At 35.6% G+C, this 112,045-nt stretch overlaps 8 protein-coding genes across 8 annotated transcripts; 2 read left to right on the forward strand and 6 right to left on the reverse strand.

The window, feature by feature from the left end:
• Positions 1-1,987: 1,987 nt before the first annotated feature.
• On the reverse strand, positions 1,988-6,275 carry LOC135071179 (histidine-rich glycoprotein-like). Its single transcript, XM_063964946.1, has 7 exons — positions 6,235-6,275; positions 5,855-6,028; positions 5,558-5,724; positions 5,339-5,375; positions 2,691-2,870; positions 2,318-2,484; positions 1,988-2,149 (listed from the first exon to the last, which is right to left on the reverse strand). The coding sequence occupies exons 1-7, from the start codon at positions 6,244-6,246 to the stop codon at positions 2,080-2,082; spliced, it is 807 nt and encodes a 268-aa protein (XP_063821016.1). The 5' UTR covers positions 6,247-6,275; the 3' UTR covers positions 1,988-2,079.
• Positions 6,276-8,389: 2,114 nt separating this feature from the next.
• Positions 8,390-9,432, reverse strand: LOC135071161 (histidine-rich glycoprotein-like). Its single transcript, XM_063964930.1, has 4 exons — positions 9,354-9,432; positions 8,949-9,191; positions 8,699-8,865; positions 8,390-8,524 (listed from the first exon to the last, which is right to left on the reverse strand). The coding sequence occupies exons 1-4, from the start codon at positions 9,363-9,365 to the stop codon at positions 8,461-8,463; spliced, it is 486 nt and encodes a 161-aa protein (XP_063821000.1). The 5' UTR covers positions 9,366-9,432; the 3' UTR covers positions 8,390-8,460.
• Positions 9,433-18,422: 8,990 nt separating this feature from the next.
• Positions 18,423-37,740, reverse strand: LOC135071378 (pupal cuticle protein Edg-84A-like). The gene is made up of 8 exons (XM_063965170.1): positions 37,638-37,740; positions 37,056-37,199; positions 36,407-36,573; positions 34,686-34,730; positions 19,976-20,030; positions 19,611-19,772; positions 19,100-19,266; positions 18,423-18,600 (listed from the first exon to the last, which is right to left on the reverse strand). Exons 1-8 carry the CDS (start codon positions 37,647-37,649, stop codon positions 18,537-18,539), a joined length of 816 nt encoding a protein of 271 aa, XP_063821240.1. The 5' UTR covers positions 37,650-37,740; the 3' UTR covers positions 18,423-18,536.
• A 3,513-nt stretch (positions 37,741-41,253) lies between these two features.
• On the forward strand, positions 41,254-44,335 carry LOC135071150 (cuticle protein 18.6-like). Its single transcript, XM_063964920.1, has 5 exons — positions 41,254-41,325; positions 41,672-41,818; positions 42,411-42,635; positions 43,067-43,233; positions 44,194-44,335. Exons 1-5 carry the CDS (start codon positions 41,314-41,316, stop codon positions 44,258-44,260), a joined length of 618 nt encoding a protein of 205 aa, XP_063820990.1. The 5' UTR covers positions 41,254-41,313; the 3' UTR covers positions 44,261-44,335.
• A 3,222-nt stretch (positions 44,336-47,557) lies between these two features.
• Positions 47,558-49,322, forward strand: LOC135071143 (histidine-rich protein PFHRP-II-like). The gene is made up of 4 exons (XM_063964913.1): positions 47,558-47,634; positions 47,717-48,280; positions 48,494-48,660; positions 49,156-49,322. Exons 1-4 carry the CDS (start codon positions 47,575-47,577, stop codon positions 49,223-49,225), a joined length of 861 nt encoding a protein of 286 aa, XP_063820983.1. The 5' UTR covers positions 47,558-47,574; the 3' UTR covers positions 49,226-49,322.
• A 1,110-nt stretch (positions 49,323-50,432) lies between these two features.
• LOC135071379 (uncharacterized) lies at positions 50,433-77,301 on the reverse strand. The gene is made up of 9 exons (XM_063965171.1): positions 77,230-77,301; positions 73,751-73,864; positions 70,721-70,817; positions 70,038-70,187; positions 53,376-53,461; positions 52,588-52,732; positions 52,136-52,215; positions 51,589-51,755; positions 50,433-50,904 (listed from the first exon to the last, which is right to left on the reverse strand). Exons 1-9 carry the CDS (start codon positions 77,242-77,244, stop codon positions 50,799-50,801), a joined length of 960 nt encoding a protein of 319 aa, XP_063821241.1. The 5' UTR covers positions 77,245-77,301; the 3' UTR covers positions 50,433-50,798.
• On the reverse strand, positions 61,360-66,147 carry LOC135071135 (uncharacterized). The gene is made up of 4 exons (XM_063964899.1): positions 65,966-66,147; positions 65,797-65,877; positions 63,063-63,159; positions 61,360-62,772 (listed from the first exon to the last, which is right to left on the reverse strand). Exons 1-4 carry the CDS (start codon positions 65,987-65,989, stop codon positions 61,811-61,813), a joined length of 1,164 nt encoding a protein of 387 aa, XP_063820969.1. The 5' UTR covers positions 65,990-66,147; the 3' UTR covers positions 61,360-61,810.
• Positions 77,302-96,845: 19,544 nt separating the features above from the next.
• LOC135071310 (uncharacterized) lies at positions 96,846-101,199 on the reverse strand. Its single transcript, XM_063965102.1, has 4 exons — positions 101,076-101,199; positions 100,149-100,676; positions 99,728-99,999; positions 96,846-97,904 (listed from the first exon to the last, which is right to left on the reverse strand). The coding sequence occupies exons 1-4, from the start codon at positions 101,197-101,199 to the stop codon at positions 96,900-96,902; spliced, it is 1,929 nt and encodes a 642-aa protein (XP_063821172.1). The 3' UTR covers positions 96,846-96,899.
• Positions 101,200-112,045: the final 10,846 nt, after the last annotated feature.

Genomic DNA, 112,045 nt, shown 5'->3' on the forward strand with positions numbered 1-112,045 from the left:
TTGGTCACTGGTCATTTCTCAAACCGGTGTGCGACATTAATAATGTTCATGAATTATTTAATGAGATTACTGCTGAATTAATTAAGTATTTAACTGATATCTGCCATTACGTTTGGTAGAAATCGTTGTAATTTATAATATTTTCGAGTAATTTGATGAAATGTGACTTTTCCTCAATTCCGTGGATCTCAATTCCGCGGAATATGGGGCATCGAATTGAGAAAACACGTACACCGAATTGATATTAAATGAAAATAGATACTTTTATTGTGCTATAAATTGTTTGTGTAACTTAAAATAATAATAAAATCAATAGAGCATAATAATAGGGTGAACTACCAATCATTGGACCGTACCAGTCATTGGACAGAAGACAATAAAACTAATTTTTTGAGGTTTCATTAAAAAAAATACACTGCTATTGCTATCTTATTAAAATAATTCTTCCAGGTTCTTCCCTCGACCTTCACCAGATCGTCGGTCTACCTAGTGGGGGCCTGCTCACTTGTCCGTGGTTTCCACTCTACAACTTTTCAGTCCCAACAGACATTACCTGTACGAGCTATGTGCCCCGCCCACTGCTACTTGATTTATGCAATTTTACGGGCTATGCCGGTCACTTTGGTTCTCTTGCCGATATTCCGATTTCTGATTCTTATTAGGCTCATAGTAAGCAACCAAGTTTCACATCCATACATGACGGTGTACTGGCAACACACACTGGTAGAAGACTTTTGTCTTAAGACGCTGCGGTATTTCAGACGTAATAGCGAAGCTTCCCGATCGATGCTTAGCTGAGTTGAATTCAGCGATAGACCTCTTTCTCAAAGTTGGACCTAACTATCTGGACTCTTGTCCCAGGTATACACAATTGTCAACAACTTCGAGTGTAGTCTCCAACCTTCAGAGAAGTGGGTGCAACACGGACATTTGACATGATTTTTGTCTTGTCCATGTTCATTTTGAGACCCACTTGTTGAAAGGCTCTACGGAGGCCATGACTCCGATATCATCCCCGATATCGCGACTCCTTGGTCTTCTGTATAATCTGCCGTAACGTACCTGTGTGTGTACCATAATACTAAAGCCTTTTCGGAAACAAGCTTGTTCGGAAGACTGGAAGTCGTCGAGTCTGCGGCGAGCGAGATGATTCGTAAGGACTCTCGAAAACAGCTTGTAAACACGCCTCATAAGTGAGATGAGTCTATAATGCTATCACCATACTTCTGTGCCATGCCGGAGGCGTTTTTTCTTCGAGAATGACGGAATTGAACTGCTTCTGTAGAGCCTTTAGTACCGGCCAAGCTCAGCTATAATGCCGTAACACCTGGTGCCTTGTTGTATTTCAGCTATTTGAGTGCCATTTTAATCGTGTACAAACTGACGTCCGATATAATATCTTTGGTATAGTGTCAGGTCAATCTAGCTCTTGGGTTTTGCAATATTTGTTTTATGTTTAAGGTTAAGAATAAATAAACAAAGAGACCCTGTATTATGTATTTATTTGTTTTATTTAAATAAAATTAAAATAATGTATAAAAATATGAACCATCTAACTAATAGACCAGCAATCAGATATTAAAACGTTTTAAGTATTTATTATTAAAATACATTGGGTATATCTTCATAATGTCATCAATTCTAAGTTTGCGGAGCGATTTTTATATTTGGAGATTCATTTCTCAATTCCGTGATTCATTTTCTCAATTCGGTGCTCTCTCAATTCGATGCTTAACATTTCTCATAAACCACTTCACAATATTTAGTGACAATGCTATTTTTACATTCAGAATGGAGTAACATTTATTTTTTTGTATTGAAACTACTTAAAAAACTAAATATAAATTTTAGCACCGAATTGAGAAAAAATACACCGTACAGTAGAAATGTCCAACTATGAATGCAGTCTGTGCCAAAGCACAGAAACATAAATTAAAATAATCTTTTAAATAAACAGTTATAATCGAGCACTTAAATCAAATGACAATGTAATAAAGAAGTAACATTTATTTATTATGTAAATACAATAACATTAATAACATGAGAACAAGAAGTAAGACGACATAAATTAAATATTTCTTAGTGGTGATGGTGGTGGTGCTTTTCAGGGACAAGGTGGTGGGTGCTGTGCTTCACAGTAGCGTGGAATCTGAGAAATATACGAAAATTGATTAATGGCACACAAAATAGTGTTCAAAAATATTTTGATCAATTGTTTCATAAATTATTTTGAAGATTATTCATTTCAGTCAAAGATTGAAGGTTGGATTATTAAAATTATAAAATAGGTAGACATTTTGAGCCGTTGTTTTCTCACCCGGTGTGCTTGTCGCTGTGGTAGTCGACGTGCCTTTCGGAACCATCAGGCTCGTGCAGGGAGTAGAAGCCCTTCACGTCATCCCCATCGCGGTGCTCGTGCTGGGTCTTGTGGTCTCCGGTGTGGTGGTCTGATACTTTGTACTCGAACTCGTACTTAGGGTGGGCCTGATGAACAAAGAAAAAAGTGTTGTTAATCTAAAGCTGACCAAATCAAATGAAGATTCAATTTTAATTTTAATTGAAATTCAATCATCAATATACTCTGTGATAAAAATGTAATATTAATGGTTTTAAAACTTTTCATTCAAATTGGGAAATGTTTATCCTGTGAGGATATTACTTGATAACTTATGTATTGATGTAGGACTTACGTAGTAATCATAATGATGTTCATGACCGTGTCCATGTTCATGTCCGTGTAAATGAACAGATACTTTCTCTGGTTTGCCGTCGTGACGCGAGATGTGCTGCGAGGAGTAGCCGTGGTGGTGGCCGTGGTCATGGTCAGACTGAGCGGCCACTACGGCCACCAGAGCGGCTAAGCACAGTACCTAGATTGAATAAAAGGGAAGTTGAAGCAAATGAATAAAGTTTTTAAATCTTTAAATTATTAGTTTTGCCTCAAGTTTTTAAACGTTTTTTTACTATGAAGTGCCTGTAGTAGTTAATGGTGCAGCTCCCTCGTTATTTTTATTCGATTAGGTCGATATAACAAAGCGATTATGATCTCTATTAAAATGAATGTTGCGCAATATTTAGGTTAAACGTAGATAAATTTCATGTTCTTCATCCATTAATTACCTATTTATTAGAACCAAATGGAAAACAAAAGTTTACCTTAGACACCATTTTATTTAGTGTTATTGTTGAAAAGTCCAACGATCAACTGATGCAAATAATAAAATATCCGCGGCTTTTATACTGGATTGGGATAACAATAAATTATTATCTTTATTCTAAATTATCGACAATTAAAATCATATTGACCAATTGTTAATGTGCAATACCGCAATAAAAAAGGCGCTTGCCCCATAAACGCACATTCAGCAAAACGACAAATTATGGAAAGGCTATGTGAAAGGTATTATTTATAGTTTCGCTTGGATACTACTTAGAGAAATAAAATAAAATAAAAATATTTCTTTTTTTACAATGGTAGGTTGAAGCAACTTGCAACAAGCAACAAAGTTGTTGTACAGTAATCACATACATAATGAGCCACCTTAATGCATGATTCACTTCGACTGACGCGATGACTCAACGTACTTTCTCAAATATAAAATCTAATTTATTTTTTCGGAAAATTATCCTAGAATGTGCTTTGGTAAGCACACAAAGTTTGTTAGGAACAAATAGGTACTCAATGTTTCAAATGTCCAAAATGGAAATCAAACCCAGAGCCTCCGAGTCGAGATGTCTCACTCTCGAAGCACTGAACCACGAAGGCGTTATTGGGATTATTACTAGTGGGATTTGACTGCCTTAATTAATTATTTTGGTATCAAATTCTATTCAAATACAACGATAGAGAAGTAGGTAAATTGTATTTCGTTACATTAATAAGTTTTGTATACGTCTTATTGTTATTACTTTTTAGGCGTTGTAATTTCCATAAAATAACACAAAGATCAAAATGCCTGTCAGTACGGCTGCATCAACTTCAATAATAATAATTGTTCGAATTCGTAGATAATGCAATAATTATTACCATATAGATTTTTTTTAAATAATTATTTGGCACTAGCCTAGAATTTCCTTAGGACGTCCATCTACAAGGGGGACCGATGCCCTCATAAAGAAAGCAGAAAGGCGCTGGATGCAGATCGCCACCAACCGGGCATTGTGAAAATCATTGGGGGAGGCCTATGTTCAGCAGGATGTCCTATGGCTAAAATGATGATGATAATGAACCTAGAATTATTGACTTCCTAATAAAAATTAACTCACGGCATTAGGTACTTTTTATCCTGAAACTAATCTCAGAATAGTAGTCGCAAGAACGCGCCTGCATTAATAATGTTTGGATATCACTCGAGTAGGTACGCAACGATCGAACAAACTATAATATCGTAGGACTTTAATCATGAGCAGCACCGTAGCTCGTTCATTCGTACGTTCGTTTCAGCCAAAATAAAATAGAACAGCTGGACAAAGTATTCAACCATTTTCACAATGACTGGCCCTACGCTTCCTGCATCCAGGTGCTTCTCGAGATCTTCACTAAATCGTTGTCCATCGAGTAGTAAGCCTGCCTACATTATGGCTTCCACCCCTGCCGCGTAGTTGTTCTTTGTATTTTTTTGTATGCGAAAGGCCTGCCACCACATTATTCTCCGCTACAGGTAAGTAGAGACAATTTTAATTTTAACTAAAATGCTTATTTTACTTCGAAATATTTTGTTTTTATTTCAAATCTAACTTGTTTTTTATTAAAATTACAAATCTAGAGCCACTTTCAGTTTCGTTGTTAACGAAGCGTGGAATGGCGCGCCCGGAGAGGCTTAGTTCAAACGATCATAGCAAATATTGTGACAGGGCTAGAGACATGCGATTTTTGGTTTTACAAAGGTACAGAATACGTGAAAGAACAAAGTAATAAAAACCACCTGTTATAGGGGCATTTGTTGGATAAATTTATCAAATAACCAAAAAAACACGAATTTAAAAGCAGATTTTTTTCAAAAAGTATATTTTTTTATTATTTGTTGGCATTTTCGGAGTTTTTTATGTATTTTTTTTAATATCGCCTGTAATTTAGCATTATTAGTTATTACTGTTTTTATTTTATCACATTATGTACACTTTATCGTGACTCACACTGTATACATTAATGCAATGATCTTTACTGCATTGCTTGGTATTGGGACGAAATTAAGGAGGTTTCAAAGGAAATATCGAAGTAATTATAAATAGACAACTTTTAATAAGTACAAATAAGGCAACATAACATTTTTAACTAGAAGTAATCAAAAACAACTTTTTATTAATTTTAGTGGTGGTGGTGATGCTTTTCAGGGACCAGGTGATGAGTGCTGTGCTTCACAGTAGCGTGGAAACTGAAAATAAAAACACTTTGTTTAATAAAAGTAGCAAAAACTCTACAATTACTCATGAATTGTCTATCAACCAAAGATTATCATTGCGAAAGTCGTTCTTCTATTTCATATGATCCAAACTCCAGTTTAAGTATGAATAATGGCCTGGATTTTAAAATGTTAATATGACATCGAATGCTTACCCAGTGTGCTTGTCGCTGTGGTAGTCGACTTTTCTTTCGGAACCATCAGGCTCGTGCAGCGAGTAGAAGCCCTTCACGTCGTCTCCATCGCGGTGCTCGTGCTGGGTCTTGTGGTCGCCGGTGTGCTTGTCCTCCACCTTGTACTCGAACTCGTATTTAGGGTAGGCCTGATGAACAAAGTAAGAAAATTATATATGCTTACCAAGATTAACATGAAACGTCAAAAACTTAAAAATGCTCTCAACTTGTTATTAAAAAGTTAGTAGGTAAAATATGGCTATTGAAGTATCTACTTACGTAGTAATCGTGAATTTCATGCTCGTGTCCGTGTTTGTCTTTTACGTGAACAGTGACTTTTTCTGGTTTGCCGTCGTGGCGCGAGATGTGCTGCGAAGAATAGCCGTGGTGGTGGCCGTGGCCGTGGTCGGACTGAGCGGCTACTGCAGCCACCAGAGCAACGAAGCACAGTACCTGTTTAAAAAGAAAAATGTCACATAATTTTCAACGCGTTTCGTAATATTTTTTGAATTGAAGGTATTCTAATCATTTTACGCCCTTTGTAGAGATAGGTAACTTTAACTTTTTAACTTCTTTAGTTTCAAAATATAAGGTTGTTTCTAATGCTGAGATTGACTTGGTTAATATCTATTAAATTTAATATTTCACCTCTACCTTACCTTTGAGATCATCTTTAGTTGTGTGTTGCTGTTGTCAAACTCAACGCTCAACTGATACCAATAATTGAAAATCAGCGACTTTTATATCGCCACGAGGGTTAATAACAATTACATTATCTTTGTATATAAATTATCGGCAATAAAATTCATATTGCCGAATTAGTTAATGTGCAATACTGCTATCAGGCGTTTGCTCCATATACCTAATTTGGCAATGTGACAAATACAGAGAAAGGCTTTGTGAAAGGTTTGTAAAAACCTTTCTAAAACAGTGCCTAATTGAAGCTTAATTTAAGTAATTTAGAAACAGTAGCAACATAAATTAGTAATTAAATAGTGAAAACAAAATTGATCAGTTAGTCTTCTTTTTCCCTCTTTTGTCAAATTTTTAAAATATTTGAACAAAATTACATTTTATACAAATACAGCAGCTTCCATTTTGACAAAGAAACTAGGAAAGTCATAGGTATATCTTATATTCAGTTTCAGTCATTTCTTTCTACAAATTTAAACTATATTTTTCTCTCACTGTTCATCAGTTATAACTTTTTCGGTACCTATATACGAGTAACTATCAAACATATTATCATTCCAATGACACACATTTTGTCGGACATTCGCAAATATTATGTTTGTAAAATCAAACAATTCATTGTAAAATCCATTCTGTTTTAAGTAGTCATAGATCAAAAGGTATCATTTGTAACCATTATTTGTTTACCTTATGTTATACGTGTTATAACTTACCCCATGCGTTATTCGTTTCTGTTATGGCTCTGCCTTCGGAAGCACGGAACAATCAGGTCGATTCAGGCCTGCAATATCTTGACCCGCTAGGAACAGCAATACAGAACCTGTAGCGACTTTGAGAGCTCGACATATTAACCATTGTTCTTGTTTTTTTCAGTAAGGTAGTTATTGTTCTCATACACTATAGCGGCGCAGTTCAGTGTACCTACCATGAGTTTACGTTAGGTGTGCTCGCTAGCGAGTACGTCAAAAATCTCTATAAAGATTTTGTTTCTTGAAAGTAGCCGCTAGGGGCGCTGCACAATATGTCATACAATTAAATGTCATTTTTTACGCAGTCGCTAGCGAGCACACCTAACGTAAACTCATGGTAAGCACACTGTTCTTCATAAAAAAACATACCATAACGAGAACGATTCTGGGTCTTACTACTTTTCTGCTACGACTACTTATGGACTTCATTTACATTGCTAGTTTATTACAATTAAACGTAATTAACAGAAAAAAATTACGTCTCACGTTAAGGGGTGTTGAATCAACACTGTTGATGAAGTACGTATGACGTGTGGCTAAGGATGGAAGGGTTCTTTTCGTGACGATATAATTTCAATATCTAATATTTATAAGTTTACTAGCTACCTAAGTTTATTTTAATTTAAGAAATTGTCCTCTCTCATCACTATCATTGTAATACCCAATAAACCATTAACGGGTTATTCAGTTTTAAATTCAATAAGACCTATTGAATAATATGCAACAAAGAATTTGAATTTGAATAAATTTTTGCAGAAGTTGAAATGTTCGGTTTTTGAAGAGTTGGGTTTTCAGAAAGAAAGTTTTCAATAAGTTCGTTTTATTTATTCAAAATATTCTTGCTGTCATTACAGTCCAAGAAAATAAATAAGAAAATAAATGAATTAAATGCGTGACTCGAGGAAATTAAAACGAACTAAAAATTACTATGAAAATCCAAATTGACATTAAATATCCGACAAAAATATAAAGCTCTCGAATACCAGTAGTAATCCTAGCTACCTTATAAGGATATATCGGATATATTAAGAAAGATAGAATGAATTACATTAATCAACTATTTACTAAATGTTAGGTAGATAGGTAAGTACACCTTCTTGGTGCATGTACATTACTGTTTGGTTTTGTTATATCTCCTATTTGTTATTTTATTTTGTACTTGCATCGAATAAATACTTTTCTTTCTTTCTTTCTTTCTTTCTTATTATTTTAAGAAGATTTAGAATCTGTCAGCAGGGGCTGATTTGTGATTTGCATGTTGAGTTTTTCCCTTGAAAATTGTTGTGATTTATTAGTGAATAAGAGTTAGGTATTTTATTAATTGACAAAATTAAGTTTGGTGTGTAAAGAGTTTATGAATGAAAATTCAAAGTAATTACAAATAATATAACATTTATTACGTATACAAACAGGGTAACAAAAAATTTACTATTTTTATCCTTTTTAGTGGTGATGATGATGTTCGGGGACCAGATGATGGGTGCTGTGCTTCACAGTGGCGTGGAAACTATAAGAAAGAAAATATATTATTAATTGGTGAAATAGACAAAATTAAGAATAATTTTGTTAGTAAGATCTACATCACAATGTATTTTATTTGGTGTTATTTTATTATATTTTTATGGTCTTAATGGCTGATAGGAAATATTATGTTACGGTCGTTATGACATTGGATGCTTACCCGGTGTGCTTGTCGCTGTGGTAGTCGACGTGCCTTTCAGAGCCGTCGGGCTCATGCAGGGAGTAGAAGCCCTTCACGGCGTCTCCATCACGGTGCTCGTGCTGGGTCTTGTGGTCGCCGGTGTGCTTGTCCTCCACTTTGTACTCGAACTCATATTTAGGGTAAGCCTGAAGAAGGGTATTAACGTTAATTTAAGTAATGAGAATTTCAAGATATTGCTCCTAAGATTTTAGAGAAACCTGGCACTTACATAATAATCATAATGATGTTCATGACCGTGACCGTGTCCGTGACCATGTTCATCTCCATGTAAGTGAACACTGACTTTCTCGGGTTTGCCGTCGTGTCGGGAGATGTGCTGCGACGAGAAGCCATGGCCATGTTCGTGGCCGTGATGTTCATGGCCGTGGTGTTCAAGACCATGGTGTTCATGACCATAGCCATGTTCAAACTGGGCAGAAGCTACAGCTGCCAGAGCAGCAAAGCATAGAACCTGTTTTGAATAAAAAAAAACATATCTTTGTGATACTGAATAATTATCCTTTTTAAATATTATTGTCAAAGATATTTACAACATTTTTACTTGATATTTTGGGATACTTTAGGTAGAATGGTCTTATCTTAACAATAACCGTTAGGTATATTTAAATGTTACCTTAGAAATCATGTTGTTGGGTTGTGTTATTGTTATCAAACCCAAAGGTGAACTGATACCATTTGGTACATGCCCACGACTTTTATATTCACATCAGGGCTAACCGCGGTCATAATAATCTATATTTAATCTAAATTATTGGCAGTAAAAAAATAATGTGCGAAGTTTTAGTATGCAATACTGTAATCGTTTCGTAAAGGCGTTTGCTCTACATGCGTACGTTCGGCAACGCGACAACCATCTAGAGAAAGGTTCAATTAACAATTCGAATTTGATTTCAGCCTTCCGTGAAACAATATCTGTTATTGTAATAGTTATTGTTTTTTAATTCATGGAAGTTTCTTTAATTTGGTCGGTGCCTCCTTCAAAGTTGATCTTATTTTGATCATAAATTAATTTGAACGTTTTTAAAATGAAATTAATTATTTTGTTTCAGACGTATTATAGAAGGAGGTAAAGCAGTATCTTAAGAAGAAAATTGAATTCCAAGCGTCGCAATGATCCAAGGGATTCTATTCGGATAGCAACAAGAACAAAAAGTTAGTTTGCTAAAGAAAATATATTACTTTCGTCACTTAACTTACAGGTGAATCTTATAAGATGGATAGTATTATTAATCTTAATAATATTCAGCTGTTGTTCAAAATGTATACAGGAGAGCATTTTAATCTATGAACAATGAACATTCTTGCGAATGATACAGTACAGGTAAAAACTTAATTTCTAAAGCGCGTTTGGTTCTTGAAAGGGTGATACACCATATCACAGCTGTTTTTTTTAGGTAAGTAAATGTGTTCGTTATAGCATGTCGAACTTATTATTTAGGTACTTTAACTCTATCTGACAGTTGAAAAGGCCCGTAACAGTGTGCTTACTGTGAGTTTGCATTGATCGTCCTCGCTAGCGAGTGCTTAAAAAAATCTATGAAGATTTTGGTTCTTGAAAGTAGGGAAGCTGTACAACTTGTCATAAATTTAATGTCGTTTTTTACGCAGTCGATAGCGATCACGTTTTATGTAAACTCGCACTAAACACACTGGTAACGTAAATAGTAATTTACTATGGACTCCGATAGTTCTTTATATTTTATGTTATGACTTATGATTATAACTCTTCCCAAGCACTATCATGCACGTGCATAAAATAAAATTAGTTTAATTACCAGTTTCAGGTTATGTTGATCTACCTATACCTATTTTTTTATACTGAATTGTTTTCTAGATATACTTATAGTAAAGTGAATAAAAACGGATAAGACTAGACTTACTCAGACTGGGTTGCACCATCTTACTTTAACTTCAAAAAACGTCAAAAATCTGTCAAACTCCATATAAAAAGCACCGGTTATTGTTATAACTGTTAAAGTTAGGTGATACAACCCCACCTTAGATAACTGAAGATATTTATAATATTAATTACTGTACGCTATTCGCCAATTAGTTAGAAATGACTAAATTAAGAAAATTAGAATAAATGAATATCATGTCTTTCTTAAGGATATCTTTTGTTATAGGAATACTTAATTTGTTTTATTAAATAAAAAATAATCTTGTAAAATATTTGCTTGCTCCGCTTTGTAAACTAAAAATGTCTTAGACGAGTAGGTTTATTTTATTTTATTAATATTAATTGTTAATGTCAGTGCAGCAAAATTACTAATTTGTTGGCTTAAATATTATTGAACCTTAGATAACTGAAGATATTTATAATATTAATTACTGTACGCTATTCGCCAATTAGTTAGAAATGACTAAATTAAGAAAATTAGAATAAATGAATATCATGTCTTTCTTAAGGATACCTTTTGTTATAGGAATACTTAATTTGTTTTATTAAATAAAAAATAATCTTGTAAAATATTTGCTTGCTCCGCTTTGTAAACTAAAAATGTCTTAGACGAGTAGGTTTATTTTATTTTATTAATATTAATTGTTAATGTCAGTGCAGCAAAATTACTAATTTGTTGGCTTGTAAAATATTTGCATGCTCCGCTTTGTAAACTAAAAATGTCTTAGACGAGTAGGTTTATTTTATTTTATTAATATTAATTGTTAATGTCAGTGCAGCAAAATTACTAATTTGTTGGCTTAAATATTATTGAACCTTAGATAACTGAAGATATTTATATTTATATTCATTAACTTCATGAAAACAAGCATCAATCAGAAGTTTTTGCAATGTACTAATTAGAAAAATACTACTTAGTTTTTCTTAAGTTGAGTTTGAAACATTCACTGTCTTTTTCAGTTTTCAATAAACTATGTTCACTTCAGTTATTAATGAATAATGTAATCAACTAAATAACATTCTTTTGTGTATTTGTTTCTTGTTTTATGTGGTGTACTTCTTCTTCTTCGTACTCTTGCCAGAGCGATCGTGGTCGTCACACCTGATTTGGTGGCAGCTTCACAATCCGTCGCCATTCCTCCCACATTGCAGCCTTTCATGTGCACTCGTGGAATGGACCATTGAGTGCGGTTTTGACCTGATCAGTCCAGCTCATGGGTGTCCTGCCGCGGGTCCATATTCGGTTGCATAAAAAATATTGTCATAATTTAAGAGTGCATAAAGTTTTTTGGCATACTCATCATTTCGCATAACGTTCATACAGATTAAATCATAAGGCATATTTTTTTTGCCATAACCACTTTTATTATAATAATATTTTAGTATATATTTTTTTGTATTCTTGTTTTTTTAATAACGATTTCTAGGCATAACATTTATTGGCATCTAAACCAATGCCATAAATATTACCTTTCATAATATACAAAATACCATAATTTCAACAAATATGAAATATAAAAATGTTATACATATAAAATATAAGTAACAAATATAAATAGACAAGCAAGCATGCAATCAAACAGCAAGCATGCAAGCAAGCTGCAAGGAAGCATGTAAGCATGCATGCAAGCAAGGATGCAAACAAGCAAGCCTGCAAGCAAGCAGCAAGCATGCAAGCAAGCATGCAAGCAAGCAGCAAGCATGAAATCAAGCAGCAAGCACGCAAGCATGCAAGCAAGCAGCAAGCAAGCAGCAAGCAGCAAGCAAGCAGCAAGCAAGCAGCAAGCAAGCAGCAAGAAAGCAGCAAGCAAGCAGCAAGCAAGCATGCATGCAAGCAAGCAAGCAAGCAAGCAAGCAAGCATGCAAGCAAGCATTAGGATTGCCTTATCTCCGGCGCTGCGGGAAGTGCGGTCCTTCCGCTCTGGCGTAACATATACCCGGCATGCCATGCTCGCTTCCGCAGCTTCGGCTTGCTGGTCGCCTTCGGCGACCAGCCTCAGCCGCTCCAGCTCGCACGGCTGCCGGATATATCGACGGTCCCTACGTATAATTCAGTATCTACCAGTTCCGTGATTTGCCGTTTTTGTTTGCAAAACCTTCAGAGCACCCAACAGTTTCGGCTCAGTTAAAAAAACATACAGTTTTTATTCAAATTGAACCTTAAAACGTCAAAAAACAAATCCCGCAACTACAAAATTAGAACGATTTCCGCAGTAAAATTGCATTAGTGGGAGTTAAGAAATTTTACGTTGGACCGCACGCCTTACTCCGCGCGCCCAGCCCCGCAACTGCCACTTTCATTCGCGCAGATCGAGTAAATTGATACGTAATTTATGAAGGAAATAGGTATTATTATGGTTTCTGACTTAATTTATTTCACTCAACATTATACCAACGGCAAATTAATCAGTTAACTGTAGGCATAAGGTAGTTGCGTTGTTTTACTAGGGAAAATTAAAGTTACTATTATAAGTAGGTGGCACTTACTTATTTTTACGTCGGAAAATTCAAGTATCTTCTAGCCGTAAGTGCCACTATAAATGTTTTACTTTGGAAAAGTTTGTTTTATGTCTATAAGTTAGTGCCAGTAACGGTGTTTTACGCTGAGAAATTGTATTTTAGCAATATCTGGTGGACATAAAAGTGAAGACAAAACAATATAAAATATGATATACAACACGACTGAAGTATCTAGGGTCATTTATTAGACTCAACGCAACCAAGTTCTTCTCGTATGCTACTCTATAATACAAGATATAAGTAAAAAATCGTAAAATTTATTTTATTTATTTAATAAGCATATTAAGGTATTCATAAATAAAGATAAGCAGGTAACACTTACAAACAAAAGTTAAAATTAACTGCATTTAGAATCTACTATTACATGATAATGCTTACATGATATTGCAAACATATCGCACCCTTAATAATATAGGGGCACAACTCAAAATTTTTGGTTTTTTACTTTTTGTACTAGAGAGGCATATTTTCGTCAGTTCTACAAGATGGCTTTCACAGAAATCGAAAACAATGATCAGATTAAAGAGTTCTACATTTTGTGCCCCTTCCATACTTTCATCTATCTTCCCGCTAGAAGGGCTGAATCAGAGACATGCCGATATTTGTCGAATCCGGCCCCCGCGACTGTGGTCCAATTTGGAGTTGTGCCTTTGTGTGACAAACTTTTAAGTAAGTGTTAGTGAGCTAAGTCTAATTAATTCCATATATTTCTAATAATATGTTACATTTTCATTTTTATTACATTGATAAAGTCCCGTTAATCATAGAAAATTATAAAATATAACTTTAACTTTAGTTAGGCGGACCATGGATGGGTGTTTGTAGTTAAATTTATAACTCTCCTATAAAAGTAATTTGCTTCTTGGTATTAATTTTCATACCTATTGGTTGATTAGGAGCCTATAGAATGTTTTATCGCGATGCTAAGAAATAAAGCGGTGGTTATGAAATACTTCCCGACAAATAAACTAATGATTTATAAAATAAGAGACATACCTACGTGTTAAGGCTATTAACGTTCGCTCGGGGCTCGGGTTGGCTGTTTTCTTTGTTTATTTCATGAATAAACGCACTAGTCAGCCAAAAGGTGAATTACTTTAATATGTTAGTGTTATAATTTATAATTATATTCTTTAATTTATTACGGTCACATAAATTGATGCTAATTAATCACTCAGATTCTGATGACTGAGGATACATCGAATTTATTTTAAAATTATCTTTTCACGTATTAAGTTACTACAATTTTACTGATCAGCTATTAGACCTTGAAATTTTCAGTTTGTCTAAATTTAAGTTCTAAAGTGCTTTTTGTCTTAAAAATGTGAGTTCGTAATGTAATCTTGTGTTAACGCCAGTTTTTATTAATATGTGGCAAATATTGTACACAAAAGCAAAGAAAAAAGATCACGGAGTTTGTGATAACAAACCAAGCATACTCTGGGATAAAAATTGTACAAAATAATAAATATTGGGTGTCCAATATCGTCGTAAACCTTGTGTACCTACCTAGACTTTTGCAATACTGAAGTCAAGCAGGACGTTAAGGGCTTCTATTTGGAGGGTCAAAGATATGTATTGAGCTTTCTAATCACTAAAATGGTCAAAAGCAAAATGATGATGAGTACGGAAAAATTAAAAGCAGCTATCTTCGATGGACTGCAAATCCGTGCTCTTTAAAAGACTGTATTTGTAAACCATATAACACAAATTGAATCTGAAGCATGGCTAAGGTGCTTTAGTAGTAAAATATTTTTTGGGGAATGTTAGAACACCAGAATAGATATTCTTGTGTTCAAAATTGGTTGCTAAAATCCTTCAAAAATTACACACGCCAATTTGAGTATTAAATTGTATTTTTTACAATAGCCATTTTGAACTGATTCCCACATAATGTGGGTGATTATAGTAAGGGACAAGGAGAACGGTTCCTTCCACCAGGACAGCAGGATAGTGGAAAAAAGATACCAAGGTACTGGCTGTTGGACTTTAATAAGTGATTATTCTGAACAAATCCATAACAGAAAACCTTACAGAAAAAGTTTTTGTAGGTTTTTTCTTTATTTGATAAAAAGCATATTTTTTATAGGGTAAGAGTCCCTATCTATCTAAGTAAAAATATTTTGAATGCATAAAATTAGTATTTTCATGTCGGTTTTCTCAGAGAAATAGCTAATATTCTTTATTTTAATCTAATTCGACATATCTAATAATTTTCTAGTATTCAGCACCCTACTCTTATACTGAATTGGCTATAAGCTACTATACCGCACAATAACTGTCCCCAATGTTATTGGGCGTAAATCAATACAAAAATCGAATAATACACTTATTTTTAAATATTAGAGAGCAATATTAGGGAATATGCCATATAAAACAATTCAGCCTAAGGATTAGATGGGCACAAGTACAAGTAATACCCAAAATCACAACAACAGAAATAGTAAAATAAAGGCCTAACTTTGAAATATTTTTTAAACAATTTTTTTACATACTCATAATCAATATTTTCAAAAATGTCTCATGTCAAATTATATAACAGATACCAGTGATGAAGTATGCTTAATTTGAAAGTTGTAGCTGATAAAATAAAGAATTTAGAGCCAATTATGTAAAAAACCGCGATCCGCCGATTGGTTTTTTGGTTTTTCCCAAAAAACTGAATTTTGGAGTTGTGCCCATTCATTATTAAGGGTGCGATATACCCGTCAGAAGGATGAGGTATAAACACTAAAAATACCCTGGTGCCCCGTCACTCGCTATAAGTGCTAACTTTGAGATTCCGGACAAAGATCTCCCACCTACACGGCGACAGTTGGGACGAGAGCAACTGGAAGTACACGGCTTTCCCGTACACACACTCACCGCCAGCAGACGGTGGTGGTGGCCTATATATGCAATGCCTCTAGTGCAGCCTCACGCCCCCGTTACGCTGGCCATTACGAGGCCATACCGAGGAAGGAAGATAGGAGGCAATCATACTGTCACCTTCCCTGGAACGAATTCAAATGCACCCGCACTTGGTTCGTAGTCGCGCTATCGTACCGCAGCTTCTTGCGGCACCTTGTCTTCTCAGATAAAGGTGATTCATTACCACCCAACTTTTCTTACCGTCCACATAGCTTTGACTATGCTATCCCACAAGAATATGGTGTGTCGTATGCTCCTAGCCACCGCAATAGATGTAGGGCTTGAAGGATCCGTGCCCAGTCATGGTGCGATCGCTAGAGCAACCTTAAACTTCAGCACGAGTGCGAATAAGGTTCGGCGACCCAACTTAGCTACGGCCCACGGCGAGGTTGTTTATCAACTATTAGACTATACAGCACAGTCTAGCGAGTCTCATGTCAAACGGCCTCTCTGTCCTTCTATGGCGGAGCTTTTACCTCGTTCTTCACGTTGTGTTAAAGCCGACGATGTAGCCCTGTAGACTTTCTGGGCCTGTTAAGGTCTTAGAAGATGGGCAGCGTTACCCTTACCTATGAGGGCGATGCCTTAGATGGGACAGAATCATGCTTTTGAGGGTGCCAGTATAGAGCTCCCGGCTTTTCTCCATAGCGTTCCGACATAGAGTTTTCGGACCTCCAAATTAGCGAAAAAGCAAGCTGTCTTCCATTCGCACGGCGACGGATTGGAAAAAGTGCGAACTGCCACTGGTTATATACAGTTAAGATCACCGTATTTGCGCTCACTACTTGGCGCCACTGGTGATTAACAGGATAACTCTTAGATATTTGATCTGAGCCTTAGTTTTGACAGTGGTGTGGGCGTCAGGTGAAGAAATATATTTATGAGGATATTCTTGTAATGATGAAACTATCTGCATGACAGATGATACCTTGAAATATCCATGCCCTTGAAAAGGGTTCCATTTAGTACCCAGTCGTATTCAATGTTCCACAAGATCGAACTCAAAAAAGAGCCATGTCGATCTTCGGACTCGATGCCATGCTGTCAAACCTGGCCGGCACTGTTGACAAAGAAAATTTACCGGTTCTACAGGTATTCTTCAGTCAAAAGACCCCTTAGATAAGGAAGAATCTTAAGGTATTGAGTGCCTCCAATATGCAACTATCTGGGAAACGAGGCGGGACGCTGTTATACCTCGTCGAGCAGGACTATGGGCCTAGAGTGAGAGTTACGGTCAGTAGTAGCTGAACTTTGTTCCCGTGTACAATTACTTATGTGGCAGTTAATAATTTAAACAAATATATTACTCCGACGTAAAAGTTAGTAAGTACCACTTACGTCATTTGTAATTAGAAACTTTCCGTTGAATAAGTGAGTAAATGACAAATAATACACTTATTGTGCTTATTTTTTGATAATTCTTCATGTTTTATAAAATATACCTCATATAAAACTATTATACCAAATTTCATCAATGTATGATAAATAGAACGCGAGCTACACATGTTTAAACCTTCAAACCGCTCTCCTGTAAAATTGGCCGTTTTCAGATACGTTTTTATACGTAGGGACCGTCGATATGTTACAGCGAGCGAGGACCGCACTCCCTCCGCGCCTCCGGCTTTTAAATTACACTCTAGTATAGGGCAGACTAGTACCACGTGGAAGAGACCACGGCCAGTCGGGATCTAAATAATTCTAGACCATGCAAGCAAAGTTGTAAAAGAAATGTGGACTGTATAATATGTGCGTTATAAAAGATAAGAGGGATTCGAGATCAAACAGAATGTATTTTCATGAGCTTAAGTTTTCTAAGAGACAGGTCAAAAATTAAGAACAAAAATGACAATGACACAGAGAATTTAGTTTTTACAAATCTATAGGCCGAAAGAGTATAAAGGTGGAAGGAGGATTGTTCGCAACATCACAAATACATAATTATTTAATGTTCAATGTTGGTTGCTCTTATAGACAATATTTATATATTTTAAATGTTATAAATAATTACATTATGTTTATCGTATTTTATTAAAAACAAACTTTAGGAATATAAAAATTATGTTTTTTACATTTATGATTATTTAAATTATGGTATTGAAAATTAGAGAAAGTTATTATTATGCCTATGAAACCATTATGCATTTAGAAAACTATGCATATCAAAGTTTATTCGAAAAAACTTTATGCAAATACTGTTATACCAAACTAAATTATGATGAAAAATGTTATGCGTCTGAGAGGGCACCCTCCTGCCGCGCGCTCTTGTGGTGTGCAATAAGGTGTTTATCTATCTTAATACTAATTTAAGTAAATAATGTTTAAGCATTTATAAAGTGAAATTAAAAGAAAATATAAAGCATAAAGGTATTTATTGTATCACATTTTTTTACAGAATATAAAACATATCAAAAGTAACAGGTAACAATCACAGGTAACAGGTAGGAACCAAACGTAACATTATCGTGTTCAATAATGGTGCTTGTGGTGGGGCACGATGTGGTGGGTGCTGTGCTTGACGTCGGCATGGAAGCTGGAAAAGAAGAAGATACATTTTAATAAGTCTTCAGATAATATGGAGATAATAATGAGTACGCATAAGGCTGCGACTAGCGAAAATAACCCAGGAAATGATTTTTAAACAATTTCAAAATGCTAAAACTAATTCGAAAAATACGTGTAAGGACTGTCCAGATTTAGAGGACTGCAGCGCTGTAAGATCTGTGTTTACTATTTAGAAAACAAACACATTACAAGTTACTTGAAGAATAATTGAAAATATAACTAGTATCAGAAATATTAAAAGACTAAATAATGGTAACATTGGCGAAAATGTATGCCTTGATTAAATACCTAATTACTATCGACCTACTATTAACTACTTAGGTACGCGGACTACCCACCGGGCAGCATGGAAAGCGTTGGGGAAGGCCTATATTCAGTAGTGGACGTCCTAAGGCTGAGATGATGATGATGTTGACTATTAACTACTATAAAGTCCTCATACTAATGGAAAAATAATGAAGTCTTACCCAGTGTGCTTGTCGCCATGGTAGTGGACGTGTCTGACGGAACCGTCAGGCTCGTGCAGGGAGTAGAAGCCCTTCACGACGTCTCCGTCGCGGGACTCGTGCTGGGTCTTGTGGTCGCCGGTGTGCGGGTCTTCTACTTTGTATTCGAACTCGTATTTCGGGTAAGCCTGTGAAATAATTTTATATTCAGAGCCGTTATACCTTTCAGTTTATTATAGTCCAAAACATGATGTGTTGGGTTTTGATGCTATTATTACAAATTCAATCTCTAATTTTTTTCTTCTCGCTATTATTATTATATCTCATACTTTAATCCTTTTGTCTTTATCGATTAAGTAATCATAGCTAAGAAAATATCGCTTAGAGATATGTCACTTATAGTAACTGAAGGAAAAAAAGGATTGTACTTAGTAGTGTCCCTTGTGGGAGACCTATGTCAACCATCTATCCTATGATAACAATTCCTAAAATAATCAGTTGGTTCGGTTTATCTGCAATGAGTATAACTTACATAGTAGTCGTAGTGGTGGCCGTGTCCGTGGTCATGTCCGTGTCCGTGTCCGTGAACGGCCACAGGGTGCGCATGGCCATCGTGTCTCGAGATGTACTGGGAAGAGAACCCGTGGCCGTGGTACGCAGCCACCACGGAAGCGAAAGCAACGATGCAAATGACCTGGAAAAAATTGGTGAACATTTTACATTAGTAGAAGGAACAAATAGTTGAAAAATTTTAGATGACAAAGTTGATTCAAAACAAGAAAATTCCATAATTGATATTGTCACAATTAGAGTTGTAGTTGATACTTGTCTTGAACTTGTTAACATCGTAAGTCATCAAAACTTTTATTCAACAAATCTTTATTATTAAAATACTACCTTAGAGAACATTTTGTTGTATTGTTGTGCTAATGTTTCTAACAACAGCAGGAAACTGATACATTGGCTAAAAATTCACGTCTTTTATATCGATAACAAGGGCAGCCAAGGTAAAATTTGATTTCACTTGCAAGTAGATATGGCAGTTAAAATTATTCACGAGCTTAGAATGCAGTGTTTGCAACAATTTCGTAAAACAATTTTGTTCTACATGCTTGAGTGCAATTACAATGCGGTGTGACAAAAATCTGATATTAGTTAATTGCATGTTAAGCGCCAATATTTGATAAAACACTTTATCTAGCTGATCTTTCTGAAAGTTAGTTTTTATCTTTTTATATTGTTATTTTAATTTCCTCTCAAAACGTTTATTGCATGTTGTTTAGTGAAACTAATTACTAGTTTGCACAAGTAATGTGCTATATTTAAATATTGCATTTAGGTTTTTAAACAAGGCTTGTGATGGACACAATCAGTGGACAGTCATACTGGATGTCGACCACGTGGGCGTTGTACTTGCACACGAAGGGCTTAGTGATATACTTACTAATTTACTTATTATTCATGAAATTATAGCATGATAGCCAGAATATCAGTGTGGAGACATAATAATTAGGGTCTAATTGGTAGGAACCTTTTGCGTGCGGACCCTAAAAACAATCCAAGCACTACACTCTCGCATAGAGGGTTCCGTGCAACTTCATCACATGACACTATTTCCTTTTCATGATAAATTACTTGTTTTCCCTAATTTTATTGTGAAGATTTAGTAAAATCATTTATTTTCCTCTTCTTTAAAAACAGTGGGTGAAATTTTTTCCATTATTTATGTATTTTAAACCGCAAAGCTTCGTTTTCATATAAGTTACTAGCTGTGCCCGTGACTTCATACGTGTGAAAACATAGGACTTTCATTACAAACTTCCAACCCTGTTTTACCTTCTTAGTTTCGTAAAATCCTACTTAGCGGATGTCTACATCCTATATGGACCCTACCTGCTTATGTTTGTAGGTGTTATATTTTCTGAAATTTCGTGATTAATCAGTGAGTGGTATTTCTCTTTTTAACCGACTTCAAAAAAGGAGGAGGTTATATGTTCGACTGTATGTTTTTTTTTTCTATGTATGTTCACCGATTACTCCGTCAATTGTGGACCGATTTTCAAAATTATTTTTTTGTTCGATAGGGTACACTTCTGAGGTGGTCCCATTGTCACCAAGTCAGGATCTCATGATGGGATCCTAGGGAAATTGAGGGCAACCCTCAAAGGACATTGTCAGAAATCGCCTAAAAAACCGCCCAAAAACATTAACCCATCATAATTATTTTCTAATTTTTTTAATACATTAAGCACCCTTTCATTCTAATGGACACTTAAGCATTGAAAAATTAAATAAATAAGTCTTTTAACGTTTATTCTATAATACTATTACAACTTCCGGACGTTTTGGTGCGTGGCATGGTCTAAAACCTATCAAGTTCCATAATTTTTGCCGATAAAATCTGTACGAGGCATTACCGTACTTTATTGCTGGGAGTCCATGTATAGTGATGTTCCTGCGGCCATCATAGACAATAAAATATCGATTTTGAAAATAAAATAAATCGATTAAACTGCTTTGAAGACTAGATTTGCGTTAAAAGCTAAAAAGATATTGACACTATTACAAGAAGCTATCTAAAGTGTCCAACTGGTCGAAGGTCGTAAATAAAATAAAAATAATTAGGACCATAAACTGATATTCATGGTATCATAACTGTAAAAGTGTCAGAATCCGATGTTGAATCCAATGCCAGTTGAAGTGAGAGAAACATATATCAACCTAGTATAGTTGCCAGTCTCTCATAATCTATGCCAATGAGGGTTTTCGCGATTGAAAAATCCGCCAGATGGCAATACGTAGACGTGAGGTCCAAATGCTGCATGATTGGTTATTTTTGACATGACATTGACAGATATGTCAAAATCCACCAAATATAATAATAGACCAAATGAACTTTTATAGATTGTGAAAGAGAAGATAAAGATTTTATTATTTTATTAAAATCTTGCCACGAGGTAGTTTTTCAGTAGAAACCAGGATTGGATAATCGCTTCAGGCAAGTATCAGAACATTTTATAAATATTTTTAATCGATTATATCCTTGTGAATCGTTTTAATAAATTGTCATTTTACTTTTTCAATTAAATCTTTTTCAATCCCTAGTCTTGTCAAACTGTCATAATGTCAACAAATTATAAATGTCACGTCAGTTGACTCAATTTCAGTCTTCTGTGCGTTTATTGTATTTTTATTTCAATGAAATAGTGCTAAAGGGTTAGTACTAAAAGTGAAAGCCTTTTTTCGGAAAAAAAACCAATGTGGTGCCCTTATTATTCATACTGTTTGAAAGTTACAAGTCAGTGATACAGAGTTGCCGCCATTATAACTCCGTGGTGATACCATACCAAAGAAGAAGTTTTCCTAAAAACTTGTGTTATTTTTATATGTGATCAAATAAAAAGGATTAATTCTACTGCTCAAATGGAATAACTTATCCCAAGAGACCGAATATAAAAAAAAACCTCTCCATAGAAATTATCACCATCACGAGGATGTGAATTTTTTTGAGAATTTGATATTGGTCCTGTAAGAAAAGTAGTTGTATTTCAGTAGTAGAATCAACCCTTCTTGTTTCATCAGCAAGAGTAACTATAAAAACGCCCTGTAGGTAGGTATTATTAAGCTGAAGAGTTTGTTTAGTGTCAAAGACTGTCACACAGTGTAACTTAAATTGGCATAAAATATTATGATAATGAACATAAAAACTTAAATAAATATTTATGTTAATATTTTTTCTATTTATTTATTTTCCCAAAGCTTCACAGTGACAGCTGAAACAGCAATACTGTTGTAAAACTGAACTTAGAACAAACTGTTACAAATATTTTACAAATTAAAATAAAACCGCATGTTGCTTTACTTTCTCGTATAGGTAATAAATGTAATTAATGGCTAGATTATTAATGTTACTTTGTTACCCTCAATAGTGAGGAGATCTTACAAAATAGTAACCCTGATTTTCATTGTCATTCAAGTGCTCTTTCTTCGCATAGGCTTCTGTGATTTGGCCAAGGGCCACACACATTGCGATAACATTATGCGACATTGATTTGACAGCAGCGGAGTGAAGTCTTGCGACTATGCAAAATGATACCCTGTAATCGTAGCGCATATAAACATAGACGGGGCGGGGCACATAGCTCGTAGAGCTGATGGCCGCTGGGGCAGGAAAGTTCTTGAGTGGCGACCACGAGCCGAAAGACGTAGCGTGGGCAGGCCTCCCACTAGGTGGACCGACGATCTGGTGAAGGTCGCGGGAGGTGCCTGTATGCGAGTGGTGCAGGATCGGTCTTCGTGGAAATCCTTGGGGGAGACCTTTGTCCAGCAATGGACGTCTTTTCGGCTGAAACGAACGAACGAACGATACGTATTACCACTATTTACCAGACATTACTATTTATTGTATACTCGCCGGATTACACGTAGGAGCACGCGCGTTACAGCTTCGGCCTTGCATTATTATAAGATCTTGTTCCGCCATTTTTCGAACTTCCTCCGTGAGGATATCCCCGCCGAATTCTATGATAAACCTATCAAAAGTCATATTCTGCAATGTCAAAATTAATTTGCCGAAATTCGCCGAGCCAGCTATGTCAAATAATATTATTAGGTGTCAAACAGGATACGTTCAGAAATTAATATTACGATTTTAAAGATAAGACAAGACAACTTTTTATTGACGAAGTTGCTGGGACAGCTAGAAACTAGTTTTTTTCCGGCACTTTAAGAAAATAATAAATGAATGAAAACGCAGCGTGTGACGTCCACCCACAAGGTGGACCGACGACCTTATAAAGGTAGCGGGAAGGCGCTGGATGCAGGCCGCTACCAACCGTGCGATGTGGAAGTCATTGGGGGAGGCCTTTGTTCAGCAGTGGACGTCCTGTGGCTGAAATGATGATAATGATGATGATGAAATGAATGAAAATGACAAATCTTCGAACGTGTATAATACCGTGCCAAAGTAATCATATAATGTTGGCACCTTAATAACTATTGCTGTTTTTGTTGTAAAGATCATGCAGCGCTACTTGCGGATATTATTGGCAAGAAAACTATGTAGGCTCTAGATCTGAAGCCGCTTTAACGAACACGAAGTGCTCATACAATGCGGCGTATTTTCTTCCAGTCTTTAGTCAGGACTTTAGTCGAATTAAAACCCCGGTTGAACGTGATATAGCCGCACTAGAATACGGTGCTTTTTTGCATAATCGCAAAACTTCGTTCCGGTGTCGACCGAATGTTATCACGATGTATGTGGCCCAGGGGTTACTGTAGCCGCTAAGGTTTGAAACTTCTTGCTTAAAATATTGTAGTCTTTGGCATAGACTACGACGGTAGTCATGGAGATAGGAGTTTGTTATCTCGTGTCAGACGTAAATGGTGAAAAGAAACCCATGATTCGTGTTATTTTTATGCAATATGTAGGTATTTTATAAAAGTGGAACCCCGAGTGATCTCCAAAACCCATTCTATTATTATATACGATTCGGCTTCGATATCTATAATACAATAGGAGTTTATTTCATGTGTCAGATGACAAGGGTGGAAACAACCTACGATTCATGTTGTTTATTTACGTGCAATATGTGGACATATTATAAAAGTGGAATGCCGAGTTGTATTTCTAAAACTTGTTCTATTATTTTATACTATTTGGCTGCGACTCGGCGTGACGACAATACAAAACATTTTTCGCGAATCGGTGTTCATACATTCACACAATACATTAGACGCCATGTTGTCATAAACGACATATTATAAAATCGCTGTGATTTAATATTCTTAATCATTAATTTTATGGCAAGTGTCCATCGGGAATCATTGTTCTTACACACAGAATCGTATTATTTCGCTTTCGGGTAGTAATATGTCAAAATTGTTGGTTTTTAGGCGAACAATGTATGGAGAACGAACATTGTCCTTTATAGGCACGTATATCGTTTTTCAAACTTTTTCTTAAGTTATTCAAGTATTTGCTCGTGGAAATCATCATCTCATATTGATGAGCTGATGATAGAAGGTAAAACTCCTTAATGCTTAGGAGTTGGAGAATAATTCTTTTAATTTTATAGATAAGTATAGTTTCTAAAGTTATTCAAGTGTTTACATCAGATATTCATCATCTCATCATGATGAATTGGTCATGGTAGGTACAACTCTTTAATGCTTAGGAGTTGGAGGATAATTCTTTAAATATTATAAGTACAAATAGACCAACAGTTGTATTCTTTCATGTTTTTAAGGTGGGCTGACGGTTTAAGGTCTTTTAGGTTTCCTACATGGTAACCTGTATTTTGTATGGAATATTATTTACACTAGACATGAAGAATATGGTGTCAATGTACTGCTTACCTTCAGTGGTAACATCAAGGTAATAATTAGTTAACTAAAAAGCAAGAAATAAGTAAAATTTTATAAAAAAAAATAAAACCGACTCCAAAAAACCTACACTAAAAAGTGGAAAAATAATTACTAATTTCCTACTTATTTATTAGGACGAATTAATATTTATGTAGGTATACCATGATTGATACTTTTGGAGTCGGTGCAGGCAAACTTTACATGTTTCATAATCTTGGCACCGACTCCAGAAGAATCAATCATGGTATACCTACATAAATATTAATTCGTCCTAATAAATAAGTAGGAAATTAGTAATTATTTTTCCACTTTTTAGTGTAGGTTTTTTGGAGTCGGTTTTATTTTTATACGAGTATGTTTATGTAGATTTATTAATATTTTTTCGGAATATTTTTTGGATCACCTTAAAATCTCTGCGACCAATTTCAAATTTATCTACTGAGGAGTTGAAAATTATAAAGCCGTTTTTAATAGGCTTGTACGGAATCCTAAAATCGATGCTATCACTTTTTGTAAGCTTTGCCGAGTATCATTGAAGACGTGCTCATGGTTCACTAAATTTAGGCTATGGGGCCAATAACAATGATCTATTGGTTGTTTTCCATTTATTTTAACCATAAATACCACAATGCTACTGTTTGTTACCGCTATTGCATGCGTGTGTATAATTGTCGTTTCAGTTTTATTAGCATGTGGTACTAGTAGGTATTTTTCCTCTAAAAGTCAATTGATCCGAAATTAACTCATACAATTGTCTTAAAACGGTTAAACATGAGCAAAATGTGTTATACGAATAAAGTTATTTCGACTTTGAGTATTTTTTCCAAGTCTATTTCAGCCATAGTTATCTTTGACTATTTTTAACTGCTGATCAAAAAACTAACTCTAATTAGTAAGTACCTGTTTCGTTTGTGTATGTTTAAAGTTTGAACTTACTTCTCCCATGCTGGAGTGCTAGGCTATACGCTAAAATTTGCGTTATGTTGGTATCGAAAATAAATAGTATGAGTTGTACGACGTACGTGTGGAAACCCGCTTAACGCATCCGCACCACACTGTTGCTCTTACTATTTTTCAATTGGTACAGTTATTGTAGACACGTATGTGTGCGCCCGCAGCAGTCTTACACCCGTATTCACAAACGATGCTTGCTTAAGTGAAGCAGCCAATCGAACGCACAGCGTAGAATAGAGCTCTGTGATTGGTTCGTGCGTCACCCTGTGTGTCCACGCGCACTGTGAAAGCTCATTATTAATGTTTGTGAATATGGACGTTAGTGTAAACCCTTAGTATTAGAAGCATAATATCTAACTGAGTTTCTTCCGCCACTTCTTCTCAGCACCAGCCCATATGTAGATGTAGTCCCGAAGTGGTGGTAGGACAAGCTACATTTGGGAAGTGTATATGTCACCGTAAAATTGTGAATTCCGTCAGATTATAATCTGACGTAGTTAAATTACATCTAACCTTTTTTTTTTTTTCGGGGAAAAAACCTAACCCACTGTTAGTTTACAATCTAACGCGTTATATTATAAACTGACAGAGTTCACAATTTCACGTTGACATAATTATACAAACACACTGGAAAGGGCCTAAGTACTGAATCAATTATTTCATTTGATTTTGCATCTAACCAACCTGATAACGTTGTAAAGGATGGCCATTTTTTTATTTATCTTAGTTGTCAATTAATTGTAAAAAAAATAATTCATAGTTCGAAAATTACATTTAAAGATATAGGTCCAATTTAATGAAAACACGTTAAATTTTTCATTACATCGTCGTTTCAGCCGAAAGACGTCCACTGCTGGACACATAATTTATACACACTTTCATTATATAATTTATATTATTTTAATGACGTTAAGTACTTACTTTACGTCAAAAAAACATATGTATATGACAACCCTCTGCCTGGCTAATGGTAGCGGGTTGGAGCCGGACTTACTATGCCAATATTCGTGGATTAAATCCCCGCAGCATATCACATTTCTGTTCATAAACATACAATTTGTTTGTATTTTTATTATTATGTGGTATCGCTCTGAGTGCGAAATGTGCTTCTCTTGTAGCTGTCTGGTACACGGAAAAAATACTTCGTAGTGATTACGATAATTCTGGCCTAAACCTGTGTAACGAATACAAGTTCTCGTTTTTCTAAATTAAAAAATTGTGATGATTACAAGAATGTTTAATACTACTACTAGTTTCTAGTTCGTGGGACATTTTTGTAAATTACTAATCGTTCTAGTAGTCTCGTACGTAACTCTAAATTTATTTCAGTGTATGGGTAGGCCATACGCGTAGTTCAAGCTTTGCTTAGTTTGGGATTAGATGGCGCAGTGTAGAGTCTATGGTAGTGTCCAAGGATAATACAGGGTTGTGGGTGGCATATACACTGGTCATCACAAAAATCGACCCTCCCGCAGCAACAAGCACTTTCAAACGTATGCATTCCCACTTCCCACATATGTTACCTCAAAAAATTGTCTTTAGAAGGATCCAGAGTCACTTCTTCAAAAAATAGGTAGTTACGCTTGAGCCAACTTTTATGGTTTTAATAGTGTTAAGTTGGGATTAATCGCTATCCATCTGTTAAAGAGGACACGTGAGATCATTTTTTGGTTTTATTACCATAAAAATTGGTCTAATTGATCCCAGAGGTGAGCTCAAAGTTAGGTCTTTTTTCAAGTCACATTTATTGTATATGTTAATCATTTATTAAGAAATTAAATGTGTTTTTCTTTATGGATATTTATTGGGCTTTCAAATAACACCAATATTGTTGGCGCACCATGATTGTGTCAGTAGAAACGAGTTTTCCTGTAAAACGTAGGTGGGCCGATTTTTGTGATGACCAGTGTAATTATGTTTTTTTTTCTAAAAGGTGAATTTTGAAAGAGGAAATTAATAAGATGTAGAGAGACGAGTAAGGACAATGAACTTCAGTAAGCGAGTCATCTGGGATTTTTTTACGCTTTACTCACTTATGTCACTTCATTAATGCATGCTATGTGTCATTTCTCATCATTTCTTTTCCAAACAATTCTAAAAAATGCTATTCTGTAAGAATTAAAAATATTCAGTGACTTTTATTTTAATGATAGATCGCCCGGTGCTTTGTCCTGCTGGAAGCTCTTCTGGAAGGACTGGTCTTTTGTTCTAAACGTCCTGCCAGAAGATTATCGCAAGTCCTGCCCGCAGTACGCAATTTGTACGTGTTTGCTTGCTGGTCCTTCCAGCAGTACGGTGACCTTCAAAGGACAATGTTCGTTCTCCATACATTGTTCGCCTAAGAACCAACAATTTTGACATATTACTACCCGAAAGCGAAATAATACGATTCTGCGTGTAAGAACAATGATTCCTGATGGACACTTGCCATAAAATTAATGATTAAGAATATTAAATCACAGCGATTTTATAATATGTCGTTTATGACAACATGGCGTCTAATGTATTGTGTGAATGTTTGAACACCGATTCGCGAAAAATGTTTTGTATTGTCGTCACGCCGAGTCGCAGCCAAATAGTATAAAATAATAGAAAAAGTTTTAGAAATACAACTCGGCATTCCACTTTTATAATATGCCCACATATTGCACGTAAATAACATGAATCGTAGGTTGTTTCCACCCTTGTCATCTGACACATGAAATAAACTCCTATTGTATTATAGATATCGAAGCCGAATCGTATATAATAATAGAATGGGTTTTGGAGATCACTCGGGGTTCCACTTTTATAAAATACCTACATATTGCATAAAAATAACACGAATCATGAGTTTTCTTTTCACCATTTACATCTGACACGAGATAACAAACTCCTATCTCCATGACTACCGTCGTAGTCTATGCCAAAGACTACAATATTTTAAGCAAGAAGTTTCAAACCTTAGCGGCTACGGTAACCCCTGGGCCACATACATCATGATAACATTCGGTCGTCACCGGAACGAAGTCTTGCGATTATGCAAAAAAGCATCGTATTCTAGTGCGGCTATATCACGTTCAAACGGGGTTTTAATTCGACTAAAGTCCTGACTAAAGACTGGAAGAAAATACGCCGCATTGTATGAGCACTTCGTGTTCGTTAAAGCGCCTTCAGATCTAGAGCCCACATAGTTTTCTTTCCAATAATATCCGCAAGTAGCGCTGCATGATCTTTACAACAAAAACGGCAATAGTTATTAAGGTGCCAAAATTATATGATTACTTTGGCACGGTATTATACACGTTCGAAGATTTGTCATTTTCATTCATTTCATCATTATCATCATCATTTCAGCCACAGGACGTCCACTACTGAACATAGGCCTCCCCCAATGACTTCCACATCGCACGGTTGGTAGCGGCCTGCATCCAGCGCCTTCCCGCTACCTTTATCAGGTCGTCGGTCCACCTTGTGGTGGGTTGACATTGCAGAATATGACTTTTGATAGGTTCATCATAGAATTCGGCGGGGATATCCTCACGGAGGAAGTTCGTAAAAGGGCGGAACAAGATTTTATAATAATGCAAGGCCGAAGCTGTAACTCGCGTGCTCCTACGTGTAATCCGGCGAGTATGCAATAAATAGTAATGTCTGGTAAATAGTGGCAATACGTATCGTTCGTTCGTTCGTTTCAGCCGAAAAGACGTCCACTGCTGGACAAAGGCCTCCCCCAAGGATTTCCACGAAGACCGATCCTGCACCGCTCGCATACAGGCACCTCCCGCGACCTTCACCAGATCGTCGGTCCACCTAGTGGGAGGCCTGCCCATTAGGGTGTCCCGTCGTTGTATGGGAAAAATTTTTTTTTGAGCTACGGTTACGCAAGAGGTGTCAAAAGTTGCGTTTTGACATATAGATTACGATAAGCATTAAATTTAATTAGATATCTGTCATCTTGAGGCCTCTACCTGTCCTTGAAATTTTTTAAAATTGCTATTTTAGGGGTTCCTAACATAAACTATAAGTAATACAAAAATAGCGTTTTTATGAAATTTAAGGGTACACAATGAGTCACAGCAAGGTTTAAAATAGTTTAAAAACCAATAAATCCATAAATACGTTAAAAACAGAATTCGCTTTTTGACCAGAATTAGGCATTTACGCGCGCGATTTTAATGTATTCCTAATTAATCCATGGGTCAGCCAAGATATCGATTTAATTTGAGGATACTCAATTCCCTTCTCACAGCAGGTTAATAATTTTACTACGCTATTATAAAACAATGATTGGCATCTCTAAGTGGAAGCTAACAAAAATGGCAGTCAATTTTAGAAAATCAACCATAACTTGAAAACCATTTGTCCGATTTCATTACTTTTTTATTTAAATCAAAGCTCTACGTATGCGCTTGATATTTTGTAGTATAAATTGTATCGATAAAATCAACCTTTAGTTAGTAATTAAAGGAAAATTGATTTTTTTTACATTGTTGTGATACTACTTTTTAAATCATTTTTTTACAAAATGTCTTATACTCTACTAAAAGTTTTACACGAGCCAAAGAAGTGTATTAAATTGTTTTTAATTTGATATATAACATGTATGCGTTTCATAACTAAAAATATTTTTTTACTTCCGTTGAAGTTCACCATTGATAAAAAACTGCGTACAGAACAAAAAATTCAGCTAGAAAGTTTATGTAACGTACATAAATGTTATTTATATTTAATAGTATGCTAAAACTATTTATCATGTCAATTAGTATTCTGTTTAAATATAATATTTTAAAGATTTTTGCTAAGGTAGTTTTTACCTGAAAAAAATCCAAAAGTATATTACTACCATGTTTGCTAAATTTTTGTTAAATTTATGCTAAAAGTATGTAATATTATAACAAAAAAGTGCGGTGCGATACCTTACAGCAGTAAAACCTCAACAGAAATAATACCAACAGCCTCGCCGAAGAAGTAGAAAATTTGAGAAAAACTAGTCAAAATATGAATTCTGCTAGTTCGAAACAAACCTATTCCTCACTGGAAACAGTCTGTCATTGCCTGCAAATCATATCTTAGGGTTCCACTGCCACTGTTATTACAAAATAAAATGAAATAATTGTAAAAAAAAATATAATAGATGACAAACAGTGAAGGGCTGATTAAGTGATTTTTTGAGACATAAAAATGCCGGTAGAGCCCTTGAGACATTATATTATATTTTTTAAATTATTTTTATGGTAATCTACATCTTATGACGCAACTTTTGAGGGGTCTTGTGTAGCGAAAATATAAAAAAAGATATTTCGGGACACCCTACTGCCCATGCTACGTCTTTCGGCTCGTGGTCGCCACTCAAGAACTTTCCTGCCCCAGCGGCCATCAGCTCTACGAGCTATGTGCCCCGCCCCGTCTATGTCTATATGCGCTACGATTACAGGGTATCATTTTGCATAGTCGCAAGACTTCACTCCGCTGCTGTCAAATCAATGTCGCATAATGTTATCGCAATGTGTGTGGCCCTTGGCCAAATCACAGAAGCCTATGCGAAGAAAGAGCACTTGAATGACAATGAAAATCAGGGTTACCATTTTATAAGATCTCCTCACTATTGAGGGTAACAAAGTAACATTAATAATCTAGCCATTAATTACATTTATTACCTATACGAGAAAGTAAAGCAACATGCGGTTTTATTTTAATTTGTAAAATATTTGTAACAGTTTGTTCCAAGTTTAGTTTTACAACAGTATTGCTGTTTCAGCTGTCACTGTGAAGCTTTGGGAAAATAAATAAATAGAAAAAATATTAACATAAATATTTATTTAAGTTTTTATGTTCATTATCATAATATGCCAATTTAAGTTACACTGTGTGACAGTCTTTGACACTAAACAAACTCTTCAGCTTAATAATACCTACCTACAGGGCGTTTTTATAGTTACTCTTGCTGATGAAACAAGAAGGGTTGATTCTACTACTGAAATACAACTACTTTTCTTACAGGACCAATATCAAATTCTCAAAAAAATTCACATCCTCGTGATGGTGATAATTTCTATGGAGAGGTTTTTTTTTATATTCGGTCTCTTGGGATAAGTTATTCCATTTGAGCAGTAGAATTAATCCTTTTTATTTGATCACATATAAAAATAACACAAGTGTTAAGGAAAACTTCTTCTTTGGTATGGTATCACTACGGAGTTATAATGTCGGCAACTCTGTATCACTGACTTGTAACTTTCAAACAGTATGAATAATAAGGGCACCACATTGGTTTTCTTTCTGAAAAAAGGCTTTCACTTTTAGTACTAACCCTTTAGCACTATTTCATTGAAATAAAAATACAATAAACGCACAGAAGACTGAAATTGAGTCAACTGACGTGACATTTATAATTTGTTGACATTATGACAGTTTGACAAGACTAGGGATTGAAAAAGTTTTAATTGAAAAAGTAAAATGACAATTTATTAAAACGATTCACAAGGATATAATCGATTAAAAATATTTATAAAATGTTCTGATACTTGCCTGTAGCGATTATCTAATCCTGGTTTCTACTGAAAAACTACCTCGTGGCAAGATTTTAATAAAATAATAAAATCTTTATCTTCTCTTTCACAATCTATAAAAGTTCATTTGGTCTATTATTATACATGTGCTATGAATGAGGGTTTTCGCGATTGAAAAATCCGCGAGATGGCAATACGTAGACGCGAGGTCCAAATGCTGCATGATTGGTGGATTTTGACATATCTGTCAATGTCATGTAAAAAATAACCAATCATGCAGCATTTAGACCTCACGTCTACGTATTGCCATCTGGCGGATGTTTCAATCGCGAAAACCCTCATTGGCATAGATTATGAGAGACTGGCAACTATACTAGGTTGATATATGTTTCTCTCACTTCAACTGGCATTGGATTCAACATCGGATTCTGACACTTTTACAGTTATGATACCATGAATATCAGTTTATGGTCCTAATTATTTTTATTTTATTTACGACCTTCGACCAGTTGGACACTTTAGATAGCTTCTTGTAATAGTGTCAATATCTTTTTAGCTTTTAACGCAAATCTAGTCTTCAAAGCAGTTTAATCGATTTATTTTATTTTCAAAATCGATATTTTATTGTCTATGATGGCCGCAGGAACATCACTATACATGGACTCCCAGCAATAAAGTACGGTAATGCCTCGTACAGATTTTATCGGCAAAAATTATGGAACTTGATAGGTTTTAGACCATGCCACGCACCAAAACGTCCGGAAGTTGTAATAGTATTATAGAATAAACGTTAAAAGACTTATTTATTTAATTTTTCAATGCTTAAGTGTCCATTAGAATGAAAGGGTGCTTAATGTATTTAAAAAAATAGAAAATAATTATGATGGGTTAATGTTTTTGGGCGGTTTTTAGGCGGTTTCTGACAATGTCCTTTGAACTCATCCTCACCAGAAGTAGTAAACACTTGGTTAGTGTTTATTAAATAAAAAGTCATCTCGTAGAATCATTTTGTTTAACCAGTATTTTACTTTTCTTAATATATTATAAACTTGTTTATCTTCTTTCAACTTAACTAATAGGAACTATAATAAGGAACTTTAAATTAATTACTTTGGTACGTCACTTTGTATTAGAAATTACACCTATCACTTACAAATACACTACAAATTAAAAACAAAAACAAGAAATAAATTATAAATGTTTGATTAGGCTGGAATACTTCACATTCATTATAATATTATCGCCAAAATGTTGCCGACTCCACGCCCGGCGCGTCAAAATGTGTCGCGCGAGCGCGAACGCGCTGCCCCCGTGTATACTCGTGCGCCATCGGGCTCCGACTAACGGTTAGTCGCGTTTTTCGATCTTGGGCACTATTGGGTGAAAGAGAGAGAAACACTCTATTTTTTCGTGTAAATTTGAAATTTGTACAATGTATACTTACGAAACTGTGATCTTTTAATTTTGCGTCCTACCGGCAGTACTTTAAGTCCTGCTGGCAGGACTCCGGGCGATCTATCATTAAACTTTCCACAAAAAGCTTGAACGTGTGTGGAACACTAATTTTTTATACCAGTATCAATTAATATGGAATGGAAATGTCTTTATTGTAATTGTGGTTACGGGGATATTTTTTATCATTGAGATGAATCGAGAAAACAGATAATAATATTAACAAAATAAAACAGTACACTTTAAAAATAGGTGAAAAAGTGTATTTGGTAGAAAAGTAACAACATCACAGTCCAACAAACGATCACAGTATGACTAAGGTCTCAGGTCTTCAGTGGTGGTGCTTGGGCACGATATGGTGGGTGCTGTGTTTCACATCGGCGTGGAATCTGGAAAAATTTAAGACATTTTATTAGTTTCTATAATATCCTCCGAAATTAACTTAAGGATTAGTTAGCGGTCTGTCAGGTAGGAAATTTGTAAATTAATGTTCATTTAATACACACTATTCGCATTAAAAAATATTAACGCCCGTATTCACAAACATTACTATGATGTATCACAGTGCGCGTGGAGCTCTATTCAATGCTGTGCGTTCGATTTGATGCTTCACATAAGCAAGCATCGTTTGTGAATACGGGCGTAATTACGAGTATATTGGAAGATTAGTTCAATTCGAATTCAATCTGAGTTTTGACGGACGCTGAATGAAGGCTATAAGTGATTATTTTATAGCATGTTACGCCTTGTTAATTTTTTAACTGCCGCGGTTACATAATTTAATTACTCGTAAACGTTTAACTATCCGTGTAGATTATCTACATACGAGTATATCCGATGAAGTAGGTACAGTCGCGGAATGAAAAGGTTCGTCACCTTAGTGTCGGTTTTCGCTTGCACTAGGTACTGTGAGAGTCAAACCTGCCAACATAACAGTGCAAGAAACAGTGCTGCTAACATTTAAATAAATATGACGTTTGCCAACGAATAAGGTTTTGCTTGTTTATTTTCCTATCCCATCAGTGCAATGCAATGATGACATTGACCAATTGACAATAGTTTTTTTATTTAAAAGAAATAATAATGGCAGTTTGAACCAACAAGAAGGTTTTAGTTTATCAATCATATTAATCTTCTTGACAAGATAAATCGTCAAACAACTTTGATCTGAATAATTTTGAACTTTACTGACGAACAGTTAAAGATTATTTTCTCTAACTCGAGATTATTCTGTAACATAGTTTCAAAAGGTAATATGTGCTAGCGATTCGTTGAAGGAATCAATTTGAAAACTGACGAACCTTTTCATTCCGTGACTGTACATAAGAGAACAGCTACTACGAATGCTACAAATCTTGAAACTTTATACTGTTTTTCGGCTTGGTAAGCCATGTAAAGGTATCCGACTTTCTTGTATTTATTTTCTACCTACCCAGAGTGCTTGTCAGCGTGATAGGCGACGTGCCTGACAGAACCATCAGACTCGTGCAGGGCGTAGTAGCCCTTGACGACGTCACCATTGCGGTACACGCTAGAAAGTCTCGCAAATGGACTCAAGAGGCATCAAACCTTCTGGTATTTATTGGCTACGTACCCAGAATGCTTGTCAGCGTGGTTGGCGACGTGCCTAACAGAACCATCAGGCTCGTGCAGGGCGTAATAATCCTTGACGACGTCACCATCGCGTTGCACGCTAGAAAGTCTCACAAATGGACTAAAAAGGCATCACACCTTCTTGTATTCATTGGCTACGTACCCAGAGTGCTTGTCAGCGTGGTAGGCGACGTGCCTGACAGAACCATCAGGCTCGTGCAGGGCGTAGTAGCCCTTGACGATGTCACCATCGCGGTGTACGCTAGAAAGTCTCACATATGGACTACAAAGGCATCAAACCTTCTGGTATTTATTGACTACGTACCCAGAGTGCTTGTCAGCGTGGTAAGCGATGTGCCTGATGTGCAGGGCGTAGGAGCCCTTGACGACGTCTCCGTCGCGGTGCGCGCTAGAAAGTCTAACAAATGGACTACAAAGGCATCAAACCTTCTGGTATTTATTGGCTACATACCCGGAGTGCTTGTCAGCGTGGTAGGCGACGTGCCTGACAGAACCATCAGGCTCGTGCAGGGCGTAGTAGCCCTTGACGACGTCTCCGTCGCGGTGCTCCTGTTGGCTCTTGTGGTCGCCGGTGTGAGGGTCCTCTACTTTGTATTCGAACTCGTATTTGGGATGAGTCTGTGGAGTTGAAATTAATAAATTATTATGCAACTTCTTACATGATAGATATATTAAATTGATTGATAATGATAATTCAACTGTTTTGGGCAGCTTCGAAACGATTTGTTGAAGTCACGATCGTTTGTCATATTGCTCATCATTAACAATCATATTATCGTTTGTCATAGCTTCCTCGTTGTAGATAAACAAATACTCGTATCTTCTCTCGTAACCCGAAGTATATTTAAGATTCCTGCATATTTTCTGGTGAACGTTGACTTACTTCAACCTAATATCAACAAGGGCTTAGTATCAACGTATCAAGATTATCCATGTCTTACATAGTAGTCAAAGTGCACTTCGTGGCCGTGGCCGTGTCCCACCGCCACCTTCTCGGCGGGGCCGTCGTGGTTGGAGATGTTCTGCGAAGAGAAGGCGTGGCCGTGGCCAGCCACCACCGACGCTAGGAGACGAGCCATCTAGAGGAGAACACTACTTACATAGTAGTCATAGTGCACTTCGTGGCCGTGGCCGTGTCCCACCGCCACTTTCTCGGCGGGGCCATCGTGCTTGGAGATGTGCTGCGAGGAGAAGGCGTGGCCGTGGCCAGCCACCACCGACGCTAGGGCGAGGATGCAAGCAACCTGGAAGATTATAAACCCAATATTAATAAGACCAAAATTTGTGTATGGTGTAAACTTCAGGATAGTAATCAGCTAAGTTAAAAATGTCTTTATCGAAGATGTCGTTGACACAGTAAGTGGTTCGAAGAGCCTGACTCCAAAATTTTGAAAAATCAAAAACACTGAGTTATGCTTTCAGCTCCTTGTTAAGTTTGAAATTAGTCAGCTACTTCACGCTTAAAAAATTTTTACAGCTCCTTTTTGAGGCTGCTTGAGATGTCACGATTCACAAACAAGGGCTCAATTGATCAATTCAGAATAAAATTTGAAGTATCAATTATCACTTTCCGATAGATCACAATAAACACAATAACATCGATATCCATCAACACAAACACTGTTTTAAAGATTCACAAAGTATCAATAAAGTAAGATACTTTAATAATTATTGAATATTACCTTAGAGATCATATTGATTAGTTGTTAATAGTTCAAAGTGGAACTGTAAACTGATGCCAACAGGTTGTAACCCCCGGCTTTTATACTTCGCACAAGGGTAGTCAAGGCAACGTTAGTTTCACTATAATAGTTAGCGGTGAACTCATTATGTTAACACTTTAGTATGCAGCGATTGATAATTTCGCAAAGTAGGTTCTAACGAACAATAAGTACATTGCTAAAGTTTTATTATTAGCTACTGTCAGAATTACGCAAATTTCTCTGTGTAACTATTGACACAAATGCAACTAGACAAATCAATGAAATCAAATTTTCTTTATAAAAAATTAATCGTTTTAATTGTTTTATTTTTCGCCCTTAATAACTTACATGCAATCGTTTAATTTATAGTTCCTGTCTCATTAAGACCTAACTGATGCGTATAGGAGTAATTCGGGTTAAGGCTTTTATTTATAACTGGTTAAATTTTGACGAGACATAAAACGATAATTGGCGGCTATAAATATCCAGTTTGATTTAATTTTACAGCGAATCGAGCGTATTTCATTGTGCCGATAGATATGGTATGTGAGTACAACAATCAAGTTGTTTTAAGTGTTGTACTAATTCGAAACAGTATTGTTATTGGGATTTCCTCATGAATATAGTGTTTGAGATAGGGCTAGCGATAATTTAAGGCGATATTGTGAATTTGTGATGTCAATTTTATCGACAAAATATGTGGGCCCACCCCCTTCCTCTTGGAATGGGGGGGGGGGCTTAATTTTTTTTTTGTATTTTTTTTTTATATGCCCCGTCTTACAGATAAATAAAAAATTGCATTTGTAAGCCAATAATAATGTGTCATTAAAAAAACACAAAAATGAAAAATAATGACCAAAAATCTTAAAAAAAAAAACATTAAACATTAATTTTAAATTTTGTCAAAAAATTTAGTTCTGACTGGCACGTTTTTAGGGGCATATTTGTCGATAAAATTGACATTAATAACATCACCCTAAATTATCGCTAGCTCTATCACAAACACACTGTATATACACACATACACTACATACTTATTATTAGTATATCTCATTTTTTTTACTTGAGAGCAAAATAAGGGCGTGTAGGTGGGACAGAGACAGCCAATTCTTAAATCGTATACAATGTTGGTAAATAATATAATAGCCTTTAAGCCCTATTGCGTGCATACGTTGCGTGTTAAACAAAACGTTGTAATTTGACTCCTGTTTATAGCTCTGTAACCGGTGCACTTTAGTAATGATTACGAGAATTAAATAATACGCTATAGTATACAGCGTATATACGAATAATTTTGCTTCATTTTAATTTTCTTATTGCATGAATAACTCTCTGATCAAATTACATCTCGAGTCATCTTTTTCATCAACGACAAAAACAGATCAAGTTGTAACCTGTAATATTTTTAGACTGAATTTAAAAAAAAAGTTTAGGGTATAGCAAAGGGGGTGCAGGACTTAGCGACATCCGGACCGGTAAAAATATTCCATTTAATCATTTCAAATCGATTGATGTTCCATCATAAACGTAATCTACACAGCATATTAAAACAGCCCAAGTCACCAACACCATAACCGTGACCTGCGATCTCTATTTAAACGAGATCGTTATCTTTACTACAAACAATCCGATTACTCCGACTCTCAGGTCAAGTTCAGCCGAGCAAGAAAACGGCGCCTCGAGTCAGGGCCACTCATCTTCTGAATGGAAGTCGTAATGTTGCGACATTAAACTGTCTACAGATGGATAACTTAGAGATTGCGTGGATTATTTAATTGTGATGCTCTATAAGCTGTTGTAGGCAACATTCAACGTAAAATATTGTGCTGTTTATTATGATAGTTGCCTGAAAAGTAGAAAGAGTGTAGGCATTACTTTTCTCATAAAAATAAATTATTATTTACAAATACAAATAGTTCTCGAAAAAAAGTGTGGGGCATGTCAGGACAAACAACATTAAGCTAAATATCATCTGGCATCTTTGTAGTTGTCATCGTTACAGCCTAATTACGGCCACTGCTGGATAAAAGCCTCCCCCAAGGATTTTCACAAAGACCGATCCTGCGTCGCCCGCATCCAGGCACCTTCCGCTTTGTAGTTGTAAAAATTAAATCTAAATACTCACCCTCTTACCAAAAATTATACGCTCGATGAACAGTATAACTTTTGTAAGTACCTAAGAGGGTTAATGTGCTGTTGATTATACAATCAAGCAATGGTAAGCAATACTGTTTCGCAGTAGCAAGCATGAATGCGCGAGACGCGGCTGGCAATGTCGAGGTTGAAAAAACAAGTTTCGTGAAACCAATTTCGGGAAACTAGTGACATACGTATATGGACATTTGTCCCTAGTCAAACAAAGTCTGCTTCAGTCGTCTTCAAATTGGTGATGACTAACACAAGCAGTTTATCGGGATAAAAATAATAATTGCAATACATAAATTACAACAAATTAACACAATTATAGTTTTTAACATATCGAGACACGCACGCATTTACTATGCCAAGTCAGAATATTAAGCAGAGGCGTAAAGACGCTCGGCTGGGTTTTGAAAGTGAAACCTGACCGGTAATCAAAAACGGGAAGGCTTTAAAAGTAGATCACCTCGCTACCTTGCAGCCATGGTTCCCATATAATTATAAGGATTCATGACATTGACAAAGAGGCTATAATGGTTTTATACGAACAAAAAGTTTGCATGCATGAACATTATGTTAGTATTGGTCGGTAAAAAGATACTTTATTTATGAATTTTTGTATTTGTCAAAACAAAAGAGCAACAAAATTTATTTTCTTTCATAAATTAAAAATAAATAGTATACGTAGGTAAACCTCTTTGTTAGTTTCCAACAAGTAAGCATAGTAGGTACACACACACAGTTTACAAGGTTTGCTTAATTTTGGTCTTATAGCGCTAGTACTCATACTAATACTTAATAACAAAACATTTATGTATGTTTTATCCAGATTATGTTATCTGAAATACTAATAATTTCAGTCACACTTTTGTACCTACATTGAGTTCTAGTTTTAATTTGGCCTTATTAACTAAGCATGAGTCACTATGATTATTACTGTTATGTAATAATGTTTGAAAGCACGTCACTATTGAATCATTAATTAGCGCTTGAAAACACAAAGTCGATCTTTGATGCAAAAATTGAGAAAACGCTACTTTAGAAATTGATGTTGCATATGTTTGATTATGCTTGAATATACTTTGCATACTCGAGTTTTTTTATGAATGAAACTACATTATTTTAAAAGGCAATAAACATGAAAATTAGACAGCTTCTTTCAAATTACAAAACTTTTTTTGACGGGAGAGAATGGGTTTTCCTCTCTTCGTTTTATTGTTATTTTGGGCTCTTTTATTTACTAAAATAAAAGAAAGGCTCGATTAATCTGAACCCCACTCAACACTTGAGTGAGTATCGGAGGGTGTTACGCAAGGTGTCCAATTAGGACCACTCAAATTACACATGAACCAGATTTTCAGTTTGTGAATGAAAAAAGTGCTCTTTTTACTTTTCAAGGCGAGTAACCCAAATTGATCAAACCAGTTTTGGAGAGTTGTTTTTAATGTATAAAGGCAAGAGGTCCTGGTGAGTGAGGCACCAGACTTGTGTCCGAAGTTGTGGGAAAAACAACACCATGGTCGCCAAGGTAAATTAATAATAATAAAAAAATCAAGGAAGATATTTAAGAAATTCCTTAGCATTTAATACAACTTCTAAGTTTACACTTTGAAATTTGAAATATTCATTAATTTTTTTTCTTTAATAGTTACTACAAATTGTAGTTCGCTATCATTATTGAAAAAAAAAAAGTAATTTTAGATTTTAAGTATCTCTATAGCGTCTAAATAAAATAACCTAAATAAAAAAAATAAACCTTATGAATAAAAAAATGATTAATTTTATTAAAAGCCTTATTAATTCAGTTGCGTTAATAACATTATCATCAGCATTATGACGGGCGTTAAAAGATTAACTATTATTATTTTCAACAGGTTCTGTGCTTCCTCGCCCTCGCGGCGGCTGCCTCTTGCCAGGACTACCACCACCACGACTACCACCATCAATACAAGACGGTCATCCAACACGAAGCACCCAAGAAAATTGAGGTGCATCACCCTGTCCATACAATCTCATACAAGGTAAGATTAAAATAAGTTAATTAAAGTAATGAACTACGAGTAAGAGTAGGCGCACACCGTTGATTTTTAGTTGGCCGATAGTTGTGCCCGATTTCAAATTGTATGAAGAATCGGTCAAATCAAATCGGCGTAGTGTGCGCACTCCCATACATGCCCATACTGATCAACAGCCCGACTAAACTATCGGCCGACGAAAAATCAACGGTGTGCGCCTACTCTAAGTGTCTACTTAGTTAGGTACTACAGTATTGCTCTGTGTGGTACCTACTCAATTTTTCGTTATCACATTGACTACGATAGACAAATAGGTTGTCAATCTAGTTCCATACCTATTTTTGACAAAACCATGTTGATGCTGTGCCAAGAAAGGCTCAAAATGGCGGTAGAAAGCATCATGGACGAATGTTTCGAACAACTTAGCACAACAAGACATAATGCTGATTAAGATGAATTTCAGTGTAGCTATACCTAGTCTTAAAATGAACCTGGGAGAAGGATTATATTTCTTACACGGCTATCTTTGATCCCAAATACTTACTTGAAGGAGGTCACATCCATTGATCAAAAAAACTAATCATTCAATAACTTCTAGGCTGTCCCAGTCCACACTGTCCACGTGACTCAACAGAAGCACGAAGCTCCTAACCACTACTTCGTGCCTGCGCAGCCTGCCCCAGTTCACGAGATCCTGGCTCCAGTCCATGAGCTCCACGCTCCAGCTCCAGTTTATCACGCTCCTGTAGTTCATCACGCTCCAGCTCCAGTTCATCACGAAGAGCCAAAGCACAAGGAATCTCACCATGAAGAGGATTACTACGTAAGTAAAACTTGATATTTAGTTTTTAGTTGTTACTATGGTATAGCAGCCAAAGATAGGTGTAGGGTTTGTGCTTCCTTATAAATGGCACACTTTTCAGTATTATTGTTTATACATCAGAATAGCATATAGGCTGTAATATAAGGCTAGGCTGTAACGATACAAATAAACGTGGTAAAGCCGCAGGCAATAGTTAGTTAAAATACAATTATAGTAAAAAAAAATGAATGAACTGATTGGTTCTGCCCATGTTCTTCGCCAATATTGTTCACTCAAAAATATTTTTTTGAGTTTTACGAATTGCAATAACCGTGGTAACTATATCTTCGAAAAAAAAAATATTTTCACTTATTCTAATCTAACTATGACACGTGTAACAAACAAACATTTGACTCACCCAACTCCAGTTCACTAACAATCGTCTTTTCCAGGCTCACCCCAAGTATACTTACGAGTACAAAGTGGAGGACCCTCACACCGGCGACAACAAGTTCCAGCACGAGACCCGCGACGGCGACGTCGTGAAGGGCGTCTACAGCCTGCACGACGCCGACGGATCTATCCGCACTGTCGAGTACTCCTCCGACAAGAAGTCTGGGTAAGTACAGGAGGCCGAGGTTAATTGTAACCGAGGAGTGTTGTAACAGACGACCTGACGGGCGATGGGGCAGCAAAGTTCTGGAGTGAAGGCCACGAATCGGAAAGCGCAACGTAGGACGTCCATCCAAAAGGTGGACCGACTACCTCATAAAGGTAGCAGGAAGGCGCTGGATGCAGAGGGCCACCAACCGGCCATTGTGGAAATCATCGGGGGAGACCTATTATGTTCAGCAGTGGACGTTTTATGGCTGAAATGTTGATGATGATGAGTATTGATTGATACATTGTCGATTTTTGGGAACCTGTTGACTTCAGGGAGCTCGCAACAGCGTGCATTTGTTAGCTCGAGGCTTTAACTAAAAACGCGCACTGTTACGAGCTCGCTAGTAGTTAATAAGTTCAAAAAATCGACAATGTCTCAACTCTCCTCTGTTACAACTAACCTCAGTCTCCCCTACGCGACACTAATACAAATTAGACTTAGAAAGCTAGAGGATATTAATCTTTGCCTACGTGAGAAAGGCAGATCAAGATACTGTAGGCTAGTCGCGATCTAGACACCATATTTTTCGTTTCATGCGAAATTTATTCTAACAATCAGTATTTGTATGGTAATGCTACTTGTTTATACCACGAGAGTTAATAATTAGAATGTTAACTTTAACTGTAGGTTAAAACCTATCAGAATAAAATTTTATTGAAAAAAGCCTTCTTCAAAAACTGTTAGATGTTTATTGTAGAAGTAGGAAGGTATTTTTTAAATTGGCTTTCTCGCTAAGTCATTCACATTAGTACCAAAAAGATACTGTACCTACATGACCTACGTAATGAGACGTAATTCATTAGTTTGGCAAGAGATTTTAATATCCCTCAGTGTTTAACAAACTGCGATAATGTTCCTTCAAATGTTTAGAATATTACAACTGCCCACTAATCTCATACATTTGTTCTCTTACAGATTCAACGCTAACGTCAAGACTACAACGAAGCACGTCCTGCCTCAGCATCATGAGTACCACCACTAAATTACAGACTCTACCTAATTAAGCTATGTGTTCATTAGTTTTAAGATGTTAATATAATTTTATTCAGTCATAAAACGAGTTTTCATAATACCTCATTTACCTCTTCTATCCACTTTAACGAATTAGTGGTAGATTAAGGACAAACTGTACTAAGTTAGGGGCAAGATGACACTTTAGAAAATGTTCAAAGATATTACTGGATCAATCAAATGTTTATGAATAGTTTTATTTTAGTATTACTTACTGTAAGTATTACTTAGTAGGCCAGTTGTAGTGCTGAGAAAAAATAGCCCAAGAAACTTATCTTTTTAGAAGTACGTATAAATAACTATGACGATAAAATATTAATCATTAAGAGACCATGATTGATTGAAGTCATGACTCACATCTTAACCGATTGAGTCCCAGACGGCATTAATTAATGTCATAACAATTGATTATCTATTGTGTCTAGATTCGCGGAGCTTGAAGGATTAAGCTTCTTGCTTTACAAACTACATCATCTACTCATCATCTCGTAAGATTTTATAAATGTAGATCATGCATAATGTATTAAAATCATGCGTGTTTTATGATTTACTATTATAATATGTATGTATATGATACCGTAACCGATTGATTAGTTGCATAACAAAGTTCCCAGTTACTTGCCTAATCTTGATTTTAGATGAACGAAGGAAATCCGTTTCCGTGACAGTAGAAAGTTATCGGGTTGCATACTAATATAGTCCTTTCAGTGCACGTCGTAAGTATGTTAAAGTAGGCTTACTTTAACATACTTACGACGACGACTTATTTATACCATTACTTATTGACCCACACGAATGCATATCTTAGTAAGAAATTCAAGAGTTCTAGGGAACCGAGATAGAGATGCGAACTCTCGGGCCCGGTGCCCTTTTAGTCACCCACTGGGTCCAGGTTAGCGAGGAATGCAACCGGGCCCGGCCGGGTTAAAAACATACCGAGTAGCAATCTCTAGATGGAATTCCCGGGCCCGGTGGGTGCCTAAAATGGGTTTCCTTTGCAATCTCTAAACCGAAAATCTTTAAAATATTGCGTTAAAATCGCATATTTCCAAATACCTATACATTCACAGATGCAAACTTACTTACAGCGACTCATAATGACACAATTAATGCATAATTTGGTGGTTGCGAAACAGAGTTCACGGCTTGCGAGAAACGGCAATGCGTATTGTGTCAACTTTGCTCTGGTTTTAATACAAAAAGTTTATCGAGTGCGACATTGTACTCAATTTACATAGAACTAAATCAGGGACGATATCACTAAGGCCTTTCTGAATTGAGATTTTGCACTTGAGCGTGCTCCTCATTTTCTAATCTATAATATAAAAATGAATCGCAAAAGCGGTAAGCGCATAACTCAACAACGCCTGGACCAATTTTACCAATTCTTTTTTTTTAAATGTTCGTTGAAGTCCAAGGATGGTTTTTACGGCGAGAAAAATTCGAATAATTTAAGGGAAAACCCTAAAAACAGTCCTTTTCTTTTTCCCATACAAACGTTTTCTAACTAAAATGTAGAGTCAATTTGAAATTTATTGCTATTCAATAAAGTTCATATTAAATTACACACTGCGTGTTCGCGTTGGAGGATCTTAATTGTTCGTTCTTAATCGATCGAAGTATGTGGGGTCCGCTAGTCAACTATCAGGCAATTATCACACTGCGCCGCGCTCCGCCGCGCTCCGCCGCGGTCCGCGTGATTTCATATAAAAAATCCCGCGCGCAGACGCGTTGTCAGTGTGTTGTGCCGCGCGTGTTTTCTATACAAACTGAGGTACTTGCATACAATGATTAAATCTGTCGTCCCGCGTACCGCGGCGGAGCGCGACGCAGTGTGATAATCGCCTAATGTCATATTAAATTCATCCTTGAGTAGAAGATGATCATGCTCAATCTGGAAATCTTAATTATTATTATTTTCTTTTACACCCGTATTCACAAACGATGCTTGCTCAAGTGAAGCAGCAAATCGAACGCACAGCGTTGAATGGAGCTCTGTGGTTGGTTCGTGTGTCACTGTGCGTCCAGGCGCATCGGGAGACCTCATAGTAATGTTTGTGAATACGGGCGTTAGTTTCTTTTCTCCACCATTTTAGGGTGGGTTTATTAAAAGCTTTATTGCACACAAAAAGCGAACTTAATGCCTTATGGCATTCTTTCCCAGTTGAACTTTGGACCAAACAGAAAATTTGATTTGGCGGACTTGGCGGTGCAATAATAATTCAGAAACCGGGTCTATCGTAGTTCTATAAAGTTATTTCTTGCCACAAAAGAAAGCGTAAACTCAAAATAATTGTCGATAGGATATTTAAACTAGACCATCTAGTTGCAGAAACTCAAATAAAGCATTTTGCAAAGAACTTTTACCTACTTATTGGCAGCTTATAATCTTGATAAAAGAAATGAAATTGTTTCATAACCGAGCAATATTAAAATAGAGTTGCTATCTTTTGACGTAATAGATCAAGCAAATGATGTCATAATAAGAGCAGGTCAATTGATTTTAATAATTGAGTTTGCTTAAAAAATTAAGGGATAATTTTCATGGCTGATGAAAGTTATTTTCCACTAAATGAATTCTTATCTCGTGATCTACAACCATGAATGAAACAAATCAAAAATTTTATGTCAGATACGCAGTCCTAGTCGTAAGTTTGATTCCCGAATCGATAAAATTTTCCGCAATCGAATCACTACTGTGCTGTGATTAGTTCCAGTAATTAGATCAATAACTTTATTTTATTAAGTAGTAACACTGATATTATTATCTACTTTTATAATGGGCATCATAAAGTTACATCTTTCATCTGTCTATTTTAGGCTGAGTTTCAATCTTCTCTTATCTATTCTATTTTAAAAGCTATCATTTTATATTGTCACGCATGAGATCTATCATCATTAATAATGATCTCGCAAAATATCTCTATTCAAATTAATAACTTACGTAAATTTTATTCAAGTAAGATCGTTTCTAAAACTGCTAATGGTGTAATATAATCTAGCAACAAAAACGTGGTTATTTTTTGCATAGGTAACTTATACTTATTTTAATAAGATGATCATAATTATAATAAAGATGTTCCAAAAGTAGGCATTTGCAAATTTATGTACTAGTTTGTGCACCAGTTAGTATATAGATTTAGACAACCTTCACATTGGTTACGTAAATTACGTCATGCATAGGCTGCGCGCTCGCCGGGTTTCAAACATGACGCCCCAAGCGGTAACAAATTGATTCAATACCTACTCTCGTAACGTCTCTGGTATATATTGAGGTAATAACCTATGTTAATTCATCAGTTCTATCGCGGAAGTCAAAGGAGAAAGATCGAAATGTTAGCTAAAGTACGTGTATAGTACACAATCGTATCATTGTTTTGTATTAAACATCCTTTCACCTATTTAAATTAATCCATTCAATTTGCAGATCCTAGTTTTTGCTGTGGTCCTGGTGGCTGCTTATAGTGAGGAGCACTACACCCTCAAAACACACATCCAGCATGAGGAACCAAAGGAGTACAGGCATAGCTACGAGCATCTGCCTTTGAGGCTGCATCAAGAAGCAATCAAGGAAGTCCAGTACCAAGCTCAGCCTGAGGCTCATGGTCATGCCTACTCATCTCAGAGCATTGTGCATCAGCAGGGTGAACAGCAAGAATCCCACGGAGCTGAAAACGCAGCGCCCGTGTACGAGTACGGTCAGAGCTCAGAGGAGATCGGTCTTCAGCAGCAAAACTATCACAAGATCCAAGCTGTGCAGTATGCCTCTCCAGACCACCAGGAAAGCCAGGCGTACCACGTACCTGAGTCTCACCAGGCTCACCAAGTCCATCAATCTCATCACGCTATCCCTGTGCACTCCGCTCACGAATCTCTGAGCCACCACCAAGCTCCTCAATACCACCAGGCCGCGTACCATCACCAGCCCGAAGCTCACTCAGCCCACTCCGCCCATTCAGCTCACTCTCACGACGAACCCGTTGACTATTACGTAAGTAGTCTCCGTTAAAACCAAATTAGTACGGACGGCAGATTCCCAATTTATGGCAACTTTCCACTCGTTTATTCGAATCATGACTGTAGCTATTTTGATCACGTCTGCTCTATGCATGTGTAATGGGCTGTTATGTAAATTAACTGTGGTGAGATCCCACATTAACGTACTTTATTTATTATATTTACTAAAATACTTTTGCTCTTCCAGGCGTACCCCAAGTACCAATATGAGTACAAAGTGGAGGACCCTCACACCGGAGACAACAAATTCCAGCATGAGGTTAGGGATGGGGATGTCGTTAAGGGAGTTTACTCTTTGCACGAGGCTGACGGATCCGTCAGAACTGTTGAGTACACCTCGGACAAACACAACGGGTAAGACTCTAGATACAAAATCTTAACGTGTTTTTTATATGTTAATCTGTCTTTCAGGTCGTCGGTCCACCTTGTGGGTGGACGTCCCACGCTGCGTTTTCCGGTACGTGGCCTCCATTCCAGAACCTTGCTGCCCCATCGGCCGTCAGTTCTGCGTACTATGTGTCCTGCCCACTGCCACTTCAGCTTGCTGATCCGTCGGGCTATGTCAGCGACTTTAGTTCGTTTACGGATCTCCTCATTTCTGATTCGATCTCGTAAAGAAACACCTGATAAAGGTAGCAGGAAGGCGCTGGATGCGGGCCGCTACCAACCGTGCGATGTGGAAGTCATTGGGGGAGGCCTATGTTCAGCAGTGGACGTCCTGTGGCTGAAATGATGATGATGATGATGAATCTGTCTTTAAAGTGCTAAACTAAGCCATAGTTGAATGATGTCTTTGTCATGAGATAAAGCTTGTTCTACGTTTATAACAATTTTATTGCTTTATTTCAGATTCAATGCAGTAGTGAAACACTCTGCCCCCGGTCAACACGTGCATATTGAAAGCCATCATCGCAACTAGAATTTAAGTTCGCATGCCTCAAGACTGACGTTGTGTTTTGTATATTGTTACTAAATGTGTAATCATTGTTAAATATTAGTAAATTATTGTCATTCTACATCTTCTTTATTTATTGAAATTCCTTTTCGAACCGTGTTTTATGCGCGTGCGAATTATGTGCTTAATGATGATCATTAGTCTATTGATTGATGGATTCTTTGTTTTATATTACTAAACGGCTGTAAAATATTATCATGAAAAACATGATTACCTACCGGTAATGACTGGTTTATCGCAATACTCGTAATTGGAATTGAAAACAAGACAATTATAATTTATTTCAGTTAGAATTCAGCTAAAGCTGTAGTCACACTGTTGGGTTGCAGTTATTTTGTATGATTCGTGATTTATTACTTGAGAGAGATTTATCTGCGGTTCAAAACGACACGCAATATAAAGTATTATTGTATAGTGAGACTTTTTTAATCTATCACAAACAAAATATCTTTTTAGATCCACTATCAAGCAACAAAATGTCTAGGTAATTACAGAAGAATCAGTAATAAGAACTAATTTAAGTATTCTTACAATACATTACATATTAAGAGATTTCATCACAGCCAAAAAGGTAGACATCTGAATATTAATCTATAAATAATTAAAGTTACATGAATCTATAAAGATAAAGAAATCAAGCCTCATTCATAAATCTCTTACATAATCGATATTTCGAACGACACGAGAGGTGTTCTAGATCGAATCGATTAATCGTAACACGTTCCGATTAATTCATTGATGATTCTAATCCGGCTCTATTTCTTTCCTCCGCTAATAGTCCATCAATTTGACAGACAGCTGATTTGGCAATCGATTTAGATTTTAAAAGCATAAACGGAATGAACATCCGATAGAAATCTAAACGGATGCACCTTTTAGCAAAATCAAAACCCACTAAACTGACAGAAAATTGCGAAGCGAAAAGAATAAATACAATACGTATAATTGAAGTAGGCCTGTTGAAGATGTAATTATTTTGCTTTTTATGAAATCTTAATTACCTCCAAAAACGAATTTCATAAGTCATAATCAAAACGTTAAAAATATAATACGAGTAGTACCTACCTAGGTATTTCAGCACCTCGTTATTTCGAATTTTATTTTTGTGTCATAAATTAAAGATTTAAGTATTACTGATTTATATGATAATCATCTAAATAAAACTCAGTCATATGTATGAAATGTTATAATATTAATTTATAGTATCAGTCACAAAAACCGAAGTATTTGCATAGCACCCCGTAGGCGTGAGTCTAACGTTTCATAAAATGTATTTTCAAGTACGGAAAATCGGAGTGACACTTACACACTACAAGAAAATATAATACAAAAGTCTTTATAGTACGAAATAGATGTCGATAGCTGAATTGAAGTACACTTTGGGCCTTGGTCCCTGGATACACCTTATGAAACGCCGAGCCTTAGCGAGCGTGGCTGACCACGTAGCGTTCCTTTCGTTGTCGCATTCCGTCCGAGCTTAGCCTATGTATTTAATACGTTATGTAATAAATAGTCGTCGGTTGGGGGTGGTGGGGGTTTAGCCGAGGAGGTGTCCGTGGCCGTAGGCTGGGGCGGCCACCACGTGCGCGGGAGCTACGGCGGGATGCGCAGCGTGTCCTTGCCTGCTCACGACGGCGTTGAATCTGGGAGAAGGAATTGAAGTTCAGAAGTCATTCTATAGACATTATATCTAATCACTGAGTTTCCCTTGCTGTGCTTCACGAGATGCGTTTTATAGTGAAGATCACTAAAAAACGAACTTGGAACTGATGATCAGTTCTGTAATAACACACTAGTTCATTGCCTATCAAAACTTACCCGTTGTGATCATCAGCGGAGTAGTTGACAGTGCTCACGGTGCCATCAGGCTCCACCAGCGAGTACTGCCACTTCACCACGTCATATCACGCGCCTCTCATTGGCTCTTCTAATTACTCGTGTGCCTCTTGATTTAGATCTCCATACTTACCCCTTATGGTCGTCACTAGCACTGGTCCTTCAATCTCCATCGCTTGCTTTCCATAGGTTCTTTAAATTGCTGGTGTGCCTTTTGATTGGAAACCTTCATCTGTTCTACTTACCCGTTGTGGTCGCCAGCGGAGTAGTTAACAGTGCGCACGGTGCCATTAGGCTCCACCAGCGAGCACTGGCCCTTCACTACATCGACATCGCTTGCCTCCCACTTGTTCCTCTAGTCACCAGTCTGCCTCATGATTAGAAATCTTCATCAGTTCCACTTACCCCTTGTGGTAGTCACTAGCACTGGTCTTTCAATATCCTTTGTTTGCCTTATCAGTGCCTCATCAACTTTCATCAGTGCTACTTACCCGTTGTGGTCGTCAGCGGAGTAGTTGACAGTGCGCACGGTGCCGTCAGGCTCCACCAGCGAGTACTGGCCCTTCACCACGTCTCCATCGCGCGCTTCCCACTGGCTCTTCTGGTCGCCGGTGTGGCCGTCAGTGACGCCGTAGTTGAACTGGTAGCGGGGGTGGGCCTGAGGATGATGTGGGTGAAGTTTAAACTATATAGGAGACTGATTAAAATTCAAATTCTTTATGAAATATTAGGCCCTTTTCAGGGCACTATCAGGTCAAGCTCAGAAGAACTGATAAACACTTTGAAGGTAGCCCTTCTATTTATTGATTTTGAATCTAATTTTGTGTACGCCTGAGACACAATTTGCGTGATGTTTTCGTTTTTTGCTAACACAGGTGTTTTACTAACTTTGACTAAATTAAATACGTAGCGTTTTGCGTTTTGACAATCCATACAGAAGAAATTTTGAGATGAAGAGAAACAGAAAGAGGATTGATTCACAAACATAATATTTTATGAGTATTTTGATCTCCTATCTCAAATCAGATTGGTACTTACATAAACCTCAACAGGGGCGGCTGCGTGCGCGATGGGCGCGTGGTAGACGGGCGCGGCGTGGGCGACCACGGCGCCGTGGCCTGAAAGTATCATACAACTGTCAAGTTCAAAGTCATTGACAGCTTCTTAGTTGGTAGGTGTTCCAAAATCTTGTGAATTTGTGCTATTTACTCGGAAATTTATCTAAAGCACCGGTAGATTTAATCTAGATATCGTGTAACATTTTTTTTGGATTAAACAATATGTCGCTAGTATGAGAAATAAGCACAGGAGGTAGGTAGACAGAGACAGTCAAAATGGCAAAAAATAAACCAAAGGAGCATCACTAGACTAGTTTCTATTTTATGACGTTGAAAGCTTTTTCAAAAGCAAAACATTAATTTCAAAAGCAGTGCGCCAGAAACTAAAGAAATGCTTGCACTATAAAAAATACTCTGTATTTCTTGGCTTACCAAGCCCCAAAGCGCCGTAGCCACCGTACCCACGGGCCGCGTACCCGGGAGCTCCCAGGACGATGCTTTGGCTCGACAGGGCCCCGTGGGGCGCTGCGATCAGCCCACCCTGGGCCAGGGCCACCAATGTGCAAGCCAGAACTGCCTGCAAAGTATCAAATAATTAGTTAAGAAAGTAAAAGCCATCATCAGATCATATTTTTAGAACAATGACAAACGTCAAAAATCTGTCAAACTCCATAACACGCAAGCACCGGATAATGTTATTGTTACGGTTAAAATAAGGTAGTGCAACTCAGCCTTAGTGTTTTCTTTTCTAGAGCATCTTTGGTTGGCGGTCGAGCACTGCTCTTAGCAAATTAGGTCTAGCACTGTTTTGTTTACCGAATAAAACTGGCACTATTGTTTCTAATTGTATTTAAATGTGTATGCGTATACGGTGTTTACTTAAATAAAATATTTGTATTTGTGTTTTTTGTTGACAAAATGTTCACGAAATGAATGTGTAATTTCGTGAATATGAACTTAAATAAATCCTATTTTCTTGTAACCAGATACTTTGGATATTTGCATAGCGTAGTCGGGTAAAAATGCTTTCGAATGAATGATAACAAGCTTAAAACACTTTCGCATTTCTACAGATTCCTATATAACTTTGAAATATCAAATTTATCCAAATTAACACAACATGTTACTTCAAAAATATTTTTTAGATTAGCCTGAAAAAATAAATAAAAAACTTTTCTCACAAATCTCACTGAAACACTTATCACAAAATACCACTTTACCTTGACAAACATTGTCCTAATCTTTGTGATAACACGGTACTTCACTCTAAGCTCTAGGGCTTGTTCTGTGCCAAATTGCGAGATACCTGTCGCTTATATAGAGGCTGTGTGTCCTATAGGTATTAGGTCCCGCCTATGCCTATATTGCACAGGAGACATAGGTACTATGTGAGATACTATATCTAATGGGCGCTGCCCGCGACTGAACTAGATCGCTGGGTTAACGTGGATACGCCGACTTTGGACGAAATGTTAATATTTCATTTATTCCAAAATTAGGTACACCTGAAATAACGACCTGTGAAATCTCATTATCATCGAAACTAAGGTGCAGTCTCAAAAACGATTCTTCGTCTAAGTCCAAAAACGCAGAAGTCTCAACTCTATTACAATTTGAAGATTGGATTCGGATTCCTATCCGAATCCAATCTTCAAATTGTAATAGAGCCCTCCTGGGCTCAGCTATAAAGTTCCATCTTTATAGACTCACTCATCACATCACCATCACTTAAGCCATACATTTCGTCCACTAATGTCCCCCAATGATTTCCACATAATGCCTGGTTGGTAGTAGCCTGTATCCGGCGCCTTCCTGCTACCCTTATCACAGACTCACTCATAGAGTTTCAAAAATACTGTCTAATTGCTACCAACTTCCGCACTAGTGAATTAAATATATCAATCCACACCCCAACCAAAGTCAAAAAGTCAGATTCAATAAAACTTGAGTATAATAAAAATGTATCCACATTAGCCTAACACTTGCAATAAAATAGGTCTAAGAACTATCCTGAGTAGTATAGACCTATACAAATAATAAAATACGGAATAAATTAAACTTTTGCCGGGTACTTTGCGTTCTTTATTACTGGTCAATAGGTCTAAGGGACATTCAACGATATTTCTCAGTCGTGAACTACAGTCGGTACTTTATCAACTTTGGCTAGAACGGGCAGTTCCGCGCTGAATTGTGTCAAGGAAATCTTGTGGTTCTATTTTTTGCGGGTTCAGCACAAAACAAGTGAGATTTACATTTTTATTGCATTAACCACAGAAAAGTGGTTCAGATATCAATATTGGTTTTATGGGAGCGGTCACCAATCAATCAATCTAAACAGTTTCCAATAAATTTAAGATATAAATCAAATAAGGGTGTGGTATATGTCCTCTCATATACAACTTTTGCTTACCATTGCTCGAGAGAAGAGGGAACTTACTTTTTTCCATTCTGATATTAATTTTCATGAACTTTACACAAATTATCTAAGTAAGTGTATAATACATATATAATAACATAGTACTAATAATAAAAATTGCATACATGTTGTTATCTTCATACCCTAAGGCCTAAGGAATAAACATGAAACTTGTTTATGCCATGCTTAGCTAGTTCTAATTTTTCTCAAAAGTAAACAAAATAGAGTACCTATTACTATAGTGTGACTGACTCTATGTGAAAATTAACATTCCTATCCAATTATAAACCTCAGTGTAAGATTGAATGTTATCAAAGAACAGTAAAAGTGTTTCGAGTAATGCCAAATATGGCAGACAATTACGATACGAGGCTTAAACAAGCTTATGCACTTATAGTCATTTATAGTTGATTAGCCATTGTCTATAGAGCCGCGTGCTCAATTAGTTTTCAGATCATTTTGTATGATGTTAAGATACAAGTCTACTTATAAGTTTCTTTTTTTTATGCTAGACAAGAATGACCACAATCGCACCTGGTGAGATGCAGTATTTGAAAACAATTAATTTAATTTAACCTAATTTATTTGTTATCAAATATACCTACGAGTAACATTTACATTATTGAATATGAATGGCTTTAAGTGTACCAACACTTCGATATTGTAGTAAACCACAAAACGCGGCGGTCTGTAAGGGGTGTTTACATGATGGAGATTTATTATTACTGAAACCTGACAAATGTAACACAGTTTAAGGAGCCGTGTTACATTTGTCAGGTTTCAGTAATATTAGGTCAAATATGGAATTATTTAGAAGACCAAAACACTTTAAAGCGACATGTTTTGACATAGATATATACGATCTTTGGAAACATTTAGTATTATTGCGTGTTGCACGCACAACAGTGACCTTGTAACAATATTCCTACTTATTACTTAATTTATCAAAACAAATCAATCACAATAAATAGCATTTATTATAGTTCATTGTTAATTAAACTAATTTTAAGATTGTTAGTTAGGATTTATAAAACTACATCATCAAAATAAACTTGGCATTTTGTTGAAACTTTTTAATGATTTAGATGAACCAGAAAAAAGTTGTCTTGCGGTAAAGTAATTTCAAGCAAGGTGACGTGAATAGAAACGAATTTCAAAATTATCTGTGTCTTACGTAAGAAATATTTAATTTAAAAATAACCTGTTTATAAAGTCTCTTTGACGAAACCGCGGCTTAAAAGAGGTGTCGTAGACGCCTGCGCTTGCGCTCCGATGTCAAGTCTGGCGTGACTCATCGGATGTCAATGAACCGAGCTTTATTGGGAGAAACAGGTTTCGCTTACTTCATTTAAATTGTGTTACAATTTCGTAGCGCGTGAAGTGCGCTTATCAATGAGATTAGGGCTTGGTAGTGATAATGAATCACCAATGATGGTAGGAGGGCTAGCTATATTAATTTGTATAATAGGAGCCCTGAAAAGGGCCTATATTCTTGTAAGGATTATGCGAATAAACTGATTTAAACTGTCAAGATCTTATAACTGATTTAGATCCAAAATAAACTTGCAATTTGAGTTGAGAGTTCTAATTAGCATCTTTTTATCCGCGGAGAGAATGTGTCACACATATCTAAGTACCCTACTGTAGGGAGAGACCGTGTGCCCCAGTCACAAATATTACCAAGTAGACATCACAGGTCTTCAATATTAAAATCTTAAGAATTTTAGATTTTTTTCATATTAGGGAAAATATTATTTTTCATAACAGTGTTTTTAGCACTTAATTTCCATAAAAGAGAACTAGCTTATTCAATAGGTAATAAGCAATTAGGCTTAGTATAACTTTTGTGGTATAACTAAGAAATAAATTGCCAAACTTAATGCAGTTCCTAGCATTGAATGTGTAGGCGCATCCCACGTTATGAAACAATAACGTGTAATAAGATCTCCCGTAACATGTTATTAAGTGTTTCTAAAGCAAACATTCAAGGTACTGACGAAACAACTTAATCAGGTGAAGAATTTAATCAATTACTTAAGTATTTCACTGCTGCATAAATCATGTTTAGTAATAGATCAATATTAGATTACATTTTCTATTAGGGAGTATATAAAAATACTGGTCGGCGCCTTTGACGCGAATGCGGGTCAATTTCTTAGTATGGGAGTTGAACTTTGGAAAAGTTCCTTTAACTAAATTAGCATTTGACATTAAGAGACAGTAAAGAGGGAGAAAAGTGATATAAATAATATTTTTACATTCATTTTACCTAAAAACTAAGGGTTAGTTGCACCACTTTATTTTAACTTTGACTAATAACCTTTTTGTGTGGAGTTTGATAGACCCATGAGGTTCGTTTGTTAAAGTTAAAGTAATATGGTGGACCCAGCCTAATAATTCAGATTTGACATGGTCTCATAAGTACTTTCGTTTCAAACTAAATTTAGAATGAAATACAAGCTACGAAAAAACACCCAATCAATTTACTTTAAACATAATATTTTTTACATTTCTGTTTACTTTATGAAGTTGGTCTATGTATCTAACTTTCGCATTGTAATTCAGGTTCATTTCGGTTGATTGTTATTTATTTGTTAGCGTTAAACATTTATTATCTGTTATTATGCACTTGTACGCTACTTAAAATGCACATTTCGTTACTTAGTGTGTAATTTATCATAGTCCTACTTTCGTTCCGGAACTCCTCACGTTTTAGCGCGTGTTTTTATGACTGATCCAGATGTTACACCTCCAAGCCATTCTTCATTCATTCAAGTTATACAACTGTATGTTGTACAGTCGACGGCATATCAGGCTTAACATTTAAGTTGCAAAATAGCTTTTATTACAACTAAAAAAGCCACAGTACATTAAGCTTGACGTCGTCTGTATAATCTGACATTAGTCTGATAATTTCATGTTCTGCAATGTTCATTTGAATATATCTAACGTGTCTGATATTATTAACTATCCATCAGTACTTAAAATTGATTGCATCACATTTTTATCATTGTATAACTTTGTTTCTTAATCGTGTCGATAAGAAAGATGTGTGATCCAGAAGCTGATAAACCATTTAGGTAATTAGTACTCGTTAATTATGAACTGAATACTTTGTAGAAATTGATGTAACTCATAACGACCCATAAATGGACGATGATCGATGGTATTTACGTACACAGGCACTATTATCTCTCGTTCCCACTGCTGGAACTCCCGTCCTGAAAAGATCTTGATAAGCGATATAAACCTAACCAGTGAAAGTCCAAAAGAAAATAACCGTCATTTGACCCGCAACGAAATTATTCAACTGAAAATTAGAAGGAGTTTTATGTTGAGGAAAATCCTTCAGCGCAAAAAGGACTTTAGCAAATTGTATACAAAAGCGTTGATAAAATAATATGGAATGATGTCAATTTTGACAACCAGTGTACACCTAACTGGCAATTATACACGTGTTTATGCATCCTACTATACATAATAACAGGTGCGCAAACTAACGAAGGGAGCTCGGAAAGTATTAACATTTTCTCGTTATAAATTTGACGGAACTGTTGAGACTGTCTTTAGTGTTGTTTTTCACACTGTCAATCAACTGGTTATTAATGTTGACAGAATTATGTTTCACAAACTAACGCCAATCAAGCAGCGGTAGTGTTAGTTTGTAATTTTTTCATCGCATCATTAATTTCATTCATCATAACGTCAAGTCAGAATTTGATAGCTACGAGTACACCCATTTGTTTTCACGTAATGAGGTATTTTGATTGAGTGTTTATTGCTTAAACGATGACGAAGGTTTTCTGTATCTTTTTATATAACCGCTTTAGTTACTTTACTGAATGATTCAAATCATTATGAATAGACCATAAACCATTTACCTGACTCCATATTAAACTGAGCTTGTTATTTGGCAATTTGAATAAACAAACATAATGAAACCTTACCATATTTACTGCATATGTAAATTAGTCCTAGTTCGAAAATCAAGAGGTAAATTGAAGAAAATATGTTGTAGCAAATAAGTATTTCCAATTTACTTATTCAAGCTTGTATATTTTATTGGTGATTTGTTAGATTAACAGAATGTTAAAACAGCCACTTAAGTGATGAAAGAGGAAGCTATTAAGCATGCGTGGTCTGGCTAGATAGTTATCTAGTCAAATTAGTTCCACCGGCCTAGCATGTTGGCGACAAACTTGAATATGATTGCATACACCCTATAACTTCGGAAGTACCTAATGCAAGTCTTACAAAATCGGACTTAAACAGTTATTTAGAATAAGGTTTTGTCAGAAGAATACCTTTCACATCAACAGGTCAGTTAGTCTCCACAGCAAGAGTACGAACCTTTCCAGTTTACCAGAGGAAAGGGTTGCAAAGGGTTTGGTCTAAACTCCCCACCCGCTAGCCAGATGGGTTAGGGAAGCATGATGTACGCTTATGTTAAGTTAAGAATACAGTCATGTTAAAGCTTACAGACTGAAACAAACATCGGCAAAACTTTGATGTTTAAAAAAGGTAATGGTATAAATTCTGGTTCCCAAAGAGTACCTTAGTGTAAATTAAAAATGTCGAGCCGAAAATAGCTAGCCGCGATAGCAATTTAGGCCACGTATCTTGTAATTATGATGGCTTTAATTATCGCCCCTTCAATTCGATCTTAACTGATTGGAAGTTAATTTGTTCTAAAAGATAAAGAGGCTATTAAGAGCTTAGTTACATCTCAATTTATTGCTTAACAATTTATTTATTAGCTTTTATTTTCTCAACTTCTTATATCCGATTAATCTTAAGACGAATATAACTTTATTTAGAATTCAATTAAACTAACTAGAATGTATTGACTAAATAATTTCAACTTGGATCCACAAAAAAAATTGAAATTCACTGGACGCAGTCCGCTACCCATTAGACAATCTGGAAATCATTGGGGGAGACCTATATGTTCAGCAGTGGACGTCCTGTGGCTGAAATGATGATGATGATAATACAATTACAAAGATTTAAAGTTTAGTTATGGTCATGAAGACTTAATAACAAAATTGCCATCAGGGTTCCCACGATACATATTGCAAATACTTGCAATTATGGCAACGTGACGATTATCTGCAATTGACAGGATCATTAATCACATATTCCATCGATTAAAGGCTCAGCAATGACGTGATATCGGTCAATTGACAATTATTATCACTTAAATTCATGAGATTTAGTGCACAGCTAGTGTATCATGTTTCAAATATTGTAATCTTGCAAATTGGCTGAATATATTCAACGTTAGATTGAACGTCTTCTAATCTAAACTTCAGTCGTGATTCTAAGTGATTCTAACAACTACTCGTATGTTCGAAGAAAAAAAGAAGTTCAATTCCTTAAGCATTAACATATTTAGATATCCTCGTTCTATGAGATATTAAGTTATCAAATATATTAATTAACTTTTAATTATTAGGTAAAGCTATCTATCTGTATTGTAAAAGTCTTACCCGTCCCGACGTATAAAATATTAGCTTAAATAAAAACCTTTATCATTTACCTATTTCACATTAGTTAAGAGTACTTACGCTAATACTAATAATTCGTTTGTTTTACCAAAAGACGTCGACAGCTTTCATTGTAACGTCAAAGGCCTTTCCTAAGGATTTCTACAACGACCGGTCTTACGCTGCCCCCATCCAGGTGCTTCCTCAAACCTTCACCAGATCGTCGATCATTTAAAAGTAATGATTAAACCTAACTTCATGATCATAGCGACATTGTGTATTCAACATTGTGAATATTCGAGATACAAAGTTCCAGAAATTTCTTATAGAAATGGTTAGGTTTGGGCACATTGCGACAATGCCGACCGTGTCACGGCCGCGCCCACCGGTGAATGTCCAAGGAATGCGTGCGCAGCGTGAATAAAACATAGGCCGTTCGTGGGATTGACATCTGATCACATGTCGGATTCGAATTTCGATCTAGTTTTTGGATTGCAGAAGTCGAAGTGAAACTTTTTGTTGAGTAAACTTTGTTTATGAACCACGTCCGTGGAAGTTGCCTCCTTTCACCTTTGTCCGCTACAGCAAGTCATGAATTAGTCTGGGTACAGTATCTATTACCATAGCCTATTACTGTTGCTTTGACTCTCATAACTTACCACACTTTCTAGGTTTCTTCCAATTCAAAGGTCTCCCCCAAAGATTTTCATAGCGACCGAATTTCCATATTCGTTCATCGGGCAGTTCGTAGGCTATTATTAACTTTAATTTATTTTAAACATATTCGGACATCGGATGGATTGAAAACCAATATTGATATTGAGTAACTCATGCTTTTCATGACCACTCATTGTGAGCAATATTCATAAAAATAAGTTTTATCGAGTACTAAATAATTACGAGGACGTTTAAAACAGCTGACACTCATAACGCAAATTAAAAAGCTCCAAAAAGATAAAAAAAGTAGTTCAATATAAATGTCCTTGTAGAGTAATACTCGACACTCCCACTCGCTCCAATTTCTGAGCCTTTTGCACTTTCACTGTCTTTGTAAGAATGTTTGCGTAACACCACATCGCGTGCATAATAATACCGATACAGCATTGTCAAAAGTAATTATTATCATTAAGATATAAGTGCGACGATTAATACTGGTGCACTTTTAAGGTAATTCATGCCGCGCTTCGTAATTTAAGATCTGGAATACGTATTCGTATTTTATGTTTTGTGAGACTTTTATTAATGACTTCAGCTTCAAAACTAAAAGAATATTGATTTCACTTGGTGAAATAAAACATTAGATTATAATATATTTTATTGTTTGTATTTTTATTCACATTTCTAATTACCAGTCGTAGAAATCTAAATAACTAGTAGATATATCTAATAAGCCTTAAACTAAAAATAATCTTATTTCACTTATCATTGTTAACAATGACATACACACACACGAAAAGACAATCAAACTGTAATTTTATTGTAAGAATTTGTTAGGAATCAACTATTATTATTGTAATGTTGCGTCATTAATTTAATAACGCTAATACGTTAATAATATTAGAAAAAAAAAAACAGATCAAGATTTTTGATTAAGAGAATTTACATTAGAATTCACAAAAAAATCCTCTATGACAATAAATAATGATATTAAACTATAATTTAGTATATCACCAATAGCAAAACTATACTTACAATACTTTTTGGTTCAGCCACACTGCAGTCTACTTTGTATGATTAGTAAAATTTAAAATATTTATATATCAAATATATCTAGTAGGTTTATTACAGGTTTTCGTTTCTTAATTACTTTTCGGACTACTTCTTTGGGACCGTAGTTCCCTCTTGGAGGGCTAATGAATCGGTCCTCATCTTCGTCAGGATAACGGGGGCGATCGAAATCGTCGTAACTTTCGTGGTTGTATTCGTTTGCCATAACCTCTTTCATTGGCTTCTTCTTATACTTCTTCTTCAGGACCAAGACATAGTCGTCGAGGTTGTCGCTTACTTCAGGGTACTTCGGAGGCTTGTATTTCTTCTTCGGACGAGTAGGCATATCGTCTGGGTAAAACTTATCTGGGATTGGTGCATCGGGTAAAGCAGGAAAACTGTGTTTTATAGACGAAGCTGGTTTCACGTTGTCTTCATATTTTGAGCCCTTGTAACCATATTTGTAAGGATTAAAAGGCTTATCGAAGTCGAAATTTTCGTACTTCTCAAAGTTTTCTTTGTACGAGTTTGAACTGAAACTAGGATACTTTTGTTTGCTACCATCAGAATCCAAAATACTCGTGAACAAGTTTTCTTCATTTTCTTTTTTCTTCTTTTTGCAGTTGGGATCGGCGATAAATCCTACGTGGGATTCTGCTTCGTCGTAGGGATGTTTGATGGAGTAGCTATGAGTATATTCACTGGGTTCCAAGTCACTTGGGTAATGTGGTCTTTTCCTTGCGGAGTAGTCTCTGAATGAGTCGAATTGTGGTCGCTTTCTTTTCCTTTCATGTTTTGGGAAATAGTCTAGATCAGCGTCATCGGAATAGTCAGAATATCTTTCGTAGTCCCTCATGGCTTTATCTTCAGCATCATCTGTGAGGCTGCGGCTTGTTTCGACGACACCCACGTCTCCGTTGTTGACAACTGCTTGAAATCCTGTGTTTGGGCCTGCTGAGTACTCGACAGTTCGCACTGAACCATCTGGTTCTACAACACTGTAGTGACCTGAAAATGAATTCGTGTCAATTAGGTAAAATAATAAATATTTCTAGATCTCCTTTTTTATGGGACAGGACTCAGGAGGCAAACGAGCAGGGATCACGGTGCTTTGCCATTTTAAGTACGCTCTATTCTTGAAGATCTCAAACATAATCGGGATTTGAGCAACTATTAAATCCAAATTTTGTAATTAATCTGGATACATATTCTGTGTGATGGTTAAACTTTATTCTGATTCATTCAAATTTTAATTTTTTATAACTGCTTAGTTTTATTGTTTTTTCATACTGTCTTACCTTTAACAGTATCACCTTCTTTTGCTTCCCACACGCTCTTGATATCACCAGTCTTGGTGTCTGACACTCCGTAACTGAACGAATAGCTTGGATTTTCCTGCAAAAACAAATGCAAATTTGATTCCACCGCCAATCATGTTTTTATCGCTGCCTCAATTACACACTGGGTTCATATTAAAGAAAAAAACATACAGGGAATGTGTGAAGTGATAGCTTGCGTGTGCAAATTCGGTATTTTACTCGTAATGACATTCTATTGCATGCTCGCTTATTATAGTTTAATATTCTGAATAGCTAATGAGCGATAATAATTGTTTCCATAACATTGGAATGTACGTAATTGCAGACAGTTTCAGTATATACTCGAATAAGTCAGGTGGTTGTCAATCGAACTGGTTGTTGGCGCATACGCGTATCATAATGATTTTCGCTCACGAATCTATTTGAAAAAAATAATCATTCAAGAATGGAAAACACTACAGTTGTTTCATAAAGCACCACTACAATAATGAAGTGTTTTTAACAAAAATAATAACAAAATATGAACAAATAAATTAAAATAACATGTTCAATGTTCAAGTTGTTAGCCCAATCAATTATTCAGACAATTATTCATTGAGTCATAATCGAAATTTTATTTATAAATTGTATTTTATTGATTAATAAATAATGTAAAATGTAATGCTAAGTCAAACTTAATTTGCAGCAACAATGATTAAGTACCTACATACTGTTACTGATTTAAAATAAAATAAGCGTTGTCATTTATTACAGCAACAACACAAATTGAAAAATGAAACTTCATTATCTAAAAATTTTGTTTTATTTTCTGAACAAAATGTACAGTAAAGGGCCACATTCTTTATCCACTGAAACTTAAGGGATAAGATTTCATTAAATTTTTTGTTGCTGTTGTTTCTTCATCATTAGATCATTCAAATGTTTTCTAATTACCTACTTAAAATTTTATTTGAGTTAACACTGGCTGAATGTACAGGCCGCACAAGCCATAATAAAAAAAAACACGAATTCATTGACTGAAAGCTGCTCCGCTAGTGCGTAAATAGTTAAAAAGTCATTGCTCCTCTTAAATGTCACTTGTCGGCGGCCATTTTCCCGCCAAGTTCAAGATGAGTCGGTGCGCGTGCGCTTCGCCACTCAATGTCAATGACGGATCGTTCACTTTCATTTGTTTCCGTCTGCGTTCACTTTTATTCGTGAATATGTATGACGGATCTGTTTGTTACGTGCTTGCTGATGGATATATTGAATTAATTTTAACGACATGATAGTTTGCAATTAGATAAATTGAATAATTTTACAGTGTAATGTAAAAATGACTAGATTGTACTGAGAAGAGAATAATATAAATGCGAGGATGCTTTGATAAAAAAAATCGTGGCTTTGGCGGGTCTCAGTCTATCTACATTCCCGACCAATCACCATACTGTTATGCCATTAGTCCCCCATTGATATGACTGGCCTAATTCCATCATTATAATATTTATATTCAAAAATTCTCAAAATATAAAATTAGTTCACTTGCTGAAAATAGCTGCTATAATGTAACAAAATGCTTTGCCAACTGTGGATCACCTTGACTTGCCTTTTGCATACTTTTTAAGACAAAATGTAACAATCTAGACCTACAAAACGAGTTGTCATGTTGCCATGGAGAAATGTGGGTGAACTGGCCCGCGATATAAACCGATATTTCGACACACGGCGACCGCTTTCGATAAGTGTTTGTACTGCTTATGTTGGTGTGTTTCGATTATGTTACTTCATTGCAATAATTATTATTACTTGTAGTTCTTAAGCTCTGAGTATTGCGGAACTTTGACCATAATTACTGAGTATGTAGAGTTGCATAAAAAGTGAGTACATAGATAAATTCAAATTCAAATAGTTCAGTACATAGGCCCTTTCCAGGGCACTTATACATGTCCCAAATTAATATAGCTTGCCCTACCACCACTTCTGGACAACATATGGACTGGTGCTGAGAAGAAGTGGCGGAAGAAACTCAGTCACCTTTATCAACCTCTTTTTCAAAGTCGATTTCAGTAGTCGATACGCCACTATACAGCTTTAAAATTTAAATGATTCCTTTACTATCTCTGGTAGTATAATGTGTGTATACTTTGATAACAATCATGCAATCGTATAATAGGTGGCAATAGATTTATTCATTTTCTAATCTCGGTTCTTTAGATAACAATTGCTAATAATGAGTGATATTGCATTTTTTCTTTGTGAAAATGTATTGAGAAGGTAAATCTAGTAAAACCTCATAATACTGTATTTACTCGTATGTAAGTAACGGACTTAAAACAAAAATATCTACGAAAAAGTATATTACTATCATTTTCCACATAATTTCATTTTATAGACGATTTATCTAACAATAAATTATTGTAAACAATGTATTCAAACAATGAAAATCAAAGCGTGTCAGTGAAATCGCATATTCATGTACGAAATTGTCTATATTTCAAATTAATACATGCAAAACACTCATTCATTATGAATTATAACAAAGACTGGAGATTGTTAACGGCACGATAGAATAAACACGATTGTAAATTAGTTTGCAATCAATCTTTTTTAATAACTTTATTAAAACATTTAATTACTGTTTTTTATGTTTGACGAAAGGTATTAATTTTTAATGTCAAGTAATATAATTAAAAGTCACTTATTTTTTATTTAATTATGTTAAAATTAAACTTACTTTAACAATTTGATGTCCCAGCTCTGTCTCTACAGACTCCTCTTCTTGACCATTCAAGGCCAAACAACTAGCCAAGAGGATCTATAAAGATATTAAAACTATGTTAAATTCATTACTTTTACAATATTTTAAATCAAGCACTGTATTTAAAAAAATTTAAAGTACTTACCAGTACCACAAGAGCTTTAGCCATGTTGTTAGTTAGCCACTTAATCCTATATCACCATGTAACCACCGTCACCAACTCAGAACCAAAATAAGATGTTAGACAAAGTGTTAGTACGAAAATCAGTCTGTTAGTTTAAACCTGTCCATTGCCAAGGTTGGGGTAATGCAAAGACGCGTCGAGCCATCCACCACTACGCTATTTATAAATGCACACATGTTAACAGTGTACGCATCACACACACCGAAGCATTGACAGTAATTCAACTGAGATCCAATCGTTTCAAAGCAAATTGCCGAGATTATCTCAAGAAAGCGAAAATGCGGAAAATTATCTGCAGGAAGACAGCTGTATTGTTGGAAAATTAAGGGTTATTAGCTCTAAAAGCATGGTGAATGGAATATCTATCATTTTGACAAAGATTGTATCTTTAATAAAACAAACTAAATTAATAAATATACAATTTGTTTACTTTGTGCAAATAGAAAGCCGCATACAGCAACTTTCGCATATAAATATTAGAGCAACATCTTTTTTTACCACACTACTTCCAATTAGTTATTAAGTTACAATATTATACAGTAAATATTTAGAAACTCTCATAAGTTCATAATTAAATGAAATTTCACTGTTGCGTAACGCCTGACCAGCCTGGCCTGGTGGTTGACGAGTTGACGGGTTCATATAACCCCCTGCATTATAAAAGTCTTAGTGCAATGAAAATGAGTATACACATTAATGTAATAATATGTATATGTGTGGAATACGAATTTTACGAATATAAATTATATAGGTAACCATCGTTAAGTAGGTTAGTAGTAGGTAATGGTGTGATTGTTAAAAAAATCATTGTAGCTGTCTTTCTATCTTCATTATTCTGATACATCGAACTAGGTATATGAGTTAGCTATTTGTTACATCATATCATAAAAGTAAACTGCTAACTAGAGACACCTAAATGACTCTACCTTCTGTTTTTTTATCAGACGACGCCTCAAACCTTGCGTTATACAATTTGAAGTAGAATACAACCAGTAGTAAAGACGACATCACGAAAACAATCAAATAAATGCATAATTCAATAATTTATGCAACCGCACATGCAAATCACGGCATGCGAACTTTCATACACATCTAATCGTCCGTGATGTAAATATACTTTACGATTAAAAGTCATATTCAGACACTAAATGTCAATATTTAGATAATTAATGTTAATTTATATCCGTTTTATTTAGGGTTCCGTATTTTATGATTGTTTGCATATCATAACTACCATTAGTGATACATATCTATCAAGTTTTATGTTTTGTTGTTGTAAAAAAATTAAACATTTATGAAATGCCACATGGCGATGTTAGTTAAGCAAACTGTAATATTAAAAGATTATTTTTCCATCAAAAATATAGGTGTTAGACTAGTGTCAAATGCCTTTTTAAATTATTAATGTAAAATTGAGATTTACACCATGATTGTATTTTGAATTATCCTTTTATGTGAAACTACCAATAAAAAATTACTTCATAAAGAAATACAACATTACCAAACTGTAATAGCTATTTTTTCTGTGTAATTCTCAATTATTTTTCCTATTTATCAAAATGTTCAGTAATAATTCACAATTAATGTTGTTGAAATTCTGATACATTCACTATTATGAAGTATGAAAATTAAAACACGAAAATGTTCATCTGTTAATCAATATTGTTCTGCAATACCAAATGTTTGGTTTGGCAATCAAGCAATTCTCTCAAAAATACTTGATAGAAATAAGCGGTATCTATTTTTATTACATTGGGCTAAGATTAAGCCATATTGTCGACCTCAAAAGAAAAATAATATTATTAGCCACTTATCAAGTACATATCGGGGCCTGGATAGCCATGTTTTACTTGATACTATACAGATACTAAACTACAGATATTAAACTAATTCCACGTCGGAGGAGCCGCGGGCAACGCTTGTCATTTAACATTGATGAAGTGTTAATTAAGCTGGATTGAAGCCGTAAACTATAATTACAGAAAAATCTCTATTTTCATCAATATTTTGATCGCTTACCGTTACAAGGAACGACGTAATCCTATTACGTAAATTTTATACTTCATAAGCATCTAATTTATGACGGGGTTTTTCATTCTAGTTAGAAGCGAATAAACACGTATTTTAATTCCTTACAATCCGGAATCAGATCTTTCGATTAGGATTGTACATAATGAAGCAAACTTGTAACAATGCTCTTTGAAAGGTGCGAGTATTCATGGTTGTATAACAATGGAGTTAGCAAATTGGTTTAATGTTGAAGAAGGAAAGCTATGCTCCACCTAGTTTAACGATGTATAAGTTAGCGCTGGGAAATCCTGATTCTTGAATCGACGAATTTAGCGCATTATTCACTGTAGATATCTGTCAACGCTTTCGTTATCAGATATCTACTGTAAGTGCTTTAGTACTCTACAAAATTATAGGTGTAAATATAAGTAATAACGCCCATGGGACTCGGGTGTCTATGGGTGACGGTAATCACTACCATCCGTCTGATCGTTTGCATCCTGTCACATACAAAAAATGAAGTGCATCTAAAACTTTGGTTAAGTGTGTAAAACATCTCAACGTTCGTCCTATTACTCCTATTAATCTACTTTTAAGTTTAATTAATTTAGTTATACTTATCTATATTATCCACAACTTAACGAGGAAGCCTTTGGCCTGCATAATCACCTGTTGGAAATTGATGATCAATGCATAATTGAGGCCGTCAGCGCAAAAGTGGCCTAAGCTTAACATATTAGTATGGAGCCTAAACTTGGTTAGGCCACTTTTATACTGCTTCGTAGGCAAAAACAATGCGCGCAAAAAGAATGTTTACAACGCCCCATCTCTTAACTAAGGGTGAAACTAGGGATAGGCCGCTTTAGCATCAAAATTTATTAGGTTTTGAATAAATTGCAATAGATAAGTACGAATATGAAAAATGTGGGTTAGGCCACTTTTGCGCTGACGGTCTCAATTATCTTAATTATAAATACTGCAGTAAGCACACAGAACACGACAGGTGAACTAAATAAAAGAAATGTTATGGGTTGTATCATTCTTAACAGTTCCGTTCAACAAAGTGAACCACGAGTAGAGTTCATAAAATTTTCCACCGTCATACGACATTTCTAATAGTCGATCGCCTCCATAATTGCACGTTGTTTCAACGTAACTCTTAAATCATAGTACCTTGCCAATTGAAGTGTAACCATATGATAGAATCCAAAGTGCTATCCATTAATAACTTTGCTTTTTTATTAATGACTGCTCAACAATGTTTCATGCACGAGTTATTTTCTAACAATGATGAATTTCAGTAGGAAATTTTTTCAAGACGTTCAACACTTTCCTTTGTGAGTGATGTAGACTAATTGGTCAGTATCTTAGCGGACAGCGGGTTTTTTCAGCTGTTTTCATGCTCGAAGTATGGTAATTTATTCAGGATTGATAGCTGACAAGTTTTTGTGCGTACGTGTTATACAAGCCCAACCTTTTGCTTTTACTAAAAAATGATTGCATTTGTTTGCTAATTGAAAATGCAGATGAAAGATATTAAGATTATGGTGCCGTATGGTAACAGTCTCTTTGAATGATTTAATTATGTACCTAATGACAGTATTCAAATTATAATAATAGTAATATTATAAAATGGGGATAGTAAAAAGTACACAAATAAAGAAAGTTAAGTCTTAAAATATTTATTTTGGTTATTTCGTATCAAAACAACAATAACATTTGTTTTGTTGACCACCTTAAGAACTAGACAATAATCATCATTTGATGATTTCGAAGAATTAATTAACATACAATAAATACACGCGGAATGTATGAGTATCACAGTTCATCGATAACATATTGATAAAATACAGTGTACAATGCCATCTAGCGGATGGTGTATCAACCATTTGCTAGCTAACAATATACCTATGCTTTATTTAGCAGTGGAATATTTTGACAACGCCATCTGGAGGGTTTGTGGTAGATTACGTGGGAGCCGGTGTGCTTGTGGTTGCTTTTGGTAGCGCCATCTAGTGGTAGCCGTAGTAGCCTCCATCGTAGTGGTTGCCGTAGACCTGCGGGTGGTGTGCGTGTCCGATGCGCTTGACCACCGCGTTGAAGCCGTTGTGCTTGTCAGCTGTGTACTCTACAATGCGAGTGGTACCGTCGGGCTCCGCCAGAGAGTATGCCCCTGAAAATACACATTAGCTTATAATTTTGCATGTTAAAAAACCACCAAACCTAGTAAATGTTGATCACTATTACCTGGGATCAAAAAATCAAATGAGCAAAATTAGAAAGATGACTCTACACTTTACTTTGACTTCTGTACCTCTAGCATGAACAACTTTCGTCTTCGAATCGTTAGCGTATTCGACAAGATTCGATATTCCTTCGAAAACGATAACTTGACAATTTTGATTCTCAAAATAAGTTTCGTGCAACCATTTCTCATACTAATTTCACTTTACGACACGTTGGGCGCTGTTGTAGTTTTCGTACTAAAATTTTTGACGGCGATTCGAATACGCAAACGATTCGAACACGAAAGTTTTTCGTGTTAGCCGTATTGGATATCTTTTGGAACTATGAGGTCATTCATGAAGTTCGTCTGAAGACGAAGATGTAAAGAAATGATGTCAAATTTTAATGTGTGACATAGTATGAGATACAAAAGATTTCGGATTATGCTGTTACACAGTTCAATATTTTAATAGAACATACCTTTGACAACGTCACCGTCGCGGGTTTCCCATTGGGTTTTGTGGTCACCGGTGTGAGGGTCGTTCACGGAGTAGTCAAACGCATATTTCGGATGCGCCTGAAAGAAAACAGACAGCATTTTAACTTAAGAGCAAAATATCAATCTCAAAACACTGACGCGTTGAAATCTAATGAATGATAATTTATAACAGTAGGAAAAGATTTCAACGCGTTCGATTTCATGTGTATCAAGGATGTTATGGATATCCGTAACCGTAACCGAAGCTATCGGATATCTGAAAGAAAAAAATATCCATAATCGTAACCGAAACCGATTCAAAAGTTACGGATAGTTACAGATAAAGGCGGAGTCTAAATCTTAATATTTTTTATTTGTCTGGCATTCCCTGGCACCATTTAATAACCCCGCATATCCCACATAGTCACTTTATGTACCTACTATGACGATATCATAGGTATCGTCATAGTAGGTACATAAAGTGACTATTTGGGTCGCGCAGCATCTTACTATTTGAATTTCACATTTTTAAAATTCTAATATCCGTTACCGAAAATATCCGAAACTTTCGGATAATCCGAGATGATTTCGTAACCGTAACCGTTACCTAATCCCTGATGTGTATTTATTATAAAATTATTATATCACGCATTTATCGATACAATAAACTGGAACTAATCATTAAAAAAAACGTAACGGAAAAGCATTACGCACTGAAAAGCGCATAACTTAAATACCGATTTCTAATCCAGAATACTAATAATAGCTGATTGAAAGTGCAATCTGTTATTATTTAAGACGACTTATAAAATTGCAAAATCCTAAATGGTCACTACACGAGTACACTAACACAGTATAAGTACTATGGCTGACTTGCACCACCTAACTTTGACCGTAACTATAACGATAACCGGTGTATTTTATATGAAGTTTGACAAATTTTAGACGTTTGTCAAAGTTAAAGTAAGATTGTGCAACCCAGCCTAACAACTAAACAAACAGTGGGCTGAGTGTGAGTTTACATCAAACGCGCTCGCGAGAGCGCGTTTAAAAAATGTATGAAAATTTTAGTTTTCAAACGTTTCCCTCTGGAGGCGCTGTACAATCCGTTATACATTTAATGTCATTTTTTGACGCAATCACTAGTGACCGCATTTGATGTAAACTCACACTAGGCCTTCAGTAGGTAAATGAAAATTACACCTACTCCAAGAGTCAGGACAATTTCATAATAAAATATGTAAAGAAGAGAATTAAACTTTTACAACATTATTATAAGGGAACATTTTCACAAAGAGCTTTTCAAACTGCTCCAATTAACTTATTAGTTTTTCGCAATGCTATTCATAAAGTACCAAGTTCATTTCGCTACAACTACATAACGACGTAACGTCAAAATAGCACGTATTACGGAGACAGGAGCTACGGACCATGGTGTGGGTAAACACCGTAACCGTTGCGAGGCTTTGACGCAACATTGGCGTGTGTCAACGTAATGACCTTCACGGAAGTGCTCGATTTGATATCTATGTTTACATTAATAAGGCTGGAAAGTGTGTACTTCTAACTTTAACATCTAGGCTGCGAAGGTATGACTGTGCAACAAGTTAAGAACAGTGGCGTCTTATTTCGATGTAAACCAAGCTATTTTGCAAAAAATATTTAATCTGCGGATATGCTATGTACTAAATTAAACAAAGTAGGTACGTCCTAATGAAGATCACAAGCCTCACCCCAACTATTGAATAGCTCTGGCTACAATTTAACTCGCGGCTCAAGTTCTTATGCATATTATTGTTAGTACTATCTTTTGCCCATGTTGTGCCATGGATTCGCCCGTGTAAATATTTGTCAGTCTCAGAAAGACAATAAAGTTGTAGCTGTTTCAAAACCTATATAAGTAAAACTCCTTTGTTTTGCCGTATATCTGAAACTATCTAATATTAAGTTATGGTATATCTATATTAGTCCAAGCAGTGGTTTAAATAGGTAACAGATAGACAGAGTTACTTTTGCATATTATTTTGGTATCAAATAGAATAGATTAATTTTTGAGAATTGATACAGCGATACAATGTGGTAATCCAATAACAGAATAGGCTAGTTTCCTTAAAATTAACTTTAAGTCCGAAACAAATATTGGATACGTATATTTTTATCTGTAAATCAAACAAGTAATTACGAAGTTATGATGCATTGAAGTTCCGCGTGACGTCTCAAAGTGCTTTTTTTTTACCTAGGAAACATCCCTATTCCTTGTAACTACAAAATGGTAAAATTACAAGATTAAATAATTAAAGTAATACCAGGCCTCCGTCACTCGCCTATGCCGGCCGAGATAATTACCTACAGCGCGCGACAACTTCAAGTTGCAAATCAGTCCGGGCCGCCACGCGCCTGTTTGCACACACGTATCTACACGCTCGGTCGATCATAGTCGCAATCAAGGTTTATTGTTCCAACAGCACTGTTATTCTTCTTTAATGAAAAATTGTAATATTTAGGAATAATAATTAACTGTTAGTGATTTAAATAATTAAAAAAACTACACTTTTTAAATAATAAATTATTTTGAAATACTTATGACAAAAAAATTATTTTAGCTAATAAAAACATTAACTTTACTTCACCGTGTCTATTTTCCGACACTACACCTTTTAAAACTGTTTGTTTAATTTCGAATTATCGCAACACTGAAGTTTATTAATAGGTACTTTAGAGATGGTACGATTATACAAACTCCACTAGATTAAAGTTTTCTAATCGTAAATACAATAAATGCTTCTTAAAATTAAGTTTTTATTTATTTTACTTTGCTCATACAACCCTGACGCTTGAGCGGTGACGTAGATCAATTCTAAACACAAAAAAATGCGCTCTTGTGAGCGTAGTAGTAAGGTGCGATTTCGAATGCACCATGTGCGTTGGATATTTTGCATTATTATTATTACCGTTAAAATGTCGGCATCTGATCCTACACAAAGGAGTGCAATTTCTGTTGCTACTATTATGTATTCTGTGGTAATACTTACATAATAGTCGCCATGTGCGTCGCCTTCGTAGCCGTAGCCGGCCGCGCCGTAGCCCCCGTAGCCGCCGATGTAGCCCGCGCTAGCGGCCGCGCACACAGCGACGAAAATTGTTACCTGTGAGTAAATAATAATAAATAATAAATTATTTATTGACATAAAGTGTTACACTAAAACATACAACACAGTAATTAATGCAGATTACGACAATCCAGATAGGTACACAAACAGTATGTTGAGTGAATCCTGGCACCCGAGCTAAGATTTTACTTGTGTTATGGGTACCAAGGTGGAGTGAGGAAGTGGTTTAAATTAGATGATTAAGGGAGACTAAACAAGAGTAAATATTAATCTCAATAAATCGTCAGTTTTGACATATTTCCCATACTGAAACTGTCAATGTGTCAGTTATACCAGGAGTTATTCTCGGATTAAGGTTTGGTCGAATCGGGCCTTAGCCCCAATTTTATTATGTGGTCGGCTTGACTAACTTATATCTGCTTCTGTTACAGATATGATAGTTAAAAAACAACGTCAAAAAGACTCTATGGTTAACTTTTGAAAACTTAATTGCTTTAAAAACAAATGAAAAGGTATGCGCCGATATAGCCCGCGCTAGCGGCCGCGCACACAGCGACGAAAATTGTTACCTGCGAGTAAGGAAGTGGTCGAAATTCGGCTTGACTGACTTATATCTGCTTCTGTTACAAATATGATACTAAGGCCCGATTCGACCAAACTTTTATCCGAGAATAACTCCTGGTATAACTGGCAATTTGACAGTTTCAGTATGGGAAATAAATGTCAATATGTCAAAATTTCAAATAACTGACGATTTATTCCGAGATTAATATTACTCTTGTTTGGTTGAATCCACCCTTAAAAATGACAGGTAAAAACGAACTGACTGTATGTTTACTGTCTGAACAATTACTTTAAAAACAAATTAAAAGACAAATAAACATCTTCACAAATAACGACTTTGAGAAATTACATTCATAAGTATCCTTTATCTTGCTCACGCAATTAATTCTGCGTAAAAGAAAAGCAAAAGGAAATCTGTAACTTATTTTCACTGATAAAAAAAATTTTTTTTTTTAGAATAATAAAATTAAGTTATCTCAATTAAGTAAGTAAAGCAAAGCAGTAAGTGACCTTTAGATTAATACAATCAATAGTATCTAACGGTATTGATTAATAATAAAACCTATTCATAAAATATCCATGGTCAATAGCTCATTGTGTAGTGCTAATAAAGACAGTGACATCCCTTATTGAGCCAGTTGCATCGTATTTGTATTGTAATCTCTTTATTAACATGCTAAATAAGCATTGTTAGTTTGAGATCTATCAAGATAAGATTTCGCGTACAAATCACATGCCAATCATGAAATACAACACACATTTTGCCAAACAAAATTAAGTTTGTCAATTGAATTCCAACCTTATGAGTAAGACTTTAAGGACAAGTGAATCACATTTAAATTGGACATGAAAATGCGCTGATATTCGCCGAAATAATAAATGCAAATTGGAATTTGACACTTGAATACTATAGCAATAAAGGCTAAAATTGTTTAAGATACACTTGTTGTTATGTATGGCCTGTAAACAGCGTATAGGTCATTAGAATTAGAACAATAGGACAGGTAAAAACAAAAACAGGAAGCTGGAGTCAATAATTGTGTGTACACTTTCCGTTTACCCCCTACCCTTGCGTTACCATAGTATTTCCCATGGCGTTACGCTCGTAATACTTTACGTTCTTGTACAGTCAGCGACAAATAGTTGTGACACCCAAAGTGACCAAAAAGTTGACACAACGTTATGCCAATTGTAACAAAGACGTGTTGCGTACTTATTCGATACTTTGGGTGTCACGAATTACGATTATTTGACGCTGACTGTACCAATAGCATGCTCATTTAGTTTGAGGAACTTTACATAGTGTTTTACTCTATGTCGTCTAAATGTACACTTATTACCTACTTACGTTATTACTTCATAACCACAATTTACTTAAGAACCTAAAATATGGATCTTTAAACACATTATTTAGTTTAAATGACATGTACCTATGATGTTTATGTCACGCCGCTTACATACTGGGCTAATTTTACGTACATTATGTTTTAAAAAATTGGTTAGTACTCAAATAAAAGGTTACTTAATCAGAATTTCAATCTAATTGATCATCATCGAAAGTTGCTTCTTTTTTATTTAATTGATGAAAAGTTAAAATCATAACCATACTGTAATATACTAATTAATTACAATCATTTGTAAATATTGGTTTTAAAAATACTATTTCCAATTACATTACGTTTAATATCAATATTTTGTTGTCTGTACTAACTATGTAGCGTTCTGCGACGGTAAAGATGTAATAAGCCAGAACGTAACCAGTCGGTTATCATATTATAACGACAAACTGTTCGCGAACATTGATTTTGCTTTGTCAACCGAGAAATATACAAAAAACGTCATTGCTGTATTCAATGACAATATTTTACGGTTCTTGCCGATTCTGTCCAAGTTTTTTGTTAATTCAAACTGATGTTTACATGCCTTAGTTCATTGAAAATGAAACCGTTTACGTATTTCGATTTATATCCGGCAAAATCAATCAAAAATAAGTTTTTCACAATACATTCAGCAAGTGTACCTGGTGTTGTATAATAACTATACTGGGCATAAACAATTAATTGCTAATTATAATACGTAAATAGACTGAAACTGGATTCAAACCGTCCAAATATAACCTATTTTATACATAATTAATTAGTTTTATCAATTACATAATAATTTCAGTAACAGCATTCAAACAACTTTTCAATTCGTTTTTTTCTGTAGCCAATTCTAACCCAAAATTAATTTAGAACTCTTTGAAATCTGATTTATTGCGATGGTCTCGGTTTTTTTGCGTATTTTTTAAAATCGTTGCAATTCTGGACGTCTTTTTTGTAAAAAAAAAACCAGGAAGTTTTTTTTTGTAAAAATCATAATATCGAGTACTTAGTTACACTTTTAAAAAATAAACAATCTAATTCAATCTATAACAACTCCGATTTAAGATTGACAGCACATCAATTTAAACACTGTGTTTTTTATGTAATTCTAATACAGGCGATTTTACAACAAAAATGTAAAGCTTAATGTGCTGTTGACTGTAAATAAACACTTCATTAGGTAAAGATTTATATCAGCACCATGCAGTGATTCAATCAATCAAAACGTGTCTCAAGCACAACTCTTATTACTTTTTTTATCCGCTATGAGGAATTTCTTAGCCTCTTTCTGATGGACAGTGATGATCACACCGATAATTTAGTCTAGCTTTAAAGTCCGTTTAGTAGCTTTTTAGTTAATAACTCAATAAAGAATGAAAATGCGTCGAGTATGTATTTAATCGAAATAAATACCACAAATCGATATAATTATCCGAAACCAAACTTCTCCACATCACTATCACTCCAACTTACTTGGATTCCACGCATATTTGCTTATCACTGGTCACTTTCGTCCTCTTCAGCCGAGCCGACAGGAGCAGAACTGACACTGTGGGGTCTGCGTACTGCACAGCATTTATAACCCAGAGCTGGTTGCACCACCGCTGGTAACATCGACGTATGACTCGGCGATCTTTCAGTGGTGTTTGTTTTGTAAAATGTGCTGATTAGACGTTATTGGGGCAATTATTATATCAATTAGATTATTCAATTTAAAAAAAGAAGTTTGGTTGTAATATGCTCTCAAGGATTTGTAAATTGTTTGACTACTTGCGATCGTAACTTTTACTTAGAATAAATAATATAAAGAAATAACATTATCGCAGATAGATTTATTGGAGATAGGGATTTAAAATCAAAAATTGTATCTGCCTTTGACTTATTGAAGATGGATAGAGCCGTATCAAGACATGAGAAATGCAAAAGTAATGTCCGCCTGGTTTGGTGTTCTGGCTACCGGATTACAACGCCTGATATTTGCACGTTCAAACCCCGCGGGTGAATTATGTTAATTTGATGAGCATGAGCACATCACTATTTCAGGAAAATAATTATTTTTATTCATGCATCATGTCCACATAGAACACGCCTACAGTTAGTTATTGGGCTATAATGTCTTGGATGGGTACTTATAATATGTCTGAAATTATGTAATAATTGTATTTATTGCTAACTTTTATCAAATCCGAAGCTTAAAAGTAACCATTTTCTAAATGGATCAGAAACTATAATAAGTAACAACGATCACTAGACTTCGTATGATACATTATTTGTTACACCATAGTTATCACACAAATTGATCTAGTTCATTTGTTGGTATATTGCTTGGAGAAAATAATTAGTATTGCGTTAGTATGACCACTCTGAAATTGAATAGATAGAAAATAAACTCTAGTTGTCAAATGAGTATTTTTTTTTGTTTAGAATAAAATTTTGGATTGATCGTCGTCTGTTGAATTTGTGTAGATATTTATAAGATTTCTGTTAACAAACAGCGTTCAAAACTTGATTCAATTTTGGACATAGACATTGTCCTAAGTTTGCTCTCAATATGTTTGATAACTATCCTGTAATCAAAACTTAATATTGAATCGAGTTTTAAGCTTCGTTCTTTAAAGCCGGTTTCAGACGGGTGTAACGCGTAATGGAATGTATCGTGTAATGTAATGGAAATAGTATGGGCAGCGCTTTACATGTAATGCTCGTAGAGCAGTCCACACGTAGAATTCGTTTTACATTACACGTAATCTCAATTAAACCCGTCTGGACTCGGCGTAATATGCATCAACTTATGTTTAAAACAAAAATTACGTTGATCAGTAATTTAGAAAGGAGTGAAAAGGGTTATCAAGTCACAATTAAACCAGATACCAAGCTGGGATATTATGCTGAATGCTCATAATATCCTGCCATCGACAAGCGATATTATCTTTAAAAAGATAGTTATGCCACTTATGTTTTGGTTTTATAATAATATTAACTAATTCGTGTATTTTTTTAAAAAATGTACTTAATAATTATAAAAATTAGTCTAAACCACATTAAGTAACATTACTGGAGCGTTTTAATTAAATTAAAACATGTTTTGTTAAAATATCACACCAATTATCTAGCTCCAAAATAACTAGAGCCTATACCTATTAGTGTATCTAGAAACGTATTAAACATTACCAATACTTGTATTAATCAAAACCATCTATTGACTCATGACAATTTTCGCCTGCGAGATTAAAAGTCGCAGCCATAGTTGACGAGAAGAAATAATAAAAAAAAATAGTTGAAGAAAATTTTAAACCCACATGAATGTCACTGGTTCAGTTTTGATGCATTTTTGTCATAAAATACCTATTAAAGAAATTCAAAAAATGTACCTAAAAGGGTTTCAAAGAAAAATATTATGCAATGAGCATTTACAATATTAAAGCAGATTGTTTTTTGACATCGACTTTATGGAAATCGTATAAGAGATTATAATAAATACCTTTTACTATGGTAACTCAATACCATAGTAACTAGGGTTGGACGTGTATCGACATCAGTTATTTTATTATGAAACCTAAACGCTTTAGACTGTTATGTAAGCCGGGAAAAGTAGATCAAGTCCTGTGATCGATATTGATACAACCCCACGATAACAGCCAGCACATTTCGTACAAACAGGTTCTATAGAATACTAGCGGCCGCCCGCGACTTACGGCGTAGTTCGTAAAGTCTGTTGTTAGATATTGTTGGGAACCGATAGGTGGACCAACCTCTTTTTGATATTATCTATGTTTTTATACTTTTTTAATTATTTTTGATACCTTTTGTTTAGTCTTGATGTTTTTGATAGCCGTTGTGGGCATATTTTGCTGGAATACATCTTCATTTTAACCGAAGGTTTTTCTTATTTCCGCACGCCCGAGCGGCTGTCCGCCACAGATATCATGTTGATAGATGGCGTTTCACGGCTTAGGACTGTATGAATATTTACGAACGTCAAAAACAGCAGTTTGTCCAGCGCTGTAGATTTTAACCAATGACGATAGATGGCGCTTTTTAGACACGTCTTATTTATTTATTGAAATTTATTTGTCACATATTGTCATAAATTATAGCCTATATGTTAACCCTTAAGTAACATCCTTATTTTTGGTTACACATTGAACACCCTGGGGTAAAAAATTACCCCAAACGGAAATTGGAAAGTTTTATGTAAATATTTAAAATCAATTCAATTTCTGATTTAATTGTATTAGCGGGCTCACTATATTATACGGTTGTTTTAAAGAAAACGTCTATCTAGCGTAAAAAAACATTTTAAATAAATCATAACAAAAAACAAAGAATTTTTCATTTGCAACTAATAGTCTCCACAATTGTCTTCTAGAAAAATCTTGGAAAGTTATTGTGGCAACCAAAAACTTACACTAATCGGATATCGAATAAATGCTTTGTACACATTTTAAACTCAAAGTTAAATAAAACGAAAAGGACATCATCCATTTTGGTCCAAAATCAAAAGTGCCGGCCAAAAAATAAAAGTGCTGTATTCTGATAGAATACGTCCGCCTTAGCATTTATTACTATGGCACCAAAGCTGTAGCACCACTGTGCATCGTAGTATTTGAGTTCTAAAAATATATGAAACGACTGACTTTGATCTCAAATACTACGACGTACAGTGGTGCTACAGCTTTGGTGTCATAGTAACAAATGCTAAGGCGGACGTATTCTGTCAGAATACAGCACTTTTTTTTTATTGGCCGACATTTTTGATTTTGAACAAAAAATGTATGAATCGTCGATGAATTTTAGATCTCAAATACTCGACGCATAGTGGTGCTACAGCTTTGGTGCCATAGTAACAAATGCTAAGGCGGACGTATTCTGTCAGAATACAGCACTTTTTTTTTTATTGGCCGACACTTTTGATTTTGAACAAAAAATGTATGAATAGTCGATGACTTTTAGATCTCAAATACTCGACGCACAGTGGAGCTACGGCTTTGGTGCCATAGTAACAAATGCTAAGGCAGACGTATTCTGTCAGAATACAGCACTTTTTTTTGTTGGCCGGCAATTTTGATTTTGGACCAAAAATATATGAAACGTGGATGATGTCCTTTCTGGATTTATAACAAAGCAAAATAAAAAAACTAGTTTTTTATAAAATTATGAAAAAAATAGTTTTTATTTTATTTTATTCCTAATAATTATTTTCAAAACACATGAACCACACTGAAATATTACATAATTATCACTTTCGAGCTCTATTTCTATGGCAAATTTATGAATGCTCTGTTCTGAGGGGATGTCTTCAAAGTTCGAAAAGTATCATGTAAATGAAGCTCTATTTATCTTTCTGCATTCTCGAGACAACGTGCTACTTGATCGTCATAAATATTTATTAATTTTGTTTAAATATTATAAAAACCTGATGATAACATGTCAGGTGATGATAAATTAAAGCATGCGTAACTAACACCCTGGGGTAAATTTCTACCTGTAAAAGCCAAACGGATGATTTTTTTCGTATCCCGCGTTTACGAGCTTAAAGCACACGCTCTGCATTGAGAATACACAAAACAACAATGCACTAGCTTCGCTTGAAAAAAAGATATGTCAATTTTTATGCGCCTAGGGGGTAAAAAATTACCCCACGGTGTTACTTAAGGGTTAATCTGGGTTATAAACAATAATACTGTAAAGTTTTAACAAAATCCGTTCAGTAGTTTTTGCGTGAAAGAGTAACAAACATCCAGACATCATGACATCCAGACATCATGACATCCAGACATCATGACATCCAGACATCATGACATCCAGACATCATGACATCCAGACATCCAAACTTTCGCATTTATAATATTAAGTAGGATATTAGTAGGAAGTAGGATAGAATTTTATTCAACTATCTTATTCATATTACATTGCTACAAAATAATGTCCAACAGGCAGATTAAAATAGGATCACTCATTGATTTAGTAAATGTCTTAGGAGGATTATAGGAGAAAATTAAATATGCGAACTTCAGGTGACCCCAGCCCGTCTAGCAAGAGTAAGGGAAGTGTAAGCCAAATCCATAAGTGCAGGATTTGGCAGGATCTCCCTAATTACTATTGGGGAGGGTCTTTTTCCTGCAGTGGAGGCTAAATAATCTTATGATATTGATGACTACAAAGAGCTGTAGTACAAACTAACTTAAAATAATAATAATAATAAATACACTTTATTGCACACCAAAGATAAGAACCGAAAGATAAAATAAGAAATAAGTAAAAATAAAGTAATCATCACTTTCAGTCATATATTTATTTAGCTACGAGAATGAAGAGTTAAATTGGTTGTTAATCAAATCGGAATTAAAGATCATAACATTATTATGCATCACTGACGTGTTCGAAGTATCCTTGTACAGCCGAGGGCGAACTGTAAACAAGCACTAGTTACATTTAAATAACAACTTTACTGTTACTTTCCGGCTGTGATATCAATTATTTATTTGTACTTTCAAGAACTGCATAAATCTAGTTGTATTGTTTGCAAAAATATAAATTGCTGCTTTTTTTCTGACAGTACGCATTAATGTAGAATACATTTATTAATCAAAAACTTATACCTACCAAATATTTTTTCTTTGTTTTCTTTCGTTTTTATTTCAAATATAGTACCACGATTGAATTTTTATAGTATTTTTTCGTATCTTACTTTCAACTATACCAACAAGGTAGGCGTAACTTACTCAATTAAACTGATTAATTAAATTACTAACTGTCATAATAGACCTCGAAATTTAAAGACCAGAACTAAGTTATTACAATAAATCATTTTCGTGTCGTCATAATTGTGTCGTTTTATACAGTTGACTATTAGTAGGTACTTTATAACTAAAAGTTAGTATGCTTATGTGAATCTGTAAGATATTTTACTAAAGTTCGAGTGATTTGATCCCATATAGAAAGACACGGTCTTAACGCGACGTTTATGATTGAGTTACAATAGGTATTCACGGTTATTTTAGTTCAAATGGAACGCGAAAGTTTAAAATCTTAGATTTGAGACCCTATGTTTTTAATTATGTAAAATTATAAACTAGGCTATGTAATAAATGATGGACACACGCTAAAGTGTCAAATTTATAGAAAATACAGCTTTCTAGCAATACAACCGCCTAATGAGGGTTTTCGCGATTGAAAAATCCGCCAGATGGCAATAGGTAGACGCGAGGTCCAAATGCTGCATGATTGGTTATTTTTGACATGAAATTGACAGATATGTCAAAATCCACCAATCACGCAGCATTTGGACCTCGCGTCTACGTATTGCCATCTGGCGGATTTTTCAATCGCGAAAACCCTCATTGCGCCGTTTCAACTATGGTGTTTCTTATAACATGTTTCTATTTTGTGTAGTATGAACTTGGGCCAGCTACACTATATTTTCCCCCAAGACATCGAAGCATTAGCCCAGATGTTACGAATACCGTTTACTGATCAATTCGATTTTATAGCGACTTGCAACACCAGCTCGCTATGCGACCGCAGGTGCGAGGCGACAACAATGTGGACAGATTTATGCATTCTCGTATACTGAACTTGTAGAGATTGTACTCGTTATTCACAGGGCTTAACATAACAGAACCTCTGAACATCTTGGGTGCGATGAATTTAAATTCATTTTAATCGGCTAGCTGGTTATTGACCCCTAAAACTACGAGTATACATAACAAGGAAATTTTTGTGTACGATTTCACCGGTCTAGGAAATAACCTTTGAATCCCGATATTTACAATACACAGTGTCCGATTTTTTGCAACAAATGATTTTACAATGGACAAATTTTACTGTCATATTTTTAGGCTTTACTAACGTAACTTTAGTCCAGAATAAACAAGTTGTTCTGAAATACTTTAATTAAATGAAAATGATAACACTGTGATGGTTATACATTGAGAATATTGTATCAATGACGAAAGTGACTCTACAGTGTATTATCAAAATAACGCAAAAAGTTACATCTGTCATCCATCATACTGGGGAACAACAGGCTTAATTTCTGTCATAATCAGCCAAGAGACACGTAACCTGTCTCCAATTTGTTCCAGACTATTGGCTCACTATCTACTACACCGTGGTTCACACTATGATTGTAACCTGCTTTGAAATGTATCTAAAGGCTGGCGTAGCTTCAACAAAGTATTGGATCTTATGCATTGTTCTAATCTGTGTTATAATGGCACTAAGATAAGGTAGCAAGTGTACTAAAACTTGCCAGGCGCTGGTGTAACTTGTGGCACTACTAATTGAGGTCCAGTATAGTTTCAGTGGGTAGTTAGATATACATACACTATACAGGTTATAACAATGTATACAAATGACTCAATCGCTGAAAATATGTGCTGAGTTAGCTCTAAAATCTTAGTGAGTGGCAAGTGGAACAGTGAATCTGAATACCCCTTGTGCTCATGTGTTTTATCAATCCCGATTAGTTCAATTTAACTGCTAATAAAATGCACTTGTCTATTAATGATATCTACTTATCGTTCACGTTCGTTGTTTGAAAAACGTCCACGGCTGGACAAAGATCGAGTAATAATGTTATTTAGAAATGTATAACACGTTTTACATACTATCCAATACATATTGTCTAATTATTTGCAAAATAAAGGTAACGAGGCCAGCTTCCTGATATGTTTGATATTACGTTACCTATCACCTTTCCATAATAACACGTGTACCTAAATTATTATGAGTTTCGAGAAACCTCATTAATCTTAACTCCACACACGTAAAGGAAGAACCAATTTATTAACCCATTATGCTGAATTACTATCGGAAATGTTTATGAAAATATAATTTAATTATTAGGTTAATAGATCCATGAGCACGCGTAACCGTTCCTTCATTATCTAATCGGTTCCAATTTTACAATTAATGATGTAAATGTAAATAATGTGTTGATATAATGAGCTACAACTACAAGCATCTTAGACTTGTAAAAGGGTAATTATGTGCTTCGAACACGGGTATTTCTTTGCTTTACCGAGTATATCTAAAGAAACAGTTTCCTTTAAAATTTTAAAAAGTTATTTATCGTGAATTTCCACGAAATTATCGGAGGCTATTATTTACATTGCTAGATAAGGCCCACACAAATCTAAATTGAAAATTGCTCTATGTAACCTGAGCTAACAAATATTTCTGGGTTCTTTCAAGTTGTGTAGAAACTACACAAAGTCGAAATCCCCAATTAGTCTGTCTAGATTTCTAGAACATTGAAGAGAATCCTAAACTGCATTTTGAGCCCACGAATACCGATCTTATTATCGTTAATTACCGAAGATCCGATAAATATCGCCAATATTCCGGTTGCGGAATCAGCACAAGGCGATTGGTGGCGCAACGGTCGTGTTCTAAGCCCTTATTAGAGCACTCAATGATAAGAACAAAGCTTCCATAATTGGCGATTGATGCATCGATTCCTATCAATCGATAATCGAACTCCGAATATCCGAAATCATTTCGGCTAATATCGGAATTTCGACATTTCCGAAACGTGAAGTGGTCATAAATATATCGACAACCAGTGATTTTCATGGTGTTTGCATGCTGCGAACACGTTTCTACTATCATTTGATAGCATTACGTTTTATTAGGCTTAATAGAGATGCACTTCTTAGAAAACACTCTATCTAAGTACATACTGAGGATCTGGGCATTCCACATATTTCATACTTACCCTCATATTTCAAATCAAATCAAAAATATATCGTTATGGTGGATGAACGGAAATTATTCGTGTCGTAAACAATGAACTTATTTGCAAGTTATTAACTTACAACATAATGAAATACTTACGAAAGACCAACTTATTTGCAATACAATATATTACTTAAGTTTTCATTATGATTACTTTTCCATTGCCTTACCATACAATCATATACATACAAAAGTTGTATGAATCAGTTTTAATCGAAAATGATTATGATCGTTATTTGGTAAACCGCAGACACAAAACAGATAATTGTACCCATAAAAACTAAACCACACCTCATTAAGCACGGTGAATTCAATACCAACTATTGCGATATCCTAGAATCCACAAAAAGTGATACTTACTAGAACTCAATGTGCTAGGCCAAGGGAATGGTAGAAATACACGTACTTGGCCGACAAGGTTCGCTTGACACGTAAACTCGTGTCAAAGAGCAAAGCCTGACAACAGCAGCCACTACATTCAAGTAAGTTACGCGCTTGAACGGGTACTTATTTATTTATTTATTTATTAATTTATTTATTAAATGAGTAGCTATATAAAAAGTAGTACTTTAATTTGTCGTTTTATTACCATTACACAAAGATGTAAGTAGTTTAATTTGGTTGAAAAATAATAATGTAATTATAAAAGCTAGTATAAATGTTAGTCTAGATATTAATTATTTTTGTTTAAATAACCTAAGTAAAAACAAAGTTAGTATACAATGTACCTTTTCTATAATATAATTTAATCATATTTATTTATTACATGTATTTTATAGCTACATGCATCATCGTTTTCGTTGACGTGAGTAGCTCTATAATCTTGAGCTATGTATACTACGATACGATTCTGTTTTACATCATAACTCGCAAAAAATCCATTGATACTTGAGTAACGGCGTAGGTACAGCAAAATTCATTAGACGTAACACAGTCGAGAATTGATAGTTTTTTGGTTAGAGATCTATACAAACACTCCATTTGTAATGGCACATTTTTTGCTTTGGAGTTATATGTCCGAATCTATGAAAGATATCTAAACTGTATTTAAATGATACTGCATCTCATGCTACTATCTTGAAAGTTTAATAAGTCGTATGCGATTTCATACAATCTGCGATATATGACCTGCAATGATTTTGGTACATTTATCTTCTATACTTATAATAAATCTGTAGAGAGATCAATTCTGTACATGAAATATATTTTCAAAATAACTATCAGGGGGTGATTAGTGATCGATACTGATGCCAAAAATGCAATCAGTAAAATTTTTGTCTGTCTGTCTGTCTGTCTGTCTGTCTGTCTGTCCGTCTGTATGTTCCTTATAGAAACAAAAACTACTTGACGGATTTTAACGAAACTTGGTACAATTATTCTTCATACTCCTGGGCAGGTTATAGTATACTTAGGAATTCCCACGGGAACATGAATTAGCGGGAAAATCCTTTTGTATGAAAAATCTAAGCCGCTTAAGTTAGACGCGTGAAATTTGGCATGTAGGTACCTTAATAAACTTAAAGCTTAGTTACAACAAGGAATTCCCGAAATTCCCACGGGACCGGAATAAGCAGGAAAATCCTTTTGTATGAAAAATCTAAACCGCTTAAGTTAGACGCTTGAAATTTGGTATGTAGGTACCTTAATAAACTTAAAGCTTAGTTACAACAGGATATTGCAAAATTCCCACGGGAACGGGAGTTAGCGGGAAAAAACATTTGTATGAAAAAATCTAAACCGCGTAAGATAGATGAAGGGGGTAAAACGGGATCCACGCGTACGAAGTCGCGGGCGGCCGCTAGTGTACAATAAGATTAATTTCCGCAATGACCCTGAAAATAACTGTAACCATTTCGTGGCATTCTGAAAAGATAGAATGAATGGATGTGCTTGTTCCTATGCTATGTTTTTAAACTAGCCTTTTATGGAGTCGTATAATTTGTATGTTCGAAAGAATACCTACCATATTCTTCTTGACCTTACATAGATGAAAGATGTTCTTGAAGATAATGTTGGCTCTATCGTCCATACAACATTGCCTTTGTACTGATATCTACAAAAATGGACTGACCAAAAACAAATTAACATGCTGCATAATTACAATCTATCATAATAATAAACGAGTACACGACCTTCTATATGTAATGCAGATTTGTGTGCAGGTTACTTCCAGCGGGTCAATCTGGAAGTCATTGGGGTAGGTTCTGTTGACTTATCGCTGGACTGATGATAAATATCATCTATATCTATAAAAGCAAAAGGTCACTGACTCACTCATCACGAAATCTCAGAAACTACAAGTGCCAAGAATATTTTGCATCCTTTTAGAACGTAGAGGATATTTTGCTAAATTCAACCCGTAACCCGATCCACGCGACCGCTAGTAAAACCTATTTTCTATAATGATACATATTGCTCTATGCTCTCTCTCTCTCTAACCACAGCGTCTTATCTAATTGCTCTTTTCGCCTACGTGTTTGTAGTTTACTTGTTACTGTCCTAATAATAACTTACTGAACAGGCAGGTTACGTGCTTTGCATTATTAGCACGATGAAATTGAAAGTAGGGCGTAATACGCAAGGCGACGTTTACAATTGCTCGTAGGCTTTTATATCTACTGGAATATTCTGGAGCATACTTACCTTACTTACTTACCTTTGATGTTGCATCATAAAGTGGGATTTATTTAGATACTTATAGTAATAAGTAAGTATTATTGTAGGTATTTCTTCTTTTTGTAAAATATCGATTCTTTTCACCTAAAAATAACTTTTTACGATTCAGAATCTTAGAATCAAACTGCTTTTAAAAAACTTGTACTCGTATAGTATGTACCTGTAAGTTAAAGATCCTGATTTTAACTTTGTGAGCTTCTAAGATTTTATTTCATATAATCACAGATTGAGGTTATATTATTAGTTTTACCAAATGAATTTTCTATTCGATCACATTAATTGGAATGGAATGTTATTTTTAAATTCAAGCAAACTTCACTATTGAAAACAGCTTTTAAATTTTACCTTTATGAATACACCCTAAGTGTGTAGTGAATAGGTTCACACGCCAACTAGACCGAATACTGACCTTGTTCAGAACCGATGATTCATCGACTGGCGAAGATAGACGTGGGACCATATGCAAATGTCTTTATTGTCTTCATTCACCTTGTCAACTTGATATTTTTACAACTGGCAGTGATAGAGATCGTTGATACAACGTCTTATTTGTACGCAATTAAATATTTACATATCTTTTTAATTGATTTTTACGTGTGGTTTTTCATGGATTCTTAGATTTGTGCACGTGGTCCCAAAAAATAAGAGCATTTCTATTACCTACTACCATTCTCCCTTAGCACATTGCTAATCTTCGCATGTAATTTTATGTCAAATCACTTATGATAACATTATTAGTTCTCCCTCTACCTGTATTCTTCCTGAAGTGGAAACTCAACGTAACTTTCTTTTTTTAAAATTTCTTCTAAGCTTCCTTATCATCCTTGTGTCTTTTGTTTTGTGTAATTTGTAAGCTTAGTTTTATTTGCATCCTCATTTTATAATATCAAAGTCTTATCGATTTTAAAACTACACCCTCTGTTGAGATACGGTTGTACTAAGTGGTGTTCTATACAGTCGTGCTCTAGCTAGTACTTAACTCTACCTTGAAACCTGTCACTTTTGGTAGCTACATTCAAGAAAACAATTCTACAGAATTCTGGTAGATGGCGTTCCTTGTATTGTTTGTTGGTAAAAACAAGTTGGTCTTATTTATCATTATTATTAGAACTTGCCGGAGTACATAGTTCTTATTTATTTTGTTGTACTTTGTTTTTTGCACTAATAATTATATTATAATATCAATATTTTCTTAACGCAAGGTATTACTTAAAGCAAGTATGTAAATACTATGATAATGTTTGTAAAGGTTCAACTACCAATGTGAATAAATAAAAAGCCTATTAACATCTTTAACATCAAGGATATCCATTATCGATCGATCTCGTAAATCGTATCGAAAAGTGAAGGAGACTGCGAAAATATTTTAAAAGATGGTAACAAAATTTTTTTTAAGTAAAATGAAATTATAGAATGCGCATACCTACCATTCAGCAAGTTAGCGTAGTTTGACTAATTAATATGAATGTTGAGGATGCCCTGATCATTAATACTTATTTGGTTGCAAAATTCAAACTCCTTCCTACATTGTGGATACCAGAACAAAGGCGTTATTTAATCTCCACTACAAGGGTTTTATCAAAATAAAACATTATTTTGTTTGCAAAGTTTAAGTAGCTATAATCTTTTCAAAAAACTATTACTACTTTCAATTAAGTATTTTTCAAACATAGGGTAATTGTAGGGTTCTCTATTTGTCTAGTAGGATATTAACTCAAAATGAGACCCCAATCCCTATGCCAGGGTTGGCGAACCAATGGCACGCGTGCCAATGATGGCACGCGACATAATATTTTGGGCACGCCACCAATCACAAATTCAGTAATTCAATAGTAAATAATGTGTTTTGATTGTGAGCTATCGTATTTGCCGTCATCAGTTAGTGCCACAGTAGAGTAAGGTCGTGTCACTCACCAGTGGTGCCACTTGATAGCATTAGGTGTTAATTTAATGGCACGTGTCTATGACTACTTCAATTTTTTTTTAAATAGTGGCACGTTCAAACTTAAAGGTTCGCCATCCCTGCCCTATGCCCACTGAAACGTAAACTACAGACATCTTGCTAGAGACCTAGATTCACCTTATAATACGAATAGTTAGGTACGTATTTTATAATAACGAACAATCTCTATCAGGTGCATTTGCTGAAAATAATAATATTTTTATCTACCTAGATATTTCAATTTTCATGAATTTTTTTAATCATAATTATCAGCTGTAGTTATTAATTTTAGTATACGTGAATTATCAGAAACGTGCGAAATAAACAAAACGATTAAAATATTTTTTTTGTTTACAGTACTCATTCCTTCCTTTTCTATCATATAACGTATGTAATCAATTATGTATTTAGATCAATCAATACATTTTTAACTAAACTGAGTTGTAACTAATCGTCTTCGAGCATGGCCTGCAATGCGTCTCGTGCCTAATAGGTTAAGACATGATGGGTATGATGTCAACGTTCGCCTTGATCCTCCGAAGAGCTTGGGCATTTGCATCATTATGTTAATCTTGAATACCTACCAGTAGGCTTATTATGGGTCTGCTTTAAGGGAAAATGATTAATGATAAATTACTAAACTTTTTATTTATTTACTAGCTTTTGCCCGTGAAATCGCCCGCGTGAATTGCGTTCTGTTCAGTTTTTTGATTAATTTATAGATTGTCACTAACAATGTGGCTTTCTGTAGGAAAATAATTTTCAAAATTGGTTCAGTAGGTTCAAAGATTACCCTACAACTCCACAATCACACAAACTCAACGTCTTTATAAATTATTGTATTATACCTACCTATATGAAGGCATTTTGTGTGAAAAATAAATTAAAGTTCAATTATTTACAGGGATACATTATTTGGGAAAATTATCTTAGTACTCGCCCCCTTTTTTTTATTCTGTGGTCAAACCTTTTTTATACCTAACCTTCGTAAATGATACAGATCTATTACAGCGTTTTATAAAATATCCTGGCCTGGTTATTATCCTGTTTTAAGTTATTTTGCATTATTTTTAAGTCAAACGGGATGATGCAATAGTCAAAACAGATTACATAGTGGCTATGTCTCATAATATGCAGTTGGGTAACATTCGCAAGGAAGCAAAATAGTAAACAAATTACGAGGAATTGATGTTTATGAGCTTTTATTTGCTTTAATAAAGCTACTCTATAAAATTCAGGGTTAAAATAAGATGAGGGACATTTTATTCTGTTTTTAATAAAATTATTGCGTTTTAAGTTCTTATTTCAAGTCACAATCAAATCACATGAAAGTTGAACACTAACTCAAAAACATTGTACCTAGTAATTTACTATTTTACAGTGAATAAAATCGAATTAAGTAGGATAGTGATATTTCTGTATTATAGGTAAATTAAATACTCTTGTCAATGAAAACATACAAGAATAAAAGACTTGGAAAAGTAACTTACGGTAGAAAATGTTAGTAACAAAATATTTCTGAAATGATAAGTGCAGGATTGATTTATCTTAACCTTTTTTGATGTTTTATCCTTAGTTTTTCTTTTAGAATAATGTGTATGTTATCGTTAGTTTGTTGTTTCGAACAATAACTTATTATTGTATTAGGTAGTGACTTAGATATGACTTTATCACCGCCTTCAGGATAAATCATAGCAAGCAAACTCACAACCACAACTGGATTAGTTAATTTTAGGTACGAGCATCGCTTATTTTTCTTGACTTAGTTTATCACAAACAGCTAAAGGTTAAACAACAACAAACATATCTAAATATAACTCAAAAGTGACTGACTGACTGACATAGTGATCTATCAATGCACAGCCTAAACCACTGGACGGATCGGGCTGAAATTCGGCATGCAGGTAGATGTTCTGACTTAGGCATCCGCTAAGAAAGGATTTTACGAAACTCCACCTCTAAGGGGGTAAAACGGGATCCACGCGTACGAAGTCGCGGGCGGCCGCTAGTTAATTATATGGGTGGTAAAGGTGATGCAATGATCCCTTTACAATTTTCTCTTCGACCGGAAAATTGGCCGCTGCTTTATTTGAACCTACAACTTCTGGTTTTGCTTACTTAGTGTAATTAAAGTAATTTCTGCCAAGCAATTATTGAGTAAGTTTAATAAAATATTTATTGCTTGTAAAATGTTGTGTGACACAAACGTTCGGAAAATTAAATGGTTTAAAATCTACTATCGTCATCTAATCGCAACTAATAGATATATTGGAAAACCAGCACCGACTTCAATCAAAAAATTTAAATAAATTTCAATTTATTTAAATTAAATCGATATCTCAATAGAGCAAATTACTCTTTGCACATAAAAATAGAGATGAAATTAGTTTAATGGTATTCAATTCACCTTGGCATATGCCTCAGGACATAAATACTTACCAATACAAATGTTATAAAATACCTACTTGAACCTTTGATATACTCAACGCAACGTATGAATCCAGCCGTAGTAAGATTTTGATCGACTAGAGAAATGGGTGATTTCTCATTTGTCAATTTTTCAGATATTGTCATGCGGTCTACACTACCAAACCTTGGTGATAAAGAAATTAATAAAAATCTCATTTTCCGAAAATTTTACTTAGTCTGGATGACAACAGGCATGATATACTCGTATTTAAATTATCATCATTATCATTTCAGCCATAGGACGTCCACTGCTGAACATAGGCCTCCCCCAATGCTTTCCTATCGATTGGTAGCGGCCTGCGTCCAGCACTTCCCTGCTACCTTTATGATGTCGTCAATATAAATTCTAATGAATGTTATTTTGCGTCAATATAATATGTATAATCTGATGTGCTCTCGAGTGTACCTACCTAATAGTTTGTTGTTAAGAAACTTGATCGCTTTTAAGACAATAGATATTTTGAAAATTTTTAATGCATAGCTAATGTAAATCTCAGTACAAAGGTAAGTTATGAACACAAATCGTAATAGTAATCCTCAACTAGGTATTTCATAGTAGAAATAAATTGGTTAGTTTAACAAAACCTACATTTAAACCTTACAAAATGTCTGCTCTTGCAATACCGTTAGGCCGGTATTGCCGGTAAGCTTAAATTTCTAGATGCTAAACCAATAAATCTAATTATTTAATTATTTATTACATATTCAAATGAAGAAACAATAACAAACCTTAGTGGATCTGCCTAAAGGATCTTGTACTGCTTAGTTTTGAATTCCTTTGCCTTATTATTTATCTTGAGTAATAGCCAGTACCTAAAGCTTAGGTACAATCCGGGGCGTGAGTTGGTGAATTTGATAGTTCGCTATCTGAACTTGCGTAGGTATATGGTAATCGTATACCTAGAGTTAACCACATCAAAATTGTATATGTTACGGTTAATGTGATAAATTGAAAATTATTAACAATAACCGGTTATTATGAATAATTCCCGACAGTCGCGGTAAAAGTGATAAATTAATCACACTTAACAGTGATTATTTAATAATTCAACCTTAGTACTAACAAATTTCATAAAAGAGAACAACATCTTGTGTAGGTACGTGTTCGTGTACAGCCAAACTTTTGAACGTTTTGATATCATATATTAATATAATTTGGCATTATGAGTTTGGAATATTTCTTGCATAATATTACTTTTCCATGATGCCTATAACATAATGTTTTGGTTTAAAGTGAAAAATAGGTTAAGGTGCGGCGGGGGTGGCCCTTGGGCCACCCCTAAGCCGCCTATTTAGTTTTATACACACATAAATGACCTCATATTAATCACATTTACCAAATCATGCGGTAATTATTCATAATAACCGGCGATTATTCATAATTTTCACATTTATCACTTTTTTTTTTTTTTATATATATTAGTGCTACTTGACCGTAACATATATACGGGAGTCGTGAATGGGTGTTGAGATATGCTCTCATTGCGAGAAACTGTATTTTTTCACTTGGTGGTATATAAAATCGTAGTAAGGAAATATCTTATTGCATACAAAGCAAAGTTATTAACTCAAAACTTACTCCAGGTGTGAATACAGAACGATATGTCCCGAAGTGAAGGTAGGGCAAGCTGTATTTGAACGTGTATAAGTGCCCTGAAAAGGCCCTCATCATCATCCATCATCTCATCATCATCATCCATCATGTCATCATCATCATATCAGCCATAGAACGTCCGCTGCTGAAGATAGGCCTCCCGCAATGATTTCCATAATGATCGGTTGGTAGCAGAAAAAGCCCTATACACTATTAAATAAAGAATTTATACCTATACCTTTACTAATAACTATTAACCGGATAGTTACATTTCACTATGGACATAGTGTTATTGATGTTGAGGCGCTTTACAAATACAATTATTTTCATGAAAAACTAAATATAATAATGCCCTAACTACCAACTCTATCAAAACATACTTTTAACTTTTATACGTACTTAAATAACACGTACAACATTTCTTTATGTAATTAAGTGTAATTTAGCGGTCAGTTAATATCATATCATGCTCGAATACCCAACAAGCAATCGGATTTCGTTAAAATGATTCGTTGAAAGGTATTTTGCTCATTTAACAAATTTGAGTTCATCGTTAAAGTTATAATGATGATTACACAACTACTAAGCATTAACCTTCACAAATAATATGCATGTCGAAGCGTGAATTCATAAATATCAACATAATTAGCATCGCATCTCAATCAAGCATGCAAAATGGTTTCAATAATCGTTAATTACAGGTGTCGAGTTTGATTTACCGCTCATGTGATGAGCTATCTCTTAAATCTACACACGCTTTAGTGTAGGTAAGCTTCAGCCAAACCAACGCGTGCAGATCGCGTCGTTGAAAGCAATTAATGCACCTGCATGCATAGGCCAATGACAGGACGCGCGACCAATTAAGTACAAGACGCGTTGATTTAAACTCATAGCTACAAATACGACATCTGATCGCCATCGCCATCGCAGGCTCCACGCGTTGGTTTGGTTAAAGCCGTAGGTAGGTAACGGCAGCACGTGAAACTTGACACTTATGCAGTTGTAATAGATGATGTTTTGTAAAAAAAAATGTTTAGGCTGATGTGCTATCAACTGTACATAAATTATTTTTACATGTCAAAAATACTCGATTTATTTTATAAATTCAATATTTTCTTGCAATAATTTTCACAACCCAGTTATTTTCTTAGCAGCATTCGATAATAATTTGTTTAAAACCATATTGTTTTCACACAAGGATTAAGTACAATACAGGCCCGGAACAGGACACTGATCATTCACGTGGTGTAGGTACTCTATCTTCTTACTATCTCCCTGTTTATTTTCGCTCCACGTAAGTATCGCCGAAATTACAGACCTAGGTCTGTTTATCTAATAATATTAATTTCAATTACTTTTAATTTAGTCATTCTTGTCTTGGCTGCAGCATTGGTATTACTTATTAACGATGACAACACATAACATTGTGTGTGGCATAGGTGTGTGGTATCTTAAACAGTCAGAATAAGAGCTATTTTTCCATAAAAATGTGTCTTAATGCTCTGTAAAATCAGTTTGAAATGTGCATTCGAGTCTTCGGTGATCCTGATGCGCCGGAGCACAGTTGATGCAACTTGCCTGTTAAGAAACTAAAATGTAAATGTTCCATTCAGATATTTTACTAGCGTGAAATTCAAAGTGAACGTGCCTTCAAAAATGGAGAAGGTTCGACTACCTATGTTAGTCGTTCTTTACTAAATAACAAAGTAGATAAGGTGTTAGAAAGTTTTTAAGATACTTATTTATTTTTGTTTTAAAAAAGCTTGGAGTAGAAAATACGTAGGTATTATGTGAAAATGACCATGAAAAGTAGCGTTTAACCTTTGTAATGCTTGATATGAAAAGATGATATTTTTTTGCTCTTATAGAGCCACAAACCTACGAACTATGGACAAAATATGAGATAACTGCATCATTTTAATTTAAATTATTGTCATTTATTTATTAATTTATGAATAGAACGGCCATATTTTAAAACATTACTTTAAAGTGTGTGGTGATTACAATACAGAAACAAAGTGAAACAAGCATAGAACCAGTGACTAACAATATTAAAATGTAACATTTCAGACTTCTGCCTTAATATTAAAATTCTATTAGATGCACCGAGCTGTGCAGATAAAAATCTCTAGCCTGGGGTGTTATATTTAATAATAAGTGATCAAACGAACTTCACAAGCGAAGTTCGATCATTATTATATGAGTCGCTTCATTCGAAGATATAATTAACCAGGTAGTCCCTTTTAGGTGCTGGCAACATCGCACAACTTTTAGAGAATTCAAATATTATCTGTGTAACGACTTTTTTCCCCACCGCGGCGCCCGCGCGCTCCGATCGCTAGCTCATTCTTTAGAGAGAAGAGTTAAAACTTTCTTGATAAGGGTTATTACGTTAACAAATCTTTGTTATAAGTACATATAGTTATGGGGGGGAGGGAACTTATATCTTCGAATGAAGCGACTCATATAATAATGATCGAACTTCGCTTGTGAAGTTCGTTTGATCACTTATTATATTTCGTCGCTTCATTCTTCAGATATAATTAACCAGGTAGAATTTCAGAGTAGAAATAACAAGAAAGTTTTTAATAGTGTAACTTGTCTTTTTAATATTATTAAAGACGAAAACAAAATTACAATTTTGAATTCAAATAATAACTAAACTTCTAGTAATCAGGTAGATAATTTATAATTAAAGAGCAAATGTAGCTTAAAATAATCTTAATTTAGGCATACGGACGTGGCAAAGCTTTCTTCTTCAAGGATTTCACGATTATAGAACCTTGCGAAAGTGTTAGAGGAGCTGGTCCAGCCAGCCGTTTTGCGAATGGTATCCATGGACACCCCGCGTGAGTGAGCGGCCGAAGTCGCGGCATGTCGCGTACTATGTCCGCTAAACACTGTCGTGTCAACTCCGCTATCTGACAGCACTTGCTTGATCCAACGACTTATCGACTGAGTTGTCGCTGCTTTGTGTGGCGCTTTAAATGTTAATAATAATCTACCCGTGCTAGCAGGTCTCTTATTTTTTGTAACAAAAATATAGTCTCTGAGAGCTGTAGCAGGGCATATGCTGATATTCTCAGCAAAGTATGGCAATTTCAGAATAGGTTGCTGACGACCCGGAGCAGAGGTTTTAATTAAATCCGTTATAAAAATTTTTGCGCCTTGTTCTGAAAAACTGATATTTTCTAACTTTATAAGTGAGAGAGTTTGCACTCGGTGTGCAGTGCAGATAGCTAGGAGAACAACTAGCTTCTTCGTTATTTTTTCTAGTGATAATTCGGCATTAGGGTGCCATCGTGAAACAAAATTCAGAACCAATTGCGGGTCCCAAGTACCGGAGTACTTAGGTGTGGCCGGTTTTAACCTGTACGCTCCCTTAAGCAACCGCTTGACATCGTCATTCGATGTAAAGCTGTTGCCTAAGAGTAACGACAACGCGGAGCGATGGCTATTTAAACTACTATAGGAACATCCATTAGAGAACTGTGTACTTAAAAAAGATAGCACTGATGTATGTGAAGGCGCAAATAAATTAATGTCTTGTTCTGAGCAATATTGCCACCAAAGCTTTAGTGTAACATTATACTGCTTCATAGTGCTGTCAGCTAGCGAAGCGAGCATTAAGGTGATTGCCTCTGGGGGGGAACCTCGCTGAGCAAAGGCTTGCCGCAGAGCTTCGCAGCCGCCAGGGTAAGGTTGGAGCTGAGCGGGTGTTGATCTCTGAAAAGAGATTGAAGTGGGTATTTTTGACAATCAAAATAAATTATGTCTGAGCAAATTAACTTCTTCAACAAAGGAAACCAAGGCTGCGAAGGCCAGTTGGGAAACACGAAAACGCCAGATGCTTGGTCATCAATCACTTTTCTCAGGCATTTTAAAATCAGAGAAAAAGGCGGGAACGCGTAGAAGTAAAAGCTTTGCCAGTTTATAGTAAAAGCATCCACAGCCATCGCATCGGGATCCGGTCTCCAAGACATAAAATTTACACATTTGGCATTGGTGCGCGAAGCGAACAAATCAATTTCAAATTCGCCAAAATGTTCTTGAATAATTTGGAAAGCTTTTTGTGACAAAGACCACTCAGTGTCCGGGTTAATAATTCTAGAATCACTGTCTGCAACATTATCTTTCGTATTTACGTAAGAAGCAAAAATCCATATGTTGCGCTCCTCGCACCATTGCCAAATTAGTCGGGATAGTTCATTTAGATGAGGGAACTGAATTCCCCCCATCCGGTTCACGTAGCTGATGGCTGTGGTGTTATCCACACGTAACAATATTGTACAGTCCTTTTCTTGGCTAAAGAAGGTTTTTAGCCCTAGAAAAATTGCGAATAATTCTAGGTAATTTATGTGTCTATTACGTTCTGAAATGGTCCACATCCCATTAGCATGTTGGTTAGTATTTGTACAAACGGCTCCCCATCCGGTTTGAGACGCGTCTGTGTAAATCTCAAATTGAAAATGAGTGTGTCTCATATGGTTGTAGGTAGAATATATATTATTACTCCACCAGTTAAGATCTCGAAGTATTTCGTCCGATAATTTTATTTTTGCGTTATAATTATTGTTGTGTTCCAATAATAAAAGAAATTTTTGTCTCTCTAAAATTTTTGTGTACAGCCACCCATACTTAGCGGCTGGACACGCGGATGTTAATACTCCGATTAATTGGGCAAAATCACGGATGGTGCAATTTGGTAAGGTAGAAAACTTTTTTACTAGCTGTGCTATATTGTTACGTTTGGCATGTGGCAAACTCATTGTCATGTCCTTGGTATTAAATTCAAATCCTAAAAATTTGCAAGTAGATTGGGGTATCAAACAGCTCTTTTGGTAGTTCACAATAAAACCTAAACATTGTAACAACTTTAGGGTTTCGTTAATATTGTTAAGACACTCTGTATAAGTATCACCGATTAATAAAATGTCATCTAAGTAGATTGTTGATCTAAAACCTCGGTTTCTTAGAAAGGATATCACCTCTTTCATTACTTTTGTGAACACTCTAGGTGCTAAAGACAAACCGTACGGCATAGCAGTGAATTCGTAAGTAATGACTGAATTTAAATCAGATTCGAATTCGAATCTGAGGTATTTACGGTCCTCGCTATCGATAGGTAAAAGAAGATATGCCTCTTTTAAATCAATAGTGGCAAGGTATCCATTATCGGGAATTAATTTTGCTGCCGTACGGTAGTCTTCCATCTTAAAGTGAGGGGGTGATATGAATTTATTTAGCGGTTTTAAGTTTAATATAAATCTCTTGCCCCCGTTTGGTTTTGGAGTCAAAAAAGTTTTAGATAAAAACTGATCATTTCTCGGTTTACATGGCGTTATAGCCCCTAACGCTAACAATTTTTCAATAGCATGTTTCATGTCTCGTCTTTCGTCTATTGAAAAATTGTTACGTGGCACTACTGTTTGTCTTACATTGTCGCAAAAGGGGATGGAAAATCCATTTTTAATCCAATCGAGAACGACCGGGTTTTCTGTAATTTTTAGCCAACAATTATAAAAGTATTTTATACGACCGGCGTGTACCTGTGTTACTGCTGCGCTGGCGCACGAGGTTTGCTCTGTTGAGCGTTCTTTGTGTTGTTGGTTTGATTGTTCCGGCGCATCTGCGGTGCTGGAGGATGGCGTCGGTTCCCTCCCCGCCCCCCTCTGTTCGACTGGAAGCGAGGAGATTGCCAGTTTCCCTGGTAGGACGGACGAGCGCCAGCTTGCTGAGGATACGTCACTGGAGCTTTTTGGGTTGGTCCTTTCTTTATTTGAAGCCCTTGCTTCTCTATTGCTTTCGCAGCTTTGATGTTCTCACCCAGTTTTTCACCAAACAGAGTACTATCTCTTTCAGCGTCGTTAATCACGTTGAGACAGGTCTTGTCTAGACTTGGTGTGATTAATTTTATGCGGTTTTGTGTATACATGAAGTGCAAATCCGACAATAAACGACAACTATTACTCAGGTGCTTGATCGCCTGAACTTTGTCCCCATTCAATAGTAATAGGTCTAGTGCTCTATTACACGCTGTTATTCCCAAGCCTAGCTGCTGCTGCTGAGCCAAGAGTGAACTCTTGTCTCGGTTTCGGACCATGTCTGGAAGAGCTGCTGCGATTTCTGCATTTAGTTTTGGGGCTTGCAGGAGGCGACAATTGTCTGGTACAGCGTATTCTTTGAGCAGTTTGTCCTTGGCTTCCTTAGGAACGCCTTTCTTTAGAATTGGTAGCCATAACTTGGCTTGGCTGTCTAAGATTTTTTCGCCATATTCTGGAGAATCGGATTCCGTTTCACCCAGAGCTGAGAGCAATTCAGGATCTAACGAAGGCTCTTCTAGGTTTGGCGGGTCGGCAGAAATGTTTTCTGCTGACTTCGCTTCGGTTGGACAATCGCTTAATAGGTTCTGTACCAATTCGTCATTTGGTATCAAAATATCGTTGTCTTGAGGTTCTTGTATATTAATACATGCCTCGGACGGCGATTCTAGGTAGCCTAAAACAATATAAAACTATATTTAAAATGTGGGTAGAAATATTTTATTTTATGAAAATGTGTTTAGTTACAAGTAGTAACTATTCAACAAATATTGCATTACATCGTTGAAAATTCGCGATTCACCCCGATGTATATGCCTATATAATATAAATCTATAATATAATTGTGTAGTCATTAACTCGCAGTTAATTCCTACTGGCCGATATAAAAATATGTAGGTCACGGCGCCGTCATGGCGGGCGTGTAAAATAGTATCATTGTTGAAGACTCGCAGTCAACCCCAATGTACCTTGTATTGTATTTATTGACTCGCAGTCAATCCATACTAGTCGGTCTATTTATGGAAAATTTTCACTTTCACTTTTATTCACTTGAGGAAATGAAAGTTTTACTTACATTGATTTTCGTCTTCATCGTCAGATTCAATAATCCGACGGCGGTAAGTCTTTTTATTTTCTTGTAACTTCCTTATTTTCTTCCGATAACGCTCGATCTTTTCTTCCCTACTGCGTTTCGGCATATTGGACGGAACGTGTACTCGTTGCCTCGCACAAAAAAAGAATGAGCTAGCGATCGGAGCGCGCGGGCGCCGCGGTGGGGAAAAAAGTCGTTACACAGATAATATTTGAATTCTCTAAAAGTTGTGCGATGTTGCCAGCACCTAAAAGGGACTACCTGGTTAATTATATCTGAAGAATGAAGCGACGAAATATAATGGGAACTTGTTAGGTATTAGAATATCGCGAATCGTGAGAAAAACAATGGCGAGTGCCTCCTCTGGCGTTGCTTCATCATCGATTGTTTAAATGTCATGCACAAACAGAAGCTTCAAAGTACCAATGATGTTACAATTATTGTGAGAATAATGATGCTAACACACAACAGATTATTCGCTTTGTAAATCTTAGTCATTATCACAGATCACAGAAACTAAAGGGAGATGTGACAAGGGGGCGGGGCCGGTGTCGCAGCAATATGCCTAAAAATAGAACACATTGCTCGTGACAGCAATGGTGACAGCAGCGATGTCATAATGTAAACAGTTTACATTGCTTGCGTAGTACTAAAGATTATTCGAACGTTGAGTACTGATACCGCAGTGGATAATGAGCACATATTTTGATTACTTTGGGTGTGTGAATTTCTAATGCGACACTGAGTTTCGAATTCATTAGATGGCATCTCTCTATGGTCATTATGGTAAGAAGAACAACTGTCAGAAAATTTTCTAGAAAATAATTGAATGTGATTTACAACCACTTTTACACAGAGGTCTAAAAATATGTTTTGGAAATAGTTCTACCCCTACTACGAACATAAAGCCTCATCAATCCGTCTAGCCTAGCCAGATTGAGATTCGAAGCTAATTTGCCGTATATTGGGTCCGTGGCTGAGTCCCCCAGTATTCGACGCACCCGTGGTTGAAGCCCCGATTTAAATAAATTTAATATCATATTTTTTTCGGCTTTTGCACTAAGTACAGTCAACGAAAACCATGTATGTTTGACGCTATTTAAAATGATGTATTTAATTATTTTTTTATATACTTAAAACTTTTATAATGAAAACTTTTATTTGTAGTTAGTTAAATGTAGAGAGAGTAGAGTTATTTTAAAGACTGATTGTTACAATTATTTTGATTAGGTAAAACGATTCACATGTTATTATAGGTAAATAAAACCTATGATAAAATATGATAGGTTAAAGTAAAACCTATCCCATCAAAAACAATACTTGTCAAAAAAACCAAGTCTCGCAACTCAGTTGTTCTACGGTAAAAAGTTGTGAGATCCATGTAATACCAAGTCCAGGCCAGGAAATCTTTAACGTTTTACATAAATTATTGACTTGGCCATCGCACTAAATAATTTTATTTACACGTGTTTTCATGCGATGACCAAGTCAATATATTTATGTAAAACGTTAAAGATTTCCTGGCCTGGACTTGGTATTACATGGATCTCACAACTTTTTACCGTAGAACAACTGAGTTGCGAGACTTGGTTTTTTTGACAAGTATTGTTTTTGATGGGATCTCATTTCTTTTTGTATTTTGTAGACAGCAGTTATGTATCTAGAAAACTGGACCGAAATTGAAAAATTTTACTCGACTTGGCGGTTGCACTACCGTGCCCCCAAATATCATTTCTTTTTGTATTTTGTAGACAGCAGTTATGTATCTAGAAAACTGGACCGAAATTGAAAAATTTTACTCGACTTGGCGGTTGCACTACCGTGCCCCCAAATATTTTAGTTTTTCCTTGATTCATACACCAAACACTACTTATATTCCAAATTTGAAGCTTCTAGGTCTGCTAGAAGTGCCTTAGAGTTTTGATGATCGGTGAGTCAGTGAGTCAGTGAGTCAGTGAGTCAGTCAGTGAGTGACAAAATTAAGTAACTTTGACCCGTTATAATTCTTAAACTACTGGTTCAAATTGAATGAAATTTTAAATATACCGTGTCTTTACAATGCCTGCATAGCTAATGAAAATTCAGCCTTCTAGTTTTATCCACAACGAAGTTACAGGCGGTCGAAAATGGCCTGAATTGCTTCGAGAAAAGGATGGTACGGCCGTGCCGCTTTTTTGCTCGACTTGGTGGGGGCACTGCCGTGCCCCCAGATTATATTTTTAGGTATCACTATGGTAAAATAATATTAAACATTTATTTGTACGATCAGTATAAATATTTATTCGTTTATAAATATTTTTGTGACTGACTGTACATTTGATTAAAAATTGCTTCTATCTGACCGGGGGCGTCGACCACGGGTGCGTCGAACACAGGGGGACTCGGCCACGGACCCTAACTATTTGCCACTGGTAAAATAAAGAGAGTCATGTGATGTTGTTGTCCTCAGTATAATAACTAGAATACATCACAATCGTCCAATTCTATTTAATTAATGACATATTTAGGGTTGGGTCCAATACTAATGAATAAAGCAACAAAAAAACTTACGATAGCCCTATACACATAGAGAAAAGATAGATCCCTCACAGTCAATGGTTGATAATATTTTCAAGGACATACCTTGTAATAAATTACCTTTAAATGACCATCAATGTGATCGCTTCTTTATAGGCGCAGGCGCATCGCACGCGCTCCGTGACCACAACGAGCAATGACACGTTTCGCATCTACGCCCTGCGGTGACCATATTTTGTAAATACGCAGGATAATAAGTTCGGATATTTTAAGGTCTGGCGTAATCGGAAAGACAAATGACATGATTACAGATGCTTTTAAGGTATGCAAGTCGGTGAAAAGCATCAATATTTTGCGCGGAGATGTTACTTGGCTGCATGCTTGTGAGTTTCAGTCAGATAATAGGTACTTACTTGTATTATGAAAATAAGGTACTTTTGATAGGACTGGTTTCCTTATTTTTAAACAATATGTAGGTACATGAACCTTATACTTACATTTTACTTTTAAGTGCGCAAGTTGCAAACATACTTAAATCGTTTTTGCAGGAGTGTTATTGTTGTGTACCTATTGTTTTTACCGACAGCGAAGCAGCAACGAGCATATTTTAATTAACGCATTAAGTTCCGATCAACTTAAAAACAGTGAATTTATTATGATAACAAACTCAAACATTTATGTATTTTAACACACAGCCAAAAATATTTTCACGGTTGTAAGTTCACGAATACTCGTTACTTAGCATCGTTATTGTCAACATAAAGTTATTTTTAAAATGAGACCCGCCATGTATGGAGTAAGTATATTGATAAATATCTGTCCAAATACTTCTCTTTATTATGACAGTACCGACATGCGTGAGCAAAACCATTTTATCAAGTGCAAGGAATTCAACCTTTGACATATACTATCTTCCCATTAAATATTATATGCCTGGATGCGGGCAGCGTAGGACCGTTCATTGTGGAAAGCCTTGGGGGAGGCCTTTGTCCAGCAGTGGACGTCATTTGGCTGAAACGAAATATTATACGAACGATTTTCTTGCCAGCCAAGTACTATGTACCCATTTTGTAAAAGTAAATATGAATGCTTGTGAAGTTACGAGTCTTGTTACATAAATAATGATCTTTCTCAATATACTTTACTCATTGTTGAAATATCATTAATCCAATTTTAGAAGTGCATTAGTTATTGCATTATGGAGTTAACTAATGACAACATAAAATATATAGTACTTAAATACGATTTAAAATATCACAATCGATGACAGATTGTTAAATACATATTTTTACTCGAAATATTTTCAGCACCGGTATATGTATTTTAATGGCATAAGATATTGTTGATTAGAATAGTACTCAGTATAAAACTACACAATAGTTAACTGTTCAAACATTATGATAACATAATTGCCACAAGATCTCATTAAGATGTTGTCTTACATATTCGGACATAACAATACGTACTCGAATTAAAGCTGTCCTCTATCTTTGTATACGATTCGCATATAAAACAGTGCGATCTCGTAACAAACTTATCGTGGATCTGACCGGTCGTCCTCAGCTGGCCGCTGCATATGGCAACCCTGGATAGTGATGTGGTTAAATTAGTACTCGAATAAAACTGAAGTATTCAAGTACATACATACATAATGCAATAAGGGAAAAAGCATTCGAAGTTAAAAACAAATCAGTTTCAGTCAGTGTGAATGTATTCAAACGTTAGTACCTACTTAACTTAAAATCTCATGCGGACCATTAGTCTAATTTATTAATGGAAATCAAGTATTGATGGCTTCGATAGACTTCAATAGGTATGTACTTTGAAATGCTTTAGGATCTTAATTCTTGCCAAGCAAAAATCAATTCGGTACTACGAGTATAACCTACAGTAGAAATGAATAATTGTATCGACATAAAGGTCTAAGTTAACCACCAACCCTATCGTTGTCAACCTTAAGTTTACCCTGATTTTGTCACATTGTGATCTTAACTTTCGAGGCCGATGCATAAGCAGAAAAACGCCATTAACTCCGTAGAATGGCCGACGCTGATGAAGTAGATATTGGTAAATAAAGTCCGATAGAAGGTTTATTATAGTCTTACGCCCGTTTTCACAAACGATGCTTACTTAAGTGAAGCAGCAAATCGAATCACAGCGTTGAATAGAGCTCTGTGATTGTACATCATATGCCCACGCGCTCTGTGAGCCCTCATAGTAATGTTTGTGAATACGGGCGTTAGTGCTAGAGGGAGAAATACTTTACTACACTCGTACTCGAGTCCGGCACTCTAGTAACAGCCCTATACGCCACACTATCGCGGCTATTGCCCATCGGCGCACCTTTTACGAGACTCTTCATTATGCAACGGATGGACCTTGTACTCTTTTCTATTGTAGGTATACGTGTTAGCGACACTTCGGACAAACGACTATTTCGTGGTGATTGAGAGGTTATTATGCACTAGTTAATACTAGAAGTCATCGCTAAACATTACGAGTATGCTTTATCATCCTACGCTTACAAATTGTTTAACCTAGAAACTAAGGCTGGCAATAAGAATGGAACTCAAATCTCAGTTCAAACTTTAACCTAAGGCTTGAATCTATCAAGCTGATTTGAATTCAGTGTTAATTAAGTACGAATTATAAGGGTGATACGAGAGATTTATATTCTTGGCTTTTATGAGTGTTGGCCATAGTGTTCATAGTAAAGTTAGAAATACCTATTTTCTATTCCTAACATGTCATTTACATTAATATAATTAATTTTGAATTAATTACTTTTTTATGTAAGAACAGTCGACATTTACATCATAATACATAATTATATTTTTGCCGCTTTGTAGGAAAATGCTAACAATACATTCTAAAAGTAATTAGTTAAAACTTGCTGAAGATGTAGCATTATTAATTTACACAGCTTCAACCTACATTTTTTGCACGAGTTCATTGTATTATTCATGAACATTATCGTTATGCGATAGCCTCATTTCTTGCGATGCGAGATGCGCATGCGATTGTTCGACGCCATCGTGAAAGTATCACAGTAGGTTACACGGTTTCGATCCACTCTTGCTTTCCGACGAAAGTGATCCGATCAGCTGGTCAACGTCACGCTACGTCATCGTGACGTTGAGGTAGGTCAGGTACACTTGCACTTTCGATGAAAGTGAGTGAACGAAAGCGAATGTGAAATTTTGGCGATCGTCATTTGACGTAGTGGGTAACGTCATTTGACGGTGTTGACGAAAGTTGTGGGTGTGTCATTGCTTCTATACTCGTATTCTACGTTTATGTAATAGTGATTAATTGTTTCTGAGCAATAGGTAGCTCTTGCACTTTGATGATATTTTATGATGGTGATAACTATCAAACACAGGCCATCTTTTATTATAATGAATAGAGTCGAAAAGATAAGAGCGTGCGTCGAATGTGAAGGCCCTACTTAAATTTAATAACACTACGGTACAGTAGCTTGAAAAGTTATCCTCTATCTGAACAAATAGTTGACCTACCCATTGTACATACCTACAATATATCCTACGTTTTCACCTTAACTAATTTAACAGTTTCAATAGCTAAATCGTTTTGAATAAGGTAACATATTCTCAGATGTATCGTAGTTAACTCTAATCGTCCTGTTATTTAGCCACTTTGCCATAAACACAGGCAATTAGTTAACAGCTGGCGCGTTAAGTCCCCATAGTAGCTTTAATTAAATTGCCAGTGCTTCTTAACGTCCCACAATCTAAATGTCAAATGACAAGTGCCGTGATAAATGTGGAATACAGGGTGGTTCTGCATGAAGAAAAAAGGGTTTAAACAAAAAACTGAGATCTAAATCTAAGAAAACAATCTATAGAAAACAACGAAATCGCAACAGCTGATGAGCTTTGTAGTAGGTACATATGGTAAGATTTAATTTTACAGCGGGAAATATATGCAATATGTTATAAGTACCATATCATAAGGAAATTTGATTAGTAGAATGATCTCTCTTTGTTTTTGCGCTACGAAATACTGCTTCGTAGCTATAAGTTGCCAAGTCGATCCCTCCGTCAGTTAACTTAGACCGTTTTGGTACTGAGAATCTGAAGATCTGAGATTTGGAATGGTTTCGGGAAAGTTTTGAATCAATCAAACTACGAAACACTTTTCCTGTAACATCAGGGTTTTTTTTTTTGTTTTTTTTTTTCAGTTGTCAAATTGTACCAGTGTCTATTGAGCCAGTACTGTATCTGACACAGCATTAATTGTGGTCAATCCCGCCACTAAACGCATAAAAACGTCAATAACTAAAAATCTATTAGAATCTTTATAAACACGCGAACAATTTGTAAACAATAAGCAGATGTTATTTAGCCCCATTATGAAGAGGATATTACAAAAACTCGTGGTTATTAATATTATAATGACGATACGAACACGTAAGTAACTTCATGGAATCAAGTATTCAAGTAAGGTTAAACAAAGTTTTAATTATTTAGTTAGAAGTATTTGTACCTACATAATATGATATTTGTGTACGACTAAATACGGACATATTTGGCCAAAGTGGAAAACGTCCTCTTTAGCCGTGAGCGGGCATGGTCATCTTGAAACTTCTACTTAGGGTTCCGTACCTCAAAAGGAAAAAAGTTGTGTTATAATCTGTCTGTCGTTTTTTTTTTTCACAAATTCCCAATGTTCATTGACGCGGAAATTAATGCAAACTAAGGCTGAGTTGCACCACCTTATTTTAACCGTAACATAACCGGTGTTTTTTGTATGGAGTTTGACAGATTTTTGAAGTTTTGAACTCAGCCTAAGTATGTGTCAAAACAATGGTGTTCTGTAAAATTTTTAGTGTATAAATAAATAAGAGATAATGTTAAACTTACTTACAAACTAAACTAACTATAATTATGATCATAATCGTTGATGGCGTCGGTAAAGATTTCTCACATTAGTTACGGGGCATTTTGTTCGGTATAGAAATGTAGGCCAATTAAGCAGTTGGCTTAACGTGATATAATAAGCCACATAAAATAAGTTGAATCGCTTCAAATAATCTCAAAAACTCTGCTGAGATATCTCATTTATTTCTTGTGCTTGTAATTTGCGGAAACTTAGGCAGTATCCACACTACGAAGTTTAGCATTAGTTAAATAAATTGTTCTAACTATCACACCAATTACCGAGTCTCAATCAAACTCAGCGTAGGTTAGGAACAGATAAGGAATAACATTACTTGAATAGATAAACGCCATGAATGGTACACACAAAAAATGAAAGAGCAAAAATATACATAATAAAAGACATAAGTGTAATTAGATTATGAGACTCATCAAGGCCGAAGCTTTATGTTTTTTTACTAGTTTTATTTTATTCTTAAAAATAGAAAATTTGTTTGTACATAAGTACCTACTATTAAATTACGAGTATATTAAGTCGAGAAAAAGTTAAGATTTTTTTTAATTGAGTCAACGAGTACTTAGTACGAGTAAAATACTGAAATAAGAAATTAAGGTACGGCTTTAAAATTGGAAGTAACTTAATTAACGTTATATTAAAGAGATTATTGTTACACTGACGTTTAGAAACATTAACTTTACAGTGCAGTCCATGATTATGGGTCCTAATATTGCAAAGTAAGTAAGTAAGATAACTTTTAATGATAGTGAGCTTGGACCAGCAGAAAATTTGCGCAACGTTGCGTTCAAGCTTTTGTCCTAGTTTATAATAACTAGATTCCCATGATGAAAAAGTTGCGTAGATGCTTTGGTTTATTCTAGCCAATATACAGCCTTCAAAACTACTATTCATAACAAAAATTTTACTGTTCAATATTTCATCAACATTTCTAAGGCTCAGTTGCACCAACTTTCTCTCACCGTAACTTTAACAATAAACGGTGCTTTTTGTATGGAGTTTGACAGATTTTTGACGTTTGTCAAAGTTAAAGTAAGATGGTGCAACCCAGCCTTAATCTTGGTTTAGGTTAACCTTTGTATTTTCCAAAATTACTTTCGAATTGTAAAGTACCTACTTCGTTCGGTTCAGCCAAGTGACGTCCATCACTGCTGGACAAAGGCCTCCCCAAGGATTTACATAACGACCGGTCCTGCGCTGCCGTCATCCAGGTTCTTCCAGCGACCTTCCCAGATCATCGGTTCACCTAGTGGGGGGTCTGCTCACGCTACGTCTTCCGGCCCGTGGTGGCCTCTCGAGAACTTTACTACAAATAAAATAAATTACAAATGTCTAGTAAATCTAACTGATTTATTTATGTTACTTTCCCAGTATTCATTGAAATTCACTATGAAGCTTCCTGAAACCAGATACCGGTGAAATTGAGAGATAAGTTCTAAATGCTTATTAAATACCACTTGAAAATAGTAATATTTCTGCTGATCAATCTTTTATTTTAATAGAGTTGTTAGAAACTTTCTTGTAATTAATCTAACCAATCTAAATGGAAAATCTTTTTTGAATTTTCATCAACAAAATAAATTAACCTTTAACCAGTGACATGACTATTTTATAACACTATAAGGGACATGACGTCTCACAGGCTACTACTTCGAAATCAAAAAATTGACAAAATTGCAGGTGGATTACTTTAAAATTGTATTTGTTTTTAACTATTGGTATGTCAATAAAACAAATGTAAATGAATTCAATCATTTTTTTATAATTACATAGAAAAAAACTATAATTACCAATTAGTGGTAATTTTCAGCCTCAATTGATATGAGGTCCTTTTTAAGCATTTTAATAGACTTTATATAAATTCTATGTCAAATTTAATACTTTTTACAAAAAATCTAATAATACAGAAACCGAAAAAACATAAAAGCCACTTCTGAAAACTAAAAATAAAAATTCTGACACCCGCTCAATTTGGCATAAAATCAATGGCAATTTTTGCAGAAAAGGCGAGAACATTGCATACATATGGGATTGTAACACCCCAACACAAGTGTACTGTGGCGGCGTAGCATGGCTTGGCACCCGGGGCGACCCCTTCCCCCCCTTCTCACCCCTCATAAGACCATAAGTTGGATGTTCATATTGCGGGGGGCTAAGGCACCCCAGAATGGTCTGGTGTCCCCCAGAATTTTCGAGTTACCGATTTGAAGCCGAAAGATTTTAGTACTAAGTCATGAGCTATATTATTATGATGAGATGATACCAATCGCATGCACCCCCTTATCATGACATATCGTCCTTGTCATGCAGATGCACCTGTGGGCACTAATCTTCGCGACTGAGTTGTCACTCCGTTGTCACCCCCTGATGCTTGGCACCCTGGGCGGACCCCCCCCCCCTCCCCTTACGCCGCTACTGTCCGCTGTGTACACTGTCATTTTGTGTAGTTTAGGCAGACAAATACTGCATGCCATTTGCTTGGCTTGACTTGTTTCAGGATGGAACAGACGGTCCATCGTTTGAACCTTGACGAGGTTCAAAAGGTTCAAACGATTGACTGACCGTTCGTAATATTTTATTCTTTGATGAATTCGTGGGCTGGAGTTATCATTTCCTAGTCTTTTCTGCCATTTTGCACTTAAAATAAAAAGTAGAGTGTAAAAGTTTTTGTATGACAACTAGGGACATGTAGCCTCACAGGCTACGATCGATTTTCTAATTCGTATAACTTACGTGCAAAACAATCGATAACACGTCTGCCTTCTTCTGTGGTCGTTTTAGCACTAAAACAAAAGCTACTAAGACGCTGGGTCGCTGCAAGCGAGGGGAAGTGGTCAATTCTAAGAATTTGAAAAACATGAAACGCCTGTCAGACTACGTGTCACTGGTTAAAGGTTAAAATTGAAAAATAAAGAGCTGTTCATGCTTGAAGCTTGGATGAGGTAAGTAGACCCAAAAAGAGCTTATAAGTTCAGCACCAAACTATAGGTAGGTACATTTTTATTGCATTTGATCAACAATCACATCGACATAATAATAATACTACAATGTAGCTCTAAAGTTTCAGCCTTCAGCCAAACCAACGCGTGCAGATTGCGTCGGCGATGGCGATCACTGCGCGTAGACGCGCGTCCTGTCATTGGCCTATTGCCAGTGTCATTGCGCGTACTGAAAATGTCAAGAGTCCTAAAATTGCTAAAGAAATTCTAGCGTGAGCTATAAATATTTTACTAGTGCGGCAATGTTCTTTGAACTCGTTAGAGTTTCAGGATCCAGTACTAATATGACATGGGTAAAGCAGTTGCTTAAATTAACATTAATTGCCTTTTTTTAACAAGTTAAATTCCAAGTGTAAGCGAACAGCTCTCATTAATTTATTAGCCCCTTCGTATTATCGAATCCCATTTATCTTCAATGTAACACCAATGAGGTGAAATTACAGAGTGCCGTTTAAAGCGTTTAATTTGTGTGGGCTTTGCTTTAAAGGTGCAATTTGTCCTTTGACATTTAATAAAAGCGAT

Source organism: Ostrinia nubilalis, chromosome 4, assembly GCF_963855985.1.
Source record: "Ostrinia nubilalis chromosome 4, ilOstNubi1.1, whole genome shotgun sequence".
NCBI lineage: Eukaryota > Metazoa > Arthropoda > Insecta > Lepidoptera > Crambidae > Ostrinia > Ostrinia nubilalis.

Excerpts from the sequence above, each read along its gene's own strand:
- LOC135071179 (XM_063964946.1), bottom strand. Across the intron at positions 5,376-5,557 it reads CACAGCGACAAGCACACTGG|TTTCCACGCTACTGTGAAGC; the intron begins GTAAGCATTCGA and ends TTTTATTTTCAG. Across the intron at positions 2,871-5,338 it reads AGCACAGCACTCATCACCTG|GTACTGTGCTTAGCCGCTCT; the intron begins GTCCCTGAAAAG and ends TATTCAATCTAG.
- LOC135071161 (XM_063964930.1), bottom strand. Across the intron at positions 8,866-8,948 it reads AACATCATTATGATTATTAT|GCTTACCCTAAATATGAGTT; the intron begins GTAAGTGCCAGG and ends ACCCTTCTTCAG. Across the intron at positions 8,525-8,698 it reads CACAGCGACAAGCACACCGG|TTTCCACGCCACTGTGAAGC; the intron begins GTAAGCATCCAA and ends TCTTTCTTATAG.
- LOC135071378 (XM_063965170.1), bottom strand. Across the intron at positions 36,574-37,055 it reads AAGTGCACTATGACTACTAT|ACTCATCCCAAATACGAGTT; the intron begins GTAAGTAGTGTT and ends TCAACTCCACAG. Across the intron at positions 34,731-36,406 it reads CACGCTGACAAGCACTCCGG|ATTCCACGCCGATGTGAAAC; the intron begins GTATGTAGCCAA and ends AAATTTTTCCAG.
- LOC135071150 (XM_063964920.1), top strand. Across the intron at positions 42,636-43,066 it reads ACCATGAAGAGGATTACTAC|GCTCACCCCAAGTATACTTA; the intron begins GTAAGTAAAACT and ends CGTCTTTTCCAG. Across the intron at positions 43,234-44,193 it reads TCCTCCGACAAGAAGTCTGG|ATTCAACGCTAACGTCAAGA; the intron begins GTAAGTACAGGA and ends GTTCTCTTACAG.
- LOC135071143 (XM_063964913.1), top strand. The coding sequence starts at position 47,575 with ATGTTAATTCATCAGTTCTATCGCGGAAGTCAAAGGAGAAAGATCGAA. Across the intron at positions 47,635-47,716 it reads AGATCGAAATGTTAGCTAAA|ATCCTAGTTTTTGCTGTGGT; the intron begins GTACGTGTATAG and ends TTCAATTTGCAG. Across the intron at positions 48,281-48,493 it reads ACGAACCCGTTGACTATTAC|GCGTACCCCAAGTACCAATA; the intron begins GTAAGTAGTCTC and ends TTGCTCTTCCAG.
- LOC135071135 (XM_063964899.1), bottom strand. The coding sequence starts at position 65,989 with ATGGCTAAAGCTCTTGTGGTACTG. Across the intron at positions 65,878-65,965 it reads CTAAAGCTCTTGTGGTACTG|ATCCTCTTGGCTAGTTGTTT; the intron begins GTAAGTACTTTA and ends ATATCTTTATAG. Across the intron at positions 63,160-65,796 it reads TGGGACATCAAATTGTTAAA|GAAAATCCAAGCTATTCGTT; the intron begins GTAAGTTTAATT and ends TTGTTTTTGCAG.
- LOC135071379 (XM_063965171.1), bottom strand. Across the intron at positions 70,188-70,720 it reads CGACGGTGACGTTGTCAAAG|GGGCATACTCTCTGGCGGAG; the intron begins GTATGTTCTATT and ends GTGTATTTTCAG. Across the intron at positions 50,905-51,588 it reads TCCGCTGACGACCACAACGG|ATTCAACGCCGTCGTGAGCA; the intron begins GTAAGTAGCACT and ends TCCTTCTCCCAG.
- LOC135071310 (XM_063965102.1), bottom strand. The coding sequence starts at position 101,199 with ATGCCGAAACGCAGTAGGGAAGAAAAGATCGAGCGTTATCGGAAGAAA. Across the intron at positions 100,677-101,075 it reads CGATGAAGACGAAAATCAAT|GCTACCTAGAATCGCCGTCC; the intron begins GTAAGTAAAACT and ends ATATTGTTTTAG. Across the intron at positions 100,000-100,148 it reads TCAGGCGATCAAGCACCTGA|AACATCAAAGCTGCGAAAGC; the intron begins GTAATAGTTGTC and ends AAACTGGGTGAG.